At 37.9% G+C, this 109603-nt stretch overlaps 3 protein-coding genes across 4 annotated transcripts; 2 read left to right on the top strand and 1 right to left on the bottom strand.

Moving 5' to 3' along the window:
* Positions 1–19607: 19607 nt before the first annotated feature.
* On the top strand, positions 19608–50518 carry LOC145770207 (docking protein 1-like). Of its 2 annotated transcripts, XM_082581798.1 has the most exons (11): positions 19608–19720; positions 25082–25195; positions 25803–25919; positions 26764–26860; positions 30175–30325; positions 30655–30716; positions 33077–33169; positions 33595–33822; positions 35845–36172; positions 48101–48196; positions 48478–50518. In XM_082581798.1, the coding sequence occupies exons 1-10, from the start codon at positions 19661–19663 to the stop codon at positions 48153–48155; spliced, it is 1305 nt and encodes a 434-aa protein (XP_082437924.1). In that variant the 5' UTR covers positions 19608–19660; the 3' UTR covers positions 48156–48196; positions 48478–50518. The 2 variants fall into 2 exon arrangements, with proteins under 2 accessions (XP_082437924.1, XP_082437923.1); XM_082581797.1 differs by having other exon boundaries at positions 48101–50518.
* Positions 50519–61277: 10759 nt separating this feature from the next.
* On the top strand, positions 61278–81514 carry LOC145771299 (organic cation transporter protein-like). The gene is made up of 13 exons (XM_082583040.1): positions 61278–61544; positions 62299–62395; positions 66070–66240; positions 66911–67014; positions 67547–67701; positions 68647–68836; positions 69487–69613; positions 69809–69953; positions 70156–70332; positions 70686–70794; positions 73736–73835; positions 79260–79384; positions 80529–81514. The coding sequence occupies exons 1-13, from the start codon at positions 61303–61305 to the stop codon at positions 80602–80604; spliced, it is 1818 nt and encodes a 605-aa protein (XP_082439166.1). The 5' UTR covers positions 61278–61302; the 3' UTR covers positions 80605–81514.
* Positions 81515–81937: 423 nt separating this feature from the next.
* Positions 81938–96372, bottom strand: LOC145771300 (uncharacterized). Its single transcript, XM_082583042.1, has 10 exons — positions 95840–96372; positions 94311–94433; positions 93912–94020; positions 93486–93611; positions 93075–93181; positions 91625–91721; positions 87055–87197; positions 85155–85288; positions 84730–84836; positions 81938–82943 (listed from the first exon to the last, which is right to left on the bottom strand). The coding sequence occupies exons 1-10, from the start codon at positions 96083–96085 to the stop codon at positions 82546–82548; spliced, it is 1590 nt and encodes a 529-aa protein (XP_082439168.1). The 5' UTR covers positions 96086–96372; the 3' UTR covers positions 81938–82545.
* Positions 96373–109603: the final 13231 nt, after the last annotated feature.

The following is a 109603-nucleotide window of genomic DNA, read 5'->3' as shown; positions in this document are numbered from 1 at the left end:
ACTACACAGCAGGTACGGAGCTAAAAATAGCATGCTTGAATCAAAAACTTCAACATCAAAGTTCGCGTTGTGACGTCACAGAGATCGGTGATATGAAAGATTGCCGATTTGCAGTCTGATTGCTGCAGTTTGCAGAAAAATGCTTTGATCGTACTTGCTCTCCCAGTCTTTTTTACTTTTTTACAAAGCTGGTCTTTTTTACATTGATTCAACGTCTGCCGGACGCTGAATCAATGTAAAAAGGCCAGTTTTGCTGGCTAAAACATACAGCATAGTGTTTATGTAACACAAAACTAGCAAACTCTTTAAAGTTTAACCAGAATTGTAAACAGTTATAGGAAGTATCAGTTGCAATGTGCGTTGCAGCCTAGTCAGCACAGACGTCTTCTCAACAATTACACCCATTCACGATAAACCTTTTTTTTTAGCAAATTGGTTAAACAAATCAATCGTATAATCGTATCAAAACGTCTGGCAAATAGGTGATACGATTAACCGATTTCGTCTGTAATGGAAATCATTCTATTGCAAAAAATTACTAACAATACTTGTAACAAGAGTGTTTAAGCTTTAGTGCACATAACATGATTTCTTAAAATAACAAATATCCTACATTTTATCAGTGAGTTCAAGGTCATTACAAAATATCCCGAGAGTCACACCAATGCTATAGAATTTACTCAGTTTATATGGCACAGTTTTCTTTTAAGGATATAAAAGCATCAAGAGCCTAGCATTTTCTAACAACTGACCAAATATTACCCAAGCTTGTGAACAATTTGATGAACTACAGTTTGATGAAAATTGAAATGGCTGCTGATTGAAATCTCTAGCCAAGCTGTGGTACTGTAGTGCCGGTACTGAGTAATTTTCTGTGAATAGGCTACTGGCAAGACTTCACAAACCTGCTTTTAATTGCTGCCTGCCATGCCAAAACATGCTTTAAAGTGGACACACAAAGTCTCACTCTCAGACCAATGCATTTATTGCAAAGACCAGATCTTGTACGTTTTAAAGACCTATTTCTATGTCAGTATGACTCAGCATAATATCACAGAGAGGGGTCAAGATTCAACAATCACTGAGATGGTAGAAAGCTGAAACCAAATATAGCAAAAAAAACCGCAGGTAGAATTCTTCCATAAAAATTTTAGCGTTCACGTGGAAAACATCTCATAAAACCCGAATGGTGATCACGGTAACCTCTGTGATGGAATGTCGGGCGAGGATTAAGATTATGGTTAAACAACCATTTAAAATGTCTGCCAAAAGAGCCAATATCTGAAAAAGTCAACAAGGCCTGGTAATTTTGAAAAGTTGCCAATTCAAATGTTGCGATTCACGAATTTTGTCTGCCAACTGGGCTAGTTTAGCTTCCCAGTTGCGTAAAATTTTTGGCAGTTCCAGGTTTTGAATTTTGATAGTTCCAGGTTTTGATTGATGTTGCAAATGCAACTTTATATTGTAGGCTAAGGCTACCTTTTTATTGTGTATTTACCGCCACCTAGTATGCTAATCTGATCCTGTAGTTGGCAACCTTGTTTTCGCATGCGTGTGCTTGTGGTCGACTTTAGTAATCATTTCGATCATCAGATCAAAGTTGATTCCTTTGAGTTTCTATTATTTTGATTCGATTTCAATAGAATACATACTAGTTTTAATGAAAATCGTCTTGCAACACTAGCCATGGGTGTTTAAAGGCAGCAGTGGCCGAGTGGTTAGCGCGTTGGGCTCGCAGTCGAGAGCCTGCATGTTCGACTCCAGCCACCCGCACTTGCTGTTGTTTCTCTGGGCAAGAAACTTTACGATAATTGCCTCTACCCAGTGTTAGATTTCGAGTAATGGGTAGTACCAAATTTAAGTCATAAGTAGAGTAGACAACTGGAAACAGACATTGCCGTCGGCTGCAGCGTGGGTCAGGTGTACGTCGGAAGGTGTACTACTGTACACCGATGCATAGCGCTCAAGTCCGCTTTCCCGCAATGCAGGATAAAGATAAAACAAACAAACAAACAAACCCAACAGGCAACAAAGATAAGCAGGAGCCGGAGTACGGCTGTTTCAACTGGAGCGGAACTGGAGTCAGAATTTTCATTCAAAAGCCGGAACAGATGCAAATATACTGATAAATTTCCTGTTGTCAACCGCGCCGCGCAGACACCGCGCAAAAAATTTGAGGGTACGAACAAACGTACGAACATTTGTCCGCCTAGTTAGCTCAGTGGTTTCGCGCCCGGCTCAAAATCACGAGGCGCAAGTTCGACTCTCGGGGTGTGCGCTTGAGCAACGCATTTCAGGACTGCTCTCCATTCAGCGGTATCTAGGATGGAATAATTCCCCGGCAGCAACACTTCAACAATCAATCAATCATTTTATTTTTCGTCATTAACGCGTCCGGGACGAAAAAGATACTAACTACAAAAATCGATATAATTCTACCAGCACGTTAACGAACGGAAAAAGGTGGCAAAACCTTGAAAGGTTTAAAACATGCCTGAATAAAAAATTAGGCCTATGTAGTAGGCTATATATCAGTAGTTAGCACGGCCACAAAACCCAAAAAAACAAATAGCAAAAAATAAAACAAAAACAAAGAGAAGCACACATGTAGTAATGAATGACAGCTTAATGAAAAGTTTGTTTGTTTGTTGTTTGTTTGTTTTATCTTTATTCTGCATTGTGGGAAAGCGGACTTGAGCGCTATGCATCGGTGTACGCCTTCCGACGTACACCTGACCCACGTTGCAGCCGACGGCAATGTCTGTTTCCGATTGTCTACTCTACTTATGACTTAAATTTGGTACTACCCATTACTCGAAATCGATCACTGAGTAGAGGCAATTATCGTAAAGTTTCTTGCCCAAAGAAACAACAGCAAGTGCGGGTGGCTGGAGTCGAACATGCAGGCTCGACTGCGAGCCCAACGCGCTAACCACTCGGCCACTGCTGCCGACTTGTGGATTGAATTTGCCGAGTGAATTGCCAAGAATTTGAAAAGTGTTGTGGATTGAATTTGCCAGTTCCAATATTGATGTGGATGAGCAGTCATAATAATAATAATAGGATGGAGAAAGAAAACCGGACATAAAAGAAACCCATCCTCAGGCAAAAGCCCGTTTCAATGTGGCCCAGGAGAGCAGGTGTTGAGCTCTTTCTATGGTTAGACTGCACATCACACAGTAGCCTAAGACGATTGAGGTTTGATATCCAGTTTAAGTTATTGTTTCTTGTCCTGGTGGGTGATGGAATGGATGAGCTGGTAGATGATGATGTCCTGATGGAGTTGGTGAAGCTCTCATCCCCTTTTGCGACGTGTCGTGTTGATTATGGAGTATTGCGTTTGCTGTTAATATCTACAAACATAAAAAGTATAGCACAAGCAATCGATATTATTGTTAGGTAAGCCTAATCTTTTGTAAATAATTTCGGATTTCCACTAAAATCTTCACAAGAATGCAAGAAAGCCTTTCTACGTTGTCTTTCTATTGCGTGTCCGTTTTGCTTAAATGTTGTTTTAGTTTGTGAATAAAAAGTGACTTTGTATCAGTCTTCTAATTGAAGAAGGAAATTCGTTTCATGTTTTCGCACCTGTGAATTCTATTGAATGTTGAGTAATCGTTTTTGAGAAGTATGGAATGTTTAGAGAATTATTATCATGGTTTCTTGTAGACAGGCTGTGAACCTCTTTGACATATTTAAAAAGGTTGGTGAAGCAATTGTGGCAATAATTATATATTATAGACTATTTAAGTATAAGTTTAAGTATGAGAATGGTTTGTTTATATTTGAATTGATATTAAGGCTGTCTATAACTGCCTGATGAAATTTCTATCTATCTAATTTGGCTATCTGACTCCATGAACTAATTTCCACACAATTGTTATTCGAATTATAATTTTAAGTTATCAGAAGGTGTTCATATAATATTGTAGGTCTCTAACACAATTTGAATTTATACATTACAGAATAGTAAAATTACAGAACAGGGAAACATTATTGAAATTATGGAACAGGGAAACATTATTACAAATCATTACATTTTTAACTAAACAATCAATTTAATGTTTTCTGAGAGCTGAACTGGTCTAACTGGGCTGGTTTGATGTGAGCTGGTTTCGTGTGAGCTCTCGTCAAAGGGCGAACAAACCCTTTTATTTTCTGTTCCCTTTTTTCTATTTACTTCGGGAGCAGTTTACATGGAAAATTACAGAAACTTTAGTAAAAGGCAGGAAAACTTATATGTTGAAATATTGGATCGCTACACAATCTGGTAGTAAATTGTTGTGAAATTTAAACACGAAACACCAATTTCCAGTTTAAACAATTGCTCAATTGATATCGGGATCTTGCTACAACTATCATTGTTGGAACGGAAAATACGATGAAATTTGTCACAGATTTTTTGAAGTTTTTGTATAAGTCCTTCGTTGCCATATTTTCAAGTCGTAATGCAATACCCCAGGTTACTTTCAATTAAAGAATGGTATAAGCAGATCAAATTTGACAAATTAAGACAGGGTCTAATCTTGGTAATTATGCCAAAATTTCTTCGAAGCTTTTGCAGCAAATGTTGCATGTGTGGTTTCCATGAAAGATTTTCATTCAGAGTCAGGCCAAGGAAACTGATATTTTGTACTCTCTCAATTGGTTGATCATTTATACTTAAAATTTGCTTACACTTATTCGCACGTAAACTGTTAGTATCAAATGCCATGTATTTTGTTTTGTTTACATTGAGTGATAATTTATTTGCTACAAGCCATTTGACAACTTCTTGCATTTCTGTATTGGCCGCTTCATGCAATTTATCCACACTCTTACCTGACATCAGAAGATTTGTGTCATCCGCAAAAATGATAGAATCAGTAGCCTACAATTTAAACAATTTGGGAAGTCGTTAATGTAAATTATGAATAATAGGGGGCCTAAAATAGAACCTTGGGGCACACCACACTTTGTCTCTAATGGAGTTGAAACACTACCAGAAATTTCTACTGTCTGAAAACGATTATTTAAGTAGCTTCGAAACCACTGGAGGGGTGTTCTTCTGATACCATAGTGATAAATTTTGTCAGAAGCATTTCATGATTTAGGCTACTGTGTCAAAAGCCTTTGATAAATCTAGAAAGATGCCAAGGGTTGCTTCTTTATTTTCCATTGCTTTGTAGATCTTGTTGGTTAGCAGTGTAGTAGCCTGGTTCGTGGAGTGGTTATGTCTAAAACCACACTGCTAGGCCTATATGTAAAAGAAATTACGCTGATCAAGGAAATAGTAGGCCTATAATCTTGAGTACCGGTACATGACTTTTTCTAAGATTTTTGAGAAGCAAGACAAAAGACTAACTGGTCTATAGTTACTGCAATTGCTTGGGTCTCCTTTTTTATAGATTGGCACCACTTTTCCGATTTTAAATGCTTTTATGAACTCACCATGTACCAAAGATAAGTCAAAAATATGCGTTAGTACTTTTATTGTGTTATCGAAAAACTTCACTCTGCCATTATCGGTAACCGGCCCTGCGTCAAAAGCCTCTACAAGTAGGTTATGCGAAACTGCCAGGAATAACCAATCAAGGCTTTGTCAGTCCGAGGATGAAGATTCAAAACCAACCAACCAAAACTGTAAAAAAATGGAACCTCAAACGTCGTAGGCTACAGTGTGATGTGCAGTCTAACCACAGTCTCTATATTACAGTCTCTGACCTTTTTGACCAGTCTCTGACCAATCTCTTATTACAGTATCCGACCACAGTCTCTGTAACATAGAGACTGTGGTCTAACCATAGAAAAAGCTCAACACCTTGCTCTCCTAGCTGGGCGCATCGAAACAGGCTTGTTCGGTTTTCTTTCTCCATCTTATTATTGTTCCCGACAATTTTCAACAAATCAAACGTCATATAAAAACCGTTATGGTCTACTTAACCTAGCTGGCATCTTACGTCATGGAAATTGCTAGAAAATGTCCAAATATTGCACCATCGGTCGTAAGACCTGATGAAATATTGCATCAGCCGCTTTGAACACGGGTTTGAATTGCGTGACAATGTCTTGCATTATTGCGTCACAGTTACTGTGTACGTGCATTTGAGATATCGCAAATTATTCTAGTCATTCATAAATTGTTTGTTGGAAGTCAGTCGCAAGTTTAACTGTTTGCTTGGTGCTTGCTAGCTGGACAAATTTTCCGTCTTTTATCTAAGTAGTTTGTTCTGTAGTGACAGTTTTTTAGAGGTGTACGGCGTTGCATCTCGATTTCGATAGCCGCGGGCTAATTTTACAGAAATACAAGTTTGAATAGACGTTTCAAAGGAGTGTTTCTTGTTCGGTCATTACATTCAGACGAACGGATTCGGGAATCTTATGTTACAATTTTCCCACAAAGAGATTATGGTTTACCGCTGTGACCATAAAAAATAAAAGACGTCGCTTGTTAGCTGGTAGGCCAAGAAGCACTAGAAGCATAAAAAAATAAAAGAAGATCTTATTGGTTGGTAGTCTACAGAAGCAAAGAAAATTAAAGACAATCCATCTGTGCTTGAAGATTCAAGTGGGCGAATCCAAGCAAGTTTTGTGGACTTTTGGACTTCATATACTCGTACAGCTACGGTATCGTGCATTTAAATTCTTTTTTGTATTTTACGGTCTTTGCAGTTAAGTTTTTTATAACTACTGTAATATTTTGTGTGTTTGTGTAACTTAATTTTTTAATTGTTAAATTTCGCCCCAACTTTTAATATGTCTACACTCGGTGGCGACAGGGACTCGACCGCCGTCTACTCGACTGAGTTTAAGCCTGATGATGTTCTTTGCGGTCGGGCAGGCCATTCTGGGGAGGGACCCAGTAACGATGAGGCTAAGTCAGTTCGAGAGGCCCGGCATCTTAGACGGGATATTTTGACTAAAATTGGGAAACTTTCTGTAGCCCTAGGTTCTTTGAGTGATAAGCAGGAACTGTTAATTTTTCGCTCTAACTTATCTGCTTTAGAAGAGGAATTACAGCATTTCCATGCTCTCTTGAGTAAAATTTTTAACTCTGCAATCTTGGCAGAACTTCGTGATAGGCTAGACCCCCGAATTTAACTCGTTAAAAAATAACTTCGAACAAAAAGTAAATGAGTTCTCAGATATGTTGGATGCTGACATACATCCTGAGGATAGCGCCTCAAATGTAAGCACTAGGATATCTAGGACTTCGTCTCGAATAATTGCACAAATTAACCTACAGCTAAGACGAGAGGAGCTCCAGATCCAAGCCGAGGCCGAAGCGAGAGCTGCTGAGGCCGCCGCGAAAGCTGAAGCTAGAGCTGCTGAGTTCGCACTCAAAGACGCTCAGTTGAGGGCCGAACAACGTAAAGAGGTAGTTTTAGCTGAATATCGTTCTGACTTGGGCTCCCGGCGTAGCTCTAGGAAGGGCTCTTCTAGGCATTCCAGAAGTGAACATCAATCACAGTTTAATTTACCTAACCTTTTCCAGACGCCTGTTCAATCCGTAAGTGGACCTGTACAATCCACATGTTTTCCAGCTGTTTCAGGAGATCTCGGGGCCGCGGCTAAGGGTCTTCCGAAGGCTGTAGAGCCAAGGTCTGCAAATTACAACCGAACTCCTCCCCCAGAGCGTAGAGGTCACGGGGCCGCCATTAGCAGTAATGCTTTGCCCCCTTCACAGTTTTCTGCGCCGCTAGTTTTTGATCGCCCAGCTACACGTAATTTGGGTGGTTGTGAGAGGCGTATCGTGTCTCCTGATTTTAACGTGTGTGAGGATCGTGATCGGGCTGTGCATGTGACTGAGCCCACTCAGCCCATTAAGGGATATAGCTTGTCTTCTCCCGCTAAATCGAGTTCTCAACAGCAGGATTGCTTTTTTGAATACCAAAATAGTAGGACGTTCTTCGATAAGGCGGCCTTGATTGGTTACGATGGTAATAATATGCCATTTGTCTTCTTTAAAAATCGTGTTACGGCCTTGATGGCAGCTTCGCCTTAAACGAACTCGTTTGACATTGTTGCAAGCAGCTTGTGTTAAAACAGCTGCGCAAACGATTGCTAAGTTGGTTTCTGACACCCCTGGCTTGTCAGAGGAAGACAGGATAGAAATGTCGTTAGCTCGCTTGTCCCAGCGCTTTGGGGTTCGTGGAGGTCTTTTCGCCGAACCGGAAATTAGAAAGTACCGCTATGGTAGCAAATTGACTTCTATCTCTTCCAGTGATTTGAAACAGTTTAAAGATGAATTGTCGCAGTGTTTGCTTTACGCGCAAGCTTATGGTCAGCGTGATAAATTGGAAGGACGTTTTGTTTTGGATTTGGCTAAGCGACTCCCGTTTGACGCTAAGCAGCGTTACCTTGACTTTTTAGGTGATCAGTATGGTGGTACTGATGAGCCTACTTTTCAGAGTTTGTTTGAATTTGTAGTACGGGAGGAAACGCGCAAGTCGACTGATTTTAGCATTATGCTAATGGGCGATTCTGGTGAGTCGCAGCAATTTAAAAAGTTTGGCAAAGGAAAATTGCCTTCATGTCCGGTTAGGCAGACGTCCGTAAAACCCTATGATGATGTGATGTCAGGGAGTTCGCAGTACTCGACTGTTGTTGGCGCACCGCGCGGTGGTGAGGCTAGACGTAAAGACCTGCCGGCATGTATTTGTTGTTCGTCACGTGGTCAAGTTGAATATCATTTTTTGTCTAATTGTAAAGAATTTTTGCGCTTGACACCTAAAGATCGGAGAGATGTTATTGTGAAAGCTGGCAAATGCTTGAATTGTTTGCGCCAGCATATGGTTAGGGATTGCGTTCATGCAAATAACTGTCGTAAGTGTGGGCCTAACAACGATAGGAAACACTATTTTCTTCTGCATGATTTTTATGTGACGTCACGTGATTCTCTGGATTCGGTTGGGAAAGATGATGCTCGTGCCAGAGTTCCTGTGCGTAATGTTAAGATTGGAAATGTTAAAGCAGCTTTTAACCGCGTTACTGCTGCTCGTGTTTTGAATCCAATGACTGGCAAATCGAAGTTGGTGTATTGTCAGCATGATCCTGGTTCGCAGTTGACGTTTGTTTCGAGTGATTTGGTGTGCGAACTTGGTCTTAAACCGTACGATAAAGCGTCGTTTAAAATGGATACCCTGGCTGGTCAGAAACCTACTTGTGCTAACCTTGTCAAACTCAACATCCAGTCGTTAGAGACAGATGAACTGTTTTGTGATATAACTTCGGTGGTTAACCCAGCTTGGGCTGACGATGTTAAAACTTTACCGCATAAACAAGATTTAAATGGTTTCCGTCATTTTCATGACGTGAATATGTTTCATTTGAATGATTGTAGTACTGTAGATGTACTGATTGGCAACGACAACGCTTATTTGATGTGGGCAAAAGAAGAACGTGTTGGTGAAAATCGTAGTGAACCACATGCTTTGCTCACTCCTCTCGGTTGGTTGGCTTGTGGTGGTAAGTCACCCTTAGATGAAAGCGTTGCTAACGTGTGCAGAGTGCAAACGTCTTCAGAGTCGGATGTCATCTCTAGCTTTCAGCGTAAAATTGAGTCTCGTGATATGGAAATAGCAGACCTGAATAAAGTCATTCAGGATTTGACCTTGCAAAATGAAACCTGTGAATTGTCTCGCAATGACATTTTGTCTAGAGAACTTGTCGAACCGAATATTGAGTTGAAAGATGGTCGATTTGAGATACCTGTACCGTTGAAGGAAGATAGGCTATTGATTTACCTAACAATTTTGTGTTGGCGTCAGATAGAGCTGCTGCTTTAAGGAAGAAGGCTTTAAAACAACCTGAACTTTGTGATTTCCTTACTGACACCATGAAGGATCTTAAATCTAATGGCTATATTGAGCGTGCTGGTGAAGCAGAAAATGTAAAAAGATTTGAATGGTATTTACCATACTTTGTTACGTCACAATTAAAAAAGCGCATTGTTTACGATGGCAAGTCTGAATTTCGAGGAACTTGTGTTAATGATGTAATGTTTTCGCGTCCTGATTTGTTAAACTCTCTGGCAGATCTCTTGGCCAGATTTCGGCTGAGTAGATTTGGTTTCGTGGCTGATATGACTAAGTACTTTTTTCACATTTTGGACTCTTCAATACGTACCCAGCTAGAAAGCTACGTATATTACACGTTGATTTTTGGTTGATTTTAGGTAGTATGGTATCTTAGGTAGAATTCAGGTGTTATTAAGGAGTTTGTGTACACCAACACAAATTCACTAGTTTAAAAAACATTTTTTTAGAGACATATTTTAGCTATCATTTAGTATGACTAGTGTGTAAATATGATTCTAGAAGTTTTATCAGGGATTATTTTTTGAATATAACTCTTGCAAAAATAGCACGTGTTTTCCACGTATATTACACGTGTTCAAAATCCTATGATTATTTGACTAATTTTTAAGGTATATAAGGTAAAATCACACCCAGAAGAGGGCATACAAAAGAGAAAAAATGTTTACCCGAGCAGAAGGATGTTTTATCGGAATTTTTTATATTTTGATTATATGTTGTTTCCACGTGTATTGCACGTTTCCATCTGTTGAAAAGTAACACGTGTTTTCCACGTATATTAAACGTGTTGAAGTTCTTTCGTTCATTTGGGCAATTTTTAATCTGTGTTAGGTAAAACTACCTCCCAAGGACGGTATAAACAGAAAGAATTCTCCACTCAAGTGGATTGGTGTCAACCACACTCCTCCGCATTTTTTAGGATATAAGTTAGATTATGTGTTTTTGTAGGTGTCTTTACACGTTTTTATTACGTTATGTAAAAAGGAAACTTCATGACATTTTTTAGTCGCAAATTAATGTGATCTTTTAACGATAGTTCTTAGTGTAAATTTAAGTGGTCTCGCTTACTGATATTAAACAATTACTTACTAAGGTTTGGTACGGTAGCCACTTTAACAAGTCGAAATTCTGCCACTAAAAATGACTAGAATGAAACCGCCAACCAATCATAAGCTCCGGTTTAAGTGACGTAAAAATGGCGAAAAGAAGTTGATAGAAAGCAAATTAAGTGATGGGTTTTTTGTCAGCTGGTTGGCTTAGGGGTTTTGTCAGCTGGTTGGCTTTCATTGACGCGGGTTCGATTCCCACCACTGCTATTGCTCTTTTTCTTCTCTAATTCCAAATAAAGTTCAAAGCAAGCGTTAACTCTCCGAATGAGTGCTAGAAGGGTCACAATTGGACAGTAGCCTCTTATAACAATATGTGTTATACAAATGTGTTAAATAAATACAAATGTGTTAAATTGTTGATTTCAGATACGGTACGCGGAAATTAGGTAGAATGTGGGTGTAAAAACACGTAAAATCCACCACCAAATATACGTGAAATAGTGTCGACACTTATACGTGAAAATTAACGTATAATACACGACCCAAGGAACTTAGAATCTACGTGTCAGATACGAGGAAATTAGGTGTAATGCGGGCGTAAAACACGTAAAATCCACCACCAAATATACGTGTAATGCACGTGAAATAGTGTCTACACATATGTGTGTATTATACGTGAAAATTAACGTATAATACACGACCCAAGGTACGTAGAATCTACGTGTCAGGTACGAGGAAATTAGGTGTAATGCGGGTGTAAAACACGTAAAATCCACCACCAAATATACGTGGAAAACACGTGTATTAGTGTTGTCAGATACAAGGAAATTAGGTGTAACGCGGGCGTAAAACACGTAAAATCCACCACCAAATATACGTGTAATGCACGTGAAATAGTGTCTACACATATGCGTGTATTATACGTGAAAATTAACGTATAATACACGACCCAAGGTACGTAGAATCTACGTGTCAGATACGAGGAAATTAGGTGTAACGCGGGCGTAAAACACGTAAAATCCACCACCAAATATACGTGTAATGCACGTGAAATAGTGTCTACACATATGCGTGTACTATACGTGAAAATTAACGTATAATACACGACCCAAGGTACGTAGAATCTACGTGTAATACACGTGAAATTTCTAGCTGGGTAAGCCCAATTTTATTGAACTGCTTACGTACACAGGCAGTGCCGTTCGAATCGTGAACGAACGCCCTTTGGTACCTTTGAGTGACGACCCTAGGGATTTTACTGTCATCACCCCTGCCTCACTTTTGACCCCATACTTAGACCCATACTGTGCTGTTGGGCAACCACATGATCGTGACCAACTAAGAAGGGATTATCGGTTCAATTTGTCACTTTCTCAGCAGTTTTGGAGTAAATGGATCAATTTTTACTTGCCAGGTCTTCAGGGCCGGAAAAAATGGCTAAAAATGGCCGAGAATTTGGAGCCTGGTCAACTTGTAGTGGTAGGTTCTCTCCAAGACATTGGTAAACGTGGGAAGTATCAACTTGGGAGGGTGCATGAGGTGGTTCCACAAATTAGGAAAGGGAAGCATGTGGTTCGTAGAGCCAAAGTTGCCGTCTGCAACTATGATGAGAGTACGGGGAAAGTGAAAGTAGACTACGTGTTGAGGGATATTTCGTGCCTCGCCCCCGTAAAGAACACCTAAGTGTTAGGGTTTGAGCCTGGTTTTGTCTGCGGTGGCCGACCCTTGTCTGAGCCCGGAACAGTCGGTTATTATCGCAACCATTGTATATAGCGTCATTTTAGTGTGTACCTATGGTACCAATTTCATGTATCGTCGTGTATTATTCCGTATTGTTGTTCATTCTTTGCATGCCCTTTGTATGTACGTATTAACTTAAACGTGAGTGATTCAAACAATTTGTGTATCGTGTGTTTTTATTCATTGGCTCACAATTGTCGTCAATTCTTTTTTAGTTATGCCATGTCAGACTGTCATAACTAGGGGCCGCTATGTTCCAGCCAATTGTTCACCAAATCAAACGTCATATAAAAACCGTTATGGTCTACTTAACCTAGCTGGCATTTTACGTCATGGAAATTGCTAGAAAATGTCCAAATATTGCACCATCGGTCGTAAGACCTGATGAAATATTGCATCAGCCGCTTTGAACAACGGTTTGAATTGCGTGACAATGTCTTTCATTATTGCGTCACAGTTACTGTGTACGTGCATTTGAGATATCGCAAATTATTCTAGTCATTCGTAAAATTGTTTGTTGGAAGTCAGTCGCAAGTTTAACTGTTTGCTTGGTGCTTGCTAGCTGGACAAATTTTCCGTCTTTTATCCAAGTAATCTGTTCTGTAGTGACAGTTTTTTAGAGGTGTACGGCGTTGCATCTCGATTTCGATAGCCGCGGGCTAATTTTACAGAAATACAAGTTTGAATAGACGTTTCAAAGGAGTGTTTCTTGTTCGGTCATTACATTCAGACGAACGGATTCGGGAATCTTATGTTACAATTTTCCCACAAAGAGATTATGGTTTACCGCTGTGACCACACGTTTCAAACCTTTGAAAGTTGTTTCACCTTTACCCGTTCATTAACGTGCTGGTAAGCCTATATCGACTATTGTATTTAGTAGTATCTTTTACGTTCCGGATGCGTTAATGACGAAAAAAAGAAATGAATGAAGTGTTGTTTTAAAAATCACATGTGCCTATCTAGCAACACCATTTTTAAATATTTCTATGTCATCTGGCAACGCTACTATTTTTATCATTATAATGCAAAGTTTGCAAGTGTTGGGTGAAAGCAAGATCTAGATCGCCTTGGGTGAGAGGTTTCAGTTTTAAGCAACTTTATTCCATTCAAAGGCAAAGCGTTCAATATTTTGTGCAAGCAATCAGGTGGACTACAGGTTATTGGCAATATTATAAACTAAATAGTATTGGCTAATTCAAAGAGCGATTCTTGTGTAGCCTAGTTGTCGGTAGTAGTTACCGTATGTTTCAGATGACAGCAATGTTAGTGTGAAATGTGATAGGTTATAAGGTGTTTAAAGATGGGAAGCATGTATCAGAATAAAAGGAGTTTTAGAGAAAAATTTCAGCAAGTCTACCTAATCAGATGAGGCTACCTAATGTACAGGAAATCAGATGAGCTATCAGGGACAGATAGTAAGTGACTGTAAGCTACTCATGTATGGTACTTGGTGGGTAGCCTAGCCTAAGTGTTGTCCAAAATTTGCTTTGACAAATATGAATTCTATCATATTGCTATGCATTGGTGCAAGTACTCTGTATTATTTTCAGATTTTTGTGGTAAAATGACCCACTTTAGCGAATCTAGCTCAGAGAAGCCAATCCGGAGATGTCAGCTTTTATAGGAGAAAAACAAATTCGGAGAATTTTTGAAATTTTCTAGGGATTATTTAGGTAGCCGGTTTTTGTGTTACCTTTTCATGCTCATACAAAAGGTTAGGTACATATATAGTACGGTAATTAACTTGACCTATAATAATAATTTGTCGATGTTGTTGTTACGATGGTTGTTCAAGAGCTTTTCCCGTGCCTTCCATATCCGTGAAATTTGCGCCTGTGCCACATCAAATTTTGCTGCAACAACTCTCTGCGGCATTTTCCTTTCTAACTCTTTGATTACAATTAGGCTACTCTTACTACCACTCTTTGACCTTTCGTTTGTTTCTTTTCTGAGGGGTTTCTCTTAAGCTTCACGATAAACCCTGACGCCGCAAATTGCAAAATAATGTGTCAAGATGATGTCACAATGCAAATTAACATCAAACAGCAAGCGCTATTACTAGACTACAAAAAATAATGAAAATGTTGCTTCCAATGCTTCGTGAAACTCAGCGTGAGAACTCTCATTGCCTCCCTTCCACAAATCAACCATTGTATTTTAAAGTAAAAATTAAAAGTAATATTTTATACTGACAAGCTTTGATAACGGTTAGAGAACGTTCATAACTGACTTCAACCACTCTTTGGCCATTCGTTTGTCTCTTTTCTGAGAGGTTTCTCTTAACCTTCCAGATTAACCCTGACGCTGCAAATTGCAAAATAATGTGTCAAGATGATGTCACAATGCAAATTAACATCAAACAGCAAGCGCTATTACTAAACTACAAAAAATAATGAAAATGCTGCTTCCAATGCTTCGTGAAACTCAGCGTGAGAACTCTCATTGCTTCCCTTCCACAAATCAACCATTGTATTTTAAAGTAAAAATTAAAAGTCATATTTTATACTGACAAGCTTTGATAACGGTTAGGGAACGTTCATAACTGACTTCAACCACTCTTTGGCCATTCATTTGTCTCTTTTCTGAGAGGTTTCTCTTAAGCTTCACGATAAACCCTGACGCCGCAAATTGCAAAATAATGTGACAAGATGATGTCACAATGCAAAGTGCTATTACACAAAAAATAATGAAAATGTTGCTTCTAATGCTTCGTGAAACTCAGCGTGAGAACTCTCATGGCTTCCCTTCTACAAATCAACCATTGTATTTTAAAGTAAAAATTAAAAGTCATATTTTTTCCGAACGGCTAAACTTTCGATTCCGTCGCCCACTTTGGCCGTCGCCCACTTGGCTCGTCGCCCACTTGGTCCGTCGCCCACTTGACTCGTCGCCCACTTATCTCGTCGCCCACCTGGTCTCGCCCAAGTGGCTATCGCCCACTTTGTCTCGCCCAGTTGTCGTGTACCGGAATTGTTCAAACGTACCAGACTAAACTAAATTACCGTATAAACATGTTTCGCGGGCCGCACACAATTCAAAATTGGCACATCTTCGCGGCCACATAATTTTATTTCGCGGGCCGCACGTTGCACACCCCTGGCTTAAAATGTTTAAGTAGCAGGACCTATATTAGTTTAAAAACATAAATTTTTGGCACAATCTTGTTGTTGGCTCCTCTCCCTCAAAGTCATTGAGGAGGAGCCATTCTAAGTTGTTTAGTGGTCAACCCACGGCCTCCTCCACACAGCCACAAGCTTGGTCGCTTTTGTGGGATTTGTCCATAGGGTGGTTGTGTCCAGGGAAGTTGGGAGCTGGGGCATTTAAATGGGTGTCTTGGAGGTGTGGAGGGTGGTTTTGCATTGTTTGGCATTCTTCAATTATAATATTCAATGAGCCTATTTTAAATTATATAATAAATGTACAAAACATCATTAGGGGAACTTGGCATAGCACACTTGCAATTAAAAATAGTACTGATTTTCAGACACAAGCTTTTGTTTTCACTTTGTGAGGTGAATACTCAATAAGCCATTAATTTTATTTCGGATATCAATTCTCATTGAAAATACCTTCAAAATGATGCATTGCATGTGATTGTAACTAGTGAGCACCATGAGTTATTTATGATCAAAAATTATGTTCCGCATGATTGAGCACAATTGGGGCTACGAATAAACATTAGGTCAAAGATGGTCAAGAGCTTTATTTTTGAGTGATATGGCTTAAGAAGTATATGTCCTACAATACCTGAAAATATCAATCAGTACAATTTCTTACGAGCTGAGAAATGTCTTCCTATAGTAAAACTTGTGAAAGCGAAATGGATTTTACGCTTCAGCGATCACAAAAAGCAGTCAACTTTAAGTGGCCGTAAATTTTGTTTTAGTTGACCAATTTAAAAAAAAAAAGTTTTTTGAAATCAGGAAGAAAAGTTTTATCAGTGTGTGAATTTTCATTAAAATCTGAAAGGGTGGGTTACATGGTCTGGATCACTTGACATGGAATGACCCCCTCGCTAATCGCAGTTTCCGCAAATATTTGCCGCAGTTTCCGCTAATCGCACTTTCCACTAACCCTCGACTTGTTTGCGGAAACTCCGATCAGCGACTTCCCCTATGTGCAATTAAACTGCGATCATAGACTTCGGCTTTTTTTAATTTTTTCTTTTTATCTTTTCAGGGTACGAACTGAGGGTACAAACTGTTCAGGGTACAAACTAGGTTGCAGTCAACCATGACGATAAAAAGCATGCAAGTGTCCGCCTTTACTAAATTAGTGGTGATTTGATTGTTTCTGCTTTGATTTTAACAATTAAACCAGCCCTGCAAAGCAGAAAATCTCACCTATGTAAACCAATGTAACACAGGCCTGAAAAACACAACATATCTCCTTAGAAAAGAGTTAAACTTGACCAAGTTTAACTATTTATCCAAAGAATACTTTTAAAGATACCAGCATTTAATCAAGAGCATATCTCTTTCGTTTCTGCTTCCATTTTTACAGTTGAACCATTGCTGGAAAGCACAAGCTATTGTCTACCCAAATAAAGCTAAGCCAGACCCAAAAAGTTAAAATTATTTCCTAGGTTAAGAGTTGAACTTGACCGAGTTTAACCATTTATCCGAAAAATAGTTTTAAAGATACCAGCATTTAATCAATGTTAATTTAAAGAACATATCTTAGTCCATTTACAAGCAAAAGTTGAGGTTGATAGCTTTTTTACAAAGCGAGCAACCGGGCTTCAAACACAAACAAGTAGCGCCCGATGACTCGTTGCATTTCTGAATCGAAGCAAGTATACAAGTCTGCGATCATTATATGTCTTTATTAAATTAGTTGTAAGTTGCTTGTTTCTGCTTCGATTTTTACAATTGAACCATTACTAGTTTTAAGTAGCTTGTGCTTTCCAGCAATCCCCCCCACTCCCCCATGATTGCATAAATTTTTTTCTGATTGGCTTCATTTTGTAAAGTGATTGTTTAGTTACCAAGAAATGGAAAATCTTTCACTGCGTATTTCTCTAAGTGCTTTTATCACATTAACTGTTAGCATACCCATTGCAAGCTAATAATTATATTTAAGCTATTGTGAAGTTAGGGATAACAATTATGACTTCAGAGCCATTATAACTTCACAAAGACATAAAAATGATGTGGTTAACCTCAATTTAAATAAGTAATATCACACCACATCAGAAAAATCAATTTATTGAAATATAGAGCATTCGCCACACAAGTGTGGCTTCTTCAGTATAATCTTATTCGAATAGAAACTATTGAAAATATTCAAATACAATTCTATTTGAATAAGATTGAAACGATTGAAAATATTCAAATATAATTCTATTTGAATAAGATTATACTGAAGAACCAACACTTGTGTGGCGAAAGCTCTATATTTCAATAAATTGATTTTTCTGATGTGGTGTGATATTACTTATTTAAATTGAGGTTAACCACATCATTTTTATGTCTTTGTGAAGTCATAATGGCTCCGAAGTCATAATTGTTATCCCTAACTTCACAATAGCTTAAATATAATTATATTAGCTTGCAATGGGTATGCTAACAGTTAATGTGATAAACGCACTTAGAGAAATATGCAGTGAAAGATTTTCCATTTCTTGGTAACTGAACAATCACTTTACAAAATGGAGCCAATCAGAAAAAAATTTATGCAATCATGGGGGAGTGGGGGGGCCTTAAAGTTTGAGGAACTTTTAAAAAATAACATGAGGATTTTCATATCAAGCAATTGTTTTTTTGATATATTAATAGCATAATTGAATTCCTCACCTATGAGAACATGGGAATAGACACTTTGTTCATCATAATTGGACAAGAAATGGTGAGTTTAGAGCATTTTCCCAAAATATTCCCACGCACAATGGCGCCACTAGTGGTAAAAATGTAAAATTTTAAATTGCGATGACTTGAAAACGACACAAGGTATCAAAAAAATTCCAACAGTTATAAATAATAATAATGTTAGTTTTTATATAGCGCTGTGTCCATCGCAGAATGCGTTGCTCCTCAGCGCTTTACAAAGTCAGACAGTGTCAATGCAACCGTATAGAGGCGCAACTGAGTACATTATTACCCGAATTCACTCCATTACTCAGTGCCAAGCAGAAATTAGATTCAGTACCATTTTTAAAAAGTCTTTGGTATGACCCGACAAGGTATCGAACCCATGCCTACCGATTCAGAGGCGGGCGCACTAACCACTAAGCCACCGAGCCGGTTTATGAATATTATTCTAAAATATGTACCAAATATGTAAAAATGAAGAAAATCTAAGAGATGGTGGTGTAAAATTTCTTCAAAATGTGTTGAATTATAATGGAATGACTCAGCTGCGCTCAACGTGACCAAGCCATCTCAGTCTGCCTAATTGGACATGCATGTCTTAAACTATTACGACTTTACCAACTTTTTTTTTTGGTGGTTATGTCACTGTATTATAATTGTATTTCCACAGTATCGTTTCTTCAGCATTTTGAGAGTACTGCTATTTTGCATTCATTAAATGCTGGCATCTGCACAACAATCTAATCTCTTAGTGTAATTTATTAAGAATCGATTTCACTATAGTAGTAGCATATTTAGCTAGCACATGTAAAAAACACCGTTTGATAACTTTTTCTTTTCTATTTCGCTGACACTTTAGTTGGTTAACCTCAATTATAAGCTAATTTCTTTAAATAAACAGATGCCGTTGTGGAATTTTAGAATTCTCCAAAAAAGGCTTTCTCCAAACTGGTATTTTTCCGAATTGCTTCTCCGAAACGGATTCTCTGAAATGTATAATATTCTTCGAATAGTTGCAGATCGCTTCACTCTACTGTATATATGTGTCTTGGTCGATTCCAATCTTTGACATATATATATCATAGCATTTATGACCAGGGTGGAGACTGGAGACCAGCTCCAAAATGAGTTTAGTTTATTATGTGCAGTTGTGCACTCTATGTTGCCAATTTGGCAAACAGCTACTAAACTGTGTTTTTTATGTCACAGAAAGTTTGTTATTTGGTGATCTGTATGTCTGTAGCAATACTGTATCACTGCTATGGAAGATGAAATCTATTCAGGTGTGCTTCATCATCTAAAAGCTGCAGCACTGGGAAAAGTAAGATATTTCATTGCTTATCAGACAGGTTATTTGTCTTGATAATTTATTTTACATACCGGTAACTCAGTTATTCTTTCCAGGGTGTCAACTGACTAGTGGACCATTGTCTCATTTCATTGTATACTTATTATTAACAAAACTTAAGCATTATATGTATCATTATTTTATGTCACTCTTATATTTTGTTTTTGATAAATAAACTATTTATTGATTGATTTTTATCATGCTACTATTCAATAGACCCGTTAAATGATGTTATTGCATCAAAGTTGGCAATCAGAGTATGCATACTGGATAGGTGTTGATTTTTACGAAAATAAGCTCAGAGGTGCAAGAATTCCCTACTAATTTTGAAAGCAAATTATCAAAGTTGCCAATTTTCAGCATAAATGATTGTTGATTATAATCTACTATATATCTGTGGATCGACATGTCAGTCTGTAATGATCATGTGGTATGTATCATTTTGCGCATTGTTTATGTATTATTTTGCGCATTGTTTAGTTTGCCTGTAAATGTGTGATATTTACCACATGCCCTGGACCTGGAAGGCACAAAGTAAAAACCTTTGCATGCTTATGTAGAATTTAAATACAATGCAGTGCATGTTGTTCATTAATTCGTCAGTCAATCAAGCAACAATATCACCACTAAACAAATAAAGAGAATAAATAAAGTGCACAACAGCTTTTGTTGTCTGAATATTGTTGACTATTTTTATTTCACACGTTCCTCGTATAAGTGGTACGCAGCCCTTGAATTTTGCAATTGCCAAAGTAAATATTGAAGTAATCGAACAAAATATGAATTGTGTAGGGCAACTTGCATAGGCAAATAATGTGCAAAAAATTTTTGAGCAGTGTTGTTTGTAGAAACCCAGTCAGAAAATCAACATTTTTTGCATTGATTTAAGGGAGCAAGTCTTTTAGGCGCAGACAGTTAGGTGCCGGTCAAATAGGTGCGCACACTGTGGCGTCTAGATATTTAAGTGCGGAGCACTGTGGCGCTCGTTCATTTAGGTGCTATCCCTAGTAAAGTCTGCAGATTGTATCAGCTTGGCAGGTAGGGCAATGCTTTTCACACAAAATGTTATATTGAACAGAAAAATATGCCATGGCTTCCGTTAGTGAAGCTGCTTAAACCGGCAATGCTTTTCACAGAAAATGTTATATTGAACAGAAAAATATATTGTATTATAATGCGCGTGTTCGGCATTTATTTCTTGTTAGTCCAGGTTTGCGTCGGCGAAAGCTTTATCAATAATTTATTGAAGTTTCCGAACATGACTGAGTTCACTTCTAGTTAAGTCAAATAATAACTACGCTAAACATCAGTAAAAAATATACTGTAGCCTATATTCAAGCGGGTGGTAAGCTAGAGTGAAGAGTAACTTAGTGTTCCATCAAAACCCAGACTAGGTTTAATAACGAGCAAAGTCGCACCATTATGCTTGCAACGTGTAGCCAGGATTCATATGGCAGCGTGGCCGAGTGGTTAGCGCGTTGGGCTCGCAGTCGAGAGCCTGCATGTTCGACTCCAGCCACCCGCACTTGCTGTTGTTTCTCTGGGCAAGAAACTTTACGATAATTGCCTCTACCTAGTGATCGATTTCGAGTAATGGGTAGTACCAAATTTAAGTCATAAGTAGAGTAGACAATCGGAAACAGACATTGCCGTCGGCTGCAGCGTGGGTCAGGTGTACGTCGGAAGGCGTACGCCGATGCATAGCGCTCAAGTCCGCTTTCCCGCAATGCAGGATAAAGATAAAACAAAACAAAACATATTGCAAATAGAAATGTATTCATGTAGTAGAGCGTTGTCTCATACGAACTCGCCACACGACCAATCCATCCCGAGTAGAAGTAATTGCGGAAGATAACAGATTAAGTAAAGTTCCATCTGGCTGCAACCTGTATTCAGGATGCATAGCAAATGTCCTGTGGAGATGTGCTAATATCAAGAGTAGCAGAGCATTGTCTCGCACCTCATCTCAACACGCGCGTTAATAAAACAACATATTTTTCTGTTCAATATAACATTTTGTGTGAAAAGCATTGCCCTACCTGCCAAGCTGATACAATCTGCAGACTTTACTAGGAATAGCACCTAAATGAACGTGCGCCACAGTGCTCCTCACCTAAACATCCAGATGCCACAGTGTGCGCGCCTATCTGACCGGCGCCTAAAAGACGTGGACCCTGATTTAACACCTGCAGACACTAAATTATTTTAAAAAGGGTTGATGTCAGCCAGCAATTGAAATGTAAATATTTCCTCTTTTATGTTCCGGTTCTCAACATTCACTTCAATTTTTTTGCTGAAAACGTCACACAATGTCAAAATAGTTATACGCAAGTTACTGTTAGCAATAAAGATTGGATATTGCTGTTGGTGGTGGGTGACTGGGTGTGTCGCTTTTGACTTCTCAAGCTAGAATCATAAAAAATAAACGTTCAAAATTTTTTGCTTTCACATTTGACGTTATTTTACGTCTGCAATGATTTTGCTGCAGCAAAAATATGATAATTTCGTTTTTCAGTATCTGTGAAATGATTTCACAAATTCAATTCAAACTCGTCACGGGTTTGACTTGTGTCTTTGAAGTGCACTGTTCATTGTTCAAGCAAACACTCAAAGAGTTGAATCATCATTTCTCTTTATTCTTGAAGTGTTGTTGTCTGTTTTTCATTTCACCCACTTAATTCCGCTGAATAGAGAGTCGTCCTTGACATGTGTTGCCCCAGGGATATTTAGAGAAGGGGATATAAGGACTCGCAGCGATTGCCTTATTCTCGTGACACTACCAGGGCGGTAGTTTGTAGTGCTTTAAACACGTGGTTCTTTTTAAAATCGTAGAAAGTTTTGTAGTGCAGCTGGTACAATGAGCTACAGAAGACAGTTAGCAAATGTTACGTAGAGCATATTCAAAGAATAGTTGTCTACAAAACCAGTTAAAAAGTTGCCAGTAAGCTGTTTTTTTAACAAAGCCTTTGCAATAGGCTAGATGTAAAGCAGGTATATGGGGTCTGCTACTATTCGGTGAGTCCGATTCTGTGAGTTCCTAACCCCTAACACTAAAACGGCAATAATAATTAGGCTACGGTACCCGATAATTTAAAAAAAAATGAAAAAATCCCCCGTTAAGGGATCAAACTCACCGAATCGGACTCACCGAAACGGGCCATTCCGGGTATATGAGTAGTTGAATTAACAAGCAACCATGAGCATGCTGTGAATATCCAGGCCTGATGCTAATAGGGCAATGCAAGTTATCATAACAAGATTTATTAAACTACTATCGGTGCCAATTGTCATTTTACGATAAACACAGATTATTTACGATTAACAAAAGCCCTTCTATTGCCAGACGTAATAAAAGTCTTCGACTTCGTATCCCCTTCTTTAAGAGTTGAACTATGGTTGCTTAATTTTTCCATTTCTTTGTTTGCAATGGGTCGCTTCGCTTGTGCATTTGCGCAAACTGTGCATTGTGCAAAACCGGCAGTTTTCTGATGAATTTGTTAATGCTTTCTTACAGGGTTGTTGGTATTTTACCCGACCCAAAAAAACCCGGGTGAGTTTTTTTAATAAAACCCACGTAAAAAAACCCAAAAAAACCCATAAAAAAACCCAGAGCATCATATTTGTCCAGTTTTTATTGGAAAATTAAAAAAATTTACAAAAACACTACAAGGCACTTACAACAAACTTTAAATTAGGACTTAAGGATGTGATTGTGAAGTAATTTCCAAGAATAAACTGAAAACGCAGTGGATATTGCACAGTACACAAAAATCAAGTAATGTCACTTTGTGTATACTACACTAAAACTCATTTATGCAAGAAGGCCTTATAGTTAAATTGGTGAAAGTACTACTCTACTGTAGTCTGTATATATGATGTGAAATGCAATTTAGGAGGCTATTTACCAATTACAGATTCTGGATTCTAACGCATGGCTGTTTCAGAGCATTTGCCTAATTGGCCTCGCAATCGCTCAATTGCTCATCCATTACTATATATAATATATATATAAATGATAAAAAATATTTAAACATGATGGCATAAATGCTCCTTGCCTTCAAATCTAAACAAATGATGCAATAATGTGATTTCTACCACAGTAGCATCAACTTGGTATAGAAATCAGTGGATGATGCAACATCCAACTTGATCTTGAAACTAATGGATGATGCAACATTCAAGCAACAACAGCCCTAGTGCATTATTTTATTGAGTTATGCAAGCGTGTACTGTGAGTGAAAGGCACTTCACTCGTAAAAAGTAGTTTTGAGGTGAAATAAGCATGAATCTACCTTTTTTTGCATCTTTTTTAAAAAAAACCAAAAAAACCCAGGTTTTTTTAAAAAAACCCGGGCGGGTTGGGCTTTTTTAAAAAATCCCGGGTTTTTCTCAACCCTGCTTTCTTAAATGGTATTAAAAACGAGAAAGCCTGAATTATCTCGCCCCTTTCTGTCTCAGACCCAAGAGGGCACCTCTTGCATAATTGACACCTAAGCATACTGTGTATGTATATGCTTTTTTTTAAAACATATACCAACCCGTTTTACATAGATTATAATACAATTTTACATAAAAATTTATATTTGGTGTTTGTTTGTAGATCATTTTCGTTTGTTTCAATATTAAACCAATCAGCTGCATTTGCACGTTAGTAACTTAACAACTTCAGTATAAATAATTTTTGAAGCAATCATCTTGAACAAATCATGGGTTAATTTACAATCAATTGCTATATATGTAGTAGGCCTAGTAGTCCAGTTTTAATCCGGTGATGTCCGAGGGTAGCCAAATTCACCTCCAAGTGCCGCAATCGCTTTCACATCCTGTATCCACATCGATCTGTCTAACATGTTCTCTCTTGTCAAGTCCACCTTGCTGCTTTCCTCCTCAACTTGCCTTTTCCACGTTTTCCTAGGTCTTCCTTGTGGGTCCACGTCTTTTAGGCGCTGATGCAGACCTGGACTAACAACAAATAAATGTCGAACACGCGCATTAAAACAACAATATATTTTTCTGTTGAATATAACATTTTGTGTGAAAAGCATGCCCGACCTGCCAAGCTGATATAATCTGCAGACTTTACTAGGAATATCACCTAAATGACCGGGCGTCACAGTGCTCCGCACCTAAATATCTAGACGCCACAGTGTGTGCGCCTATTTGACTGGCGCCCAACTCTCTGCACCTAAAAGACGTGCTCCCTTGTTTTCTATGACCCTCCACTTGCGTTTTACATATATATGATGTATATATAAATAGTTAATTAATCCTATTTAAGTGTAGTTGTATGATATGTGAGACATATCTCACATGTCAATCTATCTATTCCCACAGAAATGGATTAAAAGATGGGCAGTTCTGTACAAGTATTCATTGTATGGACAACCAAGGTTGGAAATGTATGACAATCGAGAAAGTTTTGATAAAAGACAAAAAAACAACCGAAAAGTAAGGACTGTTTCAGTACTATAAGTGCACTCAAATGAATTTATAATCTTTTTCAAATGTGGTTTATGATTAACTTTCAAACTGCTCTTCAATTTCAAATGATTTATTTTATAAACAGTTGGTTAAGGTAAGTAAATGTAGTGAGATCACCATTTTTTATACAGCATCACACTATTTTTGTTGCACAATGTCATTGTTTTCGTTAATATATATTATATACAATTACTCTATGATTTTGTTTATAATGACATTAAGAGCATTGATTCTAAGCTTCTGAAATAGTATGTAGTGCTTCTGTAGCTCGTTTTGGTGTTGATATTAAAATTATTACTTGTACGCCAGTCATGATAGCCTACTTCAAAATATTTATAAAAGCAACTTAATTATATCTTGAACAACAAATGTGCTTTCTTTGTTTGCACATTTATGTTTGTCTAAGTTTTTAGTCAAATTTTTAAGGTTTTTTTCTAAGTTACATCAGATCACCCATTTAACTTTAAACCAAGCACTATGCTTTGTTTTTAATTATTCTGCTATAAACAAAATTTTTCTTTTAATGTTTATTGAGGTTACTCAATTACCCATATATCATAATTTTCATTTTTAGCATGTCACCACAATCAGTTTGGAAAATTGTTCCAATGTAAATGACAACACAACAACCGAAGGCAAGAGAAATGAACACTCGATAAAGCTGACCTTTCCGCCGGATGAAAAACAACAAGTAATGGATGCATTTGTTGCTGACTTGCTTGCACTGCAGTGTGTGGCTGTGTGCAACAATTACAATGATATTGTTTGCAATCCCACTTCCCTAAGTCGGAAGGAGGTGTTAATTTCAATTTTAACCCCGATATTAGGATACAGCAAGCTATTTTAAGACCTCTGATTTTTCATTTCATTTAAAAAAACTTTTCTTCAATAACCTCTATAGGTTTGTCAGTACATATTAGTCTTATTAATCCAGAGCTTTAAACTTTCTACTTTGAAATGATAGGTGTGTGACACTGTGACAACATTCTGACCTGACGCGAGACAACTCATCGCCTCTGACTGTTGCAGAGACATCTCAGATGCACCTTGCGGTGAGATGTCCCTGCGACAGGTCGGCTGTGTCAGAATGTTTTGATCCCATGTGTGTAGTGTACTGACAAAGCCACACTTGTGTGGCAAAAGCTCCACAATACAAGTCTTGAATTTATCAAATGCAACATGTCAGCGAGTTTTAGTAACATAGCGTATAAACATTTGAACTTGAATTACGTAAACAAACGTGACGTAAATACAATATGTGGTAATTTTTACAGCGTTGTAAATATAGTCAGGACTTCTAAAAGGTAGTTATTAGGACATGGGGGGGAGTTTGGATGAGAATTAAAAAAGAGCTTTCTCAAAGGTCTTGATTATCCTGTTGTATCCAAAAATCAGCGCTAAAGTTGAATTCGAAAAGTTTTACTAAAAATAAAAGCTGGAAGACAAATAAAAAGAAAGTTTATCAATTTTAGAACGAGGCATTTAGCTGTTCAATTTAGAAAACCTCTTCTAATAAACATATGACAAATATTTAGACTTTGAGCTGGGATACGAACAAAGAAAAACTACAGTGGCTTAAAGCTCTTCGGTCTATTGTATCTGAAAAAAATGGTTATATGGAAAACGATCAAGGTTTGTTAGTTATTCATAACACAGTTGCCTTAAAACACTGCACACGACTAATTCAGTTATGCAGTCATTCTTTAAAGCATAATATGTATAGCTTTTTTAATTACCCACTCACTGCTTATAACTCATGTGGAGGACAAACCATGCATCATACTTTTACGACGTTAGCAGAAATTAGCAGAAAAAAATTGTGAGTCAAAAGAATCAGAAATATATACCACCAAACAACACAACCGGATATAATGTATTTATATAAACCATGGCTATCTACACACACAGGCCTCATCAACGTGCGAACGTATAATGACTGGAGGCCGATGTAATTTTGATTTTGAACTCTAGGCTAAATGTATTATAATATGTCTCCTTGAAATGATAGTTTTGAGAAACCAAATCTCCAAAGTGTGATGACAAAATCTCAATTCAATGTAAAAATTCTAATAATATATTAAAAAAATGACAGATCTTTCCCTATTGCAAGTGCTGCCAGATGCTCTACAATTTTTCAAGACAAGTCCCAAAATCTAGTCCTTTATTTGCATGGGGTAACCATAGCACAAAAGTAGCTTAAAATCTCACTAAATATTCACCACTTGAGACTATATTTATCAACTACTACTAGCGATTTTTTCCGCTATCGTTGCCATGGCATGTGCTCCTAGGTCGCCATGATTTGACCATACTAAAACTAATGAGTAAAAAAGTATTTCCAACGTTTTTTGACACAACAATGTGGGGAGCAAGTCTTTTAGGCGCTGACAGTTAGGCGCTGGTCTAATAGGCGCGCACACTGTGGCGTCTGGATATTTAGGTGCGGAGCACTGTGGCGCCCGGTCATTTAGGTGCTATTCCTAATAAAGTCTGTAGATTGTATCAGCTTGGTAGCTTGCCAGAAAATTATATCATGGCTTCAGTGAGTGAAGCTGCTAAAACCGGCAATGCTTTTCACACAAAATGTTATATTGAACAGAAAAATATATTGTTGTTTTATTGATTTATTATTGTTTTATTTGTTGTTAGTCCAAGTTTGCGTTGGTGAAAGCTTTATCAATAAATTATTCAAGCTTCCGAACGTTATTGAGTTCACTTTTTAGTTAACTCTTTTGCGACCACGGACGTATACACACGTCTTGGGATTTTTGCCATGATGACCAAGGAAGTATCCCTACGTCCAAGGTCAAAAGGTAGCCTATTTCAAGCAAAAAAAATAATGTAAATGATGGCAGATCCATAGTCTTTGCCTGTCCTTTTTTAACTAATTAAAAAAAAAATTTTGGCGGTGCAGTTATCGGATGAGGACTTCTTAAAGATGGGGACACAGTGGATTTTTTTTCTTTCACTTATTGGAATTGGCAGTCAAAACTGGCTAGGCAACCCCTTACTTTGGAATTTCTCGATCAAAAAGACTGTAGGCTAAATTACGTAAACTTTTTGCTTAAAATTTTCCAAATTTCTCCATAATCATTCTGCTGTACCTCCTAAAGCATTGCGCGCAGAAACGAAGTATTTTTTTTGTCATGTGCAGAATTGTTTTGGCATTCGATTATACTACATATATTTTCAAATTATTTTATCATGCTTGGGTAGTAAAGATTATAATGAAGTACACTTTTCTACCAATTTTTAATTTTTTTAGAAATTAGAAAAATACCGTTTGGAAAGTTGCTAGTTGTACATACAATGTTTTAAATTTTATTGCAAAGCTTTGCATCTTCGGATAGCTGAAGGTGTATGCTTTCATTTGATGTCAAGATTGTGCGTCTACGTCGATCACATGACATGTTTTTACCGCGTAAATACAACAGATTTGTGTGAAAAATGTCTGGTAATTTAGATTAAATATAAATGACTTCTGTTCGGGATGGATTGGCCATGTGACGAGAACGCGTAAGACGCTCTACTACTGTTCACATGAATACATTTCTACAGGGCATATAGGCTACACCTTGGCTACAAGTTGCAAGCATAATGGTGAGACTTCGCTCGTTATTAAACCTAGTCCGGGTTTTGACGGAAAACTAAGTTACTCTTCACTCAAGCCTACCGCCCGCTTGAGTACAGCCTACGGTACATTTTTTACTGATGTTTATTTATTATTTGACCTAACTAAAAGTGAACTCATACATGTTCGGAAACTTGAACAATTTATTGATAAAGCTTTTGCCGGCGCAAACCTGGACTAACAACAAATACATGCTGAACACGCGCATTAAAAAAACAACATATTTTTCTGTCCAATATAACATTTTATGTGAAAATCATTGCCGGTTTAAGCAGCTTCACTCACGGAAGCCGTAACATATTTTTCTGTTCAATATAACATTTTGTGTGAAAAGCATTTTCGGTTCAAGCAGCTTCACCCATATATTTTTTTGTTTAATATAACATTTTGTGTGAAAAAGCATTGCCGGTTTAAGCAACTTCACTCACTGAAGCCATGACCAACAACGCACACGCATTAACAAAACAATATATTTTCCTGTTCAATATAATATTTTGTGTGAAAAGCATTGCCCTACGCCCCTACCTACCTGCCAAGCTGATACAATTTACAGACTTTACTAGGAATAGCACCTAAATGAACGGGCGCCCTAGTGCTCCGCACCTAAATATCCAGACGCCACAGTGTGCGCGCCTATTAGACCAGCGCCTAACTGTCAGCGCCTAAAAGACGTGGACCCACAATGTGTCCTATCAGGAATAATTAAAGGTGTGTCATTTTTATCTATTGTTTTTTTAACGTGTTTATTCGATAAAAAAATAAAACAACTTAATGCTCAAATAGAGTTTTAAACTTTTGTAGCTTTTAAAACATCTGTTCTGAAATAAACATTAAACAAGACATCCATAAGTTAACTCGTTACAGGTGACTCAACGACACGCTCTTAGCCATAAAGAAATTAAATGGAACCTAATCTATGTCGGGTTAATCAGCAGCCATAAATTTGCGCTTCTGCTTTCATTTTCACATGCAAACTTAATTGATTACATGTAAACTATTGTTGGTTGAAAATGTATGAAGCGATTGCAAACAAAAAAATAAGAAACCCAGTCAGAACAACAACGATGACTGAAAGAAAACGTTTGTTATCTTGTGTTAGGATTCAATACTTTATGATGTGACTCTCTTTGACATTCTAAATTGTCTACGTATGTCTGCTGATATTCTAAACCCACAAACAAATAACTGCATTTATTGGGTGTTATTTCGTGAACTTTGACATTTTCTATTGTGTTTGCTGCTATTGGCCATGTTTTAGCTGTTTTGCATGCTGCACAGAGATTACAGTTAATAAGCATCACATTTGTTTTAATAGTGTACGAAGTTCAAATGAAGCCAAGTGAATGTACAATAAAATTGAATTTGGATGGTGTGTACCATTTATCTGTGTCCTCTGATGACATTGAACTTGTCGACAAAGAAACAAACAATCCCGTTATAAAGTGGCCACTACACCTTCTTCGAAAGTATGCCTTTAAAACATATAGTGATGTCAATTTCTGGTTACAGGTGAAGAGAAGAACTTTGATTTTTGGGTTCAATGCCTCATACAACAACCAGGGCTGTGAAGTCGAGCGAAAAACATACGACTCCGGCTTCACTGTTGCCAGATTTTTTTTTTAATTTTTGTCCTTTTTCATTTTTTTTAAAACTTTATTTGACTTAAGTTTTAGTCAAAGTTGAAACGGATTTTGGAGGTTTTCCTTTGCATTGGAACGTTGCAATTCGTATTTTGTCTGATTGCTTTTACAGTGAATACATTGTACAAGATATAAATCAAACCATTGTCTTGTAGGTATGGACGAGATAAGCAGGAATTCTCTATTGAAGCAGGGAGAAGATGCCCATCTGGTCCAGGTAAAAATTTGGTTAATTTTTTTATTGAATCTTCTAACTAAAAATTAGGTTTTGTAAGATGAAAACTTAAATTGAAGAAACATGTTTGCTTTAATTTTAACGTTTCGTGTTATAAACGCAATCTTCAAACAAGCAAAAACGAACAATCTCTCTGTAAGGCAGTAACCCAGCTAGTAAGCCAGTCGTTTTTGCATGGATTCAACGTCTGGTAAGTCAGTGTAAAAAAAGAGTGTTGGTTTAGTGGCTGAGAAGGGAAGCAAGTCAAAAGGAGATGTGTGAAAAAAGCTGTGTGCTCATAATCAACAAAAGCGTTTCCGGATTGTACAAAAACAGATATTATGTCCTAAAAAAGAAATATTGATTGTATGCTAGTGGTGTGAAGCGATTTCATCGTTTATGTCAAACTTTTCCCTTAGTCAAAGATCTATGTTTTGAGCTTCCAAACGTTGTTATTTTTATATTCTTACTGTGTCTTATGTTAGTTTTGAAAATCTTATTTGAGTTTCAGTGTGAGCATCTTTTGACACGTCAAGTTGGAAACTGTAGGCCTACATGACTAACGAAAATGCACTTATAAGTGTACCTGCTGAGTTGAATCAGTGAACTGTTTCTACCAATAGTTTGACCAAGTTGTTGTGATGGAAAAGCCTCCGGTGTTTTGATCCGAGGTAATCGTGGCTCCGGCCATGAGTCGGAGTTGTGTGTGGAAGCTTACTTTGCAAAAATTACGCTTGCTTTGAAATATACAGTAAGTGCGTTTCAAAAGCTACAGCACATTTAAGTATAAAGGTCATTGTTCACTTCTCTGTTTGGTTTGCAAGGAAGCATTTGAGACTAAGGGTATGGACTGGAGGTAAATCTTGAAAAAAAACAAGTGATGGTGAATGGAACAGAAGAAGGCATAGTTTGCAGTGGTCAGACAGTTTCGGACTAAAGGCCGAAGATGCGATGGACAGAATAAGATAAAGGGATGAAAATAATCGGCTGATGATGATATAGTTTTTCATTATCCAATCATTTCATTCGTCACAACATTGCACAAGAAAGGTTAAACTTTTCTTTAAAATATAGAAATTGTCGTTAATCTTTAAAAGCAAAACGAAAGTGTTTGGAGTCACTGATTTACAAAATTGTGTTTGCCGATGAAACAAGATGCGAAGTAGGGCGAGAAGCAAAAGCAGATGATTAATCAGATCAACCAGTCCAGTAGCATAATCACCGACATACTGCCAACATATAACAACTCAATATTGTGGATATTGGATACATTCGTTTAATCAATTGGACCTGGTAAAAGAAATGATAGTAACATAGCATTTAAGCTACCATGGAAATATGGTTGAAGTTGCTATGAACACTGTTTGAAACTACTTGGAGTACAAGAATACTGTCTCACGGCTAAGAACAAACGACTGCTGGTCTGGATTAGCTTGTCAGTTTCAGCTGCTTATCAGCGAATAGCGTTGAACAAGCAATAGCAATCAATAGCGCCTTGTTTGCACTAATTCTAAAACTGCGTATCAGTTGAAAGTAAATTTGTATTTCAATCATCGGCTTGCACTAAATAATGACTTGAAAGCGATTGTAGAAATGTTCCGGGCAAACATTTCACCAACATTGCATGCAAATAATGATATTCCCAAGAAACTTCTTGCAGTGTTGTGCGAAGCTTCAGCAATGCTTAGTGATCAATCGTCAATTTTTAACGGAGAACGTTTGAAAGCATTATCATTGTATGTGAATTAATCACACGGGTCACATTGAAAATGGGATCAAGGAAGTCTATGAAAATTCTTTAATATCTTAAAACAATTCTGAATCGGGTGCATAGAAAACAATGCCAAATTTAACATATAGCCAAAAGTTTACTCCGAAATATACTTTTTAAAGGATCTTAAACATTGCCACAAACTTCCTTCTTTAAGAGTGGGTTACCTCTTCACTGCTGTGTACCAATAACCGTTCGGTTGGCAGTAGGCTGTAGAACATTGATCCTGTGGGGTAGATATTATTAAGTCCGGAAGCTTTAGTCTCTGACCTCTCATCAGTACTAGGGTGGGAATGCAACATGTGCTCAATTTTAAACTGCAAGAATTCATGAGGCTTTGTTTGAGACGCGCTACAATCACTCTTGTTGATGCTTGATTTGAGCATATGAACCTGAAACAGGAATATTAGATCTCGCAGTTTGATTTCTTACCACATTACGCGTCGATTTAAGCTGGAGGGCATTGGGTGTGACTGCAAGCCTTTTGTAAAAAGCTAAATATGCTAAACTTGGCTATGTTCAAATTGCCAGGGTTGGTAGCTCAAAGTGGTATTGTGGGGTAGTTGTAATTAAAATGATCGTTTTTGTTCAGGAATGTTTTACTTCATAACGGACCAGTATAATGAAATATTCCAAGAAGTTGAAAACAACGTGAAAAGTCGCGCTTCACGGTCAAGAGCTGAAAGTAGGTTTTTGTAAAGTGATTAAAGTCAACATGCTAGTCTGATGAATTTTGGCTTTCTCGTTCCTCCATAGCTGTGTTGGTCTCTTATGTAAACCAAAGCGCTTTTGTGCTTGCTATGAGCCATGTAAGTCTTCTCGCCTTTAAGAGCCTGCTTTCTACAAATTGTTTCCAAGATTCAAACTTAACTAAACCCATAAAACAAAGTTATACACGATTTTGAAAATTGATTTCTTTCCTTCCGTACAGGTGTTACTGCTGTATATGAATATTCAGTATGAACGGTGATGTTTTAGCAATTTGCTTTTGATTTTTTTAATCAGTACTAAATTACCATTGAATCTTATTTGCACGTCGCACATACAACACTTTGAAGCAGCAAGAGGCATAAAAACAACTCACTTTCATATCGACATCTGTGTGTGTAGGCACTTCCAGCACGTCAAGTTTGGTGAAAGGGACACACAACAAATACCCTGCCACCAATGACGCTGTGCCTTCGTCACCTCGTGTTCCTCCATCCACCAGTCTTTATGCTGATCCGATAGACGTTCGGAAAGGAACTTCACCAAGCAAGCCCGATGATTACACTTATAACGAACCCTTCCAATTACGCTCTCCGCCACACGCCAAGACAAAGTCCTTCCCGCAAACAGGTAGCAACTCTTTAGCATCAGACATTGTTTGATATCTAAAAGCTGAAATTGGTCGGCTTGTTTTCTTCAATTGTCTAATGGGATGTAGTGTTTGCGTGCGTACGTATTGGATCTTAAAATAGTTTATACTTTCAGCCATAAGCGTCGGTTACGCGGCAGGGTTGATCGGTTTAAACCGATCACAGTTTTGACCACCTATTACTGGTCAAAACCCTTTTAGTGTATGAATCAAGTTGCTTTTCAATTGAATTAAAAATATTAGCCTCCATGTTTAGTAATGATGTTCAACTATATTTTGTTTTGATCAACAATAACCTAAATGCTGGATTTGGAACAAAAAATATTCAATTTCTCTGTTTATTTTTGATATTTCAATCAGTTGGTTATTTTAATTATTGAGAAAATTCAAATTCTAAAAATAGGTTTCTGATAAATTAGAACGATGAACCATTTGCACAGCCAACTGAAGTACAAGAATTTATTCCAACATATTTTTTTTTTATGAAAAACATTTGCCATCAATTTTGCCATAAAATTTGCGCAACATTTGCCCTCCCGTTGCGTAGCACATAAGACGTAGCACGACATGTAATTAAGGTAGTAGTCTTAGCGCTGTTTGATGTCTTGTTTTTGGCGGTGCTGAAACAAGAGAAAAATCTAAGATAAATATAATCTTTCGTACGAATTTTACAGGCAGCCATCTGTGGCTGCCTGACAGGTCGGTATTGGAGGCCATTAATGAAAGTTCAGGCGGCCATGGCCGCCAGCTATTTCGAGGCCTGCATATCAAAATGGTCACAACTCACAACTGCTTTTATATTTCCTAAATAGCCCATAGCCCAGGTAGCCGACCATTTAGTTTTACTGCATAAAAATATTTTTCTGGGTTTTGACCGGTTTAAACCTAGTTTTTACCGGTTAAAACCAGGTTTAAACCGCCTAGTGGTCAAAACCAGTTTTGACCACTTAGAGATCAACCCTGTTACGCGGGGCAGGGGGGCGGTGCCCCTCGTGTCTGAGACATAAGGAGGCGAGATACGTCTGGCCCCTCGGTGTTTTTTTAATATTAACAACTTTGTTTGCGCGAATACACAAGCTACCTTTGTTCAAATTCCAAAAAGTCGGCTACGTCAAATGTCTTGTAACAAAGGTTGTGAGTCTGATCGTGCTGTGGCAATTTTAGCTCGTCTATTTAACGTTGAGTAACGAGCTTGTCTGGAAAGTCTGTTACGACTTTTGGCAATATGCATTTTTTTGCCGACGCAGTTCATATTTTGTACAATTAGGCTACTTTAACGTTTACCTATTAACTCGGCAATTAAAAGATAAAGGTGGTCCCATACTTGATTCAAGTGTCGGGTATGAGAAGATAAGGTTCTCATTGTACTAAGTAACTAAGCCTTTAGCACTAAAGAGAGTAGAGTGGCCAGTTTCTTTCTCTCGGCCGTCTTTCCTGCAGAAATTATGCCCACCCAATTTATTACACCCTAGGTAGAGGTGAGCGGTGTTTTTCAACAATGAGCTTGAGCCGGGAGTCGAACCAGGTTTGCATAATTAGAAACGTCTTATCCGTTGCGTCATCCAACCGCCATCTCACTCGGCAATTGCAGGCGTCAAATTAGAAGGCTGTGTGTCTTCTAGGGCGTTTGGCCAACGTTATGCAATGACAGCCAAATTCAATAATGCGCAGAATTTTGCACGACAGACTGACATGCGGGTCCACAAATAGTGCATTAAAATCGTTTAGGCTGAAATTTGGCAACTTGTTGAAATTGCTTTAGGAATTAGCTGGAAATTCTCGCACCCTAGAATTGGCTTACTTCAGTAAAACATCGACCCCAATGCTTTCGGCTATAGCAAACGGTATAGCAGTCCATACAAGTTGTGTATTTTACTCATGCTTGTTAGCGTCGTGTGTATGAAGTCTATGTAATTCTTTTCTAAATTGGTCTGTTCCACTGACATCATCGCGTGTTTCCTGTAGTGGTATTTATAACTAACAGACACCTTTTCCACTTTAAGGTAAAAGTAACCCGAAACAATCCCAAGAAAGTGGCAAAAAGAAGCAAAAACGAGCTTTGAATATGGTGAAAGGCTCGGGAACAAGCGCGAATAAACCAAGCAAAAGCAATCATAGTTTTGTCGAGGAAGCCACTTATTCTGAAGCTCTCGGACCAAACGGTATGAGTGGTGCTTTGGCCTCAGAGTACAGTCAGTTAAACCTTGGATCAGGAGCTGGTGTGGAAGACGCCGCGTACGATTCAATCTCATACCCAAACCAGTGGTCTGCCGCCGCTGAAAACACTGGCGGAGATAACACCTACGACACGGCAGCTGTTTTCCCCGGGAGGTGAGTCAACCATGACGCTAATCTAAATTGTAAATATCGAGCGGCTGTTGTTAAAAATTGTTGGTTTCGTTAAAAGCCAAGGGTACATTCCGATACTTCAATTGCTCTGTTGTTAACATTAGAATCACGATCTCTTTTTCTTCGAACGCTTATCACGTGCCTTGCACACCACCTCTTCATGTGAAGGAGTCACTGTTGATTTCTTTGAAGTATTTTGGCAAGGTTTGACGCAGCAGAAACTCACTTTAAAACAAGCCTAATACGTGGCATGTCGTGGACCCGAGCTAAAGTTGGTTGCGTTGGATGCAAAGCTTCAAAGATTTGAATAATTCTCATCCACACGGCCTATTCAGAGCTAAATTTTCAACTTTTTGTTTAAAATAAAAGTTACTTTTCATTTATGCAGACTTTCTGATTGTTTGGCATGTGACATACAGTTGTATTCATCATAATTCTGAGGTTTTGTAAGAGGTGCCGATTTGTTTCCATTTAAGGCTTGGTAGCACACAGTATGTATAGCACTAATTTTGTACGAACAAAATTTGTACCACAGAAACAAAAGCTTTTGAAACACACAACATTTATCGTTAAAAATGAAGTCCTTAGAAGTAAAGTCATTAAAAAAAAATCCTTTTATTTTGGTATTGATTAAGTCCAGATGCTTGGTAAACTTATCCCGCTAGTACTATTGATGATAGCAAACGAAAACAGCGTAAATGGTTCAGGTTGTGATATTTAGAAAGCGATTGCTTTCTTGTTCTGCTGAGGTATGCTGCTATATGTGCAACGTGATAGTTCTTGTCAAGCCAGTCAGCTTCCGTTGCTTGCTTACGTGGTCAAACCTGTGAGGAAGTGAATGAAACGAAATTACGATGACGTCAATAAAATGTGTTGAAACCTCTGCCTCTCTGTAAAGCTTGGTTTCATGAATGCGAAAGCAAACTTTTGGCCAGCAAAATTCGTATTTTTTTACATTGATTTATCGCTTTCAGATGTTAAATCAATGTAAAAAAGACGAACTTTGCTGGCTGTGTTACTGAATGCGTGTTTAGTTCAGTTCATTACAGTTTTTGATTCAGACCGCGCATATTTGTACTTCTTCAATTTGCAACGCAAGTAATGGCTAAAGCCAACTTAGTATTATCATATTAATGCCCAATTCATTAGATTTCGGATAAAATCGAAACAAACTTCTGTAGCACGGTTTGTTTATTGGCATGGCATTGTCACGTCGGTACTGCGAAGTTAGTTGTTTCCAACAATTTTACGTTTTCGTAAATCTATAAATGCAAACATAAAATCACCCTTTTTTGACAGTAATTTAACGTCTGCAAGGAGGCTGATTTGCTTGTTGAAATTGATTGCCGTTGTCCCTGGTTGCTTTCATCGGTTGCCACTTGCCAGGAATAAAATTAGTTGATTTTGCGTTGAACCCATGTAGAAGAGGAATATTGTGAGCTTGGTGGTGACATTCTGTGAGTGAAGAAAACAGAAAATTCACTTAAATTAAAAAGTCAACGAAAACGTTTCTCGTAGGGTAGAAACTTTTACGACTACTTTGTTGAGCATACCAAAGCTTTGGCATGAACCAAACTGTAAAAATCTTACTTTCTGTTTATTCAACATCTTCTATCGAACTCGTAGTTGTTTCTTGTTTAGCATGCCAAAGTTTACTTTCACTGTCTGTGTGTCTCCCTTTTCTTGTTTCGTTGGTATTCTCAATAATCCGGCCATCTTTAGTTATCCCAACCAAGGAAGCAACCATTCAGCGTCTGCAGACGTTGTATCAATGTAGAAAATGGCTGATTTGCTGGATGGGATAATTACAAACAAAACGAATGCAAAAAGGGTGGTTTTGTTGAGCATGTTCATCATCATAATCCATCGTCGGTTTGTTCCCCACTAGTGGGGGTGGCCGATTGTTTCCGCGCAGCAATTGTTTTAATCCCTTTTCTCCATTTCACCCTGTCCCTTGCATCTTCCTCCTTCAGTCCGACTTTTTTAAATTCATTCTTCACTTGTTGTTTCCACGTTCTTCTTGGACGACCGCGTTTCCTCTTTCCATCCACCTTTAGATCTAGTGCCTTTCTAAGAAAACTTCCTTCCTTCCTCCTTATCACATGTCCATACCATCTTACTCCATTTGCCCTTGCCAGTTGGTCTATGGTCTCTCTCATCTCTAGCATATCCAACAATTCTTCAGTCCTTTTTTCCCTTCTCGTTTTCACCCCACACATTGCTCTCACCATTGACCTTTCCGTTCTTCTCAGGATTGCCAGTTCACTCTCTCTCAATATCCATGTCTCGCTACCATATAGCATTGCAGGCCGCACACAGCTCCGATATACTTTCCCTTTCATCCTTAGTGAGAATTTTCTGCCATACAACATTTCCCCACATTCCCTGAACTTTGCCCAGCCCAATCTTGCCCTTGTTGTCACCGCTGCTTCACATCCACCACTTCCATTTATCCGATCACCCAGATAACAGAAGTCTGTCACTGTTTCTATGCCATGGCAGAACTCATCATCATGGCCTTCCACTTCATTCCTTCCTTTACTGCATTTCCCACAAACAAAACACTTCGCCAATCTTGTTGCGGCTCTCTTGACATTAGCACATCTTGCATGTACCCACTTTCCACATTCCTTGCATTGCATTGAATTTCTCATCACTCTCTTGCCACATATTCCACAGGGATCTACTTTGCTCTCAACAACTGTTCCTTCTGCTCCACTCACCATCACTTTTGTTTTTTCAAGATTCACCTTCATACCCTTGGTTTCAAATGCTTCTTTCCATTTCTCAAACTTTCTCTCCAGTCCCTCCATACTATTACTTGTCAAGACCAGGTCGTCTGCATACAAAATTTCACTCAATAAGCCCTCCCTCACTCCTTCAGTTACAACGTCAACCACAATAGCAAATATCAGAGGTGACAAAACTGATCCTTGGTGTACACCAACCTTCACAAAAAACTCGTTTGAATAATTTGATCCAACTCTCACTTTTGTTCTTGCATCCTCATACATAGACATCACAGCTCTCACTAATACCTCCGGTATACCTCTTTTCCTCATTGCCCACTCCATCACTTTCCTTGGTACTCTGTCAAATGCCTTTTCTAAGTCGACGAAACACATATGTGACTGAAACTGAAAGTCATATGCAAGAAGTCATTTATCTATCATACTAGAGTTTTTTTTAATTGTTTGTTGAAGTGGAGTATGTTTTTTTTTAGTTCAGACAGCCGGCTTTAAGTTTCATTTTCTGTTCCAGTATCACTTGGCAAAGACACCACGCTGATTGCTGACATAGGTATACTGGTTTGACCCCAGTTACTGCCAGTGTAATTAAAACAATTCTTGGGCTGTGTTGCTCCATGTCTCTACAGCTTTGCACAACAGAATGTTACAGTTTACTTATTTTCGTTAATGTTTTTATTTTGATATCGAAAATATTGTAAAGTTCCTTTGCATTTAATTATTTCGCCACTCTTGTGTTTTATGTAAATAAATCTCAATACAGCGCTTCAGAGTCGGACTACGGAAGATCTTGCCCTTAAACTTTGAAGCATGCTTTCTACTAATAAAACCTTGCTGTTTAAATGGCAAACATGTTGGAAAAAGCTTTTTCACTTTAGAAACTTTTTAAAGAGCATAGTGCAACATGTACTATCACTCACATATAGTCCAGTCGTTGAAGGCTTTTACCTTGACTTAACTGGTGTAAAGCTGAAGTTTTGCACATTGGTTCTGTTCATTGTGTACAATGACCAAAAAAAAAATTTTGAAATTGTTTCAGTTTGAAAAAAATGGCGGATGTACAAATACTGAATTATTTAATTTTTATAAAATTATTGTTTGTGTTGGTGCTCATTTAAAAGTAAATTTCATACTGCAATTATTTCACATTGGCAAAGTGTTGGTCCACCGTGATTGCCGGAGAAAGTTTACGGATACACGGAAAAAAGGTTCAGGGAAAATGCCTGCAAAGAAATTGCGATCTGTGACAAGGAAATTCAAGCTTCTGAAGCCTCCAGTATGCTGCGCCAAAAGGGTGCTGATGGGATTAATGCTGCCAGTAGGCCTACTCATAGAGGGTCTGCTACTATTCAGTGAGTCCGATTCGGTGAGTTCCTAACCTCTAACGCCTATCCCTAACCCCTAACCCTTAACCCTAAAACGGCAATGATAATTAGGCTACGGTACCCGATAATTATAAAAAAATGATTAAAAAAATCACTAAATAGGGATCGGACTCACCAAATCGGATTCACCGAATCGGACTCACCAAAACGGGCCATTCCGGTCATAGAGGGGACAACATTGTTGCGACAGCTGGTCGAAAATTACACATGGACTGTCGTAAACGTTACACCAACCCAATCGATATACAGCTTAAGAAAAACAGAGAGGAAAGTGGGTCCTGCGTCACAAGGAAACGAAGTGTTCGAATTCTTGATGCTAATTTCGACAGTGAGACTCATTGTTTGTTTTGTGGGACTCGAGTTCTCACGGACAGACCAGGCTTTAGTTTTGTTAAAACAGATGTTTTTGTAAGGACTAAATAGTTATATTGGAGTGTTGTGCGAGACGTTCTGACGATTGGTCATTCGCCGTGACTGAAAGGTCGTGTTGAATATTACGGTGGCAATTTGCATGTTGCAGACTGTTTATACCATCATTCTTGTAGTGTTAATTTTATATATGGATTTAACGTACCCTTGCAATGCGGCAAAGTACCTGAGGCAAACGTCGAAAATCTGGGCGACCGAAGGATGAGGAACAGGACCAGGCATTTCTAAAGATGTGTTCCCATCTTGAACAGAATGATGAAGAACAGTTACCGATATCAGACCTCAGATATAAAATGAAGAATTTTTTAGCAAATGAGGATTGCCTTCCTTATGGATCGAAATATCTGAAAACCCAATTATAGAAACAGTACGGTGAATCTATTTATATAGCTGAAGGTCAGGGCCTTCATGACATTGTCACTATAAGAGAGAAAACATCCGAAATCCTCCGAATAATAATAATCGTGATTCGTATTTTATTTGCGCCCATTGCGATGCATAACATACAGTAACACTGCGATCACAGATGTGATACAACAAACGACAGGAAGCAGCGAAGTGACATATAGTCTTCGAGTCAGCTGCTCCCCTTATTTTGGCTTGCCATTAAGTGTCTTTGCCGAGACACAACCGCGTGGCCTGGAGCGGTGTCGAACCCACGTCTTTTCGAACGTCGCTCAGACGTTCTCACCACTCGGCTACGCAACCGATACTCAATCTTGGTCCTGCTCCAATGTAGAGTTTCTTATTTGTAGGAAAAGACACAAAGCGAAGGTTGCAAGTATTGTCCAAGCTGTCAGACCACGAGCTGTGATTGCACCATTGCAAATTGGTCTTGCTGTTCAAGGACATCATTTGTACGGGTCGAGATTTCTTGTTGATACTTTACACAATATGGGATATTGTTCTTCTTACGCAGAAGTCCAGAGATTTGAAAATGCAGCTGATTGTGTAGCATCAGAATTCATTGTTCTAGAGAACATAGACCTACTCGAAAGTACAATGTTATTTGCAGCTGACAAGGTTGATCATAGTATTATCACCCTGGATGGGAAGGGGACTTTCCACGGGATGGGAATAAATGCTGCCTTGACACCGGGTCAGAAAGCAAACCCTATGATTCCAAGGCACAACATATCACAACTCAACATCACAGAGAAGACTAGGATTGAAATCATGCAACTCCGCTTTGCCAATGAAGCGCAGAAGACATCACTGGCTGGTTATGTACCTTTTTTTCAGGATCAAACCCTGAGGAATATTGTGAATGGTGTTGTGGCCGAGGATGACGTTAATGCACATGAACTCGAATCATGATGAACATGAACAAACAAAAAATGATCGGCCTGATCAGTAAAACACTTCGGGGTAAACACTGCGAAGTGATCAATGCCCCAGAGGACACTGATGTTCTGATTGTGAAGGCTGCTGTTCCTAGTGCAGTGTCACTTTCGACAACGTTGATTGGAAAAGACACAGATCTGTTGGTCCTGCTTCTTCATTATGCGCAACAAGCAAACAAAGATCTATATTTCCGTTTCGACAAGGCAAAAAATGCTGACAAAGTGTATCATATAAACCAGTGATTCCCAAAGTGGGCGCCAGCGCCCCCCTGGGTGCGATTGCGACCATGAAGGGGGCGCTGGCTGTAAAGTGGGCGATTGGGGGGCGCTGAGAGTAAATCGGGGCAGTTACAAGAAGAGGATTGCAAAGCATTTTTTGGTCATGCTTCACTTCAAAGAAATACAAGAAGACAGTGACTATACAAGTATACTAGCTCTGAGGCAGATATTGTGGCAATTATGTTGGCAACGTCGCTTCGCAGTGCCTTACAAGTTTGCTGAGGTCGTAACGCATGACTTACTTTGAAGCACTGTGATTATGCAAATCCGATCTTACAATCCGAGAGTATTTTGATCGAGCGAGTTTTCAGTGTACCTACTGTATTAGAAATGCGAATTCCATTCTTCTAACTTTGTGACGTCATAATTAGGTTTTCATTCACTGGTGAGATTGGAAAATTGCAACTGCAGCCAGACCCAGAGCAATATTGCCTACCACCCTACGCAGTGATGTTATGGTCAGAATCATTTGATTTGAATAAATTAGTGCAGTAAGAATAAGAAATGCTTGGATGTGGAAGAGCACTACTATGTCATCAAGGCCTATAGTATTTTAATAAAATTCAGTAGTTTGCTTACAATTTTGTAGGTTACTGATATATTGAGTCGAATAAATATGAAATATTTTTAGAACAATCATCTGCAATAAGCTAAATAGGCTATAAGATTGCTACAATGAGTTTTGAGAAACGAAAATGTAGACGATACAGTATAAGCTACCTTCAATATGGATTTATCCCAGCCCCAGGTTCTGAATTGCAACCGATGTGTTTGCTATGCAATAAAGTGTTTTCTAATGAAGTGATGAAACCTTCCAGACTTTCCGAACATTTATCAAAAATTCATCCAGATAAAACCATAGACAGACAATTGATAACAACTTAATAACATTGAATTGCATAATTCAAAATTAATACAGAAATGAAATAGATACATAATTTCAAACGTTTTCGGCAAAACTTTCTGCCCTCTTCAGGAAAATATCTTAATTCATCTAAACAAAACAATTATTCGTAAAATGTTAATAATAAATGACTGAAATTCAATAAAACTGTACTGAACTGCGTACAAGCAACAACTGACGAACAAACACAAAAGGTGGTAGCAATCTGTCATAATTACGCGGGAGTGTGGTCATGAGACAAGATAGTGAGGAAGTTTTGGACACTGTTTTACATCACAAGGCATCTTCTACAGTTATTAAGTCAATTCCTCTGAGTAATAATACTGTACAAAGACGGATTGATGAGATGGCTACCGATATAGAAGCTAGGTTGTGCAGCATAATCAGGGATACAGAGTTCAGTCTCCAACTGGACGAGTCTACTTTGCCAGGAAATGAATCACTGTTACTTGGATATGTTCGTTTTGTGCACGATGGAGTCTTAAATGAAGAGCTGGCAATGGCTTTATCTCTGGATACGGATACCTTGGGTGAGACAGTATTTCAAGAAGTCAAAACATATTTTGAAAAATATCAAATTCCACTGACCAACATCATGGCGTGTGCAACTGATGATGCCCCATCTATGGTAGGCCGTTACCGTGGTTTCAACGCATTCCTAAAAGCAACAAATTCCCACATGCTCACAATTCACTGTGTAATTCATCGGCAGCATTTGGTGGCCAAAAATATGAGCGTTCGTCTTAATCTATCTTTGAAGACTGTCATCAAAGCAGTGAATAAAATTAAAGCGCACGCTCTGAACACACGCTTATTCAAACGATTGTGCAATGAGAATGATAAAGCTTTTGAGCGCTTACTACTCCACACCGAAGTACGATGGCTTTCCAAGGGAAATTGCCTTGCACGATTTTATTCGCTGTTTGAAACTGTCGTGGAATTTCTACAGAGTTGTGACCCTGGCCTTGGGAATGACGTCCTGGTTGTGAGAAATGATATCGCCTACTTGTCAGACATATTTTCCAACTTCAATGAATTGAATTTATCCCTTCAGGGTAATGAAGTAAATTTAATCAAGGTGAAATCGGCACTGTCTGGGTTCAGTAATAAGCTAGTGTTGTATCAACGAAATTTAGCTAGACGAGAATTTTTCCAATTCTCAAGCTTACATCAACTTGATACCAGTGACAGAGGCATATCTGATGTTGATGTAGAGACCTACAGCAATCATCTTCAAGAAGTGCACAAAGACATGGGAGTTCGATTCCAGGATGTATTCCAGTTAGAAATCCCTGACTGGATAATCGACCCATTCTGTGATATTTCCGACCATGGAATTCTTGAGGAGGAACTGATCACATTGCAAAGCGATTTTGAACTCAAACCAAAGTTCAATATCTCGTATCAATCGTTCTGGCTACAGAACCAAATCAAAGAGAAATACCCTCACGTGTGGAATCGGGTCAAAGTTTTTATCATTGCCTTTTCCAGCTCATGCTTGGTGGAGCGTGCTTTCAGTGCCGTGACTACGCTTCTGGATAACAAAAGAAATCGTCTTGACATAGTTAGACGGGGGAGACTTAAGACTGTTCCTATCCAAACTGGAACCCGATATCAAGAGGCTGATGACATTGCACCAACCTCATCCGTCTCATTAGAGTTGGACTTTAAGTTGTGATGAATGGAAAATAACTTTGGTTTTATTTTTTTTGTCGAAGGGGGCTTTTCATTCTCTGTTCGTTGTCCAGGGGGGCGTTAGTAAAAAAAGTTTGGGAAACACTGATATAAACGAACTGAAAATGGTGATGGGAGAAGAATTATGTTCCCATTTACTTTTTCTACATGCCTACACTGGATGTGACACAACATCAAGAATTTTTGGTGTGGGTAAGAAAATCTATCTTTCACAAGCTGGTAAAGGGTGATACTACTCTGAAAGACTGTGCCAATTACTTCCTTCTTCCAAAGAAGACAGCAGCATCCATTGTGAACAAAGATTGTCAAGCGATGGCTGTGATTTTTGGGGGCACGCAGACGGATTCCCTCTCGTCATTGTGCTACAGAGTACTAAGAAAAAAAGTAGTCTCTTTCCAATCATTTGTGACACCAGAACGCCTACCACCTACTGAGTCATCAACAAAATTTCACTGTCTAAGGGTTTACTACAAAATAATGGTCTGACTAGGACAGGAGAGTGATATGGAAACTTGCGGTGGGGTTGGAAGGCAGTCAGTTTGTGACAACAGAGTCGGATATGAATGCGGCCCCAGATTCCCTCTTATAGATTATGCACTGCAACTGCACAACTGCCAGGTGTAGCTGTAGGCAGAATAATCTATCCTGTACCTCAGCATGTGGACAGTGCAACTTGATGCCTGTGACAATACGTACAATCAGTCATTACTGGATGAAGATGATGACCAGGACTTATTAAGCAACTGAATGTAAATACAGTAGAATTCGCCTATAGTGACTTTGGCTATAGTGACACTTCGCCTATAGTGACACTTGTTGCAAAGTCCCGTTTGCATACGCAACAGTTGATTAGAATTCGACTATAGTGACACTTCGGTTATGGTGACACTTTTTCCGCGGTCCCTTCAGGTGTCACTATAGGCAAATTCTACTGTAACTCAATAAGTGGTGTGTGATTCTTGTACTGCCAGTGTTTCACTATTGGTTTTGTTTCATATAAGTCTTTCCATTGAACTAATGAGTTAATTTCATTTTGATTTGTTTTTATAAATTCCTTACCATCTTAAACCCAGGGATAGACGCCAGAATTACAGCTCTAGCATGAATATTAAGTGAATTATTGTCACTATACTGTTTTGGCGGCCATCTTGAAAATTGACAACTTTCCGGTGATTCTCCAAGATTTTTAATATTTTATTCTTGATGATAAATACTAGAAAAAGTGTTGGAAAACCTTTTGTAGGAATTTTCTGGGGTCAAATATTGATTATTGACCATATATTGATGTAGCGCCCTGCGTTATACATTATCGTAGGCAATTATATAATATTTTGTTAATGTCACTTCATTTAAAGTGAAATATAGTTGTTATTGAGTACCTACTTGCTTATTAATTGTGACAATAATAATATCATATTTTAAAGAAGCCGTAGTATGACGATACTTTGGAAAATAATCAAATTTTGTTTATCCGCCAATTTGAGAAGAAAAAAAATGGCGGATTTTCAAAAGGCGGATAACATTTTTTCACCAAAAGATTTTCACGGGGATTTTTTTTTTGGTCAGTGTACATAATCAACAGAAACAATGTGCAAAGTTTCAGCTTTACACCAATTAAGTCAAGGTTCAACCCTTTTTTTCGCTTCAACAACTGGACTAATAGATTAAAAAGGTGTAATACCAAAAAAATTATCACAGTATATAAGAATTACTCGTACATTGCAGTGTCTTTTTATGCACTGATTAATTTTTAACACTACATGGGTAAGCGGCTAGGGATCTGCAATCTCCATGCACATATAATTTGTTTGATATGTCAACTACAACAAAGTATGTTTTACGTCAGGGTTCACCAACTGGCGGCCCGCCACGCTGTTATGTGCGGCCTGCGGAAGGTATCAGCGTACAAGTATAATCAAAAATACATTCCTTGGGGAGTTAAAGAGCATGACGACAAAAAATACTTTCCGGGAAGCATATTTTTGCTTTGCGTACGATTCCACCGACCGACCAATCAGATTGTAGTTCTAAGTGGGGGTCGCTTAAAGTTATTCCAATGCGATGTCCAATTGTCCATTGTCCAGCCACACTGTCCCAGTGGCTGATTAAAACGTCTGTTTTCGAATTTCGAAATTGTCTGTGAGTATAGGGTTGCTTATTTTAAGTTTGTAGATGTCATGTAAACACTAGTGTGCGTTTCACCGTTATTGTGTTTCACGAGCAGTGTTGGTTTCCTTTATGCAAGTTTTTGTTGGCAAAATAGGTCGGTGTGCCAACTCAATTTATAATAAATTGGCAAAATATTATATATATATATAAATTTAAAGACTTTTTCTGATTGTATTATGAAAATATCTAGCTTAGTACTGCAAAATGTTGTTAATCAACAATTCTTACCCTGCCGATAAGCACCGCAAGTGACAGTTGTCTAATAATTAATCAAAGAAAGACGGTTTGATAAACTCTCACAAAAAGGATGAAAAATGAACTCATTGCTTTTTTAGAGGGAACACTGTTCATGAGTTACGATAGAAATGTTTTTTCGGTAATTTCCACAAGCGTTTGTTTCATGGTGCCTGGTTTCTCCCTGTTATTGCAGCCTATTTTTCGCTGATATGTTTGCAGGTCACTATTGTTGGCTGTATTGCGATGTGTCAAACATTTCCTTGTTTACTGAAACTGTTAATTGCAATATATCTTTTGTGACAACAGCGCTCATGCTTGGCGATGAATATTCTGATGAAACCGCTCGCCTCGCTATAAATGCGCAAAACAAGTCACTTCGTTTATTAGGCATTGTTAAAGAAGTCAAAAGTGTTAAAGGAGCTTGGCGTGGCAGTAGCGTTGTTCGACTAATTTTGTTGCTGCGGTATTCTAAGATAAATATGAACAATATGTAACGCTGGATACTGGGTACAAAATGCGTTTTTTTTAGCATGAGAAATTAAGAGTCAATCTACCTAAAATTTTATTAGTGCGGCCCGCCACAGCTATCCTTAGTGCCAAAGTGGCCCGCATGCAAAAAAAGTTGGTGACCCCTGTTCTACGTTGTTAGTTCGTGCCTTACAAAACTGAATATCTGTTACTGATTCGCCTAATCACTTTGTATTTTTCATGCTTTTCTTCAGAAGCAACCAAACCAGTCAGCCGTCTGATTCGGTCTATGATCATGTGAAGCGTTAGAGGAAGGAACGTCAACAACTTTACCGCCTTCTGAATCCGATGTACTTATCACTATTTTGCGACTGTTATTGCAATCATCTTGTCTTTTATTGAGTATGATTAGCGCTGATTCAAATGTTTTTTTAACTTTAAACAAGTGAAGAATAATAAACAAGTTACAAGTTGAAAAAATCTGTTTTAACGGGACATAATTGAAACTGCAACAGTAAAGTTTTCTTAAAAGATTTGTAACGTTTCTCCTTGTCATAGTATCACGTTAACTGATTTAATGCAAAAAATGTAACAACTTTTCGGTTTAGCTTTTATCATTTTGTGGTCACAGACTCCTTTCAAACACTTACAAGCTTGTGGAACATCGGAATGTCTAAGAGTAACATTCAGTGCTAAAATTGCAGTATTTCTTGCTGAAGTTAATTCAATCACGGAATCCTTTAAATATTTCCACGAAACCCGGGTTGGACGACACAGGGTTAAAGATATCCAATATAAATCTTCATTTGATGAAATACGGTCGATCCTTTGTTGCCTTTATACTATTGTGTGATTTCTTACGTATCGTTGCTAAATGAACATTGTTTGTCAAAAGCTTGTACATAGAATTGTTTGAAATGATTGTTTATGTTGTGTTCGTATTCATTCTATTGTTCAATTCATTATCTATTTTCTTCAAAGTAGGTTCAGCGAATGTGCAAACATTATGCTTTCACTTGTCCACATTGTGACTTGTTTTACGTACTTGTACGCTCCGTCATAGTTAGCCTACTCAGTTTTTTGTTTTTGCGCCCAGAAGTGTCCTTTAAGTTTTGTTTCAGCGTTGAAGAAAACTTAGAACTTTTATAATTTAAAACTTCAAGTAAGACTTCGAAAGTAATTGTGTGTATCTAATGATCACATCCCAGTTGCTTCACTACTTTGTAAACCGAATTAGAAACCTTGCGGTTACAGTGTTTTTCCCACAACCGCGGGAATAATAGAAATGGTAAAAGTGACCACATAAGCCGCAACCGCTTGTTTATATGTTGACCAGCGGTTAACACCAGCTAGCAATGTCTTTTTTAGAATGACGAATCTCAAACAGTCATTGAATTAATGCAAAACACAGGCCGGTGTGGCGAGGTTATGAAGGTGCCACTTCACTTTTTACTTTATTTTCATGAACCGAATTAGCAGATTCAGCGTAAGATCGATAGTTGGGAACGTTTCATGCAACTCCTTGGGGCTCTGTAGTCTTCCTTGTCATTGTGATTTGTCTTCTAGCCTGAGCCTGTATCGCAGAGCTGCTCGAAACTAAAACTTATTTGCAAGTTTAACGAAATTGCAGTTCTTTGCACGTCCCCGCATACACGGTCTTGGACGTAAACATTATTGTTAGTAATCTTAGGATTGGAAATGGAAAAATTGTTGAAGACTTGCCATCCTGCCTTGTCGGTAACATGCGTTTGTTTTCTTATTTATATTCAAACTTGAAGCAGTTGTCTTCGTCAATCGTGTTCTTTCCACTGAGCGTCTTTGGAGTTGAATGCCCTTTACTGCAGTGTTTTTTTTCGCGCTTTAGAAGCGGATGAGATTGGCTGGTTATTATTGCAAAGGTTTTATACATGAACCGTTTATTTTCAACCATATTTCTGACTCAGATTGTGACTTCACTCTGAAATATTACTTTATACCTCCAACTTGCACATGTCAATGCTGTGTTCACTAAAAAAACAACAATCTTAAAACTGAACGTTTCCCACCTAATATTGTTATGGAATGCCTGATAGATTTTACTTTTTTGGCAACCGGCAACCCTTAATTGAGATTATACGTGGACTGTACCAATAACAAGCTCCATCACAAGTTTTTTTAGTAAAGTATTGATTGCATTCAACATTGCCTAACGATGGAATAACGTTAAGCGTTGTCAATTCACGAGAAAATGCTTTGCTTGCAGTGCAATACCGTGTTAGGTGAAGCTGAGATTATTGCCGTGATTTTACATGAAATAGCAAGAGATTAAAAAGCGTATGCATTGCATAGGGTGTTTTATGTGCCATTGTAAGTTTGTACATTAATCGATATTTCTTCATAATTACTCTTTTAAGTGACTGCTTTCAATTTTATGTTTATTGATGATTTTATGCATTTTTTGTTTATTTAAACAAGTTTTGTATTTTTTTTGTGATTTTCCATTGCAGCTCAAACTCTGTTCAGTTCCCCGTGTTTTCAGATTACAAAACCAGTTATTTTTGAACGTTTGCAGACGTTTAATCAATGTAAAAGAACTAAGTTTATGTGCTAAGAGAAACATTTTGCTTTTATTGCTCACGTTTTTCAGAAACCATCCCATTTTTGTCAAATAAAATTGAATCGACATAAACTTCGATGAAGTTTGTTGACATGTCGGTGCCATCTGAAGAAAGTTCATGCTGACTCAGAAAATTCAGTTTTGAATTTTCGTTTTTTTTGCTTGTCTACCTGCAGAAGTGCAGAGCTACTGGTGAGGCCGAATAACTGAGGGTGGTACTTCAGAGTTCGCACGTGTTATTAGTGTTTTAGAAGTATTTTTTTCGCAGAAACTATTCCGTATTTTTCACTAGCTGTTTTTTTTACTTTACAAAACACTTGTCATCTACCTTCCGTTTGTCTCGGTTTAAAAACTAAAGAAAAACGGTGAATGTATCTTGTAAGTGTTTTCTCAAGCTCTCTCACGTATTTTCCGTTTTGGCTTTAGGAACGTTCATACTTATGATGTCACTGACCGATTGTGACTTTGTTTGTGCTGTAGAAATGACCACAAATTCTCACCACGCAATGCTTTGTTAGTCGAAAATAAATCGTTCAAGTCCCCGAGCAAAACGATCTTTTGCATCAAAACTCTTTGACTTTAATGACAGTAAAATTTCGATATTCACTTTTTTTGGAATTGACGCTCGTTGGCAAACTTGTGGGAGCGCACTGCCGGTGGTTATGCAGTCGCTATATGACGCGTTTGTAATAATATTATAATAACTATGTTTCATTTTGCGCCCATTGCCACAACGTTCAGTGGCCTATACTGTGAATCACAGATGCAACACGAGACAGCAGGGAAGGAACATCAAGTCTCCTGCTCCCTTAATATGGGGAACAGCTGATGGCAGGCAGTGGTCAAGTGCTGTTGTTGAAACCGTCATACCGCGTTACATGGTTGATGTCAAATAAAAGGAAGAAAATGGTGTCATTTTTTTTGCTTTTATTTTATTGACACCATCAAGACCGTGGTGGTTTCGCTCAAAGTAACCGTGACCTTCTGCCACTAAAATTTTTTTTAGGTCGATGTTAATTTCCTAACAAGCAATAATTATTTGTTTTTCTGCGATAAATTTGTTCAAGTAAACATCAATATATCGCGGTTTCCACCGTCAATCCAACAATGAAGACGTCAAATCTATCTTTGAGAGCTTAATCCCAGCAGTTTTGCATTGTTGTAGAAGCTTTGAATCAGGGTCGTGTCAGCCGACCGGGGGAGAGGCACCGCTGCTTGGAAGCCCACTTGTTTTAATATGTTTAATGTCTTTTAACGGTTTAAAAAAAACTGCAACAAAACTCGCTAAAATTTATAGCTTAAAACATGCAAGGTCGTATTTACTGTTTTTCAAACCCCTGACTGTGGGCCCCTCCATCTAGGGACCCACGCATATTTAGTTCGTGCAGTGTTTTTTGTTATATAATTTTACATGTAGCCTACCGGTAACATTTAAGGGAACGTTCAAATATTACGTAACGCCTTCGAGGGGGAGGGGGGGGTTTATGCAAAGCGTTACGTTAGCGTCACATCGGGGGGAAGGGGGTTCAAGCAAAACGTTACGTAACGCTTTCGAGTACGGAATGGTACTTTTTGGGCTGAATTTGTACTGAAAAAGCGTTACATGGGGGAGGGGGGGGGGTTGAAAAAGCGTTACGTTGGCGTTACATGGGGGAGGGGGGGTCAAAAATTCGGAAAAAAAGCGTTACGTAATATTTGAACGTTCCCTAATAGGCTACAATTATTTTCCATTCTTGCAAAAGTCCTCGATGGCTTTGCTCGCTCAACCACATATATTCATCTAACTAGCGACCTTGGGCATGCATATTGCATAATTTTAGAAAAGGGAGTAAAAAGCTTTTATGTCACAAAAAAATAATGCAATATTAGGCCTACCATATTTTCATCGCCTAAAAAGAGGGCGCGTTTTGCCAGCAAGTAGAATTTTACGCTTGAAAAATCGTTTACATCATTTTAAATCATTACAGTATAGGCCGAAAATTACAGAATACGTAGCAAAGTTACCAAAAAGAAAACAGGTTGACTGAACGTTTTACTTATTTTTTCTCATTTCTAGTGCTTCCTTTAGACAGCAAACGATTTTATATTATTAAGAGTCAGCAAAAAGTGAAAAAAATACTTAATTTTTAGACAGTTTCAGTCAGACAGCCACGATCGCAAAAATGTGACAAATCAGGCACGATCTCCAGGTAGCCAAGCCTTAACTTTTTTCAACAAGGAATCAGGGGCGCCGGAAGCGGTGGGGCAGGGCAGGCGGATGCCCCCCTGCCCTCAATTTTTCTGTGGATAGCGGGCAATGGTGCCCTTTTAAAGTCATGTAGCCTAAGATACTGCACATTTTGCAATACGATATACCCATTTCAGCTATTCGCTTTTAGCCTAACTATAATCTTTCATTTCTGCCTCAAAATAATATTCAAGACGCAAAATTCTGTATCACAGGAGGTGCCCAGTGCTGTATTCGCGGGTATACGGCGGTATACGCAGTATACGGTACTCTCTGCTTTTTCGAGCAACTAATAGTAGCCTATACCCTCTGGTTTTCCAAAGAGAGTGCGTATGCTGTCCTTACTGATTCCTCATGTATGATGCTCGGCAAGAATTATCCATGTCATTCATTGAACTTCAGTCTCAAAGTACAACTTTACCTAGAGCCGAACTTTTAATAAAAAGGATAATACGAATTAATGAGAGTTTCAAGGAAAATCCGGGAGAAAAAAAACACAGTTGGCTTTAGCAGCGAAGGACAATTTAATGTTCAGAAATATTCCTCTGATATAGAATTCTAAAATGGTGCTAATTTACGCGAATGAATTCATTCAGAGCATTGGCAGCAGAATGCAAATGAGACTTTGCGCTAATGCCGACACTGCCAATGGTCAGTTACTAGTTGATATTGCTAACTTGCAACCTGAAAAACATGATAGGAAATTTGCGTCATGGAGAAGCAGAGGTGAGAAGAATTTGTAGACGTTTTGGCATTGATGAAATACGGTCAATTCAAGGATTAAGTGACAATGAAAAAGTTGAAATTGTGCCCAATAATTTGAAGCTTCTCTTGACAGCTATTTCAACTTTACCTTGTTCGCCAGCAGAATGTCAACGTGGTTTCAGTTTAATGAACAATATTATCACAGGTTTAAGAGCATCTTTTCTCATTGATAATGTGGGCTGTTTGATGTTTATTAATTACAATGGACCACCTGTGGCTCAATTTACCGCTAAAAAATAAGTAAGATCCTGGCTGCTAAACCACCGATTAGCTAAGAATACAAGATGCCAGATTTATAAAGAGGATAAAGATGTAGATTCCTCTTGGCAGGCCGTTTGGAATGTATTCATAGAAAAATAAACAATTTTGTACTTCTCATCCAATTTTAATGTTGATAATTTATGTTATGGTAGAATAAAGATAAGTATTTTGCAAGTTGTGCATTATTATTCATTTTGGTAAATCTGACCGTATGCCCTGTGCTTTTTTTACGAATACAGCACTGGAGGTGCCTACATCATTATAACATAGCATGATGCCCTTCCTTGCCATTGTTGTTGATTGGTTTATTTTGGTGTGCAATATTATAAGAGCAAAATCATTAAATGATGCAGCACGCTATAATTAAAACAGTAGACTGCACATAACCGTTAAGATCAGTGCTGTATTCGTAAAAAAAGCAAAGGGTATAGGCTACTGCCAGATTTGCCAAAATGAAAAGTAATACACAACTTGCAATACAATACACTACAATATAATATACAATACAATGCAATATAATACAATACACAACTTACACAACAACACAACTTAATACACAAATACTAATTTTTATAACATGAATTATCAACATCAAAATTGGACGAGAGGTACAAAATTGTTTATTTTTCTATAAATACATTCTAAACAGCCTACCGAGAGGCATCTACATATTTATCCTCTTTACAAATTTGGGATCTTGCAGTTGTCAAGAATCAGTAAGGATAGCATGAGCACTAACTTTGGAAAACCAGAGAGTATACTACAGTTGCTAGAAAAAGCAGAGAGTATACTGCGTAGCCTATACCGCCGTATACCCTCGAATAAAGCACTGGTTAAGATGCTAAAAATGACGTGAACTAAAAATCTGTCCCTCTCCTTGCAAAGCTGGGAAGGTCGGGACCCATGATCATGGTGGGAGCGATGATCCACCCCTCTTTTTTTTAATATAAAGTATTCTTTTTGCAATTTTTGACGTCATTATATTTTTTGTGCTTGGATAACTTTCCCACAATCCTTTGGTCAAAATTGTACTAAAAATAAAGGTGCAATTATAGGTTTTGTGGTAAAAAAGTAAATTTTTTTGACTGAATGTGTTTTAAAATAACTCATTTGTTATGCAAGAAATGTTCATGAACTTTTTTGTAATGGTAGGTGATGTATTTATGATGAGATTAAGCTGAAAGTTTTTTTAGATAGCAATGTTAGTTTTTTTTTCAGCTGTTATTTCATTTCTGAAAGATCAGGTAGGGAGCCTTGAGTCCACCTTGTGTTGGGACCTGTAAGTCATGATAAGTGCCTGTGATAGTAGATGTTAAAGTGTCATATGACATCATTTTTTGCTTTTCACACCTTTCCATTAGGATATATCACAATTCTGACTTTTGTTTCGTTTGCTACTATTAATTATGCTATTTCACATGAAAATTCTGACAACTCATCCCAAGGAATCATTTGAAAAATCTCCGTCGCTTATTTCAAAATTTAAAGCTTGGAAGCTGGCTTGAAGATTGATTTGACACATAAATAATATAACTATGTTTTAGAATTGTATTTTTGATATGGTGAAGTGACTTCTTCGCTAAAATACTACATTTTTTGGCTTATTGCAATTGTGGCTTATCGCTCCCGACACGTGTCTTATCGCTCCCCACATGTGGGGTGCGATAAGACGCTTGGCACGTGTTTATGTTTTTGATCGTAAATTAAACATTTGCTGAAATAATAACTTGTGCTTTTGCTGCAGAGTAGGTAGCACTACAAGGCATTGCAAAACCAATTTTTAGAGAAAAATATTGAGAAACGTAGAAGATACGCATCTAAAAGAAAAAAGTGGCTCGCAGGTCCCGACCTTCCCCTAGGCCTATCCATGCCACGATTTCTTTTGCTGGAGGTTAGGTGTTATACACATTGCACTTATAGACATTCGTTTCGATTTGTTTCAAGAAACAAACGAACCAAACTGAGTTGGTAATCAACAATGTCTACAAGCGTTGTATCAATATAAAACGTATGTAGCCTAGGTAAAAGAATAGTTTTTTGTGAAAGTGTGAGCATGGCCTTTAAAATGTCGTTTAATATCTTACAGTGAACCAGGCAATGAACGTTCAACAACAGTTTTATAAAATGCGCCAATTTCTTGTAGAATTAATAAATTGGCATGTTACATTGATAGCCTATACAAAATGTTTAGAAAACAAATAGCCTACAAGCCGTCGCTGAAACGTCATCGACCAAGCAACATAATCCCGTTGAAAATACAAGCAAGAAAACCCAAACTGTCAAAAAAGAAGACATTTGAGCATTTTTTAGTGTTCGGAGGACAGTTAGTTTTTCTTGAAAAAGGAGGACAAATCCTCTTAAAAGAGGACGTATGGTAGCCCTATGCAATCCGGTATATCGAAGTATTCAAAACAAACATTTTACCCATATCTAATTTGTGATGAATTTAGTTACCCACAAAACGGTTTATAGTTACATACAGTATTGCGCAAAAAAGTGACTAAAACAAGATCACATTTGTGAAATTTTTTTGGGGGGCAAAGAGATCCCCACACCCATTTTCCAACTATCCTTTCGAACTTTGCATTGTCCATTTAGCCTATCTTATAAATTTTGTTTTACAGTATTAAGAGTCTGGTTCTTCCCAAACTTCTATCCAGATCCGCTACTGCATTGTCGGCCTATTTAGTCTTTATTAAAATTTACTATTTTTAAAATCTTAAAATTGTTTTAATCTCTGTTAACATAATACATATGAATTTTTCTTTACATATAAAAAGTTTGCGGCTATAACCTAACGCTTTCTTGTCTTATTTTTAAGACCCATCAGTGATGGGCCATCACTAAACATAGGGGACCACTATGGGATTTTGGAAAGGGAACAAGAGGTTGGTCACATGGTCCTACTTTTAATCACTGACGCAGGCCCTGTCACTGAGTTTACTTTTCGATTGTTGAAGTGTCCTTGTCTGTGAAGTATGCCATCCACTAGGTGCCGCTAAATGAAAAATAGTCCTTGAAATGCGTTGCCCAAAGTCACATCCTTACAGTCAAGTTAGAACCGCTTGATCTTGCAGTTTTGTTGTAAAGTCAGATGAACCAACTGGTCACAGCGGTAAACCATAATCTCTTCGTGGGAAAATTGTAACATAAGATTCCCGAATCCGTTCGTCTGCATGTAATGACCGAAAAAGAAACACTCCTTTGAAACGTCTATTCAAAATTGTATTTCTGTAAAATTAGCCACCTGGCTGTCGAAAAAGGAATGCAACGCCGTACACCACTAAAACTTGTCACTACAGAACAGATTACTTGGATAAAAGACGGAAATTTTCGTCCAGCTGACAAGCACTAAGCAAAACAGTTAAATGTGCGACTAATTCTCAAGCAACCATTTCACGAAATGACCAGAATAGATATCAATATCTCAAACTCACGTACGCATTACTGTGACGTAATAGTGAAAGACATTGTCACGCAATTCAAACAGGTGTTCAAAGGTGGTGATCCAATGTTTCATGTTTAAACAGGTTTGACACAAGTCTTACGAACGATGGTGCAATTTTGGCTCATTTTTAGGAAAAATTCCATGACGTAATATTCAGTAGACCTGAACGGTTTTTATATGACGTTTGATTTGTATAGAGATTGGCCGTAACACCAACTGAGCTGTCGGGACGAACAAATGCAATAACATTTCGTGAAAAATAAAAGGGAAAGTCTATTGGAGTTGTGTGCGGCCTGCAATATTGTACGGCAGCGAGACATGTGTGCTAAAAGTGACTGAACTTGTAATTCTGAGAAGAACGGAAAGGGCAATATGTGTGAGATAAAAGTTCGGGGAAAGAGAAAAAAACCAGAGCTGACGGATATGCTAGAGATCAGGGAGAATATTGAACAACTTACAAAGGCAAATGGGGTAAGATGGTATGAGTATGATCAAAGACTCATAACCTTGGGCATGTATCATGGAGGAAGGAAGGAAGTTTTCTTTGAAAGGCATTGACTTTAAAGATAGATGGGAAGAAGAAACTGGCACTCAATAAGAACAAAAAACAATCACTGCATTTTTTATATTGTAAGTCTCTCCCGAGGAATGAAACCTGGATTCTCACAATCATTCAATCAGGCTGTTTTCTAAATAACATAAGCTTAATTAGTTCAAGGCCACTCTGAAAGTTCTGAAAGCAAATCAATTGAACAAATTGGGACCTGGTAAATGATTAAAAACATTGCTTGTGTACAATGTTATTACAATACGCACACGATTTAAGTCAACGTTTGTGATTAAAGTCGACTGGGAAAAACTGCTTGTTCAAGATCTGATTGATTTATTTAGCAGGTGATTCGATGTAGTCGTTTGCTAAGAGTGGCGTAACTCATTAATATGTCACTTGTGTGGTTTTACTGTTAGCAATTTGATAGTGTGTCATCAGTAAAAGAAAAGTGATGGCATTTTGTTCAATTGTTTTCAAAGAAGTGTCTCGGATTTTTTGTTTTGTCACTCAAAAATTTTTTGTTCCCATACAATATTTATGATTAACCTGTGTTGACTACATATTTAAAGTTTTATGCAAAAGTAAACAACTTATCTTACTGTTTGAACAATATTCTACTGCTTGAATTTACTGTAAACTTAATGGTGGCTCTACTTCATTTTTCTGGGAGATTTAAGCTCTTTGCTCATGTATGTCTGTGTGTTTTACGAGCTTAAGAACATTTCCATGCAACAGTTTCACGGGTGTATTTGCCAAGCTGGTGCATTGTTGAGTAAACAAAACGTATTGTTAGTTTAGGAGAGTTACGAACTATGAACTACAGACGAGCTGCAGTTCTTCACTAGCACTAAGCATTGAAAAGTACGTATATAGGTTGCACTTCTCTTAGCGTCATAAATAAAGCAGAAACAAATAATAAGATCAACAGCACTGGTTGGATTCTGACGTTGAGGATTTGTTTCGCATATTTTGAGATAGGCTTTCGAGTTATTTTTAGTTTTATAATTCTTACTTTTGGGCTTATTGAGTAGACCTCAATGGCAGTTGAAAGAGATAATAGTTCTATGTACGGTATACTGTAATAATAACGGTAATAGGAGACAGAGCCAGATAACCTGCAGTCCTAAACAAAATATTTTTTCAGAGCACCAGAAAAAGAGGATAATAGAGTTCCACAAATATTGCTCACTTCATCGTTATCACTTCGTCTTTGTGTGTATTGTAACCTATCATTGCTAGTATCTTTGATAAAACTGACGTTGAGCTTAGAATTTTGCCGGCGTTTTTAATGTCAAGTAATGTTATTAGTTACCAAATTGATTTGGTAAAAATGAAATGTTAAAAATGGAATCAAATATCATTCTCCTTCCGCCACAGGCATTTCTCCAAAGAATGCAGACATTTCGGCCAAGATCTTTTCATTCTTACTGTTTAATGGTAGGGTAATAATCTTAAAAATCTACACTGCCTTCACAATTTCCCTGTCTTGTTGCACGTGGTTCAGAACTTCAGCATTTAAATCGAGGTCCGTAGGCTATATCAACTTCAGAGCATTCTGTAAAACCGCGCGTCTGCTGTTTCGATGTTACGCCGAATTCTGCAGTTAATATCCATGTTGTGCATCTGTAGGTTACTGAAATAAAGGATACTGAAATACTGATTACACAATACTGCAGTCGAACCTTCTTTTAAAATAAATCGTTGTTACTGATAGCGTCTGTGGTTAGATCTTTCATCTGGTTTTTCTTCTGAATCCTGCGTTGTTTGTTATGTGAGAGTCGAGGTAACAGAAGGACAGCACTAGCGTTATGCCATTTGGTGTGGTGTGAAGTGGAGTTCAAGATTTAGGAGTAGGGCTGTGTTTTGATTCAGAAATTGCCATCACTACGAACATATCTAATTATTGGAAAAATCGTATCTCCTGTTTTGTAGCAACAAACGATTTATTTTTGAATTAGCAAAAATACTTTAGGGATAGATAGGTTACGTTTTGAGTCGATGTCAAGTTTAAGCACAATGCTTAAATTAAGGAACAAACACAGCTGGCGAACAGGCAGAAGTTCGCGATTCAATAAAGCAAAAGACACGAAAAACAGAACACACCTTAGTTTACTTTTTTATAAACTTGCGGAAATATGATAATTAATATAATTTATTGACTTTAGTAGTTTTTCTTTTTCCGTATTGAGTTGAAATTTCAAACAACCTGCCAATGTATTGTTGCCTAGTCTTTATGGCGAGCGTCGAGACTTTTTGTTATAGTGACATGCAATCTATTTTCCGGCATGTAATGCTCGCTGACATTGGCCCATATTGAGCACTCAGCTTTGTGCAGACAGCTCGGACGAACATCACATCTCATGTTGTGCTACTTTTTATAGGCTAATAACATGATAAGCAAGCGTGAGCACATGTTTGTAACTATCGCCGTGTGCACTATCATAACATCCGTATTGCCATCGGTAGTGCCTTGTGCACTATGACCAGATGCATATACACCACTAGACAGAGGTCTTACATTATTGTGATAAGTTCTTTCATATTCTTTCTGACATAGGCTACAACTACTCGAGGTTTGCAGCAAAAAAATCTACCGTGTTTCTTGCCCGTCGGACACGGAAACCGAGTCCTCTGCTGGACACTAAAATGCGGAGCATCTTCGGAATAAACATTTCCATTTCTTTGTCGACTAAAATCAAGAACTTTGTGAGACTTTTCTCAGCGAAGCTAACAAAAAACATCACATTGGCCGATTAGGAAGATTGTACTTGACCAGCGGAATATATGGTAAACAGATTCAAGCTTTGAAGTTTCATCCTGGAGTCGATACATGGTGCATAAAAATATTCTCGCCAGAGACAAGCGTGAGCATTGGAGCAATTTTCTTTTCTTGCTAATGTGGCGCGGGGAAACAGATCGCTAACTATATCATCAACCGCTTTCCCACATCTGCTGTTGGAACAGGTTTGTGTGTTCAAAGGAGCTCAAAGGTGGAAAATGAGACACCCACGGCCCCAGTGTACAAGGAACCTCTAATCAATCGAATCAAGCCCATTATTCGATATTGGTTCCCATTTGTTTTACGCTGAACTCAACTTTGGCTTGAGCAAGTCGAAATCTGGAACATTTATCGAATACGACTGATAACCATCACAGGCTGCATACTATGCATAGCCTCGTAGTGGTAAATTAGTTTTAAGCCTACAGATTGAATATACTTTTCTTGTTTTTCAATATTGTGCTCTTTGGCATGAAATATAACCTGAATAAAAAGAAGTCGTATTAACACTAGGGTTTGCTGGGAAATATTGCGACAAGTCGTATCAAAAGATAGTTATCGAAGTAATGAGAACGTCATTCAAAACGTTCTTTGTGTGATTGATAACGTTAAAATGATGTTGTTTGTTTTGCATTCGGATTCTCTTCTGTAAAAGTAGATTCGATATAACCTGGCTTCAGTAAATTGCAGAATAAAATTGGTTACATTTGTGGCTGCATTGCTGGTTGGGCTACATGAAGACATTCGACAACAATGGGCAGTGACCACTTTCAATTAATCTCTGTACTTATTTTAGAATCTTTTTTCATTTTTGTTTACTTCTACTAAAAATGACTGAAAAATACGCGGAAGATACTTTTTCTTCGAACGGAAAAAATCATGATCTTGATGTCGCCACTAAAAATGCAAACACCAAGAAACCATACAGAATTGACTTCAACGTGGTGATGGAAGAAATTGGGGCAATGGGGAAGTATCAAATTTTGCTTGTATTCTTTGGTTACTGGGTCACCATACCAGCTGGCATCAACCAAGTTGCTTCTGTTTTTTTGTCAGCAACTCCTGACTACCGGTAAGTTAGACTACACATTTATATTAAAATTTAGCTACTGCTGAGTTTAGTTTGAATTGTTGCATCAGACCGTACATATCGTACATCAAATACATAAAATGTACTACTTGAATAAGTGTTGCAGTTGCATCTGATGATTCTACCTAGCATGAAACCTGAGGTAGCGCATGACTGATCCATTTTTTTTTTGTAAAATGTTAAAACAATACAGTAATTTACTTGTTACCTTTGTACAGGTTACTTATAGTACAACTAGAGGTGACGGGTGTGAATTATATTTTTGTGCTTATTAAACTTATGTTTTTTAACAAAAGTTAAGCTAAAACAGAAAAAAAAATTAAATCAAATAAAAAAAATTTCAATAGCTGTTATTTCATGTATCTTTCTTATGTCTTAGTACTGCCTTTTTTTTTGTGGACATAGACAAAGTTTTTTGGATAAGTAGGCTATACTTATTTCCCACCTATTTACTTTTTTATCAAAGCTTTTTAAAACTTGCTTTTTCCTTTGTAGGCTACCATATTCATGAAATGCTACTGTTTTTCTTTAAGAAAATCGTGAAGCAGAACTTAACTTATGACATCATCATTAATAACTCACCATCATCAAGCAAAACTTAATACGGTACCATATTAATCTCAAACTTAAATCTAACTTAGTTGCTTATGAATATTGCTGCTTCTCACTCGAAAAGTGTATAAAATAATCGCAAATAGGCTTGTACAAAAACAGCATTGTTGCGACTTCTTTCCAGGTGCGCTCTTCCTCCATTGGACAACAAGACGCTGTTTCCCAATTTGACTGAAACCCAGCTTCGTAATCTCACTCTTCCTATTGATTCCAGAACTGGGGTAGGCTTCGTTGAATCAAGTAAAAAATGATTTAAAGTTGAAGTAAAGCTGTAATAACGGAAGGTCGATCTTTCAGAAATTTTATGAATTAACCTTTTTAACTTAATGAACTAAACATACACATGCCACAAAAGTAAATTTTTCAGTTCAGCAAATTTAGACTCTTTAACAAAATTCCGATATAGGCTAAGCAAGTCCGTCAAAAAATTGTAGACTTCCTCAGGCAGAGAATAAAGATTCAATACAATGACCAACATAGGGCAGTAGCCCATATCTACTGCTGTAAGTAGCGCCTTGTTTAGTTTTTCATTTCTAAATAGTAAAATCCCTCTTACATCATAGGTTATTTACGTTTTTGAAGTAGTTTTCACCTTTGTGAAGATTATGGGTATTTAATCTTTTATGGGAAAGTATTTTAATCTTTTATTGAGTTTGTGATTCGATTTTCCTCAACTGATTGCAGTGAACTATGGTTATCTAAACTTGCAATTATAAAAACAAAATGTCGAAACTACTTTAAGATTGACAATAATATGAGCTGTTGTTCATCTTGTGCTGTGCCTAGATAATACCACTTGATAGCAAAAGCAGTAGGTCTATCAGCCTTCACATTAATTTATTTTTTATTGGCATTTGAATTTAATTTTGATGTTATTTTTTTTTTAACAGATTACTAGATGCATTTTGCACAAAAAAAGTAAGTTAAATTGGCCAGGATCTTCTCAGAGGTAATAATTTCAAAAAGATTTGAAACCACTGACATGCAGGAAAAATAGAAACCGATGCGAGTGGAGAATCTGTCTGTGGAGAAAACTTGATTGAAATTGACCCAACGAACACACTTTTGATACAAATTCTATATCTGAGTAAAATGCCAAATCGTGAAATACCGTACAATAAATTACAAAATAGTAGCCTACCATAAAGTAAGTTACAATAAAATGCCAACACGTCTATTTAATACAAAATTATTTTTCTCTTCATACAATGCTGTTTGGCTATTTGTTTTGCAAGAGTACAGTTGGTTTGAGAGAAAATTTCTTTTCACTTTTATCACAAGCAAGTAGGCTATTATTAAATTTCTATTATTTGCTGAGCTGCCTAGCAAAAATAGTTGTAAATAAGGTAAATTTTATTTGCGCTCTACACAAGTCGCACCTCTGATGTCTTTATAAAACGAAAATCTATTCAGAAACTTTCTTTGTACAAATTTGTCAACTTCTCAGTCTATTGCTCAATGTTTTGACGTTTCATAACAAAAGAAAATTTGCAATCATGTTCATCAGTCACCTGCTGCCTTCTAGTTGTTAAATGCAGTAGAGCTATAGGCCTAGTTTGTCAATCCTGGGTAGAAGACTGCCTTACGTGACGCAACGAGTAGCCTACAGCACCACACATTTTGATCTTTTACTTCATTTTCTTCCAATTAAACAAAGCTTTGACAACCTTCAATGGATCAAATCGGATTTAGCAGGAACTCCACCCAAATTTTTTCTATTTAGCAGGAACTCCACCCAAACTTTTTCTAACCAGAACTGGTTTTTCTTTTTCAAACAATCTACTTAAGTTCATAAAAATTACATATCTAGAAGTAGGCTATAAATTAAGCATCACTTTAAATTGCTATCTTTGAGACAAGACAAGGATACCAAAAGCTGAGTTAAAGGCAGGGCGGTGCTAAATTATTTAGATAATAAGTGATTCTCATAGGCTACTTGAATCTAAACATCGAAAGATGTGAAGATAAGGTTTCATTATAGCCTACTGAGTCTTCAGCATTAATGAAATTGGGTTGGCCAGTTCTTTCTCTTGTCCTCTTTTTCTTTGGCAACTAAGTTACCCCTAATCGATTTATTACACCCTGGGTAAAGGTGAGCGTTGCTTTTTTTAGGCAATCAGCTTAAGCCATAGACTGGCTTAAGCTGACAATTGAACTAGGATCGCATGATTGGAAAACGAGAGCCTTATCTATTGCTTGCGTCATCTCACAGCCAGTTGGGTACGGTAACACAAAACAAATTTATTCTCTATAAACATTTAAAATATTTGGATTTTGAAAAAGAATCGCAACACAATTCCTAATAAAGAAATTTCATGGGATACGAAGACAAAGCAAAGAAAAATTTACTTCCAAGCAAATTTCTTTTTTTTATGTTTCAAACACCTCCAGTAGTCAATTGCACGTCAGGCCAATCGTAAAAGTATTCTTCAGTGTTTACGCAACCATGCATTGTTCATGCAGACAATAAAGCCTCTTTGTCTTACGGCATGTGTCACGAAAATTAACGAGTCCTAACTGCAAACAAATTGAGTAAACAATAACCATCCAGTTAGGTCGACTGATTATTGTCTCATCCACTGCTTCTCGTGGTTTAAGTGAAAACTTTGATTTTTGAAAATAGGCTATGGCTGCCCGGATATTGCAGTCTGTCTCTTATCGAGAGTACGTGAGAATCGCCGACCGAACAACTAACTGTTTGGAATTCCAAACCATGAACTTTTGCCCACGTATTTCTAGACACAAACAGATGTTCAAGTGGTTCTTTTTGTGACAAATTCATCAAGCAGAAATGATCACCAAAATGAAATAAAAACAAAATATGTAGCGTAGCCTACAGTGGATAAGTTGAGGTCCGAAGAAGCGACTCGTTGTTTTACGTCTAGGGTTTTATGGTTATAATCTGGATTGGAGCGATTTTCTTGCCACCCAAGAAAAAAATGACAAATTTTATTCTGTTTCTGTCAATATCTGTATATTTTGTGGCCAATAATGATTTAGTGTTCAAAACGCAGGCTAAGTATTTGACCCAATTTGTCAAATTAAAATCTGATTTCTGTAAATGTTGATTGTTGCTGTAAGCCTACAAGATATGTTTTATTCATGACAATAGCAAAATTTCAGTAGGCTAAGTAATTTTTTGACGAAGTTAGTTCTGTCTTGTGTAGCTTAGTAAGTTATTGCATAGACTTTCAGTAAAGTTTCGAAAATCCGTCACAACAGGCCTCATCTTTTCTTATAGTAGGCTCTATACTGCACACATTCCACCTCGTTCCTTTATATGGGAATTGGAATAGATTAATCTAATTTTTGACTAATTAAGTGAGTAATACTAATGTGTTTACTTCGAAATATTGCATTATTTTGTCAGTTTTTTAATTAAATCTACTGCTCAACACGCGCGTGCTCAATGCCGCCAGTTATGTAGGCTAAGTGTAATAGGATGGAGCGAGCAAGAAAATTATGTAAAAACAAAAAAAAATTACATGTTTTTCTGTTTGTTTTTTAATTTTTTTTTAGGGGAACACGTGACAAAGTGAATCCCTGGATTCGCTATTGCTTCTCAAATGCGACCAGCGCAGTTTTTTGAGTTGTCTGAATGATCGGTGTGAGATATTTCAAGCTTCAATGAAACTTAAAGTCTGAAAATCGTGCTTTCTCTTTAAATATTCCGTCGATGAGCACTCAACATATTGCATACCAACAAAGCACAAGATCAAAAATCGATGGGTCAACTCTTTAAACAAAGATGACGAAACTGATGAAGTTGTAACTGTTGATAAGATTACTGTTTGAAAAAGTAAATAAGAAATTTCAACATCATCAGAGATAAATAAAGTTAATCAAAAGGTAGATTGCGACACAACTATATCTTGTTGGGTTTGTTTCTTTGCAGGATCCTGATCAGTGTATGCGTTACAACTACAGTTTGGAACCCTGTTTGACGGGTCAGGTGGAAAGCTGCATCTCGCCGTATCCTCCAGTAGCCCCACAAGTGATACCAATCAAGTGTGACAAAGGATTCTGGTTTGACGACAGCGTCTACACAAGCACTACTGTGACCGAAGTAAGTTGGCATAACGTTAAAAGCTTAAAACATTATATTGAGCTAAGAAAATCTGGTTCATTTTGAAAGAGTTTTCAAACAAAAACATTTTTCGTCAACCAATTGCTTGGTTTAGAATCCAGATCACCGTGTTCACATTATTGAAACACGCAATGACCATCGTCCTACAAACCCGAAATACATAATGCCATAACATAACCGAGTGGTGAGAACCCTGGCTCGACACTCGAAAAAGCGCCGGTTCGACACCGCTCGAGCATGTGGCTGTGTCTTTGGCACGACTCATAAAGGCATGCTTGAAGGTAGGCACGAAGATTGACTTCCGTAATTTCCCGTCCACTTAATCTAAATCTCTAACTATCGGGCGAAAGCCTAGATACCATATTATTAATCATCTTCGTCTTTGGTATAAAGTAGAAAATTTGTTGTCAACAACATTGGAGGAATTTTCTTAGCGATTCTCTATTATCTGGTCAAGTCATCCTGCGAGCAAAGACCAGATTTTGTTCATAAGGGAGTAGGCTAAACAGGCCTGACCACAATTATGTCATAGAGTAGTCTACTTAAGTCACCTCTCCAAGACGTAGCAAAAGTACTTATGCGATCTTTCCTGCTGGTCGGTGTTTTTAGTGTTTAACTTTATAACTTTGTTTAAATCAATGTGTTTCAGTGGAACTTGGTGTGTGATGATCTCATATTAGCGACGGTAGTCAGTGCCGTGTATTTCGCAGGAGTCTTCTTCAGTTCTTTGATTGGAGGAAATATTGCAGACATGTAAGACTCTATTTTTATTTCAGATAAGTAGGAATCACTGTAGCCTAACTTGCAGTGAAAAAAACAAGATTGTTTGTCATGCGTGCTCAAATCCAAAGTTTACAGAAAAACATGTCTTAATCGGAAATTAGCTAATTGAAAAATCTTTATCTAACTTATCATCACATAGCCGATTTGACAATAAATTGACTTTGCAAAAGTAAACTAGCATAATCAGTAATAGGACATGACGGCTACTGGTTCCAAAGGTATGGAAATTACCACACTGACCCATGACAAATAATGGCAATGCCAATGGTGACAGAGGAAACGTAATACCTACAATCCCTCGGTTGTAGTAGTGTACACTGTACAGTGTGAAGTCATCATTTTTCTCTCATATTTTTTTCTAAAAGAAACAAAACGAAAAACACATTACACTCAGTAGACTACTGTCAAAATGTCAGTACCCTATCTATAGATTTCTAGGGTTCTTTGACAGATGGAAAATTTATTAACGATGCGATAAGCGTTTTTATTCCTCACCGAGCAGATTTGGAAGATGTCCCACGATGTTGGTCGGGCAAGTGTGCATGGCCGGTGTTGGAATCGCGTGTGCTTACTCACCTAACCTGGTTGGCTTTGCGGCTCTTCGTTTTACACTCGCTCTCTTTCTACAAGCTGGCTACATTGCTTCGTTTGTTTATGGTAAGAAGAAAGGTTCAACAATTTTCATGTTTCAATTTTAACTTCAAAATTTAATCGCGATGTCACCAGGCGACCTCGCCTAGGTTCCGTCCTCCAATTAGCCTGGAACACCAATAAAAATTGCCTTGGCAATAAAACAGTAATAGAAAAAACTAGCTGTGTAAAATAACAGGTATATTGACTCGACAGTCCAATTAACTACCTCTGTGCTATTCTAAAATTGTTTGAGGTACTGGGTGTTAGTATACTAACATTGAAAAGGCAAGCAATGTCTTGTATGTAAGTTATTTAGAATAATTTACTGTGGCCTAGTAAGATTTTTCAGTAATTAAAGAAGACGAGTTCTATCAAATAGTGTTTCTAAACCGTTTCATGTTGTTATCAATAAATCTAAATCCATTTAACAAAAATACTATTTTTTTCTTGTTTTTATTTCAGCCAGTGATCCAGAGCCTATCATCTTTGTTGATAGTTTTAATTTTTTTTCTTTGGTTTACATCTATACGTTTTTAGATCACTGTAATATACTCTAGGGAGGCCTATCGTTGAAGTGAAGTGCTCCAGTACACACACGCAGAGTCTAACTATCTTCGTTCAACAACAGCGTTGGGCTTGTCGTTTGTTAGTCCCTCACGTTAGTTACCACCAAGCTGTCGAGGTGGATACGAACAGTAACGTTGACATGAGGGTCCAGGAGTACATTTAGTCCCGAGACCAGGGTGAATTTAAGGGTCTGTAACTGTTGAAAGGGGCCAGGGAATTTGAAGTAATTACCGCGTGGATATAGTGCGTTTTTCTTACAGTGGGTTGAAAGTATCTTAATTTTCGCCGAGAATCTCATTAGTACCGGGCCTAAGTTTCCTCTCAACGGCCTTGGATACGAATCTAAATAACTGACTACTTTATCAACACTGTACATGTTCAAACTTACGTTTCTTTTTTCAGTTATTGAAATAAGTGGCGAGAAGTGGCGAACTTTTGTTGGAATCAACGTGCAAGCAATGTTTGCCATTGGTTACATCGCTTTGTCGGGATTTGCGTATGCATGGAGAGATTGGAGAACATTGCAATTCGCCATCTCTTTTGTTCCACTTCCATTTGTGCTGTTTTGGTTCTTTATGCCAGAATCACCAAGGTAGCCTACAACAAATATCATCTTTTGGCGATAGGCTTTCGTCATCAACGTAGAGAAAGCTATATGATAGTAATGAACAGCAGTATAGCCTATAGTAGCCTATGGGCTGTACTATAAAGCCTACACTATAAGCCTGGTAGCTACAGTGCATTTTTATGACGTAGACGACGATGCAATATCAATGCTTATTGCTTTGATAAACGTCTCAGTAGCTTTCTTGTTAATGAAAAAGCAAGACATCCTTTTTCTAATAGCCTGTATCTTTCTTTTCATAGGATAGGTTAATTTCATAATTAACATGGTGAACTTGAGATCCAATGTTTGTTTGCTTATTGAAGTGCATTTATGTTTTTCTCCGATTTTTAGGGACCAAATGCAATCTCCCTTTTTAAATTTGTTAACGACACAGTTACCTCTTTTTTCCGTCAGTGTGATGAGTATAATCTGACTGAGCAAGCGAAGCAAAGTGGGCACGCAACCAAGTATCCTGCCTAAAGTCCTTCCTGCACCAGGCTAGATTATTATACAAGTTACAACCGAATAATCGATAGCCTATAGTCTACATTTTACAAAATGTTTGATGGTTCAGTTTTAGGCTATAAAATTAACAAATCTTGTTATTAAGTTTTGAGGATTTTTGTTTTGTGTAGGTGGTTATTCACTCGCGGACAAGTTGAAAAAGGAAAGAAAATCAGTGAAGATATGGCGCGGAAGAATGGCAATAAACTTTCTCCTGATGTTTGGGAAAGAGCGGAAAAAGCAGCTTTATTGCGAGATGTATGTTGTAAAGTTTAGAATCACTTTCATTAAAGAATGTTCTTTATTCACTTCAGGTTACAACCACAAAAAGTGTACTTTTTTATGTTATCAGTTGGTTTAAGTTGCATATTCTACAACACTTTGTATGACAACATAACTGTTTGAATGATCTCATAAGCAAAGCAACAACTATAATATTACATTGCATTGCAGGATGACGAAGAAGAAAAGAATTATTCATTTTTAGAACTCTTCAAGAGACCGCGAATGAGGTTGATTACTTTAAATGTGATGCTGAACTGGTTTGTCAATTCATTGGTCTACTACGGGTTGTCACTCAATTCTGGCTCCCTTGCTGGTAAGGGGGACGGGTTTTAAATTGTTTGATGCTTTAACTGAATTTAATTGTATTCAGAATATTCATGTTTAATAAGCTCGTGCATATGATACCTGGGTACGTTAAAATTAAGTATAGTGTTGGTTGCAAAAAAATATGTAGGCTACAGAACCTTACAACATCTAATAAACTAAATTTTCTTCAAATGTTTATTTTGTATAAGGGGATGATTTTTTGAACAATGCTCTGAACGGATTGGTGGAATTTGTGGCATATTTCATTGTCATAATGACAATGGATCGCTTTGGAAGAAAACCGTTACTCTGCGCTTGCCTCATAGCTGGAGGAATAAGTTGTTTAGCATCTACTGTGGCTAGGGAATTCAGCGGTGATAATCAAGGTATGATGTGACTGGAGAATGGCTATGCAGTTGTGACATCATCATATAACGTCATGTGATGGATCGGTTATGCTATCGGTATTTTTCAGATTTATAGAATATACGTACCCTGACTATAATCTACATGTGCAGTGTGCACCCACAGGCTTCAGAAGTGCTACGAGTAGCGTATTATAAGCTACTATTGCTTCAAGTCGGCTACTGACCTACAAAGTGCTACAATAGCCTACTGTAGCATACAACCCGGCCTACAAAATGCTAGTAACTACTTAGACTTAGGCTACTACTTAGACTCCTTATACAATTAGACTGGCTACATCACACAGTAGCGTTAATGAAACTGTTACATTCAGATTTACTCAACACTGCAACAGCATTTGCCTTAATTGGAAAAATGGCGGTTTCAGGATCATTCGCTATTATTTACAACTTTACTGCTGAACTCTTTCCTACAGTTGTCAGGTTTGGATACAGATAACTTGTAAAAGCCAACTGGTAAATGTAGATTGTAAAAACCAGGGCTGTGGAGTCGGAAGGATTTTGGCGTCGGAGTCGGCCAGTTAGAAACCGAAGAGTCGGAGTCGTAGCCTATATTCTTCGACGGACTTCACCTCCACAGTCCTGGTAAAATCCATCACATAAAACTGGCCGTGAAAGTGTTTTGTCGAAAAATCCCTTTTCCACATTCCTTGAAAGAACAGGCTCTATAGCAGCGTTTCTTAACCTTATCTGACTCTAGCACCCCTTTAAACAGGCCTGAACAGTCTAGCACCTCCTAACTATCGTTGACATACGACTACTACAGTGCCGACCAAAAGTGTACTAGAGGCCAAAATTTTGACATGCATTCAGATCGCTGGCGATATATTTGTAATGAAGTCTCTTGCTGTCTAACAAACTGTGCTGTTGTTTTATCGAAGTTGATTCAGGATTTGGTATTTGACTTTCATTCACCAACAGAAATTCAATTATAACCATATAATGTAAGCGAATCAACTCTCTTAAAACAACAGCACAGTTTGTTAGGCAACAAAAAAATGCAAAGTATACCGCCAGCGATCAAAAAGCCTGTCAAAACTTCGGCGCCGCCATTAAACTTTGGCCTGCACTATTGAAAGGAAAGCGATGTACAAATTGATTATTTTGTTTAATCTTCAAAACTATTGTCGTCATTGTTCACGAAATTATGGCCAAGTTATCTGTCTCCGTATTGTGACATGGATTGTCGCGCAATCGTGACGTCATCATTGCGATGCACTGTCACGCTTGAGCGACAATCTCTCGTCATTCTTTTTCTAATTTTCTAACTTGTGTTTTCCAAACGTGCTTCGTCTTCCTTTTACGATGTGCGAACCTAACGGACGGACGTAATTAAGAGTGTGAAGTGACTATTCCACATCACAATTGAACCCGTCTCTTGTTAACAATATACCATCAATCTTCACTCAACACATGTGGAACTTGAGTCGAAAGTTAGGAAGAAGACAGGTTGGATAGCAGCTCATATACATAGCGGTTATCAAAAAGAAAGAACAGTCATTGATGATAAAAGTAATGGGAAAACCCGAGAATAGTGAAAGAACATGGACAAACTTACACATAGGCTAGGCTACTTAAGTTACCCAGCTGGGTAACTAGTTACACAGCTGGGTAACTAGTTACGCATGTATCACTGTGATTTCTGTTGTTGCTTATGTGTGACCAGTTTCTCTATTCGAGGCATCGTGTTGGCCAAAGCCACTCTCATATCGTGGAGCAACCCATGTTGAAGGCGGTTTCGGTCAATTGTTTTGATTTGGAGCATGGTGGAGAACGCCTTTTCACACAGGTAGGTAGTCGGAAATGCAACGATCAGTTCCAATGCTGCTCGTGCCAATGCAGGATATGCTGTAAACTGATCACACCAGAAATCAGCAAGCGGAAGGACGAAATTTTGTCCGACAACTCTGATTCACCTGCATGTCAATCAGCCCCTCCTTTAGTATATTATCATCACTTATGTCTGCGAAGAAGGGCTGCTGCATCCACTCTGAATATGAATGGTTTTTGGGAACGTATTTTGCCATGGTGGTTTCTAGAAGCGAGAGGTGAGCAACAATATTACAACAAAACATCCACCAAGTAAGTTCGCACAATCTAGGCCTACTCAGGATCAACTTGAGTAGGCTACTTGACTGGGAGATGACTACAATAACAGCAAATCATGTAGGCTACTTCGAAACAGCAATCATTGATATGACAACTGTTGATACTACTGACAGAAAGACGAAAAAATGCAGAAAAGTAAAAAGGCATTTTTTGATATTATACTGCATGCATTTAGCACCCCCTACAGTCTATTCCAGCACCCTTAAGGGGTGCTAGCACCCCAGGTTAAGAAACGCTGCTCTATAGGCTACTATTCAATACCGCACACTATTATTATTCAAAAATCTGATTACTCTTTTTCGTAGGTAAGAAATGACACTTCACTTCAACTTGTAGATTATTGGAATATGTTAATTTATGTGTTAGACTAATTTAATGTTCTGGTGCTACTTAGGCTTGTCCCAACACCTATATGAGTGGCGGCGTTATCGAGAGATTAATTATCTTAAAAACAAAATTTCTGATTTATACAGAATTGAACCAGCAAGAGTACGGAAGGCAACTCAATACCAAGAAGACTAAACAAAATTCTTGTTATTTAGGGTTTTAGGCTATTATAGAAATAACAACAATCAATCAATCAATCAATCAATCAATCGTTTATTTATCAAAAAACAAAACACAAAAGTGACATAAAACAATAATACATACAATGTTGAGGTTTTGTTATTGATAGGGAGACAACGAAACGACCATACGGTCAACTAGTCAGTTGCCACCCTGGAAAGAATAATTTGAGTTATGAAACTAATCAACAATTTAACCAAATTAGTTACAATCAAAAAAGAAAACACAAACAAGACTAATACTTCGACTAGTAGCTTACAATTAATTGTCAGCTTCATAAAATTGTGTGCGAGATTTTCCAACAAATAGTAATCATGAAAATCAGTGGACACTGGACACCATGACAATAGACATTGTTGAATGTAAGAGCTTAGGCCAAATGAAGACCCACTTATCAAGTATCATAACTTTGCAAAGCTGATGCTTTGCTATGTTTTTTGAAATCATAAAAAGATAACTTTTTGAGATTGCTTGGAACCTCTGACCACACCACTGGTCCAAATACTTGTATGGATTTTTTGCCAAATTCTGTATTAGTGCGTTTAACAAAATAATTATTGTTTGCTTGATATCTAGTGTTATGGTTGTGGATGAGTGAAGAACTTGTGAACAATGCACAGTAGGCAGAAGTTCTGTTGTGTTGTGCGCCAAACGTCACACTATTAAGCTAATCACGTTGAATTTTCAGGAGCACGGCAGTAGGAATTGGTTCCATGTCGGCAAGAGCTGGAAGTATCATCACTCCTTTTACTTTGCAACTGCAATACACAATACCTTGGCTTACAAGTGTAAGATGGAATGTTTAAAATGATGTTGGTTTTGGTATCTTTATCCTCCGACTGAGAAAGCCTGGCAAGGATGTTTCTGGCAGTATTACATACTTGTAGAAGCTTTGAACCACTGATTTGTTTGTTTTTTGTTCTATTATCTTTATCCTGCATTGCGGAAAGCGGACTTGAGCGCTATGCATCGGTGTACGCCTTACGCCTTCCGACATGCAGGCTCTCAACTGCGAGCCCAACGCGCTAACCACTCGGCCACTGCTACCGAATTTGACAGAGTAAAGCTTCCGATTGTTGTTGTCTGTAAATTACTCTATCCACTAGGTAACCTACCGTTGAATGAAGAGCAGTCCTTGGAGATAGGCCTACGTTAGCCTATTAAAGCCCACACTCCAAGAGCCGATCCAGCGTCATTGATCTTGAGATTTCTTCGCGCTCAAAGACGAGCGCTTATTAATTCAGCTAATGCTATCGGGGCAGAAGTGCTGTTGCTTTGTAAACTTTATTCACACTTGTAGAATTCATTGGGAAATTTTAAAACATTCAAAGAAGAGAAAAAAACGTTTCAGACAATTCGGAGAAAAAAATTTGGAAAGGACAATTTCTCCAAAGCTGTTTTAAGTTACGGTATCATCCTATGTCTATGTTAGTAGAGAACTGCCTACATTTCTGTATTTATTTGATAGGCAGGGGCGCCGGAACGATTTTTGACTGGGAGAGCAGGATTACGAAAAAAGGGCACTTTTTTTAACTAAAAGGCCAATTTTTTTTCAAGTTTTAAGATAAGTTATAGCGACAATGCTAATCTATCAGCTCACTAAGTATTGAGTAATGATAGCCTACAAGTGTCCGGTATACAAAGAAGGGCATCATGCTATATTATAATGATGTCACCTACTGTCAAGCCTTAAAGCAGCCTGCGGCCATGGCCGCTAAGTAGTGCTTGAATGACCGCCGGTGCTACCTCCTCAATCGGTCAAGTTCGGCCGCCGGTCTCTTCTAGCCAATTATTTAATTTCGCAATAGAATTATCGTGGATTAAATGTCGAAAATATGTAGTATCAAAGAGTGACCCAAAGTTAGGTCAGCCCGTCATAATCGCCACTGTTGTATTGTGCGGGAATATTTGTTATTGATGGAATATATCCATCTGCGATCACTAGCGCTGTAAGTCTTGTTTGTAATTCCCGACGTTTATTTTAACAAAGTCTTAATCCGAAGTGCTAATTTACATCGGCTGGCAATATTGTAGTTTTTATGTCGATTCGATGTTGTCGGACATTGAATCGTTGTTAAAAAGGAGAACTAGGTTAGTTGACATCCGAGGGGAAAACATTTTTTGATCATATTTCGCAAAAATTATGCTTCTTTTAGTAATGTCTTTCACATCATTGAAATACTTATTATCTTGCCGGCGTCAACACATGTCGAACGTTGTTTTTCGTTGCTAAAAAGAATTCTAGGGAGTGGTGAACTTCTTTAAAATCAGCCACATTGGAGACACTCGTGCGAGTGTCGTTAGATGGTCCCGCAGTACTGGATTACAATCCCGATAAAGCAGTTATTGCGTGGTGCAACGATTCTATTGTAGGACGTCGCCCAGGCCCAGACTTCAACAACGCTAAGTGATCATTTTAGCATTGTTGCAAGTTTAATGCTATTTACTTGTGCTATCGTTGTTTTTATTTTGTATTTTGGCCTCCAAGCACGCAGATTTGGCCGCCGAGAAGGCCGCCGAGCTCCCGGTAGGCCACGATGGCTGCCGAAAAAAAACGAGTTTTAAGGCCTGAAACTGTGTTGCAAAATTTTGTGCCGTAGGCCTACATATTATTTTGAGGCAAAAATGAAACATTATAATTAGGCTAAAAGCGAATAGCAGAAATTGTTATATTGCAAAATGTGCAGTAGCTTACATAACTTTAAAAGGGCACCATTGCCCCCCTGCCCCTCCATCTGCAGAAAAATTGAGGGCAGGGGGGGCATCCGCCCCCCCTGCCCCCCCGCTTCCGGCGCCCCTGTTGATAGGCTATTTAAACTATAGGCCATGGCCTTTAGAGTTACGGCCAGCTATGTCACATTTTATGAGCAATTTCTAAAAGTCCTACTTTTGATTTCTCGATCTTTCCAAAAGTAAAGAGCTGTAGTGTTTGTTGAGGTTACTAACACTTCTCGAAACTTGTAGTTGTTTTAGGCTTGGTGTATATCACTTAAATTTGATTAGCGACATCAATTTGATGAAATACAGGCAATAACACATCAATTTTTATGAAATATATAGCACATCAATGTTTAGTGAATCTGCACTTAGGGTACAGTAAGAGGGGTAATCAGCTTTTTTTTATCAATGCCTGGTTTTAGGATACGACAGTATATTCTAAGACCTCTGGGGAAAAAAACTTGAAATCTACGTCTAAAATTTTTGAAATTTCCCTTTAATCACGTACGGTAGATTGAGTGTTTTGCGTTGTAGTGTCGAGGTTTGTTTGACTTTGCAGGGCTCCGGCTACATGCAGTAGCCTACCCTATTGGTGCTAGTTGTGCATGAAGTTTTACCATTTTTGTTTATAGTATTATCAAGCCAAAACAACTGCAACAATTTTCCTGATCTGTTAGTAGCCTCAACAAACATTACAGTTCTTCACTTTTGGAAAGATCAAGAAAACAAAAATAGACCTTTTAGAAATTGCTCACAAAAAGTGGCATAGCTAGCCTTAAATCTAAGGACATGACTAGGCTTATTATACAATAGGCTGTAGTCTACAATAGAAATTCTTGTGTTAAAGCCATACTAAATGAATTTTTCAAACGGGAATTAAGCATTAAAGTGCGTAAACTGAACAATCAAGAATGCATTTAAAAAAAAACGCAAAAAAAATGGTTTTTAATGGCACTGGCAAGGCCCAAAGTCCAATGTTTCATTTATTTTTATATTTTTCAAAATGACCAAAAAGTGGAAACACTGCTCGAGAATACGTCACTATCAACAGTAATAACAAAAGCCACGTTACCACATCTGATGTTTTAACATCAGATCTGATGTTTTGAGCAAACTGTCTGATGTTTTGATGTTAAAATCTGATGTTTTGATGTACATACATACATAGCCTACAGTTACATCGCCCGCAAGAACAACTATTGCTCGATCAGCTGATTGTTAGTCTATAGTGACGTAGATGTACAGTCGCACGCTTCACTGCTCACGCCCATTCCCGTTTTGAAGGCTCTGACAAAAGCGCGCGCGGAATGCTGATCAGACCGCAATGGGGCAAAATTTTATTGAAAATCGTTTTATGGTAGCATGTTAAACACAAAGAACGTGTAGGCCTACAATCGCGAAGTCAGGTTTTTCATTTAGTATCTCTTTAACAAACGAATCTAACTGCTTAAAAATGCTTTAATTTCTCCGAGTATAATTAAAATGCACTACCGGTACGTAAAATTTCGCAGCTTAAGGGAGATCAGAGACCAGTGGGACCAAAATAGTTTTTTTTTAATAACTCAAATAATTTACAAATAATGTGCACCAAACACATTTTTCATAAAGTTCCACTTTTTGCTCACATCTTCAAAACATTTCAACAAAAATTTTTGATGTTTGGATGTTCATTTTCAAGTTTTCAATACCGCACTAAAGTTTCCCACTGATGGTTGCTAACCTAAGAAAGCAGTAGGACACTTTAAAGGTGCATTTAGTGCAACAAGAAACTGGTTGAACCATAGGCATACGAAGCCGAGTAACGTGATCAAGTTTAACATCTTCAAGTTTATTACATAATTATAGAAACACAAAACTACGCAACAAATTAAGTATCGAACGTTTTCGACATCACAAAATGTCTTCTTCAGGAATAATATACATGCAACTTAACAACGTCTGAAAAAAATACAATGGTTAACTTACAGTAATGGTTAATGGTTTACTAAAGATGTTCAACTTGATCACACTACTCGGTTTAACAAGACAAACTCTCTACCGAAGCTCTAAGAAACTAGTTGCAAACAAAAACACATACATTTTACGTTGCTTTCATGCATCCATTTGTGTATTATACTTTGGTACCTCAAAGAAACATTGAAATAAATAGTTTATAGGATTGACTCAACACTATTGAAAACAAAATAGAATACACAATGGAATTGTTTGAATGTCCCATGACTTTTTTGAAAAAAAATGTTTGTCAACACCATCATAATGTGTTGTATATACTGTAGGCTATATGAATACATTTATACTGTCCCACTGGTCCTTGAACAAAATGTCCCACTGGTACCTGAACACCATTTTGAACCATTTTTGCCTCTCAGTTCAAAATTTTAAAAAAATTAACTTTGCAGTTTTTGCTTGATGGAAGTGCAAGTTATAAGATTAACTCAACCTAAAAACTACTTCCTACCAACTCACTGCTAAATCAAAAACACAAAAGAAATTTGATCACTCATGCTTAATTCAAGAAGCGAAAAAAAAAACTCATTTTGATGTCATACTTGAACTACAAAAAATTTTGCCATCAAACTACATCCAACGACATGGACTAGTATCTTGCTGCCACAAGCAAAATTTTAGTCATTTAAGTTCACCACAGTTTAAGAAACTGGTAGTGTGCCACTAGTAAAGCGTCCCACTGGTCACTGATCTCCTTACATATAAAAAGTAGCGGTATGGAAGTGGTGTCATGGTAATGGTTAACCTTCGCGTTCGGAGATGATGGTCACCAGTCGCCACATAAATGTTCACACTGCAATCGCCGTTAGGTTTGGGTGACTTGCAAAGATGCCTGTGCCGCTGTGCGTGAATTTGAATAACGTTACGTTGGTGGCAGTGGAACAAGCACACGTAGACTTGAAAAGCCATCTTTTTGTTCAATGGCAAAAACACTAACATGACCAGAAGCTGGCGACACGCTACAGCTTTTGTCCGCCTTCGCAGCTGTTGGGTTGATATTGACGCCATCCGCTTGTCCCGCCGTTGGGGACTTATAGGGCAATCTACTCTACTTTAGACCTTTCGACAGTGGATTGGGTGACTCTTCTGGGAGGGGGTTTCTCCCGCCTGTACCCTACAGCTCCTAGAGGCCACTGAAGCAAGGAACTCTCTCACTAAAACAAACTGTAAAAAGTGTATCTTTGTGAAATAAATAAGGTGCCGGTGTTGCATTCAACTGTTCCATCTCTAAATTTTCAATGCATGTTGCACCGTTGTAAGTCATGCTGCCAACGTGGGCGTTATTTAAAACTATTAGCCTATTGCTTTTCTTTCAATTTAGCTACTCAATAAATTATATTGGAGTCTATAGTATGGATAGTAGTCTATGAAAGCGTGTTTTCCTCAAACCTGGTGAAAAGCAAAGTTCCACAGGCTAAGATTTTGTGTGGTGTATGATGGGAAAGCAACCTACTCGACTGACAACTAATCAAATCTTTAATCTTTAGGTTATATTTGGTGTTTTGGCGTTAATAGCAGGTATAACCTCTCTTGCTTTCCCCGAAACCCTGGGTAATGAAATGCTGACAACATTGGATGAAGCCGAAGCCTTTTACAAAGGTGTCACTAAAAAGTAAGTATCGGTAGCTTAAAAAGTAAGTAGTGCATGAACGTCTTGTGTTGTCATTCTGACGACAAGCTCATGAAGGAAATCAAACGAAATGGTTCGCCTTCTCCACCATATTGATGTAGCCTATTCAGTATTCACAATGACTAAATAACAAATAAAAACATGATACGATACTTTTAACAGAGAAAGAGAGACAATTAAACGGTCAATGTTTCAAAAGTTTCTCACAATCAATCACTCGAGGTGTTACATAATGGTAGCCTACTGCACCTAGCACAGCCTAATCCTCACAGGTTTGTTCGAGATATACAACTTGCCCAACAGAAGTTGTGTTAAGAAAAACTGTGTTAACAAAGTGGTGGAAATGGTGCTTGCCCCTCGTTCTGCGTATGAAAAATGTAGCACACTATTTAGACATGGGCTAACCATATACAACTGTAGTAGTGCAACGACATCCCGAGCACGGTAGCGGTGAGGATGAACAGAGAACGGCGTCTATATTCTTCGAAGTAGTTTATTACCGTAACACAAGCCAACCTGACAGATCGAAACAAATGAGAGTAAGACCGGTCTGACAAAATCTTATGAATGCAACGTAATGCATGAGAGCAAGTACGCGCTCTGTTATATTCCACTTCCAGCCTGAGGACTTGTACGCAACGCAGAGAAAAAAACAATGGGCCTGTAAGGGTAAGGCATGGACTTCTAAATAGTAGCATCTGGACTGGAAACTCAGTGGGCAACATGAGGCCAAACAGTTGGTACAACAGTTGGCCAACAGTGGGCCAACAGCCAAGTAAATAACCCTGTTGGCCCACTGTTGGCCAACTGAAGTACCAACTGTTTGGCCTCATGTTGCCCACTGAGTTTCCAGTCCAGATGCTACTATTTAGAAGTCCATGGGTAAGGCCACACGGATTCCAGAACCAATTATGAAAAGACGTATGTAGAGCCTGCAGGGGGTACAAAAAATATGCTCGGAAAACAAAAATGATTTAAAAGGAAGAAACACTAATCGGTTAAAATGCGTCCTTTTTACAAGCGATTAGCTTCAATGTCAATGACTAGGTTTAAGATAATAGCCAGATAGGCTAAATAGGAGTAGCTTAGTAGGTTATATTTTAATTAAAGTGATCAATTTTTTTAGAAAAAGCCAGAAAACATCCGAAGCACAAGGCAATGACAATCCAACCTTTGAAGAGGACCTGGACACCAGGTTTTAAGAAGATTTTGATCTTTTGCTGGAGTGACAAATTAAAGGATGTCTGGTTTTCAACAGCTTTTTTTTTGACGCGTGGCTTAGCTGTGACAATCACTTCAAAACGAACTTTGACTTTTTCATTTTTTTAAAATTTGATTATGCTTACTGCTATTTTCGAAAAGTACGAAAATTTGTACCTATAGCTGCAGATTATAATTATACAAATCGGGTTACGTTAATCTGCATATAGCTGAGACCTGCGCAAACTTGCAACCGCATATGCTAATAGCACACATAGTTTACAAAATATCTGCTTCGATTCTCTTCAAGGTTTGAAAGCAAACGAAGTTTTTTGCTGTATCTTGAACAAAATCTTTTAAATAAGCGATTTTTTGAAGATACATTTTTGGTTGTACACAATTTGCTACCAGTGCCTGTAGTAGTAGCCTAGCAGTGTTGAGAGTTAATATAATTAGTTGAGTTATTGTGATGAACAAAATAATTCTTTTCAGGGGTTGTTCAAATATCGTATGATGCTACGCTTTCCGCCGCACGACGTTATTTCTTTCGCTAAGATAACGTGACGGTCAAGACAACCTCTCCTGAGAGCGTCATAGTAGGCCTATAGGCTACTTGAGCAGCTCTTAAATGCATTGAAACTGTAGACTATGTTAGCATCTTATTATCATTTAGTCTATAGTCCGACTATAGAATTTTGTAGCTTATATTTTGCATTAGCTGACGATGTTGCAGTATTTTCTGGTGCAGAGAAGCATAGTCTGCAATAACAACAAGAATAGTTCTATATAAACTCGTTGGCTTTTTGTATTTCTGAGAACAGTTGTCTTAGCAAATTATAAATCAGAAAAAGATACGGTCTTTGGAGTCTGTTTGCATTTAGAGCCTAACAGCTTGAGTCTACTATTCAATGAAAGCTTTCATTTCGTACACAGTACGTATACCCACAAATTGTAAGCTGGAATAACATTTATGGAGTACGTCTTTTAGACACAGTCGCGGAGGCTTCCTGAATGTAGCACAAGGAGATTTAAATGGAGCGAGTCAAGTGTATTTTATTGAGTGGTTGGTTGCGACAGCATGGCTACATTTTAGGCCTATTAACAACGCTTAGGTAGAAATCAAAACTTCATGAATTTTGTATTTGGTGGATCAATGGATTCTACACTTAATGTTTGCAGTGAACGCTGGGTACGCGTCACCAGCCAAGCGTCGAAAGTACCAAGATTCAATTTCCTCAGAATCGCGCGGACATCGACAGCGCCAAGTGTTTGTGCCTGAACGCCGCAGTAAACCTATGAACTGAATAGACAATCCCTTTCTAAATTCACAAAAACTATTTGCAACTTCCTTTAGTGAATAATATAAAAAAGTCTTTGGAAACCTTTCTTCGTTTTCATACAATAAATACAGCAAGCATAAAGATATAAATTCAACATTTTCCTGACTCAAAACCAACCAAGCAAGTACTTGGACAACATTGGTAATGTGAAACTTCTTAGCAAACATATAATAACAGCTGGTGGTACCTTTCGTAACATGGGTTAGGATTAGAGTAAGGGTGGCCTACTGCAACTCTGTACTTGTGCTGAAATGTGAACAAAACCACAGCTTCAGTAACAGCAATCAATGAACATTAAAAGTGAAACATTAACAAATGAACTGTGGTTAAAAACCATAAAGTGTTTTTTTTAAACAGTGCCGTGAGTGCTACAGACTCATTTACATTAAATAAGCTTGATGAGGCTTTGTATGGAACAAAAAAAGCATCATTTTCAATCGTTCAGGATATTTTGAAGAACTTGATTCATAACTATAGCCTAATTTAGTAGCCTATAATTTAGTGATACATTGGAAAACATTTGAATTGAATTTAAACATGCAGTGGAACTTTGTCAACGTGGTAATTAATTGAACATAAAAATCGCTAATGGGCACACTTGAGCTAACTTCGAATTGTTTGCGTGGCACCAAGAGGAGGAAGAGTGGATGCTACAGCAAAGGTCGCTTGTCTCTCGGAGTTATTGACGTCCTGGACAACATCCTTCGGATCAATGATGGGGCGCAACTTCGAATAAAGATACTTGTCTCCCAGTGACCGGAGGACTGGTTGCTGATTCGTGGAACTTGACGTTGTTTTCTCAAGAACTCGAGAGACCCCAAGAGGATATTTTTCCTCCGGACCTTTCTTTACTTGTTCTCCCTCTTGAATGACAACCCCAGGAGAAGCGTCAATGGTTTCAATGAGTAACGGAGGCAAGGGGTCAATTCTGGCTCCGTGGACTCGACGTTCCCGAACAAATCCTTTTGTTCCTCGGTGGCTCCTCATCACAGATTCGTTTCCTGAGAAAGAAGCATAGCACATCTTCACAACTGACTCGGACATTACGCAAGAAGTTTTGGGATAGCCTATGACCGCATTCTTGTATACAAAGTTGTTTTATAATTTCTAGAACGGTCAATAGAATTTAACAGGAACAACAATTTGTTTATCTCTAGAGACGAAACTTATCCATGTATGAATCAGGGATATCTAGAACAACGGGATTGCCGACTTTGCAAATTTCGATAAAGCGATGGGCACTAGAAGGGTCAGCGCTGTTAACGCCCGAAAATGAAAAAGGCGAAAGCGCGTGTCAATTACGCTGTTGAGAAGTCGCCTTTTCTAGATATCCCTGCTGTGAAGCTAAAATAAGGTCTTGAAAGTGGGCACTCCTAGGCATCTTCCCTAGCAACGCCCATAGCAACAACTAATGGCTGGCCTTGTCTATAACTTAAGATCATCATTTTAAAGCAAACTTTTGCTGTTAGTCATCCAAGACTATTGAGTATTGAACACAGCTTTAGTTTTCATATTTAATTGATTATTGCATCACTTTTGGGCAAGTTTCAGTCATCAAAAATAGGAAATAAAAAAAACATGAAAAGAAGTATGAAAATTCAATTTCGTGGTATTGCTAAACAAAGAAAGTTGGATAAGGTTGGTTGTAAGTCTAACAATGGTGGTAGACTTGATGAACTGTTACTGAAACACAAGTGTAACCTTTCCTGTAACACCAGAAAGCCATCCAACAACAGAAGATCAAAGCCCTTTTTGCCAACCTTCTACTTCAGCAAAAAAGTTAGGAAAACAAGACAGTGGCAAAATCTGCATATTCAGAAATCTGCCAAACACTCAACAAGTTTTGTCTTGACAAATCAAGAAAAAGAAGCTTTTAACACATCCAAGGCCAGGAGAAAAACATTAAAAGCACTTAAGAAAAACTTACAAACCCAAGCTGAGGCAAAAAAAGGGTCTAATTATGATAAAGGAGGCTTTAAGGCGTTGAAAATGTTTATTGTTGTTTTTTGTAAAATGTGATTTTTGACCAAGTACCAAAATTTAATCCCAAATATCTCTTTCATTTATTTGCCAATCGCTTTCAAAATTTTAACACTATCAGACAGAGTAAACATGCAAAGCCGCTGGTCAAAGACTTTTGGAAATTTTGTCCATGATGCTGTCGGCACCCATTTGTTTCATGTCCGACGATTAAAAATTTTTGAAAAAATGCAATAATTTGAATAACTTTTTATTTTCATAAAACATCTTCATTTCCTTCCATAAAGCTTCAGTCTTGATACTTATAAACATTCTGTTCAAATTTGATTCAAATCCAGTAAGTGGTATTAAAAATATTTGTGTTTAAAATTTGTATATTTTTCACCACTTGGTGGCGGTTTGGGGAAAAACGGCCACAGTTTCAAAATTTTTTTTGTTTTTTTTAAATTATTTCATCTTCAAGCATCATTTTAAAAACAAGAAATGGGTTGTATGTTGAGAAATCCACATTTTAGTTTGTGCAGTAATGATGCAGTAACCCTCCTATTGTCCACTTCAAAACAGAGTCAGCAATCCCGTTGTTCTAGATATCCCTGGTATGAATATTTTCAAAGTGGTCGGAGATACTGCAATGAGTTTCAAATGTCGCTTGAAGTGTGGTAAAATCTCTGTATTTTATTTCGTTCGATTTTCATTAAGAATCAATGCGTTAAATCATTGCCTTTCTTGCGATCTTCAAAACAGAATAAACCGCTCCAACAGACGGAAAAGATGAAAAACTAAAAGCGGGATGTGACAAATGCTTACCGGGTGGGAATTGCTGCACACTCATCCCGATGTCTCTAGTCCGGTACGAGCTTGCTGTCTCTGACTTCAGTTTCGTTCCACCCCCGGTCTTGTAGCTGAAGGTGCTCCTTAAATGCGAAAGCGTTATGTGCCGTGGCTTTAATATTAAGTGTCCATAACATTTAACATGTTCTTGAACAAATCTTTGCAAATTTTAATCAGTGATACATACAAGATTTCAGTTTAAGTGCATTCGTTGATGACAACAGAGTGTCAAAATGACAAAATCAGAAAAAATCACTAGCTGAGGTTATAAAAACATAGTACCTCGGCCCTGGAGGCTAAGAAGAAGATAATGGCAATTACACATCGATAAATAACTAGCGATCAACGTAAATCGTCAAGACGTGGTGGAATGAAAACCATGAAGAACGCAACCAACTTACTTTGCATCGTTCGTGGAATGTTCAGGTTTCCAAATGCGCTTTTTAACTCTCTGCAGCCGACCGGTTCTGAGAGCTGTAAGTCGTTGCGCGGTTGCTTCTGCTTCAGGATCAATGATGTTATAAGAGACGCGGACCTGAAAAAGATGACTTTTTGTACAACGGTGTCAGTGGTAACGGTTGTCCCTTTTCCGTCATTGGGGGTGTTAAGAACGAAAAAGAAAATACAATGCAATTGTTGCAGAAGTAAGGGGCATAGGTGACGTTGAACTTGTGTGCAGTTTAGAAAACTTCCAAATAAAAACATGACAATGTGGCAACCCTGTCAATTTACAGCACTTGCTTCCAGATAGCCGACAACATATGCGCCGCTTTCAGTCATTTTGTGTGTTGCAACACGCAGAACTACCAGCTCAGCGGCGGAGGGGTTTCGCCTTGGACACTAGTGCTGGTGGGCCTGAGATCGATTCCAGGTAGGGTCATTCCGAAGACTTTAAAAACTGTACCGATTGTGTTGTTTCTCGCTAACGCAGTGAGAATGTCGAGTAATAATGTCGACACCGTAAACCTGACACAAAATTAAAAGTGAGCCCTGTCGCTAAAAGACTCTAGAGGTTGTAGAGCACGGGTTCTTAAACTTTTTAAGCTGCGCCCCCTTTGACGTCATTTTAAAACTTTATGCCTCCCTTTTCTAGTTTAAGTTATAAATCAAAGTCAAACTACATAATCTACATGTTTTGGATTTTAAAGCAAACAAAACAATATTTTCCATCATACATCAATCAAAAGATTAAATGAAACACAATTTTCTTTTCCTCGCATCAGTGACAAGGTTTTTTGAAGACAGTAGTTGCATTCATGCACATAGTTGAAGACAATGCACATCGCATGTCAGATTTACAGCCAAGTTTGTTTCGAGCTTGTTTCTTCACGCTTGCAAGTCCAGAGAAGCCACTTTCACAGATAATAATATCACAAGCAGCCATTTTTACCAAATAATGGATTAAACGAAAACCGCAAGAATAGGCACTGGGAGTGGGAACTAAAGTCAAAACCAGGTCATATTACCATTTACCAGCCAATAACCGTGACACAAAGTAACTTATTGTCAACATTTCTGTTCACGACTTGTACATTACAAAGGCATACTTGTACAAACAGCCTTCCACGTTTGCGCCCCCCGTGGGGAATTTTCACGTCCCCCAAGGGGGCGGGCCCCCATTTTAAGAACCACAGTTATAGAGCGACAATAAATAAAACCATAACATTATTATTATAACACACAGAACTCGATGTACACAAACGAGATCTAGCGAGCATAGCTCATTGGATCACGTCACAATGTTGCGAAACGTCACTGGTTCAGTAGTACTTAAAACTCGAAACTCAGAGTTAGGATAAGAATCAGTTCACTAAAGTTTCCACAAATTTTAGTAGTTTGTTTTAGTAGACAATGATTTTGTGACGTGTTTTAAAATGTAGCCAACGGTGATATTTGGATGCGTTTTCTCCTGGAAGAAAGCCCCAGTACGGCCTGATTTGTCACATTTCGCAAACTGTTGATAGCCGTTTGACCAAGATATTTCAACATTTCCCCAACCTTCAGTGCATGGTAATGCTTTGTAATCCCTTTTGTCATCTAGGGGAAGCAGTAAATGATCAAAAAATGCAATTTTTGGAAACTTTTTGTCAAACTGTTACCAGTGGTCGGCAAAATCTGTAAAACGTGGTAAATCAGAACGTAGTTCTAAAAACCCAGGCCTCCCCAAGTTACGTTACAGCGGGCAAGTCGTTACAGCCAGCAAAAAATAACCAGACAGCAACATTTCTGAAGTGAAAAGTGACCTTACATTTATGCCAAAAAAACTTATCCAGCAGCAAAAGAAAAAACAATTATTCTTACCCGGTGAGTTGGAAGAGCTTGCACGTTCAACTTCATGACCCCCACAACGTTACCCCGTTCGTCGAATGTTACCTCTCTGTTGCCTGGGGGTCTGCCGGCTTGAACCTTTATCAAACTTTTTTGAGAGGGCGAAAGCTGCATTTCTGTGAGAGGAACAGGAATAAGGGACGTAATACAGTCGATTTCACACGAAAAAATACGAAGCAGGTTGGTTGCTTGAACGAGAATATATGGACTTTGTTCTGTGTTGAACGCATCGTTACATAATACAGCAATAGCAAGCACTCATTTTCACAACTACTGTATTATTGTGAAAAATCTAAAGCTGAACATGAAATACTTTATGTCGTAACACTTTAACGAAACTATAATACTCTCAGTCTAAATCAGTGCTTTAAAACAACAGTACGCACTTCTTTTATTTTACGAAAATTTTATCCGCACTTATCAAAAATAGCTAGATTGCAGCTATTTGTTATCCCTCTTTGTAAAATAACAATGTAAGGGTGTATTCAATAAAACCATGCAAATAAACTGATTTTTAAGTCGATAGCTTAAGTTTCAATCGATTGATCTGAATTCAACTCTGATTTACTTCACTCGCTACTGCTTTCAGTAAGTATAGGCCTTACAATTTTAGAAAAGTGGAAGAAATTTTATTTTAGTAACAACAACAACCGGCACAATGGGCTGGTTGTTTGAGCGCTCGCCTCCGCGTCGGTCGATGTGGATTTCATTCCCATCGAGTCATGTCAAAAATCTTTTAAAACAACCGCTCCTCATAACTGTGTCAAGGGATAAGCATGTTACCCTGTGCAAATTGCGTTCAATTCTTTAAAAATGCCGACAGTCATAGGCGCCCCCCCGTGAATTTAGCTCGGGGTGGCTGCCCCCCCGCAAATTATTTAAAAAAAATCCTAAATCAAATGTTTCTTAGTTCAGATTTGCGTTAGTTTCACCTTCATTGCGGATCGATCTCAATTAAAAGATCTACTTGTTGCAACAAGAGCGCTGCTCCTAAGATAACAAAAGAAACAGAAGTACGGTAGCTGATAAACGCCAGCATGGTGCCGTTGAAGCGGGTCTGCTACTATTCGGTAAGTCCGATTCGGTGAGAGCCTTTCTCGGAGAGTTCCCTATTCGGTGATTTTTTGAAATTTTTTTTGAAAATTATCCGGTACCGTAGCCTAATTATGATTGCCGCTTTTACATCGTTTTAACGTCGCTAAACGTTGAAATAAGACCCTAACCCCAACCCCTAACCCTAAAACGGCAATGATAATTAGGCTACGGTACTCGATAATTTAAAAAAAAATCACCGAATAGGGCTCTCACCGAAAAAGGCTCTCACCGAATAGGGAACTCACCAAATCGGACTCACCGAAACGGGCCATTCCGCGTTGAAGCATAGTAACAATGATTGAAAAACGTTTTTCTTGATTTCTTTCGCTTTGTTTTTTCTTGGGAGTGTCAATAACGAGGTGCTGTTTGCTCAGTTTAGTATCAACGCGTATTAAGAGCTAAAGTTCAAAGTGACCAGTATATAATTCGAAGTAGCCTACAGGCCTCGAAATTCCTTTTTGTTGACGGCGGACAAACGTGTCCGGTCTGAGCAGCTATCTCGGCGGACACACCAGTTTTAGCCGTCGATCGTCATGCTTAATCACTTTATCTTGATAATAATTCTTCGCCATTTCAGAACTATAACTACGGTTTTAGAAGGCTTTTTAAAAAATCAGTAAAGTCACTCTGAAAGGCTTTCATCAGACCAACGACTTGCGCTTGAAGAGTCAAAGCGCCGTGTAGCTGGTCAATACGTCACATAACTGATTAACTTCCACCGAACGAGCTCGTGTGGCTTCTTGCGTCACAGTGCTCTGAGCAGGAGTCGGAAAATTTCTACACCAATGCTACTATTTTCTGCTGTGCAAAGTTTCACAGGTTTTTTTGTTTATTTTTGCGTGTCATGTGAGCGAAAGTTAATTTTCCTTGGGTCTTTTCTTTCTTACTTTAATACCAAAACTTAACAAATTTTGTTGCATCTTGCTGTAAATAATAGCCTACTCGTATAATCTAATTTAGTAACCAACCTTGCCGTATCAATATTACTTGAAGATCAAAGCCAGACATTGTGAGGTAAAACTTGAACTAAATTGCGCGTGATTAGTGTAGAAGTACCTGCACTCCTATCGATTCTTAACGAAGAATTCACCTTTGTTACGCTGATTCAACGTCATCAATCGTTGAAGCAACGTAAAAATCGAAAGTTTTCCTCCTTGAATGGAAGCTAAGGGATACAGTATTCACATTTTGTAGATGCGCGCTAGAATGCGCTGGAAAATATATTATCGCAACAATTGTTCGTGCTATGCAATGACGATTTGTATCGCTAGTTCCTGTGTTATTTCTCGGCGGACAAATATGACCGATCTAGATGGTACTTCCCGCGGACATCACATGCTGTGACGGCGGACATGTCCGCCGTGAATTTCGAGGCGTGAGCCTACATTATAAAGCTTGGCGATATACAATGGCAGATAGACGCAAACAAACACCAATGCTGACAAACATCAGCATTTTGAATGTAAGCAATCGGTCGGCTAAAAGGTTTGCCCCCCTCGGCAATTTTCAAAACCTGGCGCCTATGCCAACAGTTGATTGCAATTCAAGAGCTGTCAAGCTTATGGAGCCTGGAAAGGAATCCAAATTACACAGCAAACAGCAACAAAAATTATTATAATGTATAAACATTAGAAGAATTAATATATTTTATTCAACCATCCAAGTAGGCCTATATTAATGACCACTGAATAGTGAATATTTCAGACCAGTTACTAATTTCTAGTGGAATTTTGCACAAGAATTTTAAGAGCTTAGATCGCCAGGTCTTTTGAAAATCTACCAAGAGCTCTGAATGAAAATTCAGTGTGTTTTTCACGCGGTTAAACCCTTTGCCTGATAAACTTGTTGCGAAAGCGCCAAACGCTCTTGTGTAATGTAAACTTGAACAAGTAGCAGGGTCATTTCATTATAATAGGAACATTGGTTGGCACCACCGAATTTTTTTATTGGCTTAAAACATGCTTCTTACTTTTCTGAAAAGAATGGTGCAAATTTGATGAAAATCAGATAAGCGGTTCTCGAGTTATAAGTGAAATAACCCTTGACCGCTAGGTGGCTTCATAGATAAGGAGCTATAGAAAAACGGCAATATCTCAAGAACCGTTTAACATATTTGGATAACTTTTAGCTCTACCCCAATGTTTTATGAGGTGGGCCATCTGTTTATGAACACTAAAACAAGTTTTGGCTACTACTTTTTGAGATAAAAAGAAATTGACCTCTTGTCATTACTCACCAATAAAACCATGATGCGTAACTTAAAAAAAAAATAATTTTTTTTTAATTGGGTAGAGGAAAGATTGACGAAAAGTTTGGCAAAAACAGAAAAGTGCTAAAGTCTCAAAGTCCTGTAAACTAGTTCAAATTGGATGGATTAAGTGCAACCATATTTCTTTTAAACATGTCTATGTCAGCACAATGGTGTGATTAAGGGAAAACAAACATGACTATGACATCACAAAGGAATATTGAACTCTACTGGGAACCATCTTTCACTACATTTGAATGTGATTTGGGCTAAAAGTTGGGGCTTTAGGACTACACTGTTTTTGCCAAACTTCTCATCAATCTTTCTTCTACCTAATAAAAAAATTATTTTTTTGAAAAGTTACGCATCATGGTTTTATGGGTGTGTAACGACAAGAGGTCAATTTCTTTTTATCTCAAAAAGTAGTAGCTAAAACTTGTTTTAGTGTTCATAGACAGATAGCCCACCCAACAAAACATTGGGATAGAGCTAAAAACTATCCAAATATGTCGAGCGGTTCTTGAGATAGTGCCGTTTTTCTATTGCTCCTTATCTATGAAGCCACCTAGTGGCTAAGGTAATTTCACTTGTAACTTGAAAAGCGCTTGTCTGATTTTCATCAAATTTGCACCATTCTTTTCAGAAAAGTGAAAAGCATGTTTTAAGTCAATAAAAAAATTAGGTGGTGCCAAAATTTGAAAATTTTGTTTGTATTATAATGAAATGACCCAGCACACTTTTAAATTATAAACCTGCAACCAAAACTAATAACCCAAAAACCAGCGACTGCTGAATTTTTCTCGACATTTTGACTTAAAACTAGCCCAATTCCGCGGGAAAGCTGCGGGACTAGCAGCCCTATAATGAAGCACATTAAAAGAGTAAAAACCAAACTAGAATGAGGGAATCAGACACATGGCTATTGCTTTCAAGATGGCTTAACTGAATTATTGCACAAAACAAAAAGTAAAAATCATGGACCATTTTTATCCGCCTCATCCGCACCACGTTTGTCACTCGCACAAGTGCGTACCATCCCACGGGTTGAAAAGCACTGATCTACATCATTAGGTTTCGCAGAGTTGCATTTCATAGGAACTTACTAAAAATCAAAAAAGGGAAAGGTCTTCCAAAGAAAGAGTAAGCACCACGCCAATTTAGAAAAGTTAAAACTTTTTAGTTTTTTTAAATACTACATACCAGATTTTTCGCTACTTGAATCATTTTTCTTCTCTTGATCTTGAAGATAATTATAACAATCAGTGGTCGGTGGAGGAAGCACTCTTCCCGTGTGTCTCTGGAAATATGTCAATACTTTTATGCGCTACGAACAGATTACTTATCTAAATCACATCAGGGATCCTACTTTAACAAGAAAATACAGTGATGAAGCAACACGAGTTTCTATATCAGTGATACAGTAGGCCATTTTCTTGCTATTGAATTATTTATAATACACTGCCCCATGCATTCATTCACGAAGCATGGGTAAATTCAAGAAAAGTTATATGGAGCACCTGTGACTAGTTGGGAACATGTGTGGTGCCGCAGTACTCACTGCTGACATTGCCATAAAGTACTCACTGCTGACATTGCCATAAACAGCGCTCTGTGCACAGTGACCGGGAGCCTGCGTCCCACACCATTGGACAATCTTTCCATTCTTGCTGGCCTCCAACCCACTAAGCTTCGTCGCAAAGAAGTCACTCGGTTGACGCGAATTGGAGCCCAACCATCTTCTCTATTCCAAGACCACTCCACCAGATTCCTTTCGTTCATGGTGTCGGACTTCTCTGATCAACTATGCACCAATGGGGAATGGCCTCTTCCTCTTTCTGTGAATGTGGTGCTAAGGAACAGGCGGTAGAACATATCATCAATGACTGTACCATCTTCAAGCCACCTAACAGAGTGGAAGGTCTGTGCGTCTTAGATAATGAAACCAAAGACTGGCTAAGTGGCTATGCTCTCTGGTAGCCTTCCAGTGTAGTCTGGGAACATCGTAAATCTGGGATGGTAAAAAATAGACCCTAGGCCCCAGAGGCTAACACGACGACGACGATCTTAGAGTTTAACATTATTTTAACTTGAAGGAATGAAGCAAATGCTTTTGTTTCATGCAACTGTCAAGAAATGTATTTTCTTGTTTGCAGTTCATTGGTGTGTGTACTAGAGAATACTGATTTGACAACCAGCTTTCATTTGCTTTGTTTACATTGAATTAATGAAGCACACAGCTTTATGTTGAACGCATTACACTTGCAATTGAGCCTTTTAATAATATTTTGTGATATCGTACAAAATTAGTTGAACTAAAATGTTACCTGACGTCATTTTCTAATTTATTAGCGTTAAAGTTTTTACACTTTTCAATAATTTGATATCCCAATAAACTACATCACCAATCTTTTCAAAGTTTCTACGTGTAAGATATAGAGAGAACTGTGCTGTGGCAATTATTATTTCACAAACTTTAATAGTTGGTCTGTGATGTTAACAAAAATGTCATAGATAGATGGACTGTGGTGTAAAAAAAGAAGTGGGCTACATTAAAGCTTGATTAAATCTGATTTTTATGAATCCACAAAACGGGTGACTACTAAAAAATAAGATTAAGCACATCATGGACATCCAGAAAATACTGACATACCTTATAAGAATGTTTCTTTTTCTTGACTATCTTTGATAGATCTACACCATCGCCAAAGTCATTTTCTTCAATTGTCTTCAAATCAACTGGAGGGTGAGGTTTGATATCTGAAATTTAAAACATTCTTTGGTGAACTGATGTTAGTGAAGGAGATTTTCTTAAACTCAAATAATAGGTAATTCCACAGTGGTAACAGTGCTAAATGGTATTATGGTGCACACATACACGTGTCAATCTGCAAAATTTGAAATTTAATGAAAATAACGGTAAATAAACTATGTGCTTTTCAGAAGCTGATTGTAGCAAGAATTGACAAAGATAGACACCAGTGCAGTATCGCACCACTAATTCACCATGCCACATATGCTGCCAACGCAGTAAACAAATTTACAAGATGGATAAGTTATCTACCTGTTTCAGCATCATTTTCAGCTGACTTGTCAGTGATTTCTGTGTGTTCATCTGATATTGAGGTGGCAGTCGGTTCCGTTCCAAACACAACAGATTCATCCATTCCATTTGTGTGGTGCACTGGACCTTTACTCAACAATCATATATTGACACTGATTAAGTACAAAATGATGAAATGGTTGTATTTGTACAAATGTAGGCTACACATAGTTTTTATTAATAGCAGCCGATACATGGCCAGGTGCTGAGATCATAATTATTCCAATTATTCATAATTGATATACAATTAATAAAATAATAATTGATCAGTCATAACTACCCCTCATAGCACTCAAAATTAAGTCAAAGAGCATCATGTCTCTCCCAAAGAGCATCACGCTTTCAATTCATTACAAAGGGATTCAAAGATTAAAAACTACCATTTACCATGATCTTCGCTCAGCATGCTGACAGATGGAGCTATGGAAGACTGCGGACGAACAACAACTGGAACAGATCCCTGAGCCCATGAATCAATCACTCCAGCTTCAGGCTCCTGAAAGAAAAAAACACAAATTCCAAATTTTATAATATTGGTTACTTGGAACTTGGTCTATATGTATTGGTTAAGAATTGCAAATGCTATTATATTTAATAAACAAATCTTTTAGATAGACATTTGAAAAAAAATTACCACAACAAGCAATTGACATTTTGTCATACTGCAAGTATTGGATAATTCAATAAAACATTTTACAAAAATAAAATTAAGATTCCATCGCATGTTTTATCTATCAAATGTTTTTGCAGCAAACTTTTTAAACAAACAGGTTATGCTTTTCTGACCGAATCTTCCTTCCATCCAGAATCATTAGATATATCCGTTTCTCCAACATCTCGACTTAGAAAATGCCACTGCACAATTTGAAGAATGGCATCTTTTGCTTGATGTACAGTAAATGGAAGGACCTATGTATATATTGTAAATGTAATATTGAAGTGAATACATTTTCTAATCATGAAGTGTGTAGGAGAGAGGATACATTGGACAGAAGAGAAGTGAGACACCTCAAAGTTTTTTTTCTATTGGACTAATGCGATTGAAAGTTATATCATCTCTTTAAGCTTACATAAATACATACCAATGCGAGTTCATGCAAAAATTCAGTCCAGCAATGACAAACAATAATGTTGGGGACAAAAGTTGGTTTTATAGTCTTTGAACTCTATTTTCAAGACTGGTCTAGTTTTAGTATATAAAAAATCTTTCAGGCCTGAAAAGTTTGGTAACTAACATCAAAGTGATATTATTAGGCTGGGAATTTAGGCAGGACTACAACCTAACTTCAAAAATATTAACCTTCATCTAGGCTCTAGGGTCAATGTGTGTATTTGCAATCATCAATTGATCTGATTGCGTCCACTCCACACAAAAAATAATCACTTTATTTATCAATAATGTTATCACAACCTGTGTATATAAGTTTTATCTTTTTACGCTAACTATGTGATGTGACTTGTTTTTTTGTTTTTGAAATTACGTTTTTAAAAAAAACTCTGTTTTTATATAAAAAAAATGAAATAAAAAATGGCATCCTGCGGCATAAAAATAAATATATCAATGAGAAGTGCTTTTATTTGGGTCTGCGTGTTGTTGCTGTCATCTTATTATTTATCGCATGTTTTTTTATGGATAGTTTTATTAGGTAGATTGCGCAGAATTATTCTGCCAGAATGCCAGTGGTGTTTGGACATATTTTGGAATTAAAACAGAAATCACAAAATGCGTTATTGTAATTTTAACACACACAACAATAGCCTATCACCAAATTATTAGACACTTCAAATATGAAAATATCTTTCTAATAAAGAAAAAAAGTATATATCTTTTCAAGTTAAAACGATTTAACTGTTTAAGTGAACAAATACAATTTTTAGAGGTCCTAGAAAAAATAGTTGCAAATACGCACAAATCGCACAAGGACTATACTTATCTACAAAATAAAATCAAGTCAACAAAACTAACACTATCAGATGCAGCCTCTATTAAGATAAAATATACCTTTTTTAAAACGGTTAGTTATTTAATGTAAAACTTTCAAGTAAGGTTGTAAAATAAAAGGTTATACAGCATCTGTCAACCGAGGTGACTTTGTTCACTTTTATTTTTACGCATTGGTTTGGCGAGATAACTTTTTTCAGCTTAAATTTTATCTTTATATAATCAACCCACATACCAAACTTTGGTATAAAACTCAACAAATCTGCTTAAAAAACTTATTTCAACATTGCACATATCCTTACTAATATTTTATAGCCTTTTGTAGTTTATTATACGGTACCATTATTTCATCAATTCAGTAATTGTTTCTAACCTGATCAGATATGTATGATTGATAGCAGCCTCCCAATGCCACATCTACAATATCATCAACAACTGATGCAACAAAGTTACAGTCATCATCCTCTGTCATAAGTTTTGCCCAATCAGCTTCTGTTAACCTTCCAGGAACAATATCATTGCTGACAGTAGGTGCAATCACAGATTGAGCACCACCCCCACCAGCTGCACGACTTGCACCTTTCTCAGCACGAGATTTCGATGCTGTTTGGCGAGACATATTTAACAGAACCGTTTAAAATTGTGTTGCAATAAAATAAATTTTATATACACCACCAGAATCAGAGTGGCAGATAACACACTGCCTGATTAAAATGAAACTGCTATTGCATCATTTAAATCTGTTTTCCATGAAAGGATGCTGAAAAACATAGCATTTTTAGAGATTAGAGTGAAAATGCCTTTAATTTCATACAATTTCAAAAAGATTCATGCCAAACATGCCACATTTTGTGCACAATGGAATGAAACACAACTTTGAATTGCTTTTGCTCCTTGCCTGAACCTCCAGTGACAGCTTTTTCGGGAACAAAGTAATGTTGCTATAGCAGCTTTGTTAGTGTGCACTCGAGTGGTAAAGATACACAACTTAGAAGCATGAAAGGGGAACATGGAGTAACAAAAACCTTATGCCTCATTGTTAGAAATAGCAGTTTTGCGTCAGTCACGGGTTTCAAAAATGTTGCATTGTACACAGTGTTGGGCGCGATAACTCATTTTTCAGTTAAGCGATAACGATAATCGATAAACCAAAAATGCCTAAAGCGATAACGATAAACGATAAATCAAAAAAAAGTTAAGCGATAACGATAAACGATAAAATTATCGCAGATAATGTCCGATGACGATAATTTTTTTTTCTTGATTAGCTCTGCCCCATCCCATGCAGCACGAACTGTTTTCATCAACATGATGAAAAATCGAACATAATATATAGGCTACTGTAAAGGGACAAAACTTTTTGTAAGTTATGCATGAATAGAATCGCAACAGCGGCAGTAGGTGTCGAATCTTCAACCTCTTGATCCAGAATCAAATCACTGAGGTAACCGCCCGTGTTTATAATTATACCTTCAGATACCAGTTGGATGCTTTTATCAATTGAGTTACACTGCCGCTTACGTGCAGTAGACAAAATAATTAAATCAAATAAAAATACCATAAGAAATTCCAAACTTTGTATTTTGCTTTCTGCTTCAAGGGCTGTTTACAGCAAAGTCAGCAATAATTGAAAAAATTCCAAAAAACGCAAAATCAAACGAAATTTATATCGGAACAACAATATCGGATTTTTCAATGTTAAAATTAGCCATTTAATGCCAAAAACTCTCTGATAAACTCCCTGAGCTTCCGATCCTCGGATTCCACTGAGTGAGTTTGCAGCGCTTCCCCAGTTCTCTGGCTGAATTTTAAAAGATTTTTCCTTCAAATTTACTAGGGTATTATTTGTTACGTTTTTTTGTCTCTGTGGCCTCTCCTTATAAACCGATTTCTTATTATGTTGATTAGTTATTTGTTAACTTTGAATTGCAAAATTACCATTCCGCATTCATAATATTGTTGCCCCACGAAAACTTATGGCGTTTATTATGTGACCGGCTTTTTTTATGACTTGTTCATTAGGATAACATTTTGGTGCTCTCTCACTTTTGGCAGGTGCCCCCCTCCCAACTTTTTTCGCTCTGGCGAGAGCACTGAACTATAGGCCTACTGTATTGTTCTTGCATCTTTTCTCGACGGTCATACTTCATGCTTACTGCATGGTTAATTTTCTTTAACTTTAAACAGGAACAACTTTTAACTTGCTACGCCCCTAATCTAAGCCTATGCAATAAAATCCCACTCTCTAGAGTCTTGATCTTGAAAAGTGCGGTAAAATGCACGATGCTGCAACCAGAGTTGCGCTTACATTTTAATTGTAAAATTCACTCACGATTGCTGATTGCAGCAAAACAACAAGAGAATTGTTGCATGCATTTCATTGCATTGCAATTTGCAACTCTAAAAATTATTGTGTTGTCAAGGCCGTCGCTGCAGGGGGGCGTGCCCCCTCCCCTGACAACGACCTGTGCATATACACTTCAGGCACTGAAGAAGAACTGGTTTCAATTTTAGTTTCATTAACTAGGTGGCTAGTAAAAATATTACTTTTCATGGTTTTTCCACTTGTGTGTTGATCCGAAATAAAATTTATTCACGATTATAGGCGATAATCAAATATTGCCTTTGGCGATAACGATAAACGATAACTGAAAAAATAATTGAGCGATAACGATAGGCGATAAAAATTTATCGCCGATAATTATCGCCGGTAAATTATTGCCGATAATGCCCATCAGTGATTGTACATAAGAACTATTGTACTGTTTTCTCAAGATAACCAAAACTTTTTTCAATTTTTGTGATGCATCCAGTCGTAACTTTTTCAATTCAATGATGAGTTTTCAAAAATCTTAAACTGGAAACTTAACTGACGATCACTTGAGGTAGGCACTTTAACATAGGACAGTTTTCCGTGCGAACCAGCTACCACCATTGCGCTGCGGTGCATTGGTTAAGAAAGGTAGGACAATTTTCCTTATAAACTCAATTGATTACAGTCATTATAAGATCCTTCTTTCACTCAGTTCAATTGCAGAAAAAAATAGAACATTAGCAGAGAGTGGGAATCGAACCCACGCAATCGAAATGACTATTCCCTTGCCCTAACCTTAACCCATTAGGCCACACTGCTTGTGGCGATACATTCACTTAATTTTCTTTGTATCTAAAATCTTTCGATTAGATCGGTCAGAATATCACGTGCTGAGTCGCATGACTGAAATCAGCTGATTCGCAAGGAAAACTGTCCTATGTCAAAGTGCCTACCATCACTTGACAGACTTGGTTTGTATTGCTATGAAAAACATTTGCAGCGGCTGATTGAATGAACTAACTTAATTGTTTTTCTTTTTTTGCTTGCATATTTACAACTTGGTAGGCTACTTTGTGAGTGTAGTGTCTGTGTATTTACATTATCTGTAGCCTATTGGAAACCCGTAACGTGCTAATAGCCTATACAGTATAATGACTCGTGTGGCGAAGAAGAAGATAAAGCACATGAGGCATGCGATGCTGATCGAGTTTCTCTGTATAGCCAGCCAGAATTAAACGATCTTATCCGAGATTTAAATTTGCCAAAGCAATCTGCTGAACTGCTGGCTTCCAGGCTACAGGAGAAACATCTTCTCAAAACCGGTACAAGCGTTTCATTTTATCGGGACAAAAAGGCCAAATTGAGAAAGTGCTTCCACTCGGACGGTCAACTTGTTCACTGCACAGATGTTGAAGGGCTTCTTATTTGTTTACCTGCATATCATTCAACTAACTTGAGACTGTTTATTGATAGCTCGAAAAGAAGGCTAAAATGTGTCTTGCTTCATAATGGGAACAAGTATGGGTCCATACCTATAGGACACTCTGTCTCCCTAAAGGAGAACTACGCAAACATCAAGGTTGTGCTAGGAAGATTAAAATACTGCAATCACTAGTGGTTGATCTGCGTGGATCTTAAAATGGTGAATTTCTTATTGGGACAACAAGGACATCACACAAAGCATCCTTGCTTTTTATGCTATTGGGATAGTAGAGCCAACGAAGAACATTGGGTAAGAAAAGAATGGCCACCAAGAAATACGATTACACCTGGAGATAAGAATATCATAAACAACCAGCTGGTTGATCGGGAAAAGATCACTATACCACCATTGCACATCAAACTTGGACTAATGAAGCAGTTTGTCAAAGCACTTGATCGTCCTAGGAACTGTTTTGGCTACATATGCTAAAAATTTCCTGGCCTTAGCTATGAGAAAAAAATATTGATGAGCACAATATTTGATGGGCCTCAGATTCAGATTGGAACGTTGCTCAAGGACCAGCACTTCGTGACTACCATGGCAACCATCGAGGCTCGAGCTTGGAATGCATTTGCTAATGTGGTTCATAACTTCCTTGGGAATAAGAAAGCAGACAATTACAGAGAGATGGTGCAAGAGCTTCTAATTAGCTTGCACGAACTTGGGAGTAGGATGAGCATTAAAGTTCACTACTTGCACAGCCACCTGAAGGAGTTTCCAGAGAACCTTGGCGACGTAAGTGAGGAGCAGGGCGAGCGTTTCCATCAGGACATCAAAGTGATGGAAGAACGTTACCAAGGTCGATGGAACTGCAACATGATGGCAGATTATTGCTGGGGTTTGATGACAGATGTCCCTAATGCAGTTCATAAGAGACCAGTTACAAACAGAAAGTTTTTAATGTCTTAACGTGACTGTGTTTGTTTGTATCAAGATATGCTTTGGATTTTTACAGCATTATGCAAATGGTTTTTAGGTGACAGCATTACCTTTTCTTGAATATGTTTAGTTTAAATCTGCAAATTCAGGTATGTGAGAAAGACAAATAACTAAGAAAAAATCAGCTTTTCGGTGGTGCCTTACCTGTGATGAGCACAATGCTTCAAATTGTACTTTTTCAAATATATTTCATTTCTTTAGTGTTTGTAGCCTATACTGCAGTCAATAATGATCGAAAAAAATGCAATCACAAAAATAGTTTCGGAAAAGCATTCTTCAGGGAACAGCTGCCTCCCATTGCAAACATTATTCCATTTCGGCTACGGGTGCTTAAACGCAACATAAATTTTATAACTTAAATCGGTAAAAATATTAATTTAAATAGTTTTTCATATCTCAAAATGTGATGTGATGAGCAAAAACTAACACCAGATTCGGATTCAGCGGTCCCAAATTACCCTAAGTCCATTGAAAAACTCCTTGCAAGAAAAGTTGTGTTGACCAGTGTAATCAAAATCAAAAATTGTAGTCTGAAAGTGCCGCCCCCAGACGTGCCTCCCGGGCGGTCCGCCCCCCGCCCCCCTAGCTACGCCACTGATGACAAGTAAGATAAATCTGAACTATTAAGTTGTGTAAAGCAGGCTAGGCAGACACAACAGATGAGGGTCACCAACATAAGGGCTACTATAATTTGCTGTGTAGGCCTATACGGCTCTTACTCGAAATAAGTTTGGTGCCGATGGGGTAGGCGTAGACTTTTTTGTGGAATGCGTTGGGTGCAGATAATTTTTGTTGTATGAGCGTTAAAGCCCCTTGCCCATTGAGCTTGATATTTAAAATTTTTGTATTGTTTTATTGCTTAATGCTTATTATGGCTTTATTTTAATGCGTTATCCTTTGTTTTTCCTTACTAACGCAACCCAACATATTAGGCCTACTAGTTTTTATCAGTGACGTTCGGTGGCTTAAACCGTTGGGAAAGCAACTTGGAAATATGCTGCAGCAAGGTAGTAGGCACGAAGGGAGTAACCGTCGGGCGAAGCCCGAAGGCGTGTTGCCGAAGGCAACACTTCCAGCGGGGGGTCTGGGGGGCCTCCCCCAGAAATTTTTGAAAAACACTTCCAATTTGGTGCGCTCTGAGAGCATTTCCAAAACAAATCAAAAATAAAAATCTGTCAAATTGTACTTCGCCTATGTCGTGATCATACATCCCGTTAATGTTTAGAAGTTATGAACAATCTTAATTTTAACGTTGCAGGACCAAGATCCAGTGTTAGACATGGAATAATAGTTGTCTAAATATTTAATTCGTCATGAATGTTCATTCTCAGATATTCAGTTAGGCCTACACCACAAAAACTAACACTTAGGCCTAAACATTACAACCGCAAGCAATTTGTACATAAAGCTGGATAAGTTTGCCTCCTGCGTATAGAAGCTTAACGAACTAAATATTGCATCCGCACCTGAACGTTCATTGGCGAAGTAACGTTATATCAACGCTGTAAAAAGGGCAAGGGCATGACTATGAAAGCTAGTGGGCTAAAGTACATGGCGAGGAAACATCAAAAAACAGGAACAATCTTTTCGCCTTTATGATGATGTGCAGTGTACCGTGACGAGAGACCATTCTGACGAGTTAGTCTAGCGAATGTACGCATTGACGTCACTGGGAAAGCAACTCCAACCATAAAACATCTGATTGGCTAAGCAGCTGGTGACGTTTTGCAAAACGATTGAGGATTGGATAAAACGAAGGCGTTTTTTGACGATTTTGAACGTGGGGAAAGCAACTTTGAAAGTTGATTTCCCTGGAGAATCAGTGGTGGTTTCTGACAGGAGCGTTTGCGTTAATTGGCATTTATAGGCAAGACATGCGGTTTGGTGAGGACTTAGACTACTCACAAGCGTTACGAGTAATTCTAGTCACGAACACATTAATTTTCAAGTTAAAATAGACTTGATAAAAATAATAAGAAGTTAAACCTAGAATTCAGTCATTATATTTTGCATAGTTTTTGCTCAGGTAAGCACTGCTTTCTTTGCTTTCCCTTACCGATCGTCACTGGCTTTTGTGTAGCCTAAATGGAGTTTAGTAAACACGTATTTGTGTTGTAGGTAACAGTTTCTTTCTGCCGTTTGATTGAGCAGCTCTTAAAATGAACAACTTTAATATTAGGCTACGTTGAAACGTTTTTATAACAAATTTTGTTCCATTTTGACAGAAAATTCTTTTATCTTCTTTTATTTCTTGACCATAGCGATTTGGTTTCTTTGTGCGGTGAAACGAATATGAAATGCTAAGGCATGAGCATTGTAACCTACAAGGAAAAAAGCAAAAAAATTACTGAGATTGTGTAAAACGTGGTTATATTCAGTGATGTACGCGTATACAAAAAATATTGATGCCCGTCAGCGTAAACGCAAACGTTCGAAAAACCATACGCCGTATGCGTCAACGTAACTTGTAAAAAAAAGTTGGCGGCGTCAGCGCTTACACTAGAGTAAACTAATTTTGTTTGCTAGGTGCCAAACATTCATACGGTATAAACCATTCGAAACAAACAAGTTTTATTTTGAATTTCCACAAAGAAACACAAGCATCTGAAAGTGTTCGTCTGACTTTTGCTGCGTTTTGGTTTCAATATGTCTTTGCCCATTGAAAACATTCTTTCAAGTGCAACGCTGGAAGGTATTGGCGTGTTGCAGCGAAAAAAAAGACATTAAAAAGTATGCATTGACGCTATACGCTAAAAAAACGCGAAAACTTTACGGCGTAGCCTCAAGTGACTACTATCCAAAAAATGTTGCCGGAAGCGTTAGCGCAAACAAAAAGTCTACGGCGTAGAATTTGCGGCGTATACGTATACGTACCTACTTCTCTGGTTATATTCTAAGGTAAATTGATTGCTTTTACTGAGGGGTGTTTCAAACAAGACACAAGGCCATTTTAAAATTTGGTTTTGTTTGATAAATAAATAATAATCATTAATCACAAGGTTTGTAGAGATGTTTAGGCTATCATCTTTGACCTACCTTTTTTTGTCTCAAATCAAAAGCACTGCAACGAGTAGGCTATTTAATTTTTTTTTTTGCTAAAAAATACAATCACGTACTAACTCAAGCGAAAATCGTCTTCGTAGGCCTACTCCACAGGAAGACCAGCCAAATTCAGGATGGACAGTGGATTGTATTCATGGTTTACATTATATATTTGCATTGCCCACTAAACCAATAAATTTTTAACAAAAAACGTAAAGTGATATTAGTGAAGCTTGCTCGACCATCTTGTAGCCCTCATCATCAGCACAATTACAGCACAAGCTTACATTTTGTGATCTGTCAGAGACGTTGGTAAAAATGGTTTCATGTAGGCCTAATCTTTTTTCAAACCCCCGTCCATGAAAAATTTCTGCGTACGCCACTAGTTTCGTATTGTTTACTTACGTGGCGGACGTCGAATAGTCTGGAGCATCAGCCCATTGCCCATACCTAGTGTTACGGACAATATCTGTACAAATCAAACGTCACATAAAACCGTTCAGGTCTACTGAATCTTGGCGTCTGACGTGATGGAATATTACTAAAAAATAAGCAAAGATTGCATCACCTTTGTCACACCTGTTGAAGCATTAGGCTACATCATCGTTAAATCTTGAATTACGAGATATGGTGTAAGCCAGATTGAACAGGTGCTTGAATAGCTTCATAATGCTTATCATTATTACGTCACAAAAGATGGTTACGTGCATTTGGAAGATTGCAATCTATTCTCGTCATTTTTAAAATTGTTGCTTGAAAAGTTGGTCGCATATTGAAACGGTTTTGTTTGTGCTTATACCAACTAGACGAAATCTCCGTCTTTATCTCAGTAATTTGTATTGTAGTGACAAGTTTTAGTGGGTACGGTGTTTCTTTCATTCTTCGACAGCCTTAAGGCTTTTTTTACAGAAATACAATTCTTGAATAGACGTTTCAGAAGAGTGTTTCTTTCGGTCATTGCATACAGACGAACGGATCCGGGAAATTTATGTTACAAATTTCCCACGAAGAGATTATGGTTTACCGTTGTGACCACCTAGCTGTAACTGTTACAGCAACATCCCGAGTACAAGCACGGTAGTGGAGATGATCTGAGAATGATATCTTGGTTTCTACAAGTATGAGTTTATTGCAAAGAAAAAACAAACCTCCAGATCGAAAACGTTGCAGCCAAGAGCCAAATAATGCCTAACTTGAATACAAACAGAATAAGATGAACTGAACTAAATCCATGATTCAGAACAGAAAATTAAACTACAACCACAACTGAACTGACACCGTGACTTTCAAAAAAAGAATCCGTGGTGATCTGACAGAAAATAACGCACGACCCAATGACGTAGAAAAACCATAAGCCTACTGATTTTTGTTTGCTAGACGGGTTGATTTAAGAGCTCAATGTGATTAGAATGCCTCAAGTAATGTGGCATGCGGCAGACGCACAACGCTAGAAAGACGTAAAACTACGTAGGTATGTTTATCAAACTGCCGATTGCAAGAGAATGCACATATACTGTTAGCATTTCAAATCCCCAATAAACGACACAAATTCAAGCCTCCAGGTTTCGCTACGGCAATAAGACGCAAGGAAACATAAGAAGAGCCGCAGAAGCTACACTTATATCAATCATTATTGACGCTGAGTAGGCTACATGTTGGTAACTTGTTTTTCACAATTGATAGTGTATTTCTGCCATTACTTTCTTTGACTGTTTTTTTTATCACTCTGGCAACTCCGACCCTTAAATCCAAGAAGCGTTGCCAGATTGGCCTAGAAATTATACATTTGGCCTTTTCCAGATTTGGCTTTAAATTTGTCTTTTTTAAATTTACCGCTTAAAATGCATAATAATCAATATTTCTCATATATCTTAACCTTAACAGATGAAACCATATTCACCACTGTTCAATACAGTCATGTTCTATTCTTGTTTAATACTAGCAATGCAGGGTTGTCAGACAGCTTTTGAGAAAAAGAGCCAAACAATGTCGAAAAAAGGGCCAAACTGGGTAAAAAAGAGCCAGATTGTTCAATAATGTTAATAACATTGCTAATAAAACATAATAACGTTAACAACGTCAATAACGTTACAACATTGCAACAACTCAGTCTACATTCTACAAGAACAATTCCAAATCTTCATCTTCTACAGTGTTTCCACTCGAATCTTTGGCATTGGCATAAACATTGTCAGCTAAACACTGTCTAAAAAATCGTAATTACACTTTTCAGTCTCAATTTCCGAAAGACATTTATGTAAATAGCTAGTTTGATAGTATGTGCCATTGCCAACTGCTTCCAAAAAGAGCCAAATATTGAAAACAAAGGGCCAAGGGGCCAAACAATTTTTTTTGGGGCCAACTACCTCTAAAAAGGGCCAATCTGGCAAATCTGTCGCAATGTGACGCCGGCGCCTCATCCTCTAGGTAACAACTAGAACATCACACAACTAAGGCAAAAGAGAAAATTGAAATCGGGAAAAAATGATGGTTTGCGAAAATGAGAGAATTTTTTCTGTTACAGTTTATTAAAATTCGCTACAAGTCATAAAATACCAATAGATATGAATACTATTGGTCACAGCGGTAAACCATAATCTCTTCGTGGGAAAATTGTAACATAAAGTTCCCGGATCCGTTCGTCTGCATGTAATGACCGAAAAAGAAACACTCCTCGAAACGTCTATTCAAAAAGTGTATTCCTGTAAAATTAGCCCGCGGCTATCGAAAATGGAATGCAACACCGTACGCCTCTAAAACTGTCACTACAGAACAGATTACTTGGATAAAAGACGGAAATTTTATCCAGCTGGCAAGCACTAAGCAAACAGTTAAATGCAGTGACGTTCGGTGGCTTAAACCATTGGGAAAGCAACTTGGAAATATGCTGCAGCAAGGTAGTAGGCACGAAGGGCGTAACCGTAGGGCGAAGCCCGAAGGCGTGTTGCCGAAGGCAACACTTCCAGCGGGGGGTCTGGGGGACCTCCCCCAGAAAATTTTGAAAAACTCTTCCAATTTGGTGCGCTCTGAGAGCATTTCCAAAACAAAATCTTCGGACTTTCCCAGTCCGAGGATAAAGATTTAATCAATCAATCAAACTGGGACTAGTCTAGAATGTTGGCTGCGTTTTTAGACTGAGCACAAAAACTTATTGTCAATGTCATCTGTAAGCATTTAAGACATGCATTGGACTGGTGCACTAGTAAAGAGCAAATAATAAGCCTATAAATTAAGCTAGTCCATTCTTGAAGAACACAAGTAAATTTGCTCTGAACTTGTGATGTCAGTCTATTGACCCAAAAGAATTTAAAAAACACTTGTGCTGTTTCAGTAGCGTACTGGTTGGTTAATGTACCCTTTGGAATTGCATGTTTTATTGTAGAATCTATGTTTTTTTTGGTAAGAGAACCAGCTTTATTTTCAGCGTACTCAAGCGCGCAAATCACTCATGCGTAGAGGTTGTATTCCTTTCGTTTGAAACCAAAAGCAGCCGCTATGAGATACGCATGACGTCACTGGGAAAGCACAACTAACCATACCATAACCATAACACATCTGATTGGCTAAGCAGCTGGTGACGTTTTGCAAAACGATTGAGGATTGGATAAAACGAAGGCGTTTTTTGACATTTTTGAACCTGGGAAAGCAACTTTGAAAGTTGATTTCCCTGGAGCTTCAGTGATGGTTTCTGACAAAAGCGTTTGCGTTAATTGGCATTTATAGGCAAGACATGCGGTTTGGTGAGGACTTAGACTACTCACAAGCGTTACGAGTAATTCTAGTCACGAACACATTAATTTTCAAGTTAAAATAGACTTGATAAAAATAATAAGAAGTTAAACCTAGAATTCAGTCATTATATTTTGCATAGCTTTCGCTCAGGTAAGCACTGCTTTCCTTGCTTTCCCTCACCGATCGTCACTGGTTAAATGTGCGACTAACTCTCAAGCAACCATTTCTCGAATGACTAGAATAATTTGCGATATCTCAAATGCACATAGACAGTAACTGTGACGCAATAATGAAAGACATTGTCACGCAATTCAAACCGGTGTTCAAAGGTAGTGATGCAATATTTCATCAGGTCTTACGACCGATGGTGCAATATTTGGACATTTTCTAGCAATTTCCATGACGTAAGATGCCAGCTAGGTTAAGTAGACCATAACGGTTTTTATATGACGTTTGATTTGGTGAAAATTGTCAGGAACAACTATAGTCATTATTTTGGAATTATAATGTTTTAATTATAACAAAAACAGGTAAATATCCATTTGGACTTTTTATCCAATACATTGTTATCCAATACATCCAATACTTTTTATCCAATACATTGTTATCCTTGTTTAGGCCTTTTTTTGTATTATTTTGGCCATAAGACTTTTTCATAGTCTGGCAACCTTGATCATAAGTAATCTCTGATCAAATCTTGCACCAGCTGATCAGCAGCTGTTCCAAGCTCCCAAACCTTTTTTCCATCACGGGGCGGCAATAAATAAAAAGAAGTTTGGAATCTACTGAAAGGTCTAATTTTTTATAGTATTTTAAACACACTTCAAGCAAGATCAGTAAAATAAAACAGACAATGTGAAAGTCGGAAAAGGAAAACAATTTAGCAGGAGGTTTGAAAGGCTTGCATGCCAAAAGACTTTGACTGATTTTACGTTGTTTTAATCGCATTTTGTTCTGTACATTTTTAGAGCTAATAGGCTACTATTTTCAGATGACTACTATTTCTTGCTACTACTTACAGGTAGGCTACTATTCCTTGCTACTACTTACAAGTACGGTAGGTTACTATTCCTTAAATCCACTATTAAAAACATATTTTTTCCAATGCCCACTCGTTTAGGTTAATAACATGGGATTGAGTGAATAAAAAAATGTAAAAAATTTATGTGTTTTTTTACTTTTTTTTTCACGAGCACATGACCAAGACAAGTGCCCCCTTCCTGAATCAGCTACTGCTTTGATAGATATAAAACAAAGCAGGTTATTGGTAAGATTCATACCTTGTATGTGCATGATCGCAAATGCTTTCACGATAATGAATTTATTTTATGGCTAAGGACATACCGGTACTACTCTCACTCTTGATGACTATTTTGATCAAGTGTTTTGACTCGATAAAAGGTGAGTCCCATACTTGAATCCAAGCATCGGGGAATGAGAAGATAAGGTTCTCATACTGAGCCATCGGCACTAATGAGAGTAGGGTGGCCAGTTCCTTTCTCTTGGCCACCTTTACTTCAGCAATTACACCCTGGGTAGAGGTGAGCGGTGTTTGTCACAACCAGCATAAGCCGGGAGTCGAACCAGGATTGCGTGATTGGAAAGCGAGCGCCTTACCCCCTGCGCCATCCCACCATCTGACCCGATAGCAACCTTTTTTCGACCAGTACTGGGTCACGACTTGGTTGTTGGGGACCTCTGCTCTACTATCTTACTGTATAGGTTACCAGATGTTGTATAGCAGGCATGGCCAACTTCTCATTGTGATTGACAAGAAAATTTTTTAACTTGTGTCTGAGCATTGGTTTTGTCTTTAAGTTATCGGATTTGGATGATGATGTCGGATGAGGCTTTGAAGGCCCAATGTGTGGTGGAATATTGTTGGTGGAGATTTGGGAACGTGGTTTTTTAGATGTTTTTCTAATGTTTTATTTGTCCTAAGCCTTTTGTTTCTTTTCAAAAAATCCGTGCCATAATCAGTTTTCTTTTTCCAGATTGAGTTTTAACTGGCAAGTTGTTTCCACTATTCCAGATCAATGTTAGCTTGCTTCAAGGATACTTCTAGCTAATCTTTATAACAAATTTTGATCTTTTTAAGTGCCTTTTCCATGTCTCTAGTTCCTCTTTGAGCATTATTTGAGGAAGCCTTGTTTAGTCCATCCTCACCACAGTCCTGTTCAGCAAAAGTGGGATTGCAATGTGGTTGCCTCTACACTCTAGGCTTAGCAACCTAGTGAGATCGAGGATCACATCATCAGTGAGACCGTCATCCCAACAAGTGCTCAGTACTTGCCTCAGACTGTTGTCAGCACTGAGCAATGGCCTACGCTATATTCATGTTTCAAATATTTTAGTAGAAAAGGATTAAGCTAGGGTTAGGCTGCAATAAAAGCGCATAACAGCTGGTTACTAACCACCCTTATAAAATAACTAGTCTCTTTTTCTAACGTAAAAAGAAACAAACTGAAAGTCACTGCTAATGCTTCATCAAGGCACCTGTTTTTTTAGACTTGTTACATGATAATGTGCTTTAAGCACGTATGACAGGAATTTTGTTTTTGTACTTGCCGAAGCTCAGATTAAATTTATCCAACCAAGTAAATTGTCTCAGTTGATCAACAATTTTT

The sequence above is a fragment of the Aplidium turbinatum genome, chromosome 5 (genome assembly GCF_918807975.1).
Source record: "Aplidium turbinatum chromosome 5, kaAplTurb1.1, whole genome shotgun sequence".
Classification (NCBI taxonomy): domain Eukaryota; kingdom Metazoa; phylum Chordata; class Ascidiacea; order Aplousobranchia; family Polyclinidae; genus Aplidium; species Aplidium turbinatum.
Note: the sequence above shows the minus strand (reverse complement) of the source record. Positions and strands in the feature narration are given on the sequence as shown.

Coding starts and splice junctions, on each gene's coding strand:
- LOC145770207 (XM_082581798.1), top strand. CDS start 19,661: ATGGAAGATGAAATCTATTCAGGTGTGCTTCATCATCTAAAAGCTGCA. Junction 25,196..25,802: donor GACAAAAAAACAACCGAAAA/GTAAGGACTGTT, acceptor TTTCATTTTTAG/CATGTCACCACAATCAGTTT. Junction 30,717..33,076: donor AAGATGCCCATCTGGTCCAG/GTAAAAATTTGG, acceptor GTTTTTGTTCAG/GAATGTTTTACTTCATAACG.
- LOC145771299 (XM_082583040.1), top strand. CDS start 61,303: ATGACTGAAAAATACGCGGAAGATACTTTTTCTTCGAACGGAAAAAAT. Junction 62,396..66,069: donor CTATTGATTCCAGAACTGGG/GTAGGCTTCGTT, acceptor GTTTCTTTGCAG/GATCCTGATCAGTGTATGCG. Junction 70,333..70,685: donor ATTCAGCGGTGATAATCAAG/GTATGATGTGAC, acceptor TGTTACATTCAG/ATTTACTCAACACTGCAACA.
- LOC145771300 (XM_082583042.1), bottom strand. CDS start 96,085: ATGTCTCGCCAAACAGCATCGAAATCTCGTGCTGAGAAAGGTGCAAGT. Junction 94,021..94,310: donor CTGGATGGAAGGAAGATTCG/GTCAGAAAAGCA, acceptor TTTTTCTTTCAG/GAGCCTGAAGCTGGAGTGAT. Junction 84,837..85,154: donor CATTCCACGAACGATGCAAA/GTAAGTTGGTTG, acceptor TTCGCATTTAAG/GAGCACCTTCAGCTACAAGA.